Below are 134,065 nucleotides of genomic sequence, written 5' to 3' on the forward strand. Positions count from 1 at the left end.
CTTGGGAAGTCTGAGCACCTCTCCTGACCCCTCCTCTCCAGCCTCTCACCCTGGCCTTCCCAGTCCCCCAGCTCTTTGGGGGTAGCGTAGTCCCCTTGCCACACTGGCCCACCCTGTCATTGCCATTTACCCAGGGGGGCCCTCCACCCCTGCTCTGAGCCCTCCTTGTCTCTACTGCCCCTCCGTCTTTTCTCACAAGTGCCATGAGTTTTCAAACATCCTCGGGTCTCAGCCGGCTGCTGCCGTGAACTTCTTTGGGTTGAGGGGGAGGGGCTCTAGGGAGGAACTGGGGGAAAGGTAGGTGGCTGGAGGGACCCTTTTTGCTGCTAGAAAGCCCCTCCCTTCTCCTGGGGAGCTGGGGCTGGCTTGTCATTATCAGTTAAGGGAGAAGGGGTCAGACCAAAGATGGTGGTTTGTCCTGCATGGGGGACAGGTGTGCAGAGAAGGCAGGGTTGGGTCCATCTCTGGTTTTTTCTGGTAGGAAGGCTTAACCCTTTGACCAGAAGACCATGGGTGAGTCTGGACGGGAAGAAGGAAGGATGAGGACGGTCTTGGCCAGACAGCTCTGTGGCCTCCCTGGGCTTCGCTAGGCCAGGAGCCCCACTGTGGCAGAGGGGCGGCTGGCAGAGACGAGGGCAGGTGGGAGAGCTGGCCTGGTCCAGGCGGGAGCCCAGCTAGAGTGGGAGACTGCCACTGACAGCAGCAAGAGGGTCCCCGGGGGCCTGGAAGCGGCAAGGAACCCCGCTCCCGCTCCCCTGCCCAGCCCTCCTCTCTTCTCTCCAGACCTGACAATCGTGGGGGAGAGAGGGTCCCTTGGTTCCCATTCCAGCGGGCATCACTAAGGTGGATTCCAGGCCTCAGAGCTGCAGGGCAGGGCCCCCTGGTGGGGCTGGAGCCCAGGTGTCCCCCACCCCAACCAGACCTGGTGCCTTGAGGCCCCCACCGCAGCTGGGCGGGTATAGAGAAGGAAGGGTCCTGGTTTCCTCTCCTATTCCCTTCCTTGGGCTCCTGAATTCGTTTGCTTTTAACTGGTTAATTCTTTTTCCCCGGTTTTTTTTTCTTTTTGGTTTCCCTGGCCCTCCTCTCTCTCTGTCTCCACCTCCTTCCCTGTGTCCTCCTCGCCATCTCTGTTCCTCTTCTCTCACCCTCGATTTCTCTCTGTCCATTCGGGCCTTCTCCCCCCTCCCACTCCCCTGTCCCTCCTTGGTCTCCTTTTCGATATGCCAAACCAATTTTGGGTCGAGTGCATTTAACGAGAACAAAACAAAAGGCTCATAACAACAAGAACGTTTCAGAAAAAAACAAAAAGTTAAAAAAAAAATTGTTGAGTCAAAAAAAGTCAAACAATAAAGAAATTAAGATTTCTTGGAATGGTGACTGGCGAGACTTATTGGGGGGAGAAATGGGTGAGGAGGTCATGCGGGCACCCCGAGAAGCTCTGATATGGTGAGGCACCGCACTACAGTGGTGATAAGCCCCGCAGAGGCCTGGCGAGTCACAGACCGTTAATGTTCATGGGACTTGGTGGGTTCCTGCGCCTGGCTGAGCAATTCAGGAGCGATTTCTCTTCGAATCCTCATCAACACTCCAGCGTGGAGATTATTAGAGCTCCCTTTTACAGACAAGGAAACTGAGGCTTGCAGCGCCTGGATGCACATGGCAGCCCCCCTGGGCCAGGGCCCTGTGCCATGCTGGGTCTGAGAAGCCCTTCTCAGCCTGGACACCTGTCCGCCAGCAGTACTAGAGCAGGGCACAGGAGTTTCACACCGTGCCTGTCTGATTGCACCTGCCACTCAACCCCAGCGTGCTGCTGTGGGAACGGTGCATTTCCACACACGACAACGCCGTGGAACTGCATCGTGTACTTCACGTCCTCAGATATCACCGCCAGCACTCAGAGGGGAAGGACTGCCCCCGGGGCCAGCATACTCCCATGCCCCCCCTTCAGCACCTGAGCCCAGGGTGCCACCCTCCCCTGCTTCTCCTCCCACCTCCCCAGCCACTCCTCCCAGGCCACGGGGCAGGTTCTTTCTCGTCTCCTGACCCCTGCAGGCTGGGGGGCCAGGGGCTCAGCCTTGGACCTCTTTCCTCCCTACACTCACTCCCCAGGAGATCTCGCACCGTCTCGTCGCCTTAAACACTATCTGTACGCTGAGGACTCCCAAACAGAGAGCTCCACCCTGAACTTCGACCAGGAGCTCCAGGTTCATACACAGCCGACACCCTCCTCCACATCTCCCCGTTGTGTGTGTGTCTGGGAGGACCTCACCCTTAACCCATCCTCAACCCAGCTCCTCCCACAGGCTTCCCCATTTCAATTAACAGCAAGAACATCCCGAGACTCAGGCTAAAACCCTTGGAGCTTCCCTTGAACTCACCTCGTTTCATACCCCACGTCTAACCTGAAGCAAACGCAACGCTAGCTCTATAACTTCAAAACGTCCAGAATTAACTAGTTCTCACCACCCTGGTTCAAGCCACCAGGACCGCTGCAACAGTCCCCTAACTAGCTCCCTTGTCCCTCTTCAGGCTTTTCTCAACACAGAAACCACATGGGGCCGGCCCGGTGGTGCAAGCGGTTAAGTGCGCGCGCCCCGCTGTGGCGGCCCGGGGTTCGCCAGTTCGCATCCTGGGCGTGCACCGACGCACCCCTTGTCAAGCCATGCTGTGGTGGCGTCCCACATAAAGTGAAGGAAGATGGGCACGGATGTTAGCCCAGGGCCAGTATTCCTCAGCAAAAAAGAGGAGGATTGGCGTCGGATGTTAGCTCAGGGCTGGTCTTCCTCCCAAAAAAAAAAAAAAAAGAAAGAAACCACAGTCATCCCGGTAAGCATATTTTGTCCCTCCTCTGCTCAAAACTCTCCAATGGCCTCCCCTCTCGCCCAGACGAAAGGCCAAGATGAGTACAATGGCCCACAAGGCCCCACAGATCAGATCTCATCCCCACAGCTCCCGTCCTTCCCTCCACTCCAGCCACACGGGGCTCCTCACTGTCTGCAAACATGTAGGCACCTCCTGCCTGCCTTGGGGCCTTTGCACTGGCTGTTCCTCAGGGCTCCTTACTCTCCTGCAGGGCTTCTGAAAATCAGAGCTTCCCAGCAGGCCTTCCCCGCGGCCCCATTTAAAGTGCAAGGGGCCACTCCAGAACTTCCTAACCCCTAACCCTTCTTGCTTTGTCTGTCTCCCAGAGTACTCCCATCTCCCAAACCGTCTTTTTATTGTCTGCCCCCACCCCCGTCCCCAACTAGAAGGCAATGTAGATGGTCTATTTGTTCACTGCTGTTCCCCACAGCAGTGGAGACGAGCCCCGCCACGGCGTCTCGCACACAGCAGGTGATCAACAAATATTTGTTAAAGGATGGAGAGTTGAATTGAGCCTAAGACCTAGAGTGAGCCTGAGACGCGAGTGAGCACACTGGCAGCTGTGGCTCAGTCATTCCCTCAGCTGGTCTCGGCCTCCACGCCTCTCACTGTGTGACGCTAAGGCTCGCATTCAGCATGGCCCTGAAACAGAAGGTCAGTGTTTTAGCTGGTGCCCAACTCAACAAAAGGCAATCTGTTCCTGTGCTGGAAGAGGAACTGGTTCTACTGGACTGACTGAGAGATGCTCTCTGAGCAGGTTCAGGGGCGGTGAGGGTAGTTAAACGTCAACACATGTGATTCTGGCCTCCCGCTCTGATGCTGGAATCTAATCTCGGCATAAGATGAGCCCTACAACACGGCAGTTCTCCCGCCCTCGTGTCCTTGACGCTGCACAGCACACATCCGTCTCCACCACAGGCACGGCATCATCTGCTGGGCCTGACCACCTCGGACTCTCAGGGGCTTGTCAGTGGCACCCGTACACACGTGGGGCAACCATCTGCACGTGCCCAGGAACAGCAGCATTTACGTTGAGATTTATCATCTCAGAGCTCTTTCCTACATTTCACTTCATTGAACGATCACAAGGTATATATTTATTATTGATATTTATCAGATGAGGAAACTGAAGTTGGAATAATTAAATGGCTTTCTCAAATAAGATGGCTAAGTGGTCCCCGCACCCTGGAGATGCCTTCCATATGCTGACAACTTAATCCTTTCCAGGGCCCGGGGAGGCAGGGTTTACAGAGCCCCCCTTCACAGCTGCAGAAGCTGACGCCCTGACAGGTCAGAGGACGTACCTGGGTTCGCTCAGCTAATAGGAGCGAGCTGGTCAGGCCTCCACCGTGGCTGCTTCTAGGGCTGTCTGCACTCGGCTACAGATGCCCAGGCCCCATCACCATCCTCCAGGCCCACTCGGCACACAACAAGGGAGGCCCCTCACATCAGAAGAGACGCCCACTAACCCCACCATGCCCTGAGGGGCCCTGGCAGCCAGTAGGGAGACTGTCCAGAGCACCTGGGTGAGTCCAGCAGAGGGAAGGCCTGAATGCAGAGCAACAGAGGACTCTGCAGATCCCCAAAGGACTCAGAGCACTGAGGCCTCGGCTCTCTCTCCCACCAACTCCTGGGAAGGCCTGGGGGAGCCCCACACATCCCAGGCTCATCCTGCTCCTCTCTTAGCCTTTCACACATCGCAGTCACGGACACCAGCTGTGAGGAGGCCCTGCTAGTCCCTCCTCCACCTATATCCCGTCTCACTTCACTGGGACTCTCCGTAACCAAAACCCCTGCAACCGTCCCTCTCTTCTATCCGTCTTGTCACACTGTCTCCCACAGCCCTCTGCCTCCATCCAAGCAATTTCAGCTTCTCACAACTGAAGCCCTCACTTTAAGCCAACCAGTCCCTTCCCAAGACTCAGTCCTAAGGAATGCACACGAAGACATAGCGGTATGGAGGTCCGAGGGAGTCAGCTTCTCAGAGTGGACACGAGGAAGGATCTCAAGATTCAGCACAGAAAATCCTTACAGAAATGATGCACGTCCACACAAACAGAATGCCACGCAGCCATTAAAAACGATGATGCAGAGAACATTAAATGACGTGGAAGTATGTTCACAGTAAGACTTTGAACAAAAAGCTGGATATAAAAGACAAGGTAAAGTACGACCCCACTTCTGTTTTGTTTTGAATGTCGTGTATATGTATATCAAATAGATGCAAAAACAAAAAAAATGCAAAAAAAAGTATACATATATAAAACTGTGTGTATGTGCGTATATATGTGTGTGTGCGGAATATATAATACGCCAAATATAAAGCTATACACCAGAATATTACCAATTTATCTGTAGCGGGTAATTTTTACTTTCCCTTTTTTTGCAGAGAAAGATTCACCCTGAACTAACATCTGTTGCTAATCTTCCTCTTTTTTTTTTCTCCCCAAAACCACAGTGCATGGTTGTATATCCTAGTTGTAAGTCATTCTAGTTCTTCTATATGAGCTTCCTTCACAGCATGGCCACTGACAGACAGGTGGTGTGGTTCCTCGACCAGGAAAGGAACCCAGGCCGCCAAAGGGGTGAGAGTGCTGAACTTTAACCACTAGGTCATCAGAGCTGGCTCTAATTTTTACCTTCTCACAACTCTGTATTTTTAAAATTTTTTGCATTAAACATATTACTTTTGTAATAGAAAAAATTATATGTGTGTCCTACTTTCTATGGAAGAACAAAAGCCAAGAATAACTAAGACAACTGAAAGAAGAAAGAACAAGGTGTTGGAAATAGCCTTACCAAGACTGCTGAGAGTGTGGTAATATTTAAGACAGTGTGGTGTTGGTTGGCACAGGAAGGGCAGACGGGCCCAGGGAAGAGACTGTGACTAGACGGAAACTTGCTCTCAACAAGGGTTACAAATCCCTAGGGAAAGGATGGATTAATTCAGAGGATTTGAAATTTTTTGGTCTTGGGATCCCTTTACCTTCTTAAAAATTAATGTGCATGGTGGGGGGTGACTGGGCAGAGCACAAAGGATTGGGAGCAGTGAAAACACTCCACATGACACTATAATAACGGACACGTGTCATACATTTGTCCAAACCTGCGGAATGGACACCACCAAGAGTGAACCCTCATGTCAGCTACGGACTCTGGGTGATCATGACATGTCCATGTAGGTTCATCAGTTGTAACAAATGTGCCACTCTGGTGGGGATGTTAATGGTGCAGCAGGCTATGCATGGGGTGGGCAGGGGATTTATGGGAAATCTCTGTACCTTACTCTCAATTTTGCTGTAAACCTAAAACTGGTGGCGTAGTGGTTAAGTTCGTGTGTTCTGCTTCAGTGGCCCGGGGTTCGCTGGTTCGGATCCTGGGTGCAGACCTACTCACCGCTCATCAAGCCATGCTGAGGCAGCGTCCCACATAGCAGAGCTGCAACTCTACAACTATGATGCACAACTATGTGCTGGGGCTTTGGGGAGAAAAAAAAAAAGAAAGGAAACAAAAAGGAAGATTGGCAACAGATGTTAGCACAGGGCCACTCTCCCTCAAAAAAAAAAAATAATTAAGTCTCAAAAAAATTAATGAGGACCCTAAAAAGCTGTTGTTTACAGGGAAAGAAAGAGATTATATCTATTTACACTTACTGAATTGGAAATTAAAACTGACAAATTTTTAAAAATATTTAACTAATTTAAATTAGCTAATAAATCCATTAAATGTTAACATAACCTATTTTATGAAAAATAACTATTTTTTAAAAAAACAAGGTAGTGAAAAGAACCGCATTGTTTTACATTTTTGTAAAGGTCCTGCTGTCTGGCTTAATAGAAGACAGCTGGATTCTCACACAGCCTTCTGCAATCAATCTGTTGCAATGTGCTGTTTTGGTTGAAGTACACGAAGAAAATCCAGCCTCACGCAGACACATAGCTGGAAAAGGGAGGAGGTTATAGCCTTTTCAATTAATTGGGGATATTCTACTTGGTTACTACACCAAAACTCAACAAGTACACCAGAACTCACCAAGTGTTTTTTCAAGTTAGTGGCCAGGTGGAATATGAAACTGTATCAAGGAACTCTCACACTCTGCTACAATGAAACCCATTGGTCAATCTTACAATTTTAATGGATCTTTTACCCATGCAGGATTTTGTAACATCACGCATTGGTCTTTTGGAAACTACTGATCTACCGAGTTACTACATTTTACTAAACAATATTTTTTAAATCTTATTTGTTCATGTTACCATTGATCTCATCACAAAAATCTTTAAATATTGAGAAGTTGTCAGGCTCACGGTGGTGAATAAAACTTTCCCAAATGTCTAAGTTTTGCTTGAAAGCTCGAATTTTATCATTGGCAACAAACCGTCAGTTGTCCTCAAAGTGACCAGCTCACTTCATTCATTTCTGAGAGAATATCTGCCAAATATCCTAATCTGAATCAGCGCAGTCTGTCATCCTTTAAGGTAAAAATGGCATTCCATGAAACATCGCCAGTTCCACCTCAATTCAAACAAGTGTACAAGTGCACGACCTCGACTACTGTGCTTCTGCAGCACGCGGTACATGTGCTCTCTGCAAACTTGCCATTCCCCCGCACAGAATACTACAAAGACGTGCTCACAGGGTGAAGCTCTAACACAATTACTACTTTTCACCGCTTCTTCAAGGACATTCTCAAGTGAAACGATTTGGTTTTAACAGTGAGTGTGTGGCGGTGAGGAATACAACTACTACTTCTGTTCAGTGACACTGCACTGATTCCTAAGGCACTAACAGTTTGACCCACCACTGCTTTTGCAACGACAGTGCACAGGACACACGGTGTGAATGGGAAACGCAAATAACACCTCGGAATTCTTATGAAGACAGTTTATCTCATGGATCTTCTGAAACAGTCTTGGGGATTTCCAGGGGATCACATTTCGAAAACCACTGAACTATTCAACAAATGGAACTGGGACAACTGGTTACCTGTATGGAAAAATTAAATCACAGTTCTACTTCACATCATAAACAAAAATAAATTCCAGGTAGATTTTTTAAAAAGCTAAATATGAGGGGCCGGCCGGGTGGTGTAGTGGTTAAGTTTGAGCACTCTGCTTCCACCGCCTGGGGTTTGCAGGTTCGGATCCTGGGCTCGGACCTACCCACCGCTCATCAAGCCATGCTGTGGCGGTGTCCTATACGCAAAATAGAGGAAGATGGGCATAGATGTTAGCCCAGGGCCAAGCTTCCTCAGCAAAAAGAGGAGGATTGGCAATGGATGTTAGCTCATGGTCTATCTCCCTCACCAAAAAAAAGCTAAATATGAAAAGTAAGGGGCCGGCCCCATGGCGTAGTGAAGTGAGTGCGCTAAGCTGCTGGTGGCCTGGGTTGGGATCCCGGTCACGCACCGACGTACCGCTCGCCAGGCCATGCTGTGGCAGCATCCCACATAAAGTGGAGGAAGATGGGCATGGATGTTAGCGCAGGGCCAGTCTTCCTCAGCCAAAAAAAAGAGGAGGATTGGCAGATGTTAGCTCAGGGCTGATCTTGCTCACAAAAAAAAAAGAAAAGAAAATTTCTGGAAGAAAACACAGTAGGATATCTTATTGACCTCACAGTAAGATTTCTTACTTAAGGCACAAACAACACAAACCATAAGCAGATTGATCATTCTGACGACATTCAAATAATAATAATAATAAATTCTGAGCATCAAAAGACACCATATACATGAAAATGCAAGCCTCAGATGTGAGAACTTCTGTGCCAGATAAGATGAAGACAATCCAGCAGGAAAATGGGCAAAGATATGAACAGACAATTCACAGGAGAAAGGCAAAATGGTCAATGAACAAACGAAAATAGCTCAGCCTCACTAGTAATCAGGATAATACAAACCGAAACCACTAACTCACACCCACCACAAGACAAAAATGTGAAGGTCGGACAAGTTGAAACGTTGACAAGGACACTGAGCAACAGCAACACTGCTGGTGGGAGTGAGAAGTGGGATGATCATTTTAAGGGCAAACTGGCAATATCTAATCAAGGTGAACACTGCCATAACCCAGCCACGCAAGCCCTCGGCGTGTACGCCAGGGAAACTCCTGCCTGTGTGCACAAGGCAACACATACCACGATGAATACTGCGGCACTGTCTGAGAGGAGAAAACTGGAAACAACCTGAACGTCAAGCAAGAGGTGAACAGATACGTAAATGCTGTCCAACAAACCTCCTGTGGTGGCAGAAGTGTTCTCGATCCCTGCTGTCTAATGCAGTGCCACTAGCCACGGGTGCCTATAAAATAGTGCAGTGCGGCTGAGTGTGACCAGGGAATCGAATTGTCCAGTTTAGTAAATTTTGACTAAGAGGAATCTTAACAGTCACATGTGGCTCATCCTACCACATCGGACAGCACAGCAATACAGCAGGGAACAGAAATGCATCTGAGCTACCCCCGTGTGGCAACAGAGATACATCTCAAAAGGAGTATGCTGGATGCAAAGAGCAGGTTTCGGAGGTAGGGCCGGGGCTAGAGGGCAGCAAGCAAGGCATCTAGAGTGGAAATTTTAGGAGCACTCACTCTCAGGGTCATGCAGGCTGGGCACTTGTGTGGCCCTGAGAGCGAGCGCCTCCTTCAATTTTGTGCCTTAGGTGCCTTGCCTGCCTTACCATAGTTCCAGCCCTGGCAGGATATATTTGGTATGATACTGTGTCAGGGGTCCCCAAGATCACCCCCAGCCTCAACGATTCGCCAGAAGGACTCACAGGATTTGGCAGATAGTTGTACACACAGCTGTGATTTCTTACAGTGAAAGGACACAAGCGAAAGCAGCCACGGGAAGCCGGGCACAGGCCTCCAAGAGTGCCCTCCCAGCAGAGTAACAGAGGACGTGCTTGGTTTCTACAGCTGAGCTGAGACAACACTGGTGAAACAGTGTCTCCCAGGGAAGCTCATCAGAGACTCAGTGCCCAGGGTATTTACTGAGGGCTGGTCAAGCACCAAACTTCCAGACTCCAGAAGGAGAGCAGGTGCTCAACACCAACCACATCATCTGTACAGTTTAGGCACCGGGAGCCACTCGTATCATTCAGGAAATGGTGGGAACCTGCCTGAAATCCAGGTTCCTACATGCCAGCCAAGGGCCCACCTTGCAAGGCCTTTCTAAGGATAGCAGTCTCAGGCCTACTATGGTGACTCTTTTTTTGTGCAAATATCATTTATTTAAAATTGTAGGATGTGACATACAATACTATATATTGTTTTAAAGACACATGCACATAAAGATGTACAAACACGCACAGAAAACTAAACACCAAACACAGGATTGTAGTTACACTTGAGGGAAAGGGGAGAGGAATGGATTTGAGGCAGGGGTATAGCAGGCCTTTCAATTGCATTGCTAACGTTTCACTTCTTAAGCTGGGTAAGCAGTAAACACCTATGTTGTTATAGCATTTCTTACAGTTCTTCCAACATGTGCACCTGAAATATTACATAAGAATGAAGACTTCTCTCCTTCTTACGATGCACTACTAACTGCTTTACTAACAGCTCCTTTATGGAGTGCTTTCACATTCCAGGCACTATGCTAAGCCCTTTATATGGATTTATTCTTTTAAAAAATCTCCTGGGCCGGCTCCGTGGCTTAGCGGTTAAGTGTGCGCGCTCTGATGCTGGCGGCCCGGGGTTCGGATCCCGGGAGCGCCCCGAGGCACCACTTCTCCGTCCAACGCGAGGCCGAGTCCCACGTACAGCAACTAGAAGGATGTGAACCTATGACATACAACTATCTACTGGGGCTTTGGGGGGGGAAAACTGAATAAATAAAATCTTTAAAAAATCTCCTGGGGCCAGCCCAGTGTCGTAGTGGTTAAGAGCACGTGCTCTGCTTCCATGTCCCGGGGTTCGCAGGTTCAGATCCCGGGCGCGCACCAACGCACCGCTTGTCAGGCCATGCTGTGGCTGTGTCCCACATAAAATAGAGGAAGATGGGCATGGATGTTAGCCCAGGGCCAGTCTTCCTCAATAAAAATCAATAAATAAAATTTAAAAATCTCCTGAAGACTTCTTATGTGTGAGGCCCTGTGCTAAGCTCTGGAAACACATCGAGAGGTCAATGTGAGCCCGGTGAGCTCTCTGCCCTCAACCAGCTTTCAGTCTCCCGAGGGATGATGAGAGAATAAGCACAATTTAAAACCCACACAAGTGCAGACCCTGATACGTGTGACTAAGATAACAAAGCGGAGTGATGTGATTAAGGAGGGGCTACTTTACCCGGGGTGGCCCGGGAAGGCTTCTTTGAGAGACATTGAAGTTGAACCATAAAGGACGAGAATGAGACAGCCATGCAATAATCTGAAGGAAGCACATTCCAGGCGCAGGGAACAGCAACTGCAAAGCCTTGCAGTGGGAGTGAGATCGGTGTGTTGAAAGATGAGAAGTAATGCCAGCAGCGCAGGAGAGCTGTGACAAGAGCGAGACCAGCAGATGAGGCCCGAGGGGTCAGTTGAGGACACGGTGCAGGGCCTCCGAAGCCACAGTCAAGACCTCAGGTTTCATTCCAAGTCTGATAAGCCTTCGAAGGTTTCACCAGGGTAATGACGCGATCTGGTCTGCGACTGAAGATGATTCAGCCGATGTGGAGAAGGCATTACAGACGGGCCCTTTTCTTCATCAGCAGCTCACACATAGCGCTGGCGGCTGACGAGCTTCTCAAGGGCTATGAAAAGGCAGGGGCCAGGGACAGAAGAAAAAACTTCCACAATGCAAAAAGAAAACTACAAAGTCAGGGCCGGCCGGGTGGCGTGGGTTAAGGTCACTCCCTGCTTCGCAGCCTGGGGTCCACAGCTTCGGCCAGGCGAGGACCTACACACTGCTCATCAGGCCATGCTGGGGCGCCCACACACAAAACAGAGGAGGACGGGCACAGAGGTTAGCTCACCGCCAGCTAACCTCCTCAGCAAAAAAAAGGAAGAAAACTAGAAAGTCAGAATGCATAGGTGTTTAACTGAATGTCTAGAAAACCTAACGTCCTGGCGACTTCAATCACCATTAAATCCAGCATTCATAAACAACCGAATTACACTGAGAAACAATTCGAAAATTCAATTTTCTCCTCACAAAAGTTCCCAAGCATGCCGCACGACGGCCAAGAAATCACAGCCAGTCAGAAACGTGAATTTTCTTGCAGCCAAATCGTTTCGAAGGGGAAAAAAAACTTTCAATTTTTTTGACCACAAAACTTTTGTTTGAACATGAGATGCTGATACAAAACAACACGCGCAGCATCACGGGACCTCAGGCCTCTCCGCAGCCACACGGGTGGCCCGACCACAAATGCTGGTGGCTGGGACCTGCTGTCCAGTCACACGGTGCCGCCTGCCACAGCGGCTCACGAGCACCGGACGTGGCCAGTGCCACCGTGATCTGGAACCTTCCACGTCGCTGCATTTTCATCCACGTTTCAATTAAACGCCAGTGCGCGGCCGAGCTCGCGGGAACAGCGCGGCCGCGCGTCCACATCTTCATCTCTCAGTTCTACGAGAGCCAGAGCCGACACACTGACTTTGATTTCACCTTTTTTTACTTTTTTTTCCACCGTGGTTACTAGCACAACGTGACATCAGGCGTTACTTTTCCGCTGCTGGCTGGGGACGCCGAGGGTCCGGCCCCGGCGTGGGGGCGCGGAGAAGCTTCCAGACGTATCCTGTCAGGGAGTCTCCACGGCCCCGCAAGGGCGGGCCGCGTGCCCGCGGCCGCGGGAGCCGAGGCGGGACTCGAAGCCCCGTCCACGGCGCGGTCCACCTCAGACCTCCGAATGGCCCTCGAGGGGCGAGAGCGGGGCTCGCACCGGCGACTCCCTGGGCGCGGGCCCGAGCGCGCCGCCTCACGGCCGTGCCGTCGCCCCTCAGGCTGAGGCAAACATCCACGACCCAGGCGCCCCTCAGAGAAGCTCCCGGAACGCTCAGCTGCGGACAGCCGCGGAGGCCGCCAACGCTCCTCCTCTCCTCACACCCGCTCAACCGCGCCGGCGGCCGACTTCCGCTCCTCTCCCTCCAATCCCCAGCCGAGTGTTCTGCTCCTCCCGCCCCCTCGGCCAGCTCAGCCAATCACTTCTCAGAGACCCGGGTTTATCCCCGCCCCACCGCCGCCTGCCAATCACGACGGGCGCGAGCACCGCCCTTCCCGCCCTCTTAAGCGAGTGCCGCGCGCCCCCGCTCGACAGTTGATGGCTCTGCTCCCCGCGGGACGACTCACCCGGAAGGGCGGGGCGAAGCGCGGCCCACGCTCGTGCGAGAACCCTCGGGATTGGCCGAGAGGAGCCCCGTGCTCTGACTGCGCCCATCCCCGCCCTTGATACCCGAGTCGGAGACGCTGGGGATTGGTTCCCGGCGGACACCCAGAAGCCGCGAGACGGTCCCGCCTCCCTCGCGCACCCCGGGGAGGGAGCTCCGCGGATTGGCCCGCGGCGTCTCGGCGCGTGCCGACTGGCGCCCCAGGATTGGCTGAGGGGGCGCTCGCGCTGCCGGGGAGCGTTGACGGTGATTGGCCGGAGGGCGGGGCCGGCTGTTTGAAGGAGGCGCGCGGACGGAGACGCACTTCAGTCGGCGGAGAGAGGCGGCGAGAGAGCTCTGTTCAGACGCCGCGCCGCCGACCCGCCGGGACCCGGACGCGGGCTCGGCCCCAGCCAGGCCTCAGCCGCGGCCCGGCGAGGCGATGGCCAAGGTGTCGGTGCTGAACGTGGCGGTGCTGGAGAACCCGAGCCCCTTCCACAGCCCCTTCCGGTTCGAGATCAGCTTCGAGTGCAGTGAGGCCCTGGCGGACGGTGAGGCTGGGCCTGTGTGGGGACCCCCTCCCCCGGCCAACCCCCACCTCCCGCGCACCCCTGCGCCAGCCCCAACCTCCCCGGGGGATTCCCCCCAACCCGCCCCCTCCCCGCCGTTACTCCCGTTTCCCCTCGTGCAGACTTCATCCCCCCACCCCCACCCCGTTCCTGTATGGCCGAACCCCCATTCCGGCCACCCAGTCTTCCCCACCCATCGCCTCTCCGCTGTGATGAGACACTCCCACCTCACTTGTCTCCTATGGAGACCCCAATCTCCAGTCCTCTCTTACTTTCCCTATGGAAACCCCAGCCCCCTGTTTTCTCTCTGCAGACCCCAGCCCCCGCCCTCATTTTCCCTGTGGAGACCTCTCCCCCAAGCTCCCTCCCCTTTTCCCCCGTGAGACCCCTCTCTCGCATGTCAAGACCTCACTCATCCCCATCTCCCCATCTGTCTCCCAATAACCCCTCCCCAACCTGCTGATATCTAAACAACCGCGCCCCCACCCTCCTGCTCGTATCCTGCCCCAAAATCACACACCCTGGAACCTGGCTTCCCGCCCCCTTAGCCTGGCCCCACCCCTCCTCTTGAGCCCCAGCTGGGGAGGCATGGCCCGGCTTCCAGCTCCAGTCTTGGAGGGTAGCCTGTCTCCCCAGCTCCTGCTCCTCCCTCCTCTCTGACTGTGGGTTTCCGTGGACTCACTCAGATCTGAGGGGTGCCACAGCCTGCCAAGCACTGGCTGGTTCCTGCTGTTTGCCCGCCAGGTTCCCCTCACTGCCGCTGCAATTCTTACAATGCTTTTGATGGTCTGACCTAGTCTGGGGCGAGGGCTGAGCCATGATGGTGTCTGGCTTCAAACAGTCAGCTGGAAGGCCACAGCCTTTTGTGCGTCTTTTCAAAGGTGGTTTCACAGATGTACTTATTCATCTGCTTGACATAATGCTTGCTTCTCATCTCACGGATGAGAAGACGGGAGCCACAGAGTGAAAGACCTTTCCAGTAAAGGTCTATCAAAATCTGAAAATCTGAGGTCACCCAGGGAGCAAGTACTCCCTTAGACCACTTTTCCAGTTGGTGGTTAAACGAGGAGAGGCAGCAGCTGAGGAGGGGGCGACCAGCGAGGCCAGGGTGTGCTAACTAGCGCTTCTCAATGGCAGGTGGGTGATTTGCCTGCAAAGCTGCCCACTTGGATTAGCTTGGGGTTGATTCAGTTTGAGATGCATTTTGCGCTTGGGCTGGGCCAAGTGGTCAGTCTCTCCCGGGTTTTTCTCCTGTTTAAAGGAGTTTATTTGTGACCAACTATAGAATAAGCCCAGTTAAATCCTTTCTGGAACAAGGCAGGGTGTAAATAAATAAATAAAGTGTAGAATGACGCTGTGGAATAAGGTTTAATTTTAAAGCCAGGAGATGTAAGGAGCTAATAGGTTAAGGGAATGGCAGTTCCCAGATGGCAGGAGATCGGGTTTCAATCAGCCTCTTGTGCTCCTTGCATTTAAAAATGGTTGCATGGTGGGCCGGCCCCGTGGCTTGGTGGTTAAGTGAGCGCGCTCCACTGCTGGCGACCCGGGTTCGGATCCCGGGCTCGCACCGACGCACTGCTTCTCCGGCCATGCTGAGGCCGCGTCCCACATACAGCAACTAGAAGGATGTGCAGCTATGACACACAACTATCTACTGGGGCTTTGGGGGGAAAGAATAAATAAATAAAATCTTAAAAAAAATGGTTGCATGGTTATTATCTAGTACTTTTGTTCCTGGGAAGCCCCTGCCCTGTTCCTTTACCAATCTGTGTATAGAATCACAGCAGGAAAGGCCAAAGTCGGCCTGCTGGTCGTTATTTTTTGAGAGAGAGAGATGGGATGACTTCTCCAAGGTCACACAGGCAGTCTGTTGCAGTATTGATACGAGGGTGTGTCTCTGAGTTCTGGGTCCAGGGTCTTTGATCTTTGCTATAACCTGGGAAAGAAAATGCATCCCCTATATTAGAAGTGCAGCATGAATATAACTGACCGTGGAATTTGTTTCTGCATCAGGACTCTCTCAAGAGTGATGGGGATGCTATTATTTATTTTACTTTTTTTTTTTTTTTGAGGAAGATTGGTCCTGCGCTAACATCTGTTGTCAATCTTCCTCTTTTTCTTTTTTCTCTCCAAAGCCTCAGTACATAGTTGTGTATCCTAGTTGTAGAGTTGTAGCTCTTCTATGTGGGACGCCGCCTCAGCATGGCTTGATGAGCGGTGAGTAGGTCCGCACTCAGGATCTGAACAGGCGAACCCTGAAGCGGAGTGCTCGAACTTAACCGCTATGCCACCTCCAGGCCGGCCCCAGGGGGTGCTATTAGTAATTACAGCCGAACAATAAAGCTTTTGCTCAAAGAAACTCAAGTTGGAAAGCAAACCCTGGCCTGGAAATCTGGACTCTTCGGTCCTACCTGTAGCGCTGTCCATGCCTCTGACCTGCCCACTTGCGTTCTGCCTCTTCCTGGCCACAGAGCAGAGAGAATCCGTTTCCTGTCCCCCAGATGGAGGGGGCCTGGGCCATGGAAGTCTCAGGTCCTGGAGACATCTCAATCAGTCTCCTTATCAGGATGCTAGCAATTGACAATCTGACAAGGCGCCCAGCCCCCCTCAGTCAGCTGACGCAGTTCCCAAGGGCTCCACGCCCCTTCTCCTCTCTTTCTCCTCAACAACTGGAAATGGATGCATCCAGGGCGTGGGTCCACATGTGATACAGTAGGTGAGCTTTTCCCCTGTCTCCTTGGGGAATTCAACAGTTACTGCTTGACTAAGTCACGGAGCCACATGCTCTGACCCACAGCTGACACGCTGTGCTCGGGCCAAGGTTCATCTCTACGATCATGATCAAAGGCAAAGTGACAAACAGAAAAAAGTCTACTAGGTAAGTTTTAAAAAAAAAAAAAGAAAGGCAGGGAACAGCCTCTCCAGCAAGTTCCATTGCAGGAGGTTTCTGCACGCCTTTAGTCAGGTCGTTTGGGCTGTCTTCTCATACACAGTGGAGCAGGTCTGGTGCAGTGGTTGGATTGTAGACTTAGGTAATGTAGTCGGGGGACCCTTGAGACTGCCCAGAAAGTCAGGTACACAACGTGCCATGTGTACAGTCGTGCCTTCTGTTCAACAGGAATGAGTTTGTGCTGCACTGGTGACTGATGCCCCATTTCTAATTCTCAAGAAGGGTTGTGTTAAAGAATGGAGTCAAAGTACGCTTCTGCTTTTTCTTTTTTTTTTTTTTTTTTGTGAGGAAGATCAGCCCTGAGCTAACATCCGTTGCCAATCCTCCTCTTTTTGCTGAGGAAGACTGGCCCTGGGCTAACGTCAGTGCCCACGTTCCTCTACTTTATACGTGACGCCACCACAGCATGGCCTGACATGCGGTGCGTCGGTGCATGCCTGGGATCCAAACCTGCAAACCCCGGGCTGCCGCAGCAAAGCGTGCACATTTAACCGCTGTGCCACCTGGCCAGACCACTGCTTCTGCTTAAAACACTTCAGCAAGTTGAAGATGATTCCAGTTTGGAGGTCCTTATTTCAATGCTTCTTTTTTTTAATAATTTTTTATTTTTTTTTGTCCCCAAAGCCCCAGTAGATAGCTGTATGTCATAGCTGCACATCCTTCCAGTTGCTGTATGTGGGATGCGGCCTCAGCATGGCTGGAGAAGCGGTGTGTCAGTGCACGCCCGGGATCCGAACCCAGGCCGCCAGCAGTGGAGCGCGCGCACTTAACCGCTAAGCAACGGGGCCAGCCAAGGTCCTTATTTCAATCATCTTCTGTCTTCTGTAGGTGACTTTGTCAGCTCCTCGAACTCTCCAGTCAGTGTTTCTCTGTGGTCCTCCGTTAATGCTCGGGTTTCTTCCTGGCCAGTGTCACGGGGGCCATTGCAGCCCCTTTGCCTGGCCGCCTGCACCCACAGTCTTAGGTTTTGCCAGCAGTGTTGGACGTCGAGTGCCCATGTGTGCACCGGGCCTGCACTGTTTCAGTCTCCTTTTTGTCTCACCCAGCACATTAGTTAAATGCACACGTATGTGACCCCACTGGTGATGGGGAGGAAGGCCAAAAGGAAAAATACCAAAATATAGAGTCGTGTTAGAAAGGGGAGAGCAGAGCTAGCTTGTTTCTTCTTCATCCAGAAATGTGTTATGTCCAGTTGTGTCACTGCTTGTAACAAATCTAAATGGATGAACTCACTCCTCCCTGCAAATGAGAGACCCGTTTGACGGAGCCCCGGTAAGCCTGGTGGTGCCTGCGCCCCGCAGACGTGCAGGATTCCCGAGTAGAAGGCCCGGGTGAAGCCGCAAAGGGACAGGAAGCCAGTGTATCGAGGAAGAACTGGGGCTCAGGTGACAGACCTCCACAGTCAGGGCCCGGCACTGGTGTGCTTTCAGAGTTGGATGCTCTTGCAGGACACTGCACCAAGGAACAGGGCAGCTTCCAAGAGACTTTGCTTCCTGTGAAAATCGCAGCTTGTGAAACTTCCCCCAGCTGCTGGAGCTGTAGGTTGTGTAATTTCAAGGAACCTAAAATAAGTTTCAGGTCTGCCAAGCTTCCCTGTACTAGCATGACCTTTCCCCTGATACACTTGGACCTCCTGCAAGAGGCAGCGGTCACTGGAAATTTCCTGTGGTCGACGGGCAGGGTCTCCATAAGCACTTTTCTTTTCCTCTCACGAGAGCATACTGAGGATGGAGCCCCCTACTGGCAGGGAAGCTGGGGTTCAGAGGATCGCCCTATGATGCTGCTTTCATTGACGAGTCGCCGTTGCCCCAGTGTCCATGAATAGGCATTACTTGGTGCCGGATCTGGAAAACCTGGGGACTGGCTGCCTCCCCCAGTGGCCTTGTCTTTCTCCTCCTGCCGGCTGGCTCTCCTGCTGGAGTGGAATCTGCTGCCGTGGCCCAGTTGTTGAGGGATCTCCTCAGTTCGGTGGCACTGGTCCCTGTGTGTGAAAGAGGATGCTGCTTCCTATCCCAGCACCCAGTGGGCAGGGCCCTGAGATGGCCCGAGGCCCCGCTGTTCCCTCCTCAGCACGCCTTGGTCACGTGGGTCTTAATTCAGCCTCTGCCATATGGTTCACCCTCGGGATCTGAGAGGCCTGAGTTTCCCCAGAGGTGCAGAGTCAAGGTCACCTGGCAAAGCTAGGCCCACAGGAGAAATTTTCCCGCTGGAAGTAAGAGCTTCACATCCGCCCCAGTGTTCAGGACTCCGGTGCCTGGCACTGAGTGCCTGGTGGATGTCAGGTGTTCTTGAGACTAAGAATCTTGCGACGTATGAAGGATCTGTCCAAAACCAACACAAGAAGACCCTTTCCCTGCTTTCTTGCTGTCAAGCTATTTCAATTCCTAACCCGCCGTGTCCTTGCAGACCTGGAGTGGAAGATCATTTATGTCGGCTCAGCTGAGAGTGAGGAGTTTGATCAAATCCTAGACTCAGTGCTGGTCGGCCCTGTCCCAGCAGGAAGACACATGTTCGTCTTTCAGGTAAGAAAGATGAGGCCTTAGGCATTGACACCTAGAAACGTCCTCTTCCACCCAAAAGCACACAGCGTGGTTCAGTGGTCAGAAGTTCAGGTTCAAATCCTGGTTCTGCTCTCAAGAACCGGCTGACGTCTCAGAGGTACTCCAGGCGCCTCCCTGTCCCCCACCTCTGTGTCATAGCTGTTACCATGAGGCACTGATTTACAGCTAGTTCTCATTATTCACGGCAGTTACGTTCTATACAGTCGCTGCAAACACCATATTAGTGAATTCGTGCATGCTGAACCATCGCCCCTAGAGGAAACCCAGGGTTAGGTTCCTGCAAGTCACATTTTTGTCAGCCAGTCAATACATAACCTTATTTTAGGTCTGTTTCCATTAAAGACACCTTATTTAGTAGTAGTATTGATTCATTAACATTGAACTCAGAGCCAACAGCATATAAGTCATGCCTGAACGAAGCTTATCTAACACACGTACTTTCTCCATAGGGCACATCACAGCCTTCTTGTGCTTAGGGACACTAGACAGCACTCAGCAGTATGCTTGGGGGCATTTTAAACAGCAAAATCACCAACAAAAAGCACAAAAATGCAAGAAACACACTGACTAGACCATGAAAAGGACACGGTTCAGTTGCAGCCTGAGCGCTGAGACAAGAGGGCAGGGCGTCTCCTTGTTGGGCCTCAGCTGGGAGCGTGCACATCAAGCCCCTCAGATCCCTACCCCGCCCCCGGCCCGTGCATGTCCTCGAGTGACTGTGAGAGCACCCCGAGTATTGATTTTGGGGTTGCAAATAAATTTTAGTAAGTAATATGGAATATTACTTATAATACGGAATATATTATGGAATAATATGTAATGTTACCACCAATATGGAATCCCTGAATAATGAGGATCTGCCATAGCTGCTAAAAGACGCTCTCATCCAGCATCGCAGGGGCTGTCAGAAATGCAGACTTAGCGTGCACTAAAGTTTGAGAGCCTCCGCTCAAATCCACCCCCTCACTGTATCTCTGCTGCTCCCAGCCCAATCTAAGCAACCTTGTCCTCACAGCTGACTCTTCACCCCCTGTATCCCATCCACCAGCCAGCCCGTCTACTCCACTCCCCCACCAGGGCAGCTCCCCGGGCATGGGGTCCACGGGGTCACACAGGGCCCATGCGTGGGGTCATGTTCTGCTGTCGCTGGCAGAAGTGGACTACTTTTTGAACACAGGGCCCATGTTTTCATTTTGTATGGGTCTCATTTTGCACCAGTTCCATAGCCGGTCCTGTCCGTGACGACACCCTGGAATCTGGCCACCTCTGTCTCCTCTGCTGCCCGGTCCAGGCCACAGTCCCCCCTTGCTCCCATCTCAGCTCCGCAGGCCGCCGCGGTCTGAGTGATGCAGCACTCACCTCTTGCTGAATGTTCTTGCTTTTTCTCTCCCAGCCCTTAACTGGCCCACCAGGCCCTGGGTGGCCTGGTGCCACCTGCCCACCTGTTCAGCCTCATCGTATACCACCCTCCCCACTACACTCACTACACTCCTCACTACACCTTGCTCACTACACTCCTCCCCAGCCCCATTTACTTCTGTGTGGCACCCATCACGTTCAGCATTTCACAGGCATTTACACAATTGATTCTGTCTTCCCCACTCGATGGAAAACTCCCAAAGGCAGAGACCATGCTTTGGGCTCAGTGGACATGTGTTGCTTGAGAAGCATTGTATTGCTGAGGAGGTGTGACTGTGGCGATGGATGCTAAGACCCAGGATGTGTTTCCCCTAGGCCGACGCCCCCAACCCATCCCTCATCCCTGAGACCGACGCCGTGGGGGTGACTGTGGTCCTCATCACCTGCACCTACCACGGCCAGGAGTTCATCCGCGTGGGCTACTACGTCAACAACGAGTACCCCAACCCCGAGCTGCGGGAGAACCCGCCCCCGAAGCCGGACTTTTCTCAGGTGGGACTGGCTCTGCACCGCACCACCTTTGCACTGCGGGGGGTTGAGTCAGTGAAACTTGGAGCCAAGGTCACTTCTTAAGGCTTTCAAGTAGTGCTCAGATCTTGCAGCGCCAGGCTAGAACGGGAGAGAGAAAGGTCTTGGTTTCTCAGAAGCACGCCTTGCAGAATCAAGATTAGATAGGTGGCCCTAGACTGTGGGGTGGGCATCCCCGGGAGTGGCACACACAGCTGTGGTGGTGGTGGGATAAGCCAGCTCTGCTTGTCCTGGGGGGGCGGGGCAGGGGTGCCCTGGCTCCGCAGGAGTGATGAGAGGGCATGCTGACCAGGGTTGACGTTCCTTTTTCCGCCCAGCTCCAGCGGAACATCTTGGCCTCAAACCCCCGGGTGACCCGCTTCCACATCAACTGGGACAACACGGACAGGCTGGAGGACCCCACCCTGGGCTGCGGCCTCCCCCTCAGCTGCACTCCTGTCAAGGGCTTGGGTCTCCCTGGCTGCATCCCCGGCCTCCTCCCCGAGAACTCCATGGACTGCATCTAACTGGGGATCTAGGCCAGTCTCCTGGCACATCTGGAAGGGGCAGCGGGGCCTCCCAGAGAGTCCCCTGGGGGCCATGTGGAGGACTTGGGGGCCGTCAGCTACATCCAGGCCGGTTAAACCTGGCCCCGAGGAAGGAACAGGCCTCACGTCTCCCAGCCCTGGCCCAGAAGGATCATCTCACCTCTCCTGCCCAGGCCTGCAGAAGCAGGTGCTTCAGTTCTTAGTTCTTTCTGACTGTCCCTTCCCTCTTCCACAGGCACTGTCAGTTCCACCTGCGGGTCATTGTGCCCCCATGCGCCCGGGAGTACCATTGACCCAGAGCTCTTCCCACAGGCCTCCCTGGCCTGCTTTGAGGCTTCCTGGGTCAATGCCTGGCAAGGCTCTGGCCCTGTTGGGCCAAAGGCTCTGTCATTCCTCTCCCTTCCCAAACATCCGAGCAGAATACACCCAGCTTTCTGGAGTCACGGGCAAGGAATCGTGGTTTGAAGGTAGACTCGGACACAGTTTCTGTCCCCCTGGAACAATTTTTAGGTCTTGTCAATCCAACAGCCCCTGGAAAACTCTGTTCGCACAAGTGTGATCAGCAAGATGCTGAGGAATGATGGCTGATTTTCTCAGTGACAGCTACCTTCCTGTTACCTCCTAACTGGATCTGGCTTTCCCTGGAGGCTGCCACTGTGGGGAGATGGCATGTTGGAGGGGCCTACTCTGCTGGTCTGTCTCAGTGTCGGCATCAGGGCCCCTTTGGGGGCCTTGCTCTGCCCTCTGCTAAGACCTCACAGGCCACAGAGTGACTGCGGGCAGGGGAAGCACCAGGGCCCCCGAAGTCCCCCACCCCCACCAGGCTCCCTGCCGCGCCCCACCCCCTTGCTGCTATGTGGATGTTGTTGTGGTTGCAGTTTGTACATTAAAGGGTTTTTGTATTAAATATGTTTGGTTGGTCTAAAAATAAAAAGCACTTGATCTAGGCTGATTGTTTCTGCTTCTGTCTTGGGTGGGCTGAGACAGCTTTGTCTACCTCTCCTCCTGACGTGGGGGGCCTCCTGCCCCAGCCAGTGAGTTGACTGCCCCATCCCCATGCTCAGCTTCTTACTCAAGTCTTACTTGGTTGGATAGTTGTATTCCAGACTGAGGTTCCGGGCAGGGTTTTTCTTTGTCAAAACCTAAGCAACCCAGCTGTTCTGTAGATAGAGCATAACCCATGACTTTTCAGACTTTGACCTTGACCCCCAGGAGGGAATTAACATCTGTGCTCCAAGGACAGACAGCAACACTCTTATTACATTTTACTTCACCTTTGTAACCCCACAGCCCAAGGGGGAGTGGTTTGGCTGGTGACCCATTTCCCCATAATTTACAGAGGAGCCCCACTCTTCCCTCCCTGAGACTGGCGAGCCTAGGAAGGTGGGTTCGGACAGCTGCTGGGAAGGGTTCCGGTTGTAAGTCTATAGGCAGAGCAGGGAATCAGCTTGCAGAGCCGAGCCCCGATAGCCCCTCCGAGTCAGGGAGAACTGGCTCATCCCGTCCCCTGCCCCTCTCAGCACCTCCTGTTTGGGCCTTTGTCTACTTCAGTGGTTCTCTACTGAGGGCAGTTTTGCCCCCAGGGCACCTTAAACAATGTCTTGAGATGGTTTGAGTTGTCACAACTGGTGCCTGGTGGACGAGAGGGAGGTTCTACAGGGGTTGAGTGGGTAGAGGGACCGGATGCTGCTCAACACCCTACAATGCACAAGACAGCCCCCCAGCAAAGACTGATCCGGCCGCAAATGTCAGTAGTGCGGCGGTGGAGCCGACGTCCTCAGGCTGTGTGTGTATTAACAGGGTATCCTGAAGGAAGGGGCATCTTGCTACGTCTCTGCTTGTGGGGGAGGCAGTTCCCTCTGCTTTGCGCGGATGGAGAGTATCCTCAGCCTGACTGAGCCCCACATTCTTCATCTGTAAAACAGGAGTGATGATACCAGTACCTGCGGGACAGGAGTGTGGTGCGAATTACCAAACGAGCGCCAGCTCTTACTGCTGGCCTGAGCCCAGGGTGGGCGCCCAGCACAGGGAGGGACACTGAGCGCCCCCTCCCAAGCCCCCTTGCTCCCGGGGCCCAGCATCCTCCTGAAGCTCGGGCTGCGGCTGGGGGAGCCCCAGGAGCCACCCCCAACCCCAGCCTGAACCCCGGGCCTGCCGCTGCCCTCCTGCGCCAGGCCTTATCAATGACGACGGCCGACGGCCCGGCGACCTCTGACCCGCGGCGCCGGCCGCGCCCCTCCCCCGCTGGCAGGTGGACAGTGGCTGCGCCGGGGGGTGGGGGGGCCGCGGCGCCAACCTTGGCTGGCCGGCGGCCGCTGCCGCACTGAGCGGGGGCGGGGGACTGCGGCGCGCACGGGGCGGGCGCCCGCCGGGACCGCCCCCTCCGCCTCGGAGCGCCGCGCGGCCGCCCGCCAGCCAGCCTCGGCCGCCCCGCCCGCGGCCCGGGCAGCAGGCTGCGCGTCCGCCCCGCCTTCTCACCCCGGGATTGACACTGAACGTTCTGCCGGGGGCTTGCCGGACAGGGCGCCTCCGCCAATTGGCGGCCTCGCTGGGCGGGCCCTGGGTCCTGTCGGGCACCTCAGCCAATCAGGCGCGTCGGCCCGCCCAGCTGAGGCCTCGCGAGCGCGCGAGTGGCCGGGCGTCCGCGGCGCGCGTCATGGGACCGAGAGCCTATGGCGGCGCGGGAGGGTCGCGGAGAGCCAATGGGCGGGGGCGCGGCGCCGTCAGTCAGGGCGGCCTGGACCAATGATCGGCGGGCTGCGGGGGCGTCACGAACAGCAGCAGCGGACTTGGGCTGAGGTTCCCGGGCGGGCGGGCGCGGAGGGACGCGGGAAGCAGGGGCTGGGCGGGGGTCGCGGCGCCGCAGCCAGCGCAGCCAACGCGAGCGGCCGCCGCCGCCGCTGCCGCCCAGCGCGCTCCGGGGCCGCCGGCCGCCGCCAGCACCCGCCGCGCCGCAGCTCCGGGACCGGCCCCGGCCGCCGCCGCCGCGATGGGCAACGCCGCCGCCGCCAAGAAGGGCAGCGAGCAGGAGAGCGGTGAGTACCCGGGCCGTGACCCCGATCCTGGCCCCGCGCTGCCAGCCCCCACCCTGTCCATCACCGCCTGGCCCCTCCCCCCACGCGCCCCCCCATCTCTCTCCGCTTACCCCCCAGCGCTCCTTCCTCCTACTTGTCCAAGATTGGGGCCCAGGGCCCCCAGAAGACTCCCGTAGGGGCCCCTTTGCCGAAGGCCGCCCCCCACTGCAAAGACTGTGCCCCCCCACCCAGCTGTCACTGCCAACCATGGCACGTATGACCGCTGGGGCCTCGCATGGGAGCCTGTCACCACCCCACCCTCTCCTTTCCTGGGCCCTCTCCCCAGATTCTAACCCCCACTTCCTCACTTTTCCCACAGATGGGACCCACTGCCAGACCCCGACCCAGACATCTACCAGTCTGGGAGTGCTGTGGGGTCTGCCTCCACCCCACAGGGACCTTGGCCACTTGGTGACCACACCCCTCCCCCCTCCAGCCCCCGCCATCTTTCTCCTGCCCTTCCCCTCTTCACCTTACCACAGCCCCCCTCCAGACCCACTCTGCCGCCTTGAGCATTTCCCAGAGCCACCTCCAGCATTGTTTTTCTCTTCTGTGTCACTTGGCATGGGGGACAGGATCTTTCTGGGTCCCTCTGCCCCTCTCTCATCCTGTCACTCTGCTTCTCTGCTTGTGCTCCCTTCTCCAAGCAGGCGTCTGTCCCTGGCTGGGGTAGCAGACTGTTTGTGAACGTAGAGAACCGCATCAGTTCTTCCCAAGCCAAGTTTGAGCCGATCTTGCTGGGATTCATTGCGTCCTCTTTGCTGGAGTGGGGTGGGGGGCGGCAGCAGAGCCCCTTCCCATCTCCTGCTGTGCAGTGAGCTCTAGGATCCTTGGAGGCCCCTCAGTACATGGTTGTTTCACAACTGAGGCTCCGTCATTCACCCGGCCCCCCGGGCTTCTTCAGCCGCTGCTCGTCCTGGATGAAAAGTGGGAGATGAAGAGTGTGTTTTGCCAGACTTATTCAGCTTGAGCTGGGATGGTGAACCGGAGGACTTGGGGTGGCAGTCGGGGACAGCAGTGGGTGACATCTAATGGGTTGCTTTGCCAGGGGACAGATAGATTCTGATCACTCCCAGAGCTCAGCCAGAGAGAGGCCTGTTTCCGCCTCAGCCCCCAAATTATGTTGGCCTTTTCCAGCCAGCCAGAGAAAGAGATTCTGTGTCTGGAAATGCCTTCAGAAATGGGCTGGAGCCCCTTCCTCAGTTCCTCCAGCTCTTAAATTGTCATCACGCCAGGCCTAAAGCTGGACCTAAGCTAGGATCCCCTTCCTGGTACTCAGAAAGTCAGAGCCAGCAAGGAAGCCACGTCCAAAAACTCTCTTCCCAGTTGCTGGTCTCAGATCCCAGGATCTGAGTGTCCTGAATGCTCCCTCCCAGAAAGACCTGGGCATGAAAGCCAGGGGACTTTATTCCCATACGGAATCAAATGGCAAACCTCAGAGTAGCCAGGCAGCCATGGGGAGGCCTGATATGTCACCGATAGGCGGGGGCCGGGGAGGCCAGTGCCTGTAGCTGAGTGCTTGATGACAGAGGAGCAGGTGGGTAGTGACCAAAAAAGGTCTCAGCATGAGCTTGGAGGGGACTAGGCTGGGGGGAGGGGCTGGGCCCCCAGCAGGTGAGGCCGGCTGGGAGGTGGAAGGTAGAGGCAGGCAGCTGTATATTGCAGTGGCTCAGTTGAAAGTTGGGGAGATGACATAGTTCTGGAAAACTTTCAAGGCGTATCAGACACATGTGGTGGGGGGGGGGTGGAAAGCCGCACAGGGAAAAGGATCCCCAAGAAAAAGATCAGAGGCTCTGGAAGGAACCGCTAATTCTCTCAGAGCGCAGGCTGGACACCCAGGAATGGAGCATCACGATGCAATAGAGCCCATTTATCTAGGATGTGCCAGGCTAAATGGGCTCCATAGATCTGTCTGCTCCAGTGATTTCCATAACGGCCTGTTATCAGAATTTTCCAAACGAGCTGAGTTTGACATAGATGATGTCACAGAGGCAGGATTCACATCCAGATCTGCCCACCAGCCAACTTCCTGGACCCCAGAATTTCCCAGCCCAGACATTCTCAAGCCACCTCCTCCCTGATTTTTACTTTACTCACTTATGTTTTCTTAATTTAAAATGAAAACTTTGACTCACTTTTGTCCAGATGTAAACTTTGATCTGTCCTAAGCAGTAATATAAATGAAATCATGAGCTTGCTGTGCCCGCTATATTTTTTCTGATACACATTAAAATACAACATAACTAGAAAAATTAAACATACCTAAAATCATTTCCTGCCTTGCCAGTGGGACCCATATCACCCTTCGGGAAATGCCCTAAACTGTACTTCCTTCCAGAGTCTTGCAGGGGCTCTCAGAGGAGGAAATAGGATGAGGAAGGAAGCCCCTCTTTGCTTCAAAGCGCTGATTCTCTAAGGATGGAGTTACAAAATTTGCCCTCGTAACTGGGGCCGGGCTGGGGGCACGGGCAGTAGCTAGGCCAGCCTGCAGGGGGCACCTGAATTTCATCTCCCAGACGCCAGCCCTACTGGGGTAAGGAAAATGCCCAAGCCTTACTAGGCACCAGTTAGGCATCCTGCAGCCCCCTGTGCTGCCGTCTCGGAGCCAGGGCAGGACAGCGTCGGCTCCCTCCTGAGAGGGTGGGGATCTAGAACAAGCGCTGGGGTTGAGAAGGGGGAAATCTGTACCCAAAGATGCCAAAGCCATTGGCAGGGGCCCGGGTAAGATGCTAAGAGGGTAGAGAAAAAAAGACCAAGCCCGGGCTCTGAGCAAACTGGAGGAATTGACAGAGGGCAGTGGCCCCGAGAGGCCCCTGGGACAGGCGGCCAAGTGGGGCTCAGGCCGTGGCTGGCACTGGCCAAAGGTGCCACTGGGAGTTGGCCCACGGGAGAAGGGGCAGGGCTGGTGAGAGGGAGCCCCCCGACACCCCCAGGGACAAGCAGATCCAGGCTTTGATGGAGAAGTGCCCCCAGGAGGTCCCTGGACGGGAAGAATTGTCACCCGCTAACATCCTGCAGGAGTTCACGGGGGCCGTGCGCTTTCCGTGCATTGGCGGTTGTATGGGTGCCCAAGAGGGTCCTGCTGAGGCAGCTTTTCCCTTAGCTCAGTCTGGCCTACAGAGGCTTGAGGGTCCTTTCTGCCCCTCCCCTGCACCTCCTGGCCTCCAGTGTGAGTTTCTCTTCCTGCCACCACCCCCACAACTCCCTGGCTCCCCCTGTAGGCAGGGCTCCGGGGATGGGCAGCCAAGATAGTGCGGCAGGTCTCATGAACCTTCCCAGCCACCGTAGTCCTGGTGCTCTGAGAGGAAGACTGAGTGATGGCTTCCAACCCCAGCGATGGTGAGGCTGAGCCCCGTTGCTATAGCAACTTCCCAGGCACTCTCTGCCCCTCGAGTCAGGGAGGGGCTGCAGTAGGGTTTGGGGAGCAGGTGGAGAGGAAGAGACTGTGGACCCCTGGCTGACCCTGGAAACCTCTCCCATACTAGCAACTCGGGGTTGGCGGCCTGGGGAGGAGCAGGGGGGATGGGTGGGCCAGTTCAGACGGCGTGGCGGGGGAATGGTCCACCCAGAGTCCGGCGGTAGGGTGGTCCAGCCCAGTGTTGCGGTTCAGCTCAGAATGGTGGTGGGTTCAGCTCGGTGATGGAGTCCATGACATCCTGGACGATGGTCCAGTACAGAATGGGGGTCCATCGGACTGGGGAGTGGTCCAGCCCAGTGCTGGGGTCCAGCTCAACTGGGGGATGGTCCAGCCCAGAGCAGGGGATCCAAGCTAGACTGGAGAAATCAGCTAGCCCGAAGTAGGGGTCCCAGCCCAGGCTGGGCATCCCTGTCCAGAATTCCCAGGACAACCAGATTTTGGGGGGCAGAGGGCCTGAGATTGTTGTCTGAGGGTCTGGTGCTGGGCCCCTGCCTCCTGCTGTGGCCTTGGCTTTTTTTTTTTTGTGAGGAAGATCAGCCCTGAGCTAACATCCATGCTAATCCTTCTCTTTTTTGCTGAGGAAGACTGGCTCTGAGCTAACATCTATTGCCAATCCTCCTCCTTTTTTTCCCCCCAAAGCCCCAGTAGATAGTTGTATGTCATAGTTGCACATCCTTCTAGTTGCTGTATGTGGGACGCGGCCTCAGCATGGCCGGAGAAGCGGTGCGTCGGTGCGTGCCCGGGATCTGAACCCCGGGCTGCCAGTAGCGGAGCGCGCGCACTTAACCGCTAAGCCACGGGGCGGGCCCAGTGGCCTTGGCTTTTTGAGGGGTTTCTGGGGTTCTCTCTGTGAGCCCAACTCGAATCCTGACCAAGGTGGAGGCTGGCCCCCCCCACCCCCCTGTGGGAGACATGGGCAGGGCGCAGGCTCCACAAGCAGCAGCCGACTGGGTTTCCCTTCCTTGTCACTTCCTGTTGTCAGCAGGGGCCACAGGTGCCAGGCACTCTGTGAGAAGCTGCCACTGACCCTCCACTTCTTTTGGGATCTGGAAAGAAGAAGGAAGATGGTCAAAGCTGCCTCCCCTCCCCCACCCCTGGGTTTAGCCTCGTTTCCGGTTTGGACTTCCATGGCCGAGAGCAGAGCCAAGCACAGGGCAAGGTTGACAGAGGCCAAGGACATCCCTGGATACTGTTCCCCTCTCCTCCCCCGCACGGGAGCAAGACAAAGCCAGATGTGCCCATTTCTCTCTCAGGGTAGCAGGATTGGGGGGCTCCAGGTTCAGAGAGCACTCGGGGGAGGAGATAGGTCGGCTCTTGCCCTCTGTGCCTTTCTCTCCAGCTGCTCTTTCAGCTAATTAACGGAGCTCTGGGGCCTCCTTAGCCCCCAGGCAGCCCCTGGCTGCTGTCTGGGCCTGAGCCTTAACCCCTTCTCCTCTGCCCAGCGGGCACTGCCCTGGGCACGCAAGGCTTCCAGCACCCCCTGAGGAAGGCAGGGCCTGGCATCCCCGGAGCAGTGAAGTCCCTGGAACGGGAAGTTAGCTTTAGCACCCCACCCCCAGGGCAGGCAGGCTAGCCAGGAGGGATACCTTCAGAGAATTCTTCCCACCACCTCCTGCCAAGGAGGGCCTCTGCAAACCTTGGCCAGCCAGGAGCAGGAACCTTTAAAGGCTTCCCTGGCAACCAGCTCCTCCTCCCCGTCCCCTGAGGCCCTCCCAGGAAGCCAGCTCAGAGGCTCTGCGTATGCCTGGTTCCCCTGTAAAGGGAAGATTCGAGGGAGAGCCCAGGGCGGCCTGGGATGGATCGGGGGTCAGGCAGTGACCGGGGTGGGGAGTCGGAGACCACCTTCCAGCTGTGGCTGCAGCTGCTCCTCTGGGCCCACCTGACTATCCGTTTCCTGGGCTACCTGCGCCACGCCCTCTGGCCACCTAAGCCACAGCCAGCACCCTGAACCTCCCTGGCCAGAGGCAGATGGGCCCCAGATCACCCGATCCCACTCCAGCCCCCACTGTACCCTCTGCCGGAAGAGGCAGGAAGCAGAGGTGAGTATGGGGGCTCCTGGCTGGGGTTCCCCCATCATCATCCCCTTTATCTGCCCGCTCCTCCTGGCACTACCCTGCCCACCCCCATGCCCCATCCTCAAATCTGGCAAGCCGATGGCACAGAGAGGACGCAGCCTGGGCCCTTCTGCACTTTGAGAGGCCAGAGAAGGACTGTGCTAGGTCCAGGGCCTGCTGTGGATCCTCTAGAGGCGCAGGCCCACCGCGTCAGGGAGAAGCAGGACGTGGCGATTCTCAGGGACCCCCGAGAGCAAAAGGGGAGGCAGGCCTGGGCATTCTGGGTTCCTCCCAAGCCCGCTCCTCTCTGCCTTGTTGGGTGGCTGAAGGTGGAGTCCGGGGGCACCCTCGCCCCTGCCTTCATCCAGAGCTCAATGTGGATGTTTGGAGGTCCCAGGAAGGTGCTGTGCGTCAGCCAAGATTCTGCCAGCGAAGGCACTGGATGTGGTGCTGCTGCAGGCTCAGAGCGGCCTCAGGCCCTTGGTGGCCCAGCCAGGCACCAGCCTTGACGACCCCCTCTCTGCCCGGTCCCTCTCTGTAGGGCTTTCCTGGCCAACGGTCTCCTCCATCTGCCGCTCTTGTACCCCCACAGGAGGCTCTGCTCCCCGATCGCTCAGGGAGAGCCTTGGGGATGAGAGGGGAGTGGTACCCACGAGGCCGTGTGGGATTCCTGGCGCCGCGTACGGGTGGGACAGGCAGGTGACAGGCAAGACCAAAGTACAGTGTGCAGGACTCCTCAGGGTGGCGCTGTCCCAGGGACATCAGGGGTTGAGGACAGCTCTGTCTGTTGGCCACCCTGGTGCACTGCGACTGGTCGGGAGCGAAGCAGTTAATCTCGTGGGCGGTGGAGTCCGCAAACCACCTCGGGCCTGGTCAGTCTTCTCATCTGTATGCTGGGGGTGACAGCGGCCCCTGCCCATCGGGGAGGAGGGAAGCCTAGAGAGCGTTGGGCACAGGCCAGGCACACAGGGAGGGTCCCTGAACAGCAGTGGGCCTGGCCGGGGGGGTGGGTACGAGGACAGGGCTGTCATGTAAGAATCTGTCAGGCTGCACGTTGAAGGTCTGAGCACTCGGCACATCTCTGTCTTTTATCCCTCAATTTAAAAAAGCACTTAAAAGCAGAATTAAGAGCTGATATTTCTCTGGCGCTCACCTCCTGCCGCCCACTGCCCAGTCCCCTTTGCCAAACCTGACTATTCAGTGCTCACCAGCACCTGCCCGGTCCTTACTGTTATCGTCCCCATTTGACAGATGGGAAGACTGAGGCCCAGAGAGGCAAGATCAGTCGCCTAAGGTCGCACGGCTCGTCAGGGACCAGGCTGGGTCTGAACCTGGTCACATCCCAGAGTGCTGGCCCTGGACTGCGCTGCTGGGCTGCCTCTCGGCCTTGGCAAAAATGCCTGTTTTCGAGCCTCCGTTTCCTAGGGTGTGAAATGGGGAGAATGGGTAAAAGGAAAGTTGGTGAGCTAACCAAATGCGATACTGGAGACAGAGCCGCGGGCCCCGGGCCGCCAGGAAGTGCTCAGTGCTAGCGGGATGGTGATGTTCGCATTTGGGTGCTGAGGGGCCTGTGGGGCAGGCATTGGGTGAGGCTTTCCTTGAACCAGCTCTGGAGCAGGGCCCCTCGATTGGCAGAGGCGGGAACGGGGCCAGCTGGGGGCCAAGGTGACAGCTGAGCCCCCCATGGGCGCCTGCTACCCAAGCCCCAGAGGCCTCCACCCCGGGCGGCCTCCCCCGAGAAGGGGCCGGAAGAGCAGCCAAGTCCGAGGCTATAAATACCTCGGCTGGCGGCGTCCCTGGTCCTGGAATGTTGGTCAGAACTGGGGCGAGGGGGTGTGGCCTGGCCTGGGCACTGCTCTCTGGCCCCCTGAGAGTGACCCCCGAGTCGCCCTGCACCCCATTTTGGACGGAGTTGAGGCTGGATCCCATCTCTCGGTAGTAAAGGCAGCCCAGGCCTCAGCCCAGAGCAGAGCCCCCCAGGCTGCCCTCAGGCTCAGCCAGGGCACCTCGAGGCCCCGGGGAAAGGTTGGTCTCTGGGGTGAGACAACTGTACCCCACTTTCCACAGATGGGTATCACCCCAGGAACAGCCTGGGCCCGCCCTGACCAGATGGGTCTCCATCTAACTCTCCCCTCTTTTCCTTTCAGTGAAAGAGTTCTTAGCCAAAGCCAAAGAAGATTTCCTTAAAAAATGGGAAAATCCTGCTCAGGTAAGCCCCCAGGTACAGAGCCCTGGGAGGGGTGAGCTGACGGCTCCGTGTCCCCCAACCACGTCCCCCTGACATGGCTGGGATCTTAGGGCCCTGTGGAGGCCTCCAGACCTGCCCCTGTTGGCTCCCAAGACGCCCACGGGGGCGTCCAGGCGGAGGCACCCGATCACCCACTGCCAGGCTCCCCCAACCACCACCCCTTCCCACTGGCGGCCCCTGCCCCCAACGCAGCTGCCAGCAGCTCCTGGGCCCCAGGCCAGGCCCGGATCTGGCCCCTGCCACCCGCCTTGAGGAATGCGCCCTTCGCCATCTTGTTTTTCCGCCCCCTGTCCTCAGCCCCCCGCTGCCCCCTTCCCCGGGGCCCCCTCTGCTGGTGGCCGAGGGGATGCCCCAGAGCTCGGCCCAGCAGGCTGCAGGCAGGGGGGTCCTGACTCTCCTCCCCCTCCGCCCACAGAATACAGCCCATTTGGATCAGTTTGAACGAATCAAGACCCTTGGCACTGGCTCCTTCGGGCGGGTGATGCTGGTGAAGCACAAGGAGACTGGGAGCCACTTCGCCATGAAGATCCTCGACAAACAGAAGGTGAGCCCGTCCTGCCGCCCGGGCTGTGCCCGCCGCCCGAGCGCTCTGCCTGCCATCCCCCACCAACTGTTTCCTGAGCCCCCATAATGTGCCAGACACAGGGGCCAGACGGGCACCCTGCTGCCTTCATGAGGCTCCCCCTCCAGGGTGGCCAACACCACGAAGCCAAGCCCTGTGACTTGGGGTCCAACACCTACCTGTGTCGAGGAAGCCGGAAGCCTTCCTGGGGGAGGTGCCATTCACACGGACCTTTCTGTAAACATCTTGGAGAGCCCCCTGTGTGCCTGGCACTGTCCAGCAGAAACGTCACACAGCCACAGACAGTCTGAGCTTTTCTAGAAGCTCCATTAAGACAGTAAAAATAAACAGGCAGAATCCATTTTAACCATGTGTTGTATGTAGTTAAGCCGTTATATCTACAATATTATCATTGCAACGTATGTAACCAACGTAAAAATAACATCAGTGAGATGTTTTCGTTCTTTTTCTCCATACCAAGTCTTCGAAATCCGGTGTGTGTTTTACACTTACAAGACATCTCCATTCAGATATTAAATTTTCACTGGAAAGACAAAAAGTAGAGAGGTTGAAAAAGCACGTAGCCCAGGTTGTTCCGAACAGGCTTAAAAGTTGTCCAGTAACTGCATCAAGGGTCTGTTTCTATTTATTTATTTATTTTTTTGTGGGGAAGATCAGCCCTGAGCTAACATCCGTGCTAATCCTCCACTTTTTGCTGAGGAAGACCGGCTCTGAGCTAACATCTATTGCCAATCCTCCTCCTTTTTTTTTTCCCCAAAGCCCCAGTAGATAGTTGTATGTCATAACTGCACATCCTTCTAGTTGCTGTATGTGGGACGCGGCCTCAGCATGGCCGGAGAAGCGGTGCATCAGTGCGCGCCTAGGACCCGAACCCGGGCCGCCAGTAGCAGAGCACGCACACTTAACTGCTGAGCCACGGGGCTGGCCCTCGAGTGTCTGTTTTTAAATTTTCACTGTAGATACTTAAAATTTTAAATTCAGTTCCCCAGTCGCCCCACCACGTTCCAAGCGCTAAGAAGCCATACGTGGCGAGTGTGGACTCTACCGGACAATGCAGGTATAGATCCGAAGGGTACAGCTGTGAGCAAAGCAGAAAAGCTCTGTGCAGCTAGCAGGTCAGAGCTGACCGAGGGGCCAGGCCACCTGCATGTGACCCTGGGCGAGTCACTTTCCCTCTCTGTGTCTGGGCTTCCAAACTGGCGTGCTCACACGCAGACCCCGAAGGGCTGTCACCTGTCACCACGGGCGAGGCCCCTGCCAGGGGCAGCTGAGGGCTGAGGAGGACCTGGCCCGGGATCCGGGCGGGTGTGGGGTGCTCAAAATGCAGGGAAGGAATTTCTAGCCCCCGCTCTTTGGGTGCTGCTCCCACCTCTCTGGTCGGTCTCAGCTCAGCTGCCCCTTCCTCCAGGAAGCTTTCTCTGACTCCCCCTTCCCTCCAACTTCACCAGGCCCCTTCTGTGGCATCCACAGGCCCCCAGCTTCCCCTACCCCAGCTCTGACCCCTCTAGGCCGTGAGACCTGGTGACTCATGCGTTCTTGTCCTGAACTGCATGCCGTGTGGGGACAGGCAGCCTCTGCCTTCTCTGCGTGTCCTCAGCACCCAGCCCTCGGGGCTCCTCAGGCCGCGGCCCTCGAAGGAAGTGGCCCAGCCCCGGCAGCCCTCCTTTGGGGCGCCAGGGGAGGTGAGGACCCTTTCACACCCCCTACCTGCCCTCCCGCCCGGCAGGTGGTGAAGCTGAAACAGATCGAGCACACCCTGAACGAGAAGCGCATCCTGCAAGCAGTCAACTTCCCGTTCCTCGTCAAACTCGAGTTCTCCTTCAAGGTGGGGTCCCAGCAGCCGGGCCGGGCCACTGCTGGGCGGTGCGGCCCCTGGGTTCCCAGAGCCGGAACTGGGGCCCAGGATAACCGGTGGCTGCCAGAGAAGGCAGGCCCACTGACCGGGTAGAGGGACCCCCCTGGGGAGGGATGCGGGGGGCAGGAGTCAGCCAGGGGCTCTGGGGGACCCAAGTCCCACTGCTGGGCTGGCCAGCGTGTAGCTCGATAACCTTGAACGAGTCACCCACCCTGGATGATATCCCTCAGAATCCCCACTTCCTTTACCGCGAGAGCCTGACACACAGCCAGGGCCGCAAACTGTGTCACACGGCCTGGGTTCAAATCCCAGCTCTCACTTCCTGGCTGTGTGACCCTGGTGAGGGACTTCACTGTCCTGAGCCTCAGTTTTCTCATCTGTAAAATGGGAATCATAACAGTCCTCACCTGCTGGGGTTGCCATGACAGTTCCAAGTACATCATGAGCACCCTGCATGGGCTATTTTGGGTGCCATCCTAAGCCGTCACCACGAGAGCCGGGAATGGCCACTCAGGGCCTGCTACCCAAGCAGTGGCAAGGGCCCCACACTTGGTTCAAGGCTCTGTGGCTGCTGTCTTGAAATTCATAATCATTTTTTAACAAGGGGCCTCAAACTTTTATTTTGGGGGAGGGCCCACAAATTCTATAGCCCATCCTGGTTCCATTTTACAGATGACAAAACTGTGGCCCCAAGAGCCTTGCTTAAGACAGACATGAGCTGCCATAGAGTCCTGTCTCCAGCCTAGGCAGGCTGGCTGCTTATAGCATGCTCTCCCCCCATGAGCAGGAAAACAGCTGCCCCTCCTTCCTCACGGGCATGAGGCAATGAGACAGCAGCGCAGGGAGCACCTGGCGCTCAGAAGGTGCTCCACTCCATGCGGGAGCCAAGAGTGTTGTCCCTTTATTCCTGAACACCTGCCGGGCAAGGATCCCTGGGCTTCAGGCAGGCGCAGGGTTCAGGGAGCAGGGCCCTGACCAGCCACTGCTCCCCACAGGACAACTCAAATTTATACATGATCATGGAGTACGTGCCTGGCGGGGAGATGTTCTCGCACCTGCGGCGGATCGGGAGGTTCAGGTGAGCTGGCACCCGCCACACCAGGCGGGGGGTCCACAGGTGTCGTCGCCTAACCAAGCCAGCTAGGGACGGAAGGGCCTCTCCAGGTCCCTGCTGCTTCCTGTTCCCCCTGAGCTGAGGAATGTGCCATGTGTCAATCACCACAAATCAAAACAAACGTGGGGACTTGGGTGTCACCATTTAGGTTGGCGATTTTATGCAGTTTTTAAATTTACGCTATTTTATTTATTTATATAGATGTCACTTTCCATACAACAAAATGCACAGGTCTTCAGTGTTCCGTTCCATGAACTTTGACATCTGCATATACGTGTTGTAACCACCACCCAAAACACCACACAGAGCATTTCCATCACCCCAAGATTCCCTCGAATGCCTTTCTTGGCAAACCACCGCCCCAACAAGGGCAACTGTCCTTCCTGGTTTCAAACACCACAAATGTGTTTGGTCTGGGTTTGGACTTGATATAAATGGAATCACACTGCTCATCCTCCTTTGTCCCTGTCTCCTCCTGCGTCACCTGATGGTTTGGCGATCTGGCCCCGTTGTTGTGTGTGTTCATCGTTAGTGCCGGTGGCCAGGGGACGACTCCACTGTATGGACCATCACACTCTGCGATCCCGTTCCTCTGCTCCTGGATGTCGGGGCTCTTTCCCGTTTGGGGCTGTAGATGAATAAGTCTCTGCTGCTGCATTCGCGATGGCTGGGCTGGCTGTGTCTCCCTCTAGAGGCCTGCTGGCTCACTGGGGGGCGGGCGGGTCCCACTGGGCACGGCCGCCGCGTCACCCATGCCCTCGGCTTGTCCTCAGCGAGCCGCATGCCCGCTTCTATGCGGCCCAGATCGTGCTGACCTTCGAGTACCTGCACTCGCTCGACCTCATCTACCGGGATCTGAAGCCGGAGAACCTGCTCATCGACCAGCAGGGCTACATTCAGGTGCCCGGGCGGGGAAGGGCCAGCCCCACGGGCGCAGCCTGGACCCCGCCCTCCCGGCCAACTGCCCGTTCTTGTGCCCACAGGTGACGGACTTCGGTTTTGCCAAGCGCGTGAAAGGCCGCACCTGGACCTTGTGTGGGACCCCCGAGTACCTGGCCCCAGAAATCATCCTGAGCAAAGTAGGCACTTCCCCACCCCTCCACCGCGCTGAGGCCCGCTCCCCCGCACCCCATCCTCACCCGCCTCCCTCACCCGCATCCCCCCTCTCGCTGCAGGGTTACAACAAGGCTGTGGACTGGTGGGCCTTGGGGGTTCTCATCTACGAGATGGCCGCGGGCTACCCGCCCTTCTTTGCTGACCAGCCCATCCAGATCTACGAGAAGATTGTCTCTGGGAAGGTGAGGCCCAGATGCGGGGGCACAGCCCCGGGACAGACCTTTCCCCGCCCGTCCTGCTCACCGCGGAGCCCTGCTCATTGTCAGAACAATCTAGAAGTTCATTAAGTCAGGCCAGGCGGTGAAGCCGGGCGTACCGGCCACACTCACAGAGGCCAACACCTTGCACAGCCTCGCTGCCTAATGCTGGACCCCCGTGCCAAAATCTCAAGAGCTTCCAGAACCCCAGGCCTCACCCAGACTCCTGCCCTGCCCAACAGGAGGCTCTTCTCGCCTCCAGTCGTCCCCCCGGTGTGAGTTTTCACAAGTTTTGCGCCGGAAAAGCGAATGTGTCAGGTTTCCAGGTGCCGCCCCAGAGCCCTGGGGAGTCACTGAGGGTGTGCAGGCCATGCCTCCTGTCCCAAGTGCAGCCCTCCTCACCCTGAGGGCTCAGGGCAGGGGTGGCGCATCTCCCCAGCTGAGTGCTCACCGCCCTGATGCCCGCCCTGTCATACCCTGCACCCCGAGGGGCACAGAGGGGACGTGTCAGCTCCGAGGTCACACCGCAGCACCGTCCAAGGTTCTGAGAGAGACTGGAACTCCACCTCTGCTCACCCACTGCACCAGAGGATCCAATCGTCCCTCCCCTGGGTCCAGGAAATGGTGGGAGCAGCTCCCCGCTCAGCCTGGTGGGCCGGCCTGGCTCCACATCCCAGCTTGGCCCCCATGGGCTTTTTTTTTTTTTTTTTTTTGGTGAGGAAGACTGGCCCTGGGCTAACATCCGTGTCCATTTTCCTCTACTTTATATGGACGCCGCCACAGCATGGCTTGATGAGCTGTGTGTTGATGCGCGCCCGGCATCCAAACCTGCGTACCCTGGGCCACCACAGCGGAGCTCGCGCACTTAACCGGTGTGCCACCGGGCTGGCTCCCCACCTTGGCTTTGAAGCCTTGGGCAAGTGCCTGCACCCCTCCGAGCCTCATCTTACCCATCTGAGGACCAGGGAACCAGCCTTCTGCCCTTCAGAGAGGCGGAGAGAAATCACCAACTGTAAAGTGGGGTCACTAAAAAGGGCAAGATGAGGTGACTGCCACCAGGCAGAAGAGAAATTGCCAAGAAAATGGCCCAAGTGGGGAAAAAAAGCCCTAGAAGGTTCCAAGAGAGAAGAGGAGAAGATGAACATAACTCCCTTCTTTGTTGCCTTTTACAGTTCCCACAACCCTCAGCAGCATTATCTTCCTCGTGCAACCCTGGGATTTCTGCCCCATGCCAGAGAGGCAGGCACAGGCCCAGAGACGTTAAGGGCCGTGGCCAAGGTCACACAGCTTGTTAAGAGGCAGAGCACTGTTGGAAGTGGGTTCTTGTGGCTGTAAATCTAGCGACTACTTGCACACAAGGCTGTGGGCTCAGACGTTTGGGGAAAGTCTCTGCAAGTGTGGAACTGAGCCTTAAAGAACAGAAGAGCCTTAGCTATGCAGAGAGAGAGAGAGAAACGGAAGCATGAATATTTCAGAAGTCCCCAGACCCCAGCAGAGCCACCTTAGGAAGCAGTGGCTAGGAGTGAAAGTTCTGGAGTCCAGCAGACCCAAGCTGGACCCACCCTGTCCCGCTCCTCTGCGTGACCTTGGGCAAGCCCTTTAACCCTGCCAAGCTTCAGTTTCTCCTTCTCTAAAATGGAAACCATCACAGCACTTACCTTAGAGCAGAGGTTCTCAAAGTGGCCCCTCTCCAGCAGCATCAGCATGGCCTGGGAACTGGCTAGAAATGCAGGTTCTCAGGCCCCACCTAGACCTCCAGAATCAGAAACTCCAGTGAGACTTTTTTTTTTTTTTTTTTTTTGCTGAGGAAGATTCTCCCTCTTGGCATCTCCTCTTGGCAACATCTGTTGCCAATCCTCCTCTTTTTTTACTTGAGGAAGATTGTCCCTGAGCTAACATTTGTGCCGGTCTTCCTCTATTTTGTATGTGGGACACCACCACAGAATGGGTGACGAGTAGTGCAGCTCCGGGCCTGGGATTCGAACCTGCGAACCGCAGGCCACTGAAGCAGAGCGTGCTGAACTTAACCACTACGCCACCGGGCCGGCCCCTCCAGTGGGATTTAGCGAGATTCCAGTGCACACTCAAGTTTGGGGTCCTCCGCCCAATAGGACTGTTGGATGGGCAAGGCACTGTTCTGGGCTCCCCAAGCTGCAGACCAGTTCCCCACCCTGTGTTCCCCTCTCCAGGTGCGATTCCCGTCCCACTTCAGCTCTGACCTGAAAGATCTGCTGCGGAACCTCCTGCAGGTGGACCTCACCAAGCGCTTCGGGAACCTCAAGAACGGGGTCAATGACATCAAGAACCACAAGTGGTTTGCCACGACTGACTGGATCGCCATCTACCAGAGGAAGGTGGGCCCCCTCCCCTCCCCAGGGGCGCTGAGGGTTCTAGGGGGATGCTCAGGGCCAGGGAGGGCTGCCAATGGAGAGATGGAAAGCGAAGAAGAATTTGAAAATCAGCCACAGGCTCTGGGTCAGTCTAGATGAGGCAGCTTAGAGCCATGGATGTCTAGAAATAGAATTATGGAGTCATTGGGCCGATCTGTGATCTTGAGCAGGGAGACACCCCTCTCTGGAAAGTAATTCCCCCCTTGGTGAGTTGGCTATAAGAAGATTCTTGGGTTTTTAAGGTGAGTCCATACCCTATTGCTAAACTCAGGTCTGGGTCAGAGTAAGTTGTCCCATGAATGTTAGGCCATTCGCATTTATTGTTGTAACAGTGATTATGTTGACTGCTGAGGCCTGAGTGGTTCTTGACCCTCTCTAGGTGGAAGCTCCCTTCATACCAAAGTTTAAAGGCCCTGGGGATACGAGTAACTTTGACGACTATGAGGAGGAAGAGATCCGAGTCTCCATCAATGAGAAGTGTGGCAAGGAGTTTTCTGAGTTTTAGGGGTGTGCCTGTGCCCCCATGGGTTTTCATTCTTTTTTTTTTTTTTTCCGTCGGGGGTGGGAGGGTGGGAGGGTTGGATTGAACAGCCAGAGGGCCCCAGAGTTCCTTGCATCTAATTTCACCCCCACCCCACCCTCCAGGGTAGGGGGAGCAGGAAGCCCAGATATTCGGAGGGACAGAAACACCAGCTGCTCCCCCTCACCCCCTTTGCCCTCCTGCCCCCCACCGCTTCTGCCTTCCTCTACCCCCACGGCCCCTCACCCTAGCCCACCTCTGCCTGTTTTAAACGAGTTTCTCAGTTCCAGTGAGACCAGGTCTTGCTGGTGTATCCAGGGACAGGGTGTGGAAAGAGGGGCCCACACTTAACTCCAGCCCACCCCAAACCATAGGCACCACTCGCTAAGGGTGAATGAATGAAAGTCCAACCTTCCCTTCAGAGCAATCCCGCCTGGGAAGGAGAGATTTTAGTGATGTGTTCAGTGGGCTGCTTGCTAGAATTTTTTTTTTAAAAACAATTTACAATCTTATTTAAGTTCCACCAGTGCCTCCCTCCCTCCTTCCTCTACCCCCATCCCTCTCATGCTCCCCTCCCCCAAATCCATTTTAACAAGGCTGGGAAGCAAACTGACTTTGTAAAGGAAGGAGCTGGGGTTGGAACCTCTGCCCCAAGCTGCTAATCTCCCCTGCCCCCTGCCCCCCAGGGGTCCCCTGCCAAGCCTGGAAGGGTCTCAGCCCCTTTAGGAAGCCCTTACCCATTCCTGCCCCAATAGACCTTTCTTCACCCTTGGGCTTCAGGACCCAGACAAAGCAGCTGCCCCTCTCCCTGCCAAAGAGCAGCCATCCCCCAAAAAGACAGGGGGAGCCGCAGGCCCAGGATCTTTCCTCCCAGCAGCACTCCCCCCAACTCCTTAATTTTAGTCTCAGCTAGATTTTAATGCCCAGCCTCCTCTCAACTCAGGAGGGAAGGCAGCTTCCCCCTCCAAAAAGATGCAAAGCCCCCCCTTCCCTCCTGGCCCAGGTTCAAGGCCAGGTTGCTGGGGAGGGGCTGCCTGTTTTATTCACCCAGCAGCCTCCGCCCCCACCATCCCGGGCGCTCCTCCTCTGCTTAGCTGTCAGCTGTCCATCACCCCTCCCCCCCATTTGTGCTTTTTTTTCTCTTAATAGAAAAGTGGAGAGCCACCCCATTCATCCCCATATTTGTCCCTCTCATAACTCCTCCCTATCCTAGGGGGAGCTCTCAGGCCTGGGGTGGGGCCCCGGGTGGGCGCGGGGGCGATTCAACCTGTGTGCTGCGAAGGACGCGACTTCCTCTTGAACAGTGTGCTGTTGTAAACATATTTGAAAACTATTACCAATAAAGTTTTGTTTAAAAAAAAAGTGTCGCTGGTGTTCGCGACTTCGGTCACCCACCCACACACCCCCAGGGGGTTGGAAAGGGAATTTCGGACCCCAGCGTCCACGCTGCTCAGGACCCGGCCTGGAGTCCTTCTAAAACCGGGTTTAGCTGGAATTCCGCCACTTCCCCCCCACTCCCGCCCCGCAGGAGAAGGGGGCGCCAAGCTGCCCTTTGACCCCGGATTCGGGGCCCCACATCTGCGGCGCGCCCCTCTGCTTCCAGCCCCCAGCCGAGAGGGCGCTCTAGGGAGACCTAGGGCCGGCGCGCGGGGAGGCCGAGGTGGGTAAGGGGTGGGAGAGACAGTGCGCGCCCCCCTCCCCGCATCCTCGGCGCGGAGCGCGGAGCCAAGCGCGCCCGAGAGGCGCGGGGGCGGCGGCGGCCCAAGGGTCCCCGCGGCGCCCGGCGAGCGCGGCGGCCCGGCCCGCGGGCGGCGAGTTCCCGGTAAGTGCGGTCCCGAGAGCGGAGCGCGCCGGGGAGGCGTGGAGAGGGGGGCTGGGCGCCGGGGACGTCTGGGTCCCGCGCCCAATGGCTGGAGGGCGGCCGAGCGCCGCCCGCCCGCCCCGCCCGCCCCCTCTCCCCTCCCCCCTGCGTTCCCCTCCCCCTCCCCCGCCCGCCGCTTTCCCCCGCCCCCGCCCCGGCGCCAACTCCGCGGCGCCTCCTTAAAAAGCGCGCGGGAGTTGTAAGGGGGGGCCGGAGCGAGCCGGAGTGAGCGAGAGCGCAGGGTAAAGGGGGCGGGCGGGGGGCCCGGGCTCCACCTTAAAAGCGGGCGCGTGGGGGTGGGAGGGAGGGAGGAAGGCGGGCGGCGGGGAGGAGGGAGGGAGGGAAGGAAGGGGGGCCGGAGTGTCCCGGGCGCAGGGCGCGCGTGCGGCGGCGGCGGCGGCGGCGGGGAGGGGCCGGCCGCGCCGCGCTCCCCTCCTCCCTCCTCGCATCCCCGGCCCCGCGCGCGCCCAGCAGAAGCGGGTCTGTGTGTGCGTGCGTGCGAGTGAGTGAGTGTGTGCATATTTTTTTCTCTCTTTTCTTTCTCTCACACTGTTTTTTCTCTCTCGCGCTCTCTCTCTTTTTTTTTTTTTTGCAAAGAAACAGCAGCGCCGCCGCCGCTCCGCCGAGGCGCTGCGCCCCCCGGGGGGGGAGGCGGAGGAGGCGGGCAGCGGCAGAGGGAGGGGAGCCGGGGAGGGGGGCGCCGCGCTGGGAGGGAGGCAGCGCGCACGGTGCAGCCGGGCCGGGCGGGAGGCATGGCGGGGCCCCCGGCCCTACCCCCGCCGGAGACGGCGGCGGCCGCCACCACGGCGGCCGCTGCCTCGTCGTCCGCTGCTTCCCCCCACTACCAAGAGTGGATCCTGGACACCATCGACTCGCTGCGCTCGCGCAAGGCGCGGCCGGACCTGGAGCGCATCTGCCGGATGGTGCGGCGGCGGCACGGCCCGGAGCCGGAGCGCACGCGCGCCGAGCTCGAGAAACTGATCCAGCAGCGCGCCGTGCTCCGGGTCAGCTACAAGGGGAGCATCTCGTACCGCAACGCGGCGCGCGTCCAGCCGCCCCGGCGCGGAGCCACCCCGCCGGCCCCGCCGCGCGCCCCCCGCGGGGGCCCGGCCGCCGCTGCGCCGCCGCCCACGCCCGCCCCGCCGCCACCGCCCGCGCCCGTCGCCGCCGCCGCCCCGGCCCGGGCGCCCCGCGCGGCCGCCGCTGCCGCTGCCACAGCGCCCCCTCGCCCGGCCCCGCGCAGCCGGGCCCCCGCGCGCAGCGGGCCGCGCCCCTGGCCGCGCCGCCGCCTGCGCCCGCCGCTCCTCCGGCAGTGGCGCCCCCGGCCGGCCCGCGCCGCGCCCCCGCCCGCCGTCGCCGCCCGGGAGCCGCCGCTGCCGCCGCCGCCACAGCCGCCGGCGCCGCCACAGCAGCAGCAGCCGCCGCCGCCGCAGCCACAGCAGCCGCCGGAGGGGCGCGGCGCGGCCCGGCGGCCCGGCGCGGCCCGTGAGCCTGCGGGAAGTCGTGCGCTACCTCGGGGGCAGCGGCGGCGCCGGCGGCCGCCTGACCCGCGGCCGCGTGCAGGGGCTGCTGGAGGAGGAGGCGGCGGGGCGGGGCCGCCTGGAGCGCACTCGACTCGGAGCGCTCGCGCTGCCCCGCGGGGACAGGCCCGGACGGGCGCCGCCGGCCGCCAGCGCCCGCGCGTCGCGGAGCAAGGTGAGCGCGCCGCGGAGGGGGGGCACCGCGCCGTGGGCAGGTGCGGGTGAAGTTGGTGGCGGGGACGCGAGTCCCGGGAGGAACCGGGCGGCGGGTGGCCCGGGCTTTGCGTGTCTTTTCTGCGGGTTCGGCGCCTGGTGACCTTGGCAAGAGTCTTAATCTTCTCGAGCCTCAGTTTCCTTCGCTGTAAAACGCGACTTAATAACAGTAGCGACCCCTTGGGGTTGTTCAGCGAGTTTCGTGAGATTTGGCTGCTGAGGGCTGTAACACAGAGCCTGGCACGAAGTGAATGCATAAAAGTTAGTGGGTGTTGATATTAAAGGTGGCCCTTAGGCACACCACTCGGTCCTGGATCCCAGGGACTGGGCTCGAGGCCAGAACAGCTACTAACCTTGCGTGCTTGTGCCCTGGCACCAGAGAGGTGGCGAAGAGCGAGTGCTTGAGCAGGAAGAGGAGGAGGAAGATGATGAAGATGAAGAGGATGAGGACCCTGTGTCCGAGGGCTCCGAGGTGCCGGAGGGTGACCGTCCAGCGGGTGCCCAGCACCACCAGCTTAATGGCGAGAGGGGCCCTCAGAGTGCCAAGGAGAGGATCAAGGAGTGGACACCCTGTGGACCCCACCAGGGCCAGGATGAAGGGCGGGGGCCGGCGCCGGGCAGCGGCACCCGCCAGGTGTTCTCCATGGCGGCCATGAGTAAGGAAGGGGGATCAGGTGAGGACTGCTGGGTGCGGGAGGGTGCCTGGGGAGGAGGGCCTGAGCCCCAAGACAGAACCACAGGCATATGCTTTTCCTTCCAGCCTCTGCTGCCACTGGGCCAGACTCCCCATCTCCTGTGCCTTTGCCCCCAGGAAAACCAGCCCTACCTGGGGCTGATGGGACCCCCTTTGGCTGTCCGTAAGTTGGGGTGTTTGAGACACGGGGGGCCACCCAGGTGGGTGTAACAGAACCAGAGGAGCATCACTGCTCAGTGTTCCCTCTGTTCTGATGCAGTTCCGGGCGCAAGGAGAAGCCGGCTGACCCCGTGGAGTGGACGGTGATGGATGTGGTCGAGTACTTCACGGAGGCCGGCTTCCCCGAGCAGGCAACAGCTTTCCAAGAGCAGGTGGGCCCCCGTGCTCGGCTTCGCCCTCCACCCCAGGGCCTCAGTGGGGTCTGCTCTGACCCTGCTCTCTCTGTGCCGCCCAGGAGATCGACGGCAAGTCTCTGCTGCTCATGCAGCGCACAGACGTGCTCACTGGCTTGTCCATCCGCCTGGGCCCCGCCCTGAAGATCTACGAGCACCACATCAAGGTGCTGCAGCAAGGCCACTTTGAGGAGGACGACCCCGACGGCTTTCTAGGCTGAGCGCGGGCCTCACCCTGCCCCACCCATTCCAGCCCCCCTCCCCCCCAGACCCCAAGTCCGGGAACTGGACGGGGATACCCTCAGCCCTCATAACAGATGCCGGTGAGGGGCATTTCTGCCTACCCATCTCTTCCCTGTATCTTCCCGACACACATCTGGCCCCCAGCACATCCCGTCCTCCAGGATAGAGGAGTGTGGGGTGGGACAGGGCTGTGTGTTTTACCCCAGGAGGCCAACCCTCCCCCCAGCCTAGGACATTTAAAAAAAAGAAAATGGGGGCTTCCCATCTTCCTAGATCCTTCTCAGTTCAGCCAGATGTTTCCTATATAAATGTTTTGTTCTGCCTGTTCATTTTGGTGGGTGGCCTGTCCTCCCTCCCCCACCACCCAGGCCCCTCCTCAGTCTGTCCCTGGCCCCCAGCCCCTGGGAGCGGCTGGTGTGGGGTCTCTGGCCTTTCCTTACGCTTCCTCTTTCTTTCTGTTGGTTGTCGCTCCAGCTGGCTGTATTGCTTTTTAATATTGCACCGAAGGTTTTTTAAATAAAGTTTTAAAAAAAAGAAAAGAGAAGAAATGCCCCCGAGTCCATTTTATGAATGGAGGGGGGTGGGGCGTTGAAGAGCCACATCAGTCTCCTGGGAGAGTCGAGCTTAGGACAGAACGGTCTGAGGAGGGCCACAGGTCTGAATGGGGCTGCCTGGCAGCCAACAGTAATGGTAACCGCTCCAGGAGGGCAGGAAGATTTGCTTGGGGCTGTCACTCCCCACGCCCAGAACAGTTCCCCCAGCACACAGTAGGTGCTCAAATATTTGTCGCGTGACTAAGCTCTGTGAGCATTTTCTCAGTTGTTCTCTTCTCAGCCTCTTGAGGCAGAGAGCTCATAAAAACCCACTTTACGGACAAGTCAAGTGCTGCGGCGCAGCAAAGATGCTTGCTTAGAGCCATGGGGCGGGGTTTTACACCTGTCTAAAGTCTTTACCCAGAATCTTTAAGTATAATTAATGTATTTGGCTTCATAGCTACATATATCAGCCTTTGCCCGCCACGAAGAATCCAGTCCACATATGCTGGGTGAGGGGTCTGTCTGCGCCATGGGGGGGTCTCCAGGCCTCAGGTCCTCTCCATAAAAGGAACAGAAGGGAGTGGACCATCAGATGAGATCATGGGATGGGAAAATCTTTCCAAGTAAAGATTTTTATTGTTAGTAGGTTTTTTTTGTTGTTAGTTGTATAACAGCTATTATATCGCAAGTGCCCACTAAGTTCTAACGCAGTTTCTCAACTCCATTAGAGTATTTTAGAAAATATACAGATTCTGAGGCCCGGGAGTCCTCCCTTTATATACCTGCGCCCCCGGGTTTTGACGCGCTATGGAGCCCCCCCTCCCTAGGAAGCCGCCTCGGAGAAAGGCGCTGGCCCCCGGGCCGCACCCCCGGACACGGCCGCGCCAGCGCCGGCCCAGGTGGCCGCGCTGGGACGAGTAGCTCTCGCAGGGTTCCGGGAGCGCGCGCGTGCACGGGGCCCCGCGGGCGCGCAGCGCGGACCGGAGCGGCGCGCCCCTCCCGCGGGTTGAAATTCAAACGATGCGAACTCCCTCCGCGCGGCGCGACGGCCGGCAGAGAGGTCGAGGCAGGGGCGAGCTGCAGGAGGCCGCGCTCCCAGTCCAGGCGAGTCCGAGGTTCCCGGGCGGGGTCGAACCCGCGGCCAACGCGAGCGGCGGAGGCTTAAAGAGCTCCGGTCCCCGCCTCCCAATGGCTACTGAGCAGTGGTTCGTGGGGCCGCTCCCCCCGGGCCCTGGGGAAACCCCGCCCCCAGATGACTTGGAATCTGGGGCACAGCCTTGCGGAGACCTCTCGTGGTCGACGCCCCCTGGCCGACCAGGGGACCCACCCCAGGCGGAGCCCCAGGACGTCCAGGGGCAGGTGCCCGAGGCCTCCACCTCTACGCCTTCCCCCGAGCCTCTGGCCCCGGGCCCGGGGCGCGCACCTCCTCGCCTACCCTGGGACACCATGTTCAGCCCCATCACAGAACAGCTCCGCTACCTGCTCAAGAAGGCAGATGACTTCCAGAACTACTTGCTCTACAGGTGATGCTGGACGGCCTCCGGGGTCCCCACGGATAAGGGGACAGAAGAGAGGGTGACAGGCTAGGCCTCACACGCCGGGGTCGCAAACTCAAAAGCATTAGGAGCAGAGACGGTCAATGAAGCTAGCTGATTAGGAATCCAGTTTTGAAGAATGATGAGGACTGGGTTGAATTTGGGGTGAGGGAGCACCTGCTGTCATGTGGGCGCTGGGGTTGCCAATCCCTGGGACTTTTCTGCCAGTTGTTAAGGGTTGGCTTAGGTTTCGAACCCTGGGCGGGCTAAACAAAACCTGTCTGAGCCAGATTTGGTCCGTGGGCTACCAGTTTGAGACCCCAAAGGATGACGTGATTCCCAGGCCAGGGGAAAAGGGACTGTGAGCCTCATATTTCAATGTCCATTGGGATCCCCCGGAAGGGTGTGGAAACCCTAGATTTCTGGGCTCCACCCTGCAAGGAAGTTTGAGTCTAGGTCCGTCGCGGGACTCAGGTGCCAGATTTTAACGTGTTCCAAATGGTTTTGATGCAGGTGGTCCTAGAAGATGCTCTGACAGAGTCCTGGCACCAAGGGACTTTGTAATGGGGGCGTCTAGGCCAGGGACACGGGTGGGGGGTGAGGGACCCCAGGCCAAGGCCCCCTTCTCCCCTCAGCAGAGACCGAGTGCAGAAGGAACAGCTGGCAAAGGCCATGCCCACCTTCTTACAGATATGTGAGCCCTACTTCCTGTACCTGGAGGCAGCTGCGAGGAGCGTGCCCCCCATCTATGGAGCCCTGCAGGAGCTGGTCCGGAAGGGGGTGTGTGGGGCAGGTTTCCTAGACCCCATGCCCCTCCCTGCATCCCTCAGGCCTGGGTGAGGGTGGGGAGGGGGCTCCTGGCAGGCCAGCTCATCTCATTAGGGCCCCTCTTCCATGCAGCTGTTGGAGATCTCCCAGCAGCTGACCCTCCGCCTGGAACAGGTGGTACTCATGTACGCCTCCTTTGGGTTTGTGGGCCTGGAGGAGACTGACCCCCTAAGGTAAAAGGGTAGGAGACTGGGATGAGAGTGGGGAGTCCAGGACCCAGCCTCATTCTCCACTCTCCCATCTCCCACCAGCATCTCCTGTTTCTTCTGTGGGAGGTTCGCCATCAGCCCTGCCCATGAGGTGTCCATCTTCAGATACTGTGCCCCAGCCGCCTACACTGCCCGCCGCTTCCCGCGATACCTGTATAAGAAGATGCGCTGGAACCTGGAAACCACCCCTGAGCCCAGCGGCTGGGGGCACGATTCCCATGTGGATTAGTGAGTCCCCTTACCAGACTCAAAGTCCTCCCCTCTCTATGCAGAATGCCAATATGGGCCTCTGTGTGGGCCCACCACCCCACCAAAGCGTGGAAAGCCAAGCAGGAAACCAAGGACCTTTGAAAGGCCATCCCCACCTTTAAAAAAATTCATCCTCCCATCAAGATAAAAGTCCTCATCTTACAAGTAGGCTGGCAGGGAGAAAAAGTCCTCAGTATTGAATCACACCCCTACCTGAGAACTTGAAGGCAACTTCCGATGACTTTCCACCTCACCTCCAAAATTAAAGCCCTCAACAGAAGGAGCTAGGAAACTGCTCGCTCTTAATTGCTGCCCCTTCCCCTCCCAGCTACTTCTTGTGCTATCGAGACACATGGGAAGACACAGGCACCAGTCCGGCCAATTCATGCCCCCAGATTCAGAAGCTGTGGTCCATTGGCCGATGGGTGCCACTAGAACCAGCCGAGGATGACCTTTATTCATGGTAGGAGCTAGGGCCATGGCAAGGTGGGCTTGGGCTCTGGAGGGAGGGGCAGAACCCCACCAAAGACCACCTACCTCCCCCAACACTGTTTCCCTTGGTAATAACGATAGCCATTTATTGTCCCCTGCAAAGTGCTTTATGCAGACTCACGTAACAACCCATTGAGGTCTAGACTATTGAGGTCTAGACTACTAGCCCCATTTTACAAAGAAGGAAACAGGTGCTTAGAGAGCTTAAGTTACCTGCCCAATGACACACAGCTAGCTGAGTGATTGGCCAGGTCAGGGCTAGCGTTGCTCGGCCTCCCAGAGCCATTACCCTCTAGGTTTCTCATCAACAAGGAAACCACTTTCCCTCAGGGTTTTTCCCACCCCCAGCTGAAACAAAGCCTCTTTCAGCCACAGCCTCTCACTCGAGGGGAGGGGCTCCCGAGAAGCAGGGGCCGCTCACGTCCCGCCTGTCTGTCCCCGGCCCCCAGGACTTTGTGCCCGCAGCCGCTTGGGGACTACCAGCAGCTGCTGACCATCGGCTTCGAGGAACCGTCGCACACGCTGGCCACCGACCTGCTGGTGCAGATCCTCACGGGCCAGGCGGGCGCGGCCCGGCCCCCGAGCGCAGCCGGGCCCGCGGCGTGGGCCGCGCAGGGGCCTTGAACCCAGAGAGTGGGTGGGAGCGGAGCCTGACAGTTCCAAACTCCAGGAGAGGGGCAGAGGAGGGGCTCGCTCGCTCTCCTGGTGCAGCTCGGCCTGGCCTTCCAAGGGGCCAGGCCGAGCATGCCCGTGCGCACCGAGTCCGGCCCCGCCGGGGAGCCCTGCATGCTGAAACGCCAGTTTTGTGTTAAATAAAGAAAGAGGTCACAGGCTCCGCGTCCCCTCGGAGCGCCGCGCCCCTCCCCTTGGGGTGGGGAGGCCACGCCCACTCGCGCGGCCTTCTGGGAAATGTAGTCTTTGGCCACAAAACCCTAGCCCGCCCGCAGGCGGACGAGAGCTCAGGGCATGCGCAGAGGCTCACATGAGGCGAAAAGGGAAGTAGCGGCGCCTGTCAACAACCGGAACCCAGAAAACCGCAAGTTTCGTGGAGCCGGGAAATTCAACGCCCACGGGGGGAGGGGACCCAGAGCCACGCCCACTCTCATTTTGACCCGGAAGTGATTTCTTTGTACCATAAAAGACTGTATTTCCCGGCGTGCCGTAGGAAAAGGGCCGGCGATCAGTTTCCGAAGGGCCGAGGTCAGATCTTCCTCTTCCAGCTCTTGGGTCGTGGAGTGGGCAGGGGCTCCGGGGCGCGGGCGGGGTGGGAGAGCGCTCCGACTGGGGGTCGCTAAGCTTCACCCCAGCCTTGGACTGGAGAGGAGACCCGGGTCGAGCGAGGTGAACGCACCTGTCCAAAGCTACAGCGAGCAAGCGGCGGAGCCTGGACCCGAACTTCTGATGGCAGCTGGTCCCTTGCGAAGGGGAGGGGTGTCCTTCCTGACCCGGGTGTCACTCAGCTGCGAGTTACCCCCTTTAGGGGGTGCCTTTTGATTCCCCCCAGCATTTTCAGAGTCGGAGGGGAGACCTAGAAGCCTGACTCCGTGCTTTCGAGCAAAGCGCTCGCTTACCTAATAGCCCCCGGCAGATAGTATTAGCATCAGCCCCAGTTTAGAGATGGTAAAAACGGGTGAGAGGTGAGGTGGATCAGGAGTGGACACCAAAACCCTTGGGGGAGGGGGCTTCTGGTGACAGTTTCTGACTGCGTCAGGATTTGTTAGTCCACAGGCGGATCTGAGTGAGTGCAAGGGATGTTGAAGCTCCCTAATACTGATTTGAGGTAGCCCCTGTGAGTCCGCCCCCACACAAGACTTTTAAGACTGGCCTGTCCAGCAGAAATTTAAATTGAGCCACAAATGCGAGTCACACGTAATTTCAAACTTTCTAGTAACCACATTAAAAAAAATGAGGTCAGATTAATTTTAATGATACTTTTATTTAACTCAGTATATCCAAAATATTTCAACATATGATCAGTGTAAGAAACTATTAATGAGATGTGGGGGTACTGGTCTTTGAAATCTGGTGTGCATTTTACACTTCCGGTGCATCTCAATTCCAATGAGCCACACACAGCTTCAGACTGTCTCCCTTAAGACAAATCCACAGGCCACTTAAGACTAAAGATTTCCTGTGGGTGGTGACACTACTGGGAGAGGAAGGAAACAGGCTTCATTTCCGGGGTCCTGTTGCTCAGGAACTGTTTACACTCGTGATTCACCAACTTTAGCATGCCTCAGAATCACGTGGAGGGTTTGACCGTGAAGTCTGGGATGGCCCCAAGAATGTGCGTTTCCAACAAGTTCCCAAGCGCTGCGGATGCTGCTGGTCCAGGCCCCACACTTGGAGGACTGCGAGCCTCCATCTGCATCTCGGTTTTCAAACCTGCTCCCTGTCGGAAGCACCTGTGGCGCTTTAAAAAGTGCGGATGCCAAGGGCCCTGCCGGATTCTGATTTACTTGGCATAAGGGCACCTCAGGTGATTTTAATCTGTAGGACAGTTCGAGAACCCAGGTCTACACTTGCACAGTCCTGTCAACTCTTTACCTGCTTAGTTCTTAGCTCCCCTGCTGGGAATTAAAATCAGGCTCTGGGTGTTTCCACTTCCCCCCTTGGCGGCCTGCCTCTTTCCTGCCTTTCTCTCCAGATGCCCCTAGTCGAGGTCAAGCATATGCTCAGTGTGCTGCTGATGGGGTCGGGGGTGGGTCCTTGGGCTGAGCTGCTCTTGGGGTGCAAACTGTGTGAGCGTTCTTTCATCCTTGTTAGCCTTTTGTCATCCCTATGCAGGGAGCCTGTTGCTAGACCCAGGGCATACAGAGTTGGACAAATCCAGGAGTTTTAAGAGTGATTCTAAAAGCTTCCTGGGTCTCCACCTTTTCTGGGTGTCTGTGCACCTCTAAGAAGCTGGGGTACCCAAACCGCAGAATATAACTGCACAGTCTTTCAACTTAAGGTGTTCACAGACCCTCTTGAACCCCATCCAGGGGGGCCTTGAGCCCCTTGTCTTGGGACTGACAGCCACAAGCCCTATTGCAAACAGGTGTTGCTCACTGCCCCCGCCTGACCCCACTCCCAATTTTAGAAGTTTTCTCAATAGTCACAATAATTTACAGTTTACTGGACTTCTGTTTTAAAGCTGGGTGTCCAGTTGCTTAGGAAAGCAGTTCTGGCACCACTGAGCACACTCATTGGTAGCACTGATATGAACGCTTCCCTGCCCTTGGAGACGAGCCATTTGTCTTGCGGCACACTCCATCTCTCTCGTTAACAATGGCCTGGGGCCTGGGGGCGCGGGAGGTTCGCACTTGCTGGGCAGATTATAAATGGTCTTGTGTACCCTGCTAAGAAGCTTGTACTCTCACCACCCCCTTTTTTGGTAGCTATTGTTTACGTCCCCAGGGCAGGAACAACCTCTTATCACCTCCGTCTAGCCAGCGCCCAGCGCGGAGCACGCCGTTGACACCAATAAATGTTGACGACGTCTGGAAAGGCAGGGCGTGAGCCCGTCTGTCCCAACGCCGCAGTTTGCGCCCGCGCCGCCAGGGGGCACTAGGAGCCGGGCCGGGCCGGGGAGAGCTGCAGCCCCGGAACCGCGCGGTAAGGGCACATTCCGCATTCCGGCCGGCGCCTCCTGCGCCTTTCCGACGCCTGCCTCCTGCCGCCGCGCTCCCGCCCCACCCCAGACGAAGAGGACCCAGAAGAAAACAGCCTGCGCTGCCCAGAAAGAAGGGGCTTTATTGGGGAGCGGGGGCAGCCGAGGCGGTGACCCTGGCCCTCTAACAGTTAAGGTCGGAGGGAGAGGCTAGTGTGCTTTGCAGTTAGGTGGACAAGGGCTGCACAGTTTCACCTCTGGATTGTGTTTCCCAAGGGGACTAACAGTTTATAGACGAGACTGGTCAGTTTCACAAAGTCAGGTTCAAGGATGCGCTGGTCGATTTCATCTTCCCGGGCGCAGACCGCAGGCCCCTCTCCAGGCCTTCCGCCCATCCGGAGGGCACTCCTGGGCGCCCCTGCCCGGGCCTCTGACGGGCATGTTCCTTCTGGCCGGGGGTCCCAGCCGGCTCGAACCTCAAGGCTTCTGCTCCTCCTGGGGAGAGGGGGCTCGACGGAAGGCCGGCCTCAGGGACCCGCGCACAGCGGGTGGGGACACCCAGGGGCAAGGTGGGGTGGTGTGGGTCCCAGGACCACCGCCTCCTCGTCACCCGGGTCCACGCCCGGGACTTCGTGTCCTAGCCCAGAGAGACTTCCCAGGGGCTTCTCCCCCAGCCCAGCGTTCTGGCGCCCGGGGGGGGGGGGGCGACAAGCGCCTGAGGCACGAGGGGAAAGGGGCTCCCACCTGCTCCAAGCCGTTCTCCGACGCCTTTCTGCGGGGAGGCCAGATCACTGCCAGCTTTCCATCACCCCTGCTTGCTGCGGGGGAAGGGGCGCTCAGCCGGGGCTGTCCCTCCTCTCACCAGCTGGAGGCGGCCAGGACGACGGAGGCCGGCCGCGCTCCTTAAACACACACAGGCGTTCACCCCCCTTCTCCCCACGGGGGCCTCCATTCTGAGGGAGGAGTGAGGCGAACCCAGAGTGGGGAGGTAGGAACCCGAAAATTCAGAGAGAGGATCCAGGTGTGCCAGAACCCAGGACGGGTTCCCTGGACCCCGACAAAGACATCTGGAACCCTCCTCCCCTCCGCCACCATGCGCCTGGGTGGGGCGGATCTGGGAGTCCACCACTCGGGGTCGGGGCTGGAGCACAGGGATGGGACGCCCAGAAGGGGTGGGCGGGAACGGAGAATTGAGAGGGGGTGGGAGCCAGGAGGGGGACCCTGAGAATCAAAGGGCCAGAAAGGGGGCCACTGCAGTTGGGTAGTCGGTGAGGGCGGCTGGCGCCCTGGGGGTCCCTGGCGTCGGGGCGCCGTGGCTTACCCGTGAGGCTGGGCGCGGGCTCCTTGAACTCGGCGGTGCCGTAGACGCTGAGCCGCTGGCGCTGCAGCTCCCGCTCGCGCTCGTGCACCTCGCGCACCTCCTGCTCCAGCAGCGACGGCGCGAGGGGCGGCGGGGCGCGGGCCAGCACCGGGCAGTGGCCCTGCGCCGCCGAGCGCGGCCGGCCTCCGGGCTCGGGCAGCGGCTGCAGACCCGCGCCGCCCTCCGCCGCCGGCGAGGAGCCGCACCCGCCGGCGGCCTCGAAGAAGCGCTTGAGCTCGCCCAGCGGCGGCGGCGGCTGCCGGGCGCGGCGCTCCGGGCCCGCGGGGAGCACCAGCGCCGCCTGCCGGTGAGCCTCCCGCTCGATGTCTCGCTGCATCTGCGCGCCCGCCCGCGCGCGCTCCAAGGCGCGCGGGAGCGCGGGGCCGGGGCCCGGCAGGCTGAGCACCGGCCGCACGCGCAGCTCGACGAGTTCGCGGCCCGCACGGCCTGGGCTCAGGCCTCGGCTCCGGCGCAGGCTCTCCTCGCGTTCGCAGCTGCGGCGGATTTCGCGCTCGATGGGCGTCTCCATGAGCGGCTCCTCTGCGGACTGCTGGGGAGTCTCGGGGCGCAATGGAAAATGCTGGTGGGCTCCCGAGTCTGACCCTGAGGAGGAGGTCTCGGGACACTGCTCCAGGACCCCCGCGCTTCGCGCCTCAGACGGCTCAGGGTCGGCGCTGCCTGGCCCAGGACTCTCCAAGCCTCCAGCTGCGGACGGCCCGGGCCGCTCTGCGTCCTGCCCCGCTGATGGCCCGAGGACTTCGCTCTCTTGCTCGGGGGTCTCCGCGCCCTGCTCTGCGGCAGGCCCCAGGACTTCGCTATCGGACCCCAGGGGCTCGGGGCCCCGCGCTTCAGACGACCCCAGGGCTCCGCTCTCCGGCGCGGCGCCTCGGGGTCCAGGGTGGGGAGCAGTTCGGAAGCCTTGGTTCCCAGAGCCGGAGTTTTGATGCCCAGAGCTGGAACACGGTGCTCTGCGCAGCACCTGTGGCCGCAGTCGCCGCCCGCGGGTTCCAAGGCGTCTCCTGCGCCGGCCGCTTCTCTGACCCGCCCCTGGCCTCCAAGAACAGCCCCCGGGGGCAGGGCCGGGCAACGCCCCCTGCACCTGCTGGGAGGATTCCGGCCCCGCCCTCGGGGCGGGGGCGCCCCGGCAGGGCACCGGATTTCGTCCACTGCCGCACCCCAGGTCAGCTCAGGGCACTAGACTTCTCGGAACAGGGCTTCCCTAGACCTGGGAGGCCAGTCTGGGTGCCGCGTCCACTCACTGGGCGCCACCCTGGTACCTTTTCGGCCCCACCTCCTCGGCATTGCCCGGAGGCTTGGCCCCAGCTGCGCGCCGGGCTGGGCCTCTGAACCACTGGCCCTCTGGTGGGGATGTCCCTCGAAGCCATCTTTCTGAGGCCTTGCCAGCCCCGCCCAGCCGGTCCCAGCCGGCGAGTAGCGACGCCCCTGGCCTCTGGGCTGTCGCTACACGTTCCAGCCCTGCGGCGCACAGCTCGGGCTGGAGGGGGAGCCAGGAGCCGCCTCACGGCGCGCCCCGTCTCCCTCCCAGTGCCTGGGCTCAGCGAGGTTCCGAGCCGTGCGCCGCCGCCGGCGCCAAGCCCAGAGGCCGCTTCCCCTCACCCCTCCCGGAAAAGTCCGCGAGGCGTCTGCGGCCAAATGCACTCCCACTTTGAGGGAAGAGAGAGGGACGGACACAGCGGAGCGGCTGCGGTTGAAAGGCGGTCACCTTGAGCCCTGCGGCTGGGAAGGCCGGAGAGGAATTCAGGCTCGCGGGACAGACAGAGCAGCTCCCTGAGCTGGGGCCAGATCACGGCGGTCAAGGGCGGGATCGACGTCCCCGCGCGGGCGACCGCCCCCGGGACATTTTCCAGTCCCAGGCTCTCCAAATCTGCTCTCCTGCCCCGCTCCCACCTTTACGGGGTGTCCGGGTAGAAATGTAGAGTTACCTACAGAAAGTGGGAGCTGCACAGCCTCGGGAGCCCCCAACAACGCAAGCATCTGGTCACTCCTTCCCCCACTCTCTGCCTGCCCTGTGACCCCTTCCGCCCGCTCCTTCTCCTCTCTCCTGCCCTCCCGCCTCTGACCAGCTGACCTCCTTCCTCCCTCTGACCCCATCGGCCTAATTGGAATCCGGTCCACCTGGGTTCCATCCCACTCATAACCTGAGCAAGGCACCAGCCTTCTCCAAGGCTCAGTGCCCATCTCTGACGTGGGGGTAGCAGTGCCTACTTGCTCTGGAGGCGATGAGGATTAAAGCTGTACTTCTAAGAGTGCCCTCTCCACTTGGTCACCTCCTGTCCCTCCTCCAGCCATGCTAACCGGGCTCTTGGTCTCACCATGGAACTGAGCCTTCTCTGGTCAAGGACACCCATGCCTCCATTTGCAGACTTGGTCACTGGCTCCTCTCTGCCTGCCTCTCCATTAGCTCCTCGGTCTCCGGGGACACCACCGGCTGGTTGTTTTCCCCTCACCTCCCAGGCGCCTCTTCTGGGACTCCTGTTTCACCTGCATCCCTGCTTCCTTCACTCTGGCCCCCACTGAGGCTGGGGTATGGGAGAGAGGAGGGTGAGGGTGGGTGTTTATCCCACACCCCTCCCTCAGTTGGACACAGTTGCTGTGTCCCCCACTGCAGGCAGCGGCTCCACACAGCTCACTCTCTCCAGGGCCAGGAGGTGGTAACAGTCCCGGGATGGTGCTAACCCAGGGGGCACACTATGCCTCAACTGGCTCCCACACCTTTGTAAACTGACTCTTTATTGAGTTCTCATCAGTTACTCAGTCTGAGAACACAATCTCTCCTGCCGGCACTCAGACCCTGATGAATTCCTATCTCATGCTTTAAACGCCATCTCTGTGCTGGTGTCTCCCAAGTGTATCTCTCTAGTCTGACTTCTCCCCTGGGTTCTGGACTCATATCCAGCAGGTTCCAGTCTAATAGACATGTCAAACTGGACACTTGTGGAACGGAACTCACAGCTCAGTTTTGCATGTATGTATGTACATACGTATGTATGGCAGCTCAGCCATTCTGTTTTTCACGCCCCAAACCTAGGAGTCAGCCTCGGTTTCTCTCTTTCCCTCAGCACCCCCCCAATCCATCAGGATATTGGATTGCTGTTGGATCTGTTGGCTCTGTCTCCAAAACATATTCTGAGTTGGTCCACTTGTCTCCACCCTCGTCCCAGCCACTTCGTCACCCTCCAATGGCTCCCAACCAGACTTAGAAGAAAACTCTGAATTCCCTACCCTGGCCCTGAAGGCCCTTCCCCCTTCTCAGATGTCATCTTCTGACATTCTCTCCCTCCATTACTCCTCCATTCTAGCCTTCTGCTTCCCTCAAACCCCCCAACGGCATTCCCACCTCGGGGCCTTTGCACTGCCTTTGCTCTGCTTGGGATGATTCAGCACGTGGCAGGCTCCTACTATTCGGGTCTTGGCTCAAATGTGACTTCTCCAGAGAGGTGGCCTCTGATCACCCAGCCGCCATCCCACCCAGCCCTTCTTCACAACCCTGTTATTTTCTATAGCTCACTCTCTACTGCAGTTTTCACCAATCACCTTTATTTCTTTGTTTGTATGTTATCTGTCTCCCCCAGGCTAGAAAGCGAGCTGCATTCCAGCATTTTCTGTCTGTCATGCTCACGTGTAGATCCAACTCCCCCATGCCTAGGACAGTGGCTGACACATGACAGGTGCTTAGGAATTATTACTGAACGATTCTCACTAGGTGCGTACGCCCATGCTGGGACATGAAATCACCCAGACCTGGGAGTTGCAGTAGAGTTTGGGAGACAGACACGATTATAAACAGAACAATTGCCTCAACTTGGAACCCAGGACAAGAGCATCTAAATATTTAACAATTATCAAATCAAATCACAAGCAATTAATAAAATATATTCTCTCCTCCAAAAGGTAGGAACAACTCAAGTCTCCATCAACAGAAGAGCAGAGAAACACAATGTGGTCCATCCATTCAATGGAATACTATTCGGCCATGAAAAGAAAGGAAGCTCTGACACACGCTACCACATGAATGAACCTCAAAGTATCATACTCAGTGAAGGAAGCCAGACACAAAAGGCCACACGTTGTGTGATCCCATTGATGTGAATTGTCCAGAACAGGTAGATCCGTAGAGATAGATGCAGGTTCATGATTGCCAGGGGCTGGGGGAGGAGGAATGGAGAGTGACTGCTTAATCCGTAGGGAATTTCCTTTTGGAGTGATGAGAATGTTCTGGAATTAGACAGTGGTGGTGGTTGCACTACATTGTGAATGTACTAAATACCACTCACTAGTGGTAAATTCTGTTATGTGTATTTTACCACAATTAAAAACTCATAAAAAAAAGATGTTCTCTCTTCCTATCCTGGCAGAATGATCTAGAAGGCCAGGTTCAAGTGAAAACATTTTGAATCCCTAGGAGATTTGTCCTAGAACATGGGGCACAGGAAAACCCCAGCCCTCAGCGTGCCCCCCTTTGCTTCTCACCCCCAACTCCGTCCTGCACAGCAAGGAGCCCCGTACACGCCCCTAGGGCCCTGGCCCACGTGTCCAAGCTCTTCTCTCACCGGTCTGCCCACACCTGCCCTTGGCCACTTCTCAGGCCGGTGGGGGAATACACCCTGGCTGCACAGTCTGCCCTCAGGAGGCCACACAGGGCTTATCAGTGAGCTCAGGACCATTTGGGTAGGGAATTCTGGGGTCCCAGTACCCCAACTAGCATCTTGAAGAGGGAGGGAGGATTTAGGCCAGCATTCTACCATTTCACAAAAGGGGAAACTGAGGCCCAGAAACCTGGGGCAAGTTGCCCACAGTTATCCAGAGCCCAGGTCGCCTGGTGCCCGTGGTGCTCAGCCTCTGGCCTCCAAGATCCTGGAGCTGGATCAGCTCCTCCCCCCGCCCCAGAGCCAGGGTCCGAGCAGGCACGCAGTAACCCCGCACCCAGGGTGTGCAACGATGCCCACATGTGGGTGACCCTTGCGGGCAGCTGGACTGGAGGTGTCTGGGGTGCCAAGTGGAGGGCCCTTCTCTGGAGGGGGCGGCGACTCCACCCTCGCCCACACACCCGAGCACGCGTGTGAGAGCGTGTTTGCGGGAGGCAGCCGAATGCGCCAGGAGGCCAGCAGCTGGTAAATAATTCATCAGGACAGCTGATAGTCCCTCCCCAGACCTGCCCGCCAACCTTCAACCCCCTCGCCCGCCTCCCGCCTCCCAGCCCAAACCAGCTGGACCAGCTCTCCCGGTGTCTGCCCCGCAGCCCCCCCCCCTCCCTCCAGCCAAGTCACAGCCTCCAGGGCACCTTCAGACAAGCAGGTGGTGGGTCCTGAAGCCGGAGACAGGACGTGGGCTTCTGGGCAGAGATGGCCCTGCAGAGCCAGATGTGGTCTCCAGCCACTCCCATGTAAGTGCCCAGGGTCAAGGGGGGCGTGGGGGCAGGGCCTGATAGGAGCTCATGGGAGCCGCTGGCCTTTGCACAGGGGTGAGAGCCCCTGTGGGACCGCGGGAGTGGAGGCAGGCCAGCAGCCGACCCACAGGCTCTTCGATGCCCCCTCCCCAGAAGGCCTGGTGGGAGGTGTGGACCCCCACCCACTCCCTTTCTGTGGATTTTCTGCTGGCAGTCCTCAAGCCTGAAGGCCAGCCTGGGGGTGGGGCTATCGCTGGGGGTGGGGCAGGGAATGTCAGGGTCCCTCACTCCTCCCTCTGCCTCTAGAATCCCCCTCAGTGTCCAGGGTGGGAGGAAAGGCTCTCGACTCAACAGAAAAGGTTCACAGCCCCCAAACTGAGAAATTCGATGGCAAAATTGAAATGATCACCCGCTTAGTGACATGGCCACCAACCATTCCTGGCGGTGACAGGCCACAGCCTTGAAGGCCATTCTGTAGAGTCAGAGATAAACAATGTCAAATGGGGTGTGCAGAGTATTTTAATATTTGAGACAGGTGTGAGGGCCTTTAGAGTAAGACAGTGCAGGGTTCGAGAGGTTTGTGGAGAGTTCTGGAAAAGGGGTGCCCCCCTCAGGGACCCCAATTTGGTTCCTCACTCTTTTGGGTCCCCCGTTGCATTATTCACCAACTACAAACCTGGTTGCCTGGTAACGGGAACTCGATCCCCCCAGCAAGGAAGAGGCAGGGTGATTACATCTTGGGGGTGAGACGGAAGGCAGGTGCTTCAGCCCTCCCCCAGGGGCAAACCTATTAGCAGGGGATCTGGGCTTCCTATGGGAGACCCTGCAAAGCAGGACCTCAGCCCCCTACCCCAACTGAAATTGGGGACCCCCAGGCTGATCTCTGGCCTCCTAGCTGCCAAGACGAGCGTGCCTGGACCCTCCTTCCCCTCAGCGTTCTCAGTGTCTTGGGCCTGAGAGCCTTGAGGTCCAATCCTGACTCATGACCTCAGACAAGTCCTTTCGCCACTTCCCAGATCCTCAGTTTCCCCATCTGTAAAATGGGGATGGCAGCCCTCCTGGCCTCCCAGGACCGTCGTGAGCACTACACGGGTTGTTATAAGTGAAGCATTTAACCGCGCCTGGCACGCGGTGTGCGCTGGCTAATGGTTGGCTGATTTTGTTCTCAGCTGGAATGTCAACTCAGCAAAGATGGACGACAGCGTCTCAAGATCAGGGCGGGAGGGGAGGCGGGGAGGCGGTGAGAGCCCGCGGAAGCCCCACAGAGCACTTAGAACACTATATATAGTAAGTGCTAAATAGGCGCTGGCGGTGACGCCTTCGCGATGGCCCGGAAGATCTGCGAGGCCCCCGCGGAGTCTGGGCAGCGAGGCTCATGCTGTCCACCAGGGTTAGTGCTGGAGTCAGCAAATGTGTGCCCCCCCCGGGCTGACTGTCGGGACAACAGGCAGGCAGATATTTCCTTCTAGTCGTTGGCCTGTGAAGCACCTGCTCGCAAACAGCGCTCCATGATGTCTGTGATGATAGGTTGATGTAATGACGACTGTCCGCTAAGTGCCCTGCGGTCCGGCAGTCAGCCTCCAGCTTCCAGGGGAACCCCAGACAGGGCCGGGGGCAGCCTTATAGGCTGGGAAGCGGGGATCCCGGGACGCTGCAAGGAGGACAATGAGGGGGGCACTCAGGTTAAACCTTAAACTGCAAACCCCTCCTCCTCCTCCTCCCAGCTCAGGGTCCAGCACTAGGCAGCTGGCGACCTGGTGACCTGATGACCCTTGCCCTCAGGGAGGGGGGTTGACAGGTGGAGAAGGCAGCTCTGGACTTACCATGGCAATGGCATGTGTCCTTGGTGGGATGGACACTTCTCTTCCCAGACTCTCTCACTCCCTAGCGCTTAAGAGATCCTGGGTAGGAGCCGAGGTCCAGAGAGGGTGTGGAATTGGAAAGAGACACACAGCATGTTAGGGGCATGGCAGGACTTGAGAGTTTTTGTAGGACGTACTGGGAATGGTTATTATAATTAATCATAAACATTATTAGTCATGGGAATTATTAAAGGTATTATTAATAAGAAACTATGCTCCTGTTTTGGGGACACTATGTCCTAAGTTTTTTCCTGCATGGATACTTCCTTGCAAGGTGAGAGTCAAGCTTTCTCTGCCCATTTTACGGATGAGGAAACTGAGGCTCTGATAGGCGATGTCAGTCCTAGGAAGGACTAGCTCAACCCTCATGGTCTCTGCTCTCTCCCCCTCACAGGTAGAACCCTCCCCCTCACAGGACCCCTCCCCTCCCCCTGCCCCGAATACTCGCAGGGGCGAAGGGGAAATAGAGGAAAATGCTGGGCTTAGAGTGGTTTTCAAGCAGCTCAGGGATCTTGGCTCAGAGAGGGGCGTTCCTGAGGTCCGCCTGCTGAGGGGTGGGCCCTGGGAGACCCCCTCCGCAGCCCGGGCCCTCTCCCCACAGGCCGATGGCCGAGAGCTCCCTCTACCGGCAGCGGCTAGAGGTCATCGCCGTAAGTGACGCCCTCCCAGCGCGCTCCGCCCAGCGCTCTGGGCGCCCTCAGCCGTGCCCCACGCCTCTGTCTTGCCTCCCTCCCATTCCGGGGAGTAAGCCTAGCACTGTGAACGGGGGGGAGCGCACCCTCAGCTCCAGCCGTGCCTGGGCGCCCCCCCTAAATCCTCAGGCCCCTCCGCTCCCCAGTTCCTCTGGTCACCGCCACCTCCGGAATGGTGAGGCTGCGGACCCTGCACTCCCAGAATCGGCATCATCCGATGCCCCTTTCTTGAACTCCGGTCTCACAAACACCGCATGTCTGAACCCCATCTCTCAGACCCCCATCTCTGGATCTTCATCTCTCTGGACCCCACTTCTGCACCCCAGCCTTTCTGAACCCCATCTCTACACCTCAGGCTATCCGGACCCCCTCAACTGCTCCTCCATTCTGGACCCTCCATCTCACTAGCCCCTCCCTTTGATCCCCAAATCTGGACCCCCATCTCTCTGGACCCCATTTTTACACTCCAGTCTCTCTGGAACCCCCATCCTTCTGACCCCCATATCTGTACCCCATCTAAGCCCCATCTCACTAACCCCCATCTCTCTGATCCTTCATCTCTGTACTCCCACCTCTCTGTCCCCACTTCTGCACCCCCATCTCTCGACCCCATCTCTACACCCCACGACTGCACCTCCATTCCAGACTCTCCATCTCCCTAGCCCTCTCCCTTTGATCCCCATATCTGGACCCCTCTCTCTCTGAACCCCTCTCTCTTAACCCCATGTCTCCGACCCCCCCAGCTTTGTCCCCTCTCCACATCCCCATTGCAAGGCCCCACGCCCCCCCCCCGCCGCAGACCCCGGTTCGGCGCGGGCGAGGCCTCCGCAGCATCCCGGGCGCGGCCGCCCCGCCCCCACCGCTGCTGAGTCAGCGCCTCCGCAGCCCCCTCCCCGCCCGCGCCCCGACGTGAGCTCCGCCGCCCCGCCCGGCGCGGACCGGGAGCCCCGGAGCCCGCGAGCCCGGCGGAGGGGGAGGGCGGGGGGCGGCCCCGCCCGGCCCGCGGGCAGCTCGGCGCTCTGTGCGCAGGAGAAGCGGCGGCTGCAGGAGGAGATCCGCTCGGCGCGCCGGGAGCTGGAGGAGGAGAAGCTCCGCGTGGAGCGGCTCAAGGTGGGGGCGGGCGGGGGCCTGCCCGGCCGGGGCAGCGAGGTGGGGGTCTGTGAGAGTCGGTTCGGGGGGCCGCAGGAGCCTCTGTCTCATTTTGGGGGGCAGCTGGGGGCCTTGGTTCCAGCTTTGGGGCGGGCGTCTTTCCCAGCTTGGGAGAGGGTGGTGGTGGTGATGAGACATTTGTTCCCCCTTTGAGAAGAGTATGAGGACAGTGGAGGTATTTGTCCAGCTTTGGGGTAGGGAGGGGCCAAAAGGGACATTGGTTTCACCTCTGGGGGTGTCTGTCCCATTCTGGAACGGTGGGGTGGGGGGTGTCTTTTTCAGCCTGGGAGAGCTATGGGCTGGTCATGGGCGTCTGTCCCGCTGGGCCGCGTGGGGCGGCAATGAGGGCCCGTTTCCCAGCCTGGGGGACACATATCTGTTCCCTCTGGGTGCTTGTGGGGCAGTAAGAAATCTGCCCGGCGGGGGAGTGCGTATGCCCAGCTGGGGCTCCCTTCCCCTGCCCAGAGGAAGTCTCTCCGGGAGCGTTGGCTAATGGATGGGGCGGCTGAGGGGCCAGAGCGGCCGGAGGAGCCCACCTCTCGGGACCCGCAGTCTCCCGAGGGCCAGGCGCAGGCCCGCATTCGCCACCTGGAAGACAGCCTGCTCACGTGAGTGCGGCCCTGCCCACCAGGTCTGCCCCAGCCGGGCCAGGCCAGGACCCCAGGCCACTCCGGGAGGCGGCACATTGAGACTTGGGGGTGCGTGGAGCCTGGGGCCCCGGCTCCCAGCAGCCCCCTCTTCCCCAGGCTCCAGTCCCAGCTGCAGCTGCTGCAAAGCGCGTCTACAGGTGCCCAGCACAAGCCCTCGGGCAGGCCCACCTGGCGCAGACAGGTGAGGAGCCAGAGGGGCTGCTGGTGAGGGGTGGGGGTGTGGCCAGCAGGGCCCCAAGCAGTCCAGGCCTTCTCCCTGAGCAGCTTAGAGGACCACTAGGTCCTCTGTGACGTCTTTGCTCTGTGGTCCCAGGCAAGCCGCTTTCCTTGCTCGAGCCTCAGTTTCCCCATCTTGAAAATGTGTGCACACCTGGAGGAGGTGTGAGGGAGGCTGGACAAGATCATAGCTCAGCACCAGGAGCAGGCACGAAGTCGGACACTGTGGAGGATGCTCATAGAAGTCGGCCTCAGAGGGGGGAGGGTCACCGTGAGACACTTGTGATCTGAGACACTTGCCTGGGTTTGGTGGTTTTGGCATTTGTTTTGGTAACACCTTTATTAAGCTACAATCCACACGCAGGAGAACGCACAGGCTTTTGAAAACCAGGACACTTGACGGTAGAATCTGGTTCTCTGGGTTGTCCTTGAAGTTCAAAGATCCAGCAACATTGAGCCTGGCCCCAGTGAGGTGTGGGTTTGCCACAGTCCCCACCTCTCCCTGATGTCTCACGTTAGCTCCCAGGTGCCTGTCCCAGAGCAAAGAGGGAGAGGAGACCTATTAATTGGCGTGGGAAGCACTTGTTGGGTTTTCGGTGTAAGCTAGAGATGCACGAGGCGTGATTCCTGGCCCAAGGGAGCTCACAGTCCGGATGAGGAGCTGGGGTACAAAGAGTCTGTGAGGGGGAGCCCTGAGTGCAGAGGAAGGTCCTGAGTGACGTTGGGGGTTCAGGGAAGGCTTCCTGGAGGTGGTGATATCTGTGCTGAATCTGAGTGGGAGGCAGGCAGAGGAACAGCCTGTGCAAAGGCCTGGAGGCTGGAAAGAGCAGGAGAGGACCAGAGACCTGTGCGGAGATGCGTGGGGCTGTCCCCAACTCCCCTCCCTGAGCCCATCTTCCTCTCATTCCCTCCCTCCCTCCACTCCAGCCACACTGACCCTCTTTTCTCTCACTTGGACTTGTCAGCTCATTGTAGCCCCAGGGCCTTTGCACTTGCTGTCCCTTCTGCCTGGAATGCCCTTCCACCTCTTGACTCCAGGCCGGCTCTTCTCACTCTTCAGGTGTCTGTTCAATGTCACCTCCTCTGGGAGGCCCTCCTGCATCTCATACCTAAAGGAGGCAGCCCATCACCTCCCAGGCATGCCCTAGCTCCTCATCCTGCCTGTTTTCCCTCCATAGCCCTCTCACTCCCTGACATTATGTATTTATTAGTGTCGATGTTTATCACCTGCCTCCCCCGCTGGAATGTAAGTTCCAACAGCAAAAGGCTTAAAGCCTCCCTTGTCCACGGTAAGCTCGGTAGCTGGCAGAGTAGGTCCCCAGTACAGCGGAACTGGCTGCATGGACACAGTGTTGATTAAGCACCTACTGTATGCGAGGCACTGGGGAGCAGAGGGCGATAAGACAGCTGAGGTAGCCTGAGTGGCAGGAGAGGTTTGGTCCTGAAGGTAATGGGGAGCCATTGAGGGCGTTTGAGCATTGGAGGGGTATCGGCATGCAGGGAGGCTGGAGTGGAGAGGCAAGGTGGCCTGACCTTGTCTCTGCCATCTCTGCAGGGGCACCGTCCTCTCTCCCTGCCCACCGTGGAGGCAAGTCCTGCAGGTGGGTGTTTGTGCCCCTAGGTCTGAGGGTCCCAGGAGGAAGGGCCTGAGTCTGGGTGGCCTGAATCTCACCTGTCGCCCCCTCTCTCCTCCCCTCCCCGGACTCCACAAGGCTACACTGATCTGAACAAGAGAACCTCCCTGCCAGCTGGGCCCCTGGGCACATCCCCAGAGTCCCCCTCTGAGTCCAGAGACGAGGCTGCTGGGGTTCTGCCAGCCCTGAGGCCGGCGCTCGGGGCAGCAGGGGGCTCCTCGGAAGCCAATGGCCCCTGCCCTGGACCCAGCCCCCCACCGGAGCAGGAGCCCAGGCAGGAGGTGGCGGCTTCCCAGGGAGGGGCAGTGGTGAAGGTGGTGTGGGAGGGTCTGGGGGTCACGGAGGACTGTGCCACGGGGGCCACAGGCCCGGAGCTGGAGGCTAAGGTGGAGGCGATGGTGCTGGAGGCCATCACGGACAGGCAGGAAGCCCGCTGCCCCCAGCTGCCGTCCTGGGTGAAGGAGGACCGGGGCGTCGTGGAGGTGGTCTGGGAAGGGGTGGGGGGCACGCGGGGCGGTGACTCGGAGGCCCCGGGGGAGGCGGGCAGGGGCCCGGAGTCTGCGAGGCTCCAGGAGGGCCTAGAGGAAGAAGGCATTCCCAGGGGCAGCCCCGACGGCGACGGGCAGGGGGGCTCAGGAGGAGAGGAGGGCTCCTTCATCTGGGTGGAGAGAGTGACCCTCAGCGAGGAGTGGGAGGAGCTGGTGGTGGAGGGGTCGGGAGGGTCACAGGCTTCGGTGGGGGAGGGAGGAGCTGCGAGTCCCCGGCGGGCGGGGCGGGGGCGAGGGGAGGGGCCCTGGAAGGTGGAGAGGAGCCGGGCTGAGGCCTCCGTGGGCGCAAGTGAGCAAAAGGCAGGCGCAGAGGCGGAAGGGGCGGAGATGCCTCCGGTGGGAGAGAGGAGAGGAAGACGGGGGTCCTCGGAGCCGGAGAGGAGAGGAGGTGAGAAGCTGGGCACAGACGGGGAAGGAGGTGGGGAACCACTGTCGGCAGAAAGAGAGGAAGGTGAGGGGCCTTTGAGGGCAGAGGGGGAAAGTGGTGAGGAGCCACTGGGAGTAGAGCAGGAAGGAGGTGAGGGGAAGCTAGAGGCTGAGGAACCATCAGGAGCAGAAAGACAAGGAGATGAGTCACTGAGGGCAGAGGAGAGAGGTGAGGAAAAGCTAGGGGCAGAGCAGGAAGTTGAGGAGCCCTTGGGAGTAGAGCACAAAGGAGATGAGGAAAGCCTAGAGGCGACCGGAGCCCCGCTGGTGACTGAGAGAAGAGGAAGTGAGGGATCTCTGAAGGCAGAGAGAACGGGAGGTGAGGAGCCTTTGCAGGCAGAGAAGATGCAAGGGGTCAAGGAGGATCTGAGTCCAGAAGAGCAGAGCGAGCCCGGGGGAGGAAAGGAAGGTCAGGTGGACGAGGTGAGTGAGGCAGGCGCTTCCCTGGGGGCCGAGGAGGAAGGACGGTGGCCCCCAGAGAAGCAGGAAGGCTCCCTGGAGGAGGAAGCAGTGAGGCCCCAAACCCCTGTGGAGGGCCCAAGCCCCTCCGGGGACGCCGCCCCGCTCCTGGTAGAGACCCCAGCTCCGGAGCAGCCCGCCGAGTGCCAGCCCCTGCTTCAGGTGGAGGGGCCCAGGGCCAACCCCCGCGCCCACCCCGTGCCCACCTACGCGCCCACCCGGCGGTCCGAGCCACCTGCCCCTCCTGAGGGCGAGGAGGCAGGCGGCCCAAAGCAGAAGACGTGCCAGTGCTGTGCGGTGATGTGAGCCGCCTCCCCGCCCAGCGCCTCTCTCAGCTACCTCGGCCTCGGCAGCCAGCGGAGGGCCCCGGGGGCAGACAGGGCACCACGGACTGGCCGTCACCTCCGCCTGGGCTTCCAGAGCCCTCTCCCCTGCCTTGACCCTGGCCCCTTCTGCGATGGAGCCTTTATACTTGAAATAAAACAGCATTCGGACAGGTTGAAGGGGTAGGTGTGTGCGTGCGTGTCTGTGGTGTGGCACAGAACGACCTCTCCATCTCCGGGGGGAAATCGAGGACTTAGATCTTTTGGCATCAAAGATTGAGAGTCAGTGCGAGGATGGAGCGGCTGCCGTTAACAGACAGCCCTCCAGCTACAGGAGCTGTGAACACAGGTTTATTTCTCCGGGCGGCTGGGATCCATGAAGCCACACGGGGACAGGGGATCCTTTACCCTTCTCGCCCCCACCCTCCCTGGGTGTGGCCGCAGCTGGATGGCGGGCACGTCGATGGTCCCACTCGAGGGAAAGGGAAGAGAAGGCGGCGGCGGCCCCGGCCCCATGTGGGCACACGTCCCTTCTGCTCCCGCTCCTTCCACTGGTGAGACCTCGGTCCGTGGCCGCACCGAGCTGCAAGGGAGGGCGGGAGCGCGCCCGGCTGCAGTCCTGTCACAGCAGCAGGACAGACGTGGGGAGGCAGCTGCCCTTCTGGATTTCATGTATTTCCCTTTGCTCCCTTATCCATCCATATATTCCCTGGAGGGCCAGGCCCTTCTCTGTAGGCGTCCTTCAATCTCAGCCCTTCCTGGCTGGGTGTCCTCAGGCAAGTGACTCAGCCTCTCTGAGCCTCAGTGTCTTCATCTGTCAAATGAGCACCCCTCTCTCGGCCTGGGGTGAGTTCAAGCCAGAACCTGGGGCCCTGGGTGGGGGGCCCATGAGGCCCAGGTCCTCGGGTGTGGGCAGGAAGTGTTTCTCATACCCAGAGTCCAGTGGGGTGGAGGCCTGCGGGGGCTCCATAACCGGGAGCGGCTCCACCTCCTCCACTTCCAGGATGGGCGAGTCCCCCGGGGGCTGGGCCTGGGGCACGTCCTGGGGAGAGAGAAGGCTGAGCCTCTGCCCCTGCCCCCTCCCACCAGTGCTCTGTCCCAGCACCCCACGCCCAGGGCCCCGACGAGCCAGCCTGGGGCTCACCTCCACGTGGGGCTGGCCGGAGCTGCTGTTGGCAGGGTCGGGCACCTTCTCCCAGACCCAGCGGGGCAGCACCTTGTGCCGCAGGTGCAGGCACCTGGCGGGTGGGCAGGGAAGAGTCAGGGTGGGGAGTCCCGGCAGCCGGACACCCCTGCCCAGGATGCAGGGGCAAGGACGTCACAGATCCCTGAGGCGTCCCCCCCCCGCCCCCCACGCCCCCCCCCGCCACCAGGAGCTCAGCCAGGGCCAGCCACCTCCCCACCGGGGCAGAGACCCACAGGCCGGACACCCTCACCTTCCAGAGGTGGCGAGGCGCATGCCACAGCAGGTCAGGAGCAGGCCCCACAGGAGCAGGACGCCTGGCAGGACTTTCCACCTCAGGGTGTTATCTTGGGGGGAGGGGCAGAAGAACAGGTGGACACCAGGGGGGAGGGGTCAGGTAAGGCTCAGAGTGGGGTGAATAAATGGGCGGGGCTGATGAATGGGTAGGGGCTAAGGGGGAGGGAAATCCGGGGGTGGGAGTGGGGCTTGTGAATAGAGCATAACCCATGACAGGTCACGGGCAGGGATGGGCGAAAGGGTCAGAGAGACACGTTGGCTGAGTCGGAATGCCCCCGAGGTGTCACCAGTGACCACCCCCCGAGTCAAAAGGTTGCTCATTCACGAAGGCCAACCAATCATTCCATATCCCCTTCAAACTGAGCAGACCCCTCCTATGCAGTCCCACCCCCGCCCCCCTACCTGGAAGGTGAAGTCGGAGGCTGGGACCTGGTGGGCCCTGTCCTGCAATGGTGGACGCTGTCACCCACAGCTCACAGGGACCCCAGGGAAGGTCGGGCAGGGTGCTGTTCCGGGTGGTGCCACTCACTAAAGGACACACCCAGAGAGGTTGGGAGGCAGTCAAGTCCTACCGCAGGGCCTTTGCATGAGCTTTCTCTCTGTCTGCATTGCTCTCCCCCAGATATCCACACGGCTCCCTCCTGCAGGTCTTTGCTCAAATTTCACCTCCTCAGTGAGGCCTTCCCGGACCCCACCACATTTAAAATTAAAAAATTAAAACCTCCTTCAGCACTCATCTTCCCTGCTTCATTCTCTGCCCAGCACCTACCACCATCTGCCACATTGCTTAGATATTATTTACTTTGTCTATGCCTGCACGTCCCCCATTAGAAAGTCAGCTCCACAAGGGCACCCCCAGCCCTGGACCAGTGCCTGGCACAGAGAGAGCACTCAAAAGCGGTCTATATTGGAATGAAGCAAAGAACCAAGGAGCATGGTACCCCTGCACAGAACCCAGCGAAGGCAGACTCTCCCCAGAGGCGGGGAGACACCTGGACCTCTCAGAATGACTTCTGTTTCTGTTTTTACAGATTGCTCTTTTTTGGTTTTTAAGACAAAAGAGGAAGTAGCTTTTGGTTTGTTACAGGATTATGGGATGAACATGGGTCCAGACGTCCTGCTGTAGAAAGAGGTCCAAGCGACACCAGTCATAAGATCCAGGGGCCAAACATAGCCTATAATATGGTCTTTTTTTTTTTTTTTGAGGAAGTTTAGCCCTGAGCTAACATCTGTTTCCAATCCTCTTTTTGCTGAGGAAGATTGGCCCTGGGCTAACATCCACGCCCATCTTCCTCCACTTTATATGGGACGCAGCCTCAGCCAGGGTTGATAAGTGGTGTGTAGGTCCGTCCCTGGGTTCCCAACCTGCAAACCCTGGGCCACCCAAGCGGAGCACGAGAATTTAACCACTATGCCACCAGGCCAGCCCCTAGTCCTCTTTTAATAATAATAATAATAAATACATGTGTGTATATATTTAATAATATAATATATACACATAATTTTTAGCCTAATGATCTATATATACTTTTGTAAGGTGCAATCATGGTAAAATAACTAGGTTAAAAAATAGGGGGCCAGCCTGGTGATGTAGGGGGTTAAGTTTGCGCATTCAGCTTTGGTGGCCTGGGGTTCGCCAGTTCGGATCCCGGGCATGGACCTACTCACGGCTCATCAAGCGGTGCTGAGGCAGCGTCCCACACAGAAGAGCTACAACTCTACAACTAGGATACACAACTATGTACTGGGGCTTTGGGGAGCAAAAAAAAGAAAAAGAGGAAGATTGGCAACAGATGTTAGCTCAGGGCCAATCTTCCTAAAAAAAGAAAAGGAATGTGTGTTCAGAGTAAAGATTTAACCTATACCCAAAGGTGTGAAAAAGAAATAAAAATCACACGTAGTCCTGCAATCCTGTTGGCACTGTGGGAATTTCTTTTCATATTTGTGCCTCTGCTCTGCTCAATGCTGAGTTTATTTTACAAAAATGGAACCATCCCACGGAGTTTTGTAATCTTTTTGTCTTTTTCACTTAATAAGATGTGACAGGCATCTTTCCATGTCAATAATGTTAGACCGAGTGTTTCTTTTTAATGGCCAAACGGCAGACGTGCATTGCACAGATGCCCACGAGCGTCGCGGTTCCCTAGGGAACTGATGACGTCATCTCTCCCAGGGGCTGAGAGGGCGCCTCAGGGCCCATCTGGGGACGAGGGTGGGACTCGTGGGGCCGGGAGCCGCGCAGGAGGCGGGGGCTCACCATTCGCGCAGACAGAAGGCCCGGTCTCACTCTGCGAGCACAGGGTGTAGTGGGTAAGATGGCCCCGGAGCTGGCGCCTGGGGACCTCTCCCCACGCCACGGCGGGGGTCCCCGGGGGGGCATCCTGGAGTCGCCACAGCGCGGGCCCCGCCGTGGGTGCTGGGGAGAAAGCCAGGGCGTGAAGGTCTGCCGGGGTGCCGGGACCCTCCACCGTCCAGCCCCGCCGCTTACCCAGTTCCTCTCTGAACATCCAGAGCGAGGGCGCAGGGGCCACGCCGCCAGGCGACACCGCCGTCACCGTGACTCGGTAGGGGACCCCCGCTTCGAAGTTCCCTGGGCGGGGGAGGGGCAAAGAGCGGTGAGAGCGGGTCCCCTGCCCCCTCACTTCCTACTGGGTGGGAGTCGTCCTCTGGGTCTCCAGGAGGGCACGCTGAGACGGAGGCGTGAGTGCAAGTCCTTTTTCGCGGTAACCGCGGAAAACGCGAACGCGGCCGCGGGAAGCGAGACGGGCGGGGGCCGCCCGCGAGGCCGCTGGAGCAGGCGGGGCGGGAGCTGTGCGGACCCCCGACCCCACCCGCCCGGGGGGGCTGCCTCCGAGGGCCCCTGCAGCCTGCTGTCCAGCCAGGCCACGCGCTCAGGGACCGCGCAAACCTCGGGCAGCAGACGCGGCCGCCAGGCGCTGGGCGGTCCCTGAGCGCGCGGCCCTGACACCGCCCGCCGCGTGCGGGAGGCTCCTGAAGCCCTGCCCACCGCCCTCCCCAAACCGGCATTTTCCAGAATCGGGGCTCCTCCTCCTTTTGTGCATACTGACGGGCCTGGGGACTCGGTCCTCAACTTCCCACTCGACACCTCCTCATCTCTCCCAAGCCCTTCACCCAGGACGGCTCCCCGGTGTCAAACCCCAGGCGGGCGTCTGACTCCCACGGGGGCCTCCACTGGGACGAGGAGCTCATCTCCAAACGGGTCCCCAAATTCTGCTCTCAGAGTCCCCAGCCGGAACCTGCCTGCTTCTCCCCCCTCCTCCGTCCCCACCTGGTCCAGCCCCCATCACCCACATCCCTTCTCTGAGGCCTCCCAGCCGCAGCCCTCCCCACCCGGCTGTCCCCCCCCCCAAGGCAGCCAGGGGGCACCCGTGAGCACTAGCTTCAGGGCGCATTCCTCCTCTGCTCAGCCCTCCACGGCTCCCACCTCACTCAGAGCACAGCCAAGCCCTCCCTGTGGCCCACAAGGCCCTGCACGATCTGCTTGTCCCCACCTCCTCCCACTCTCCCCCTCACTCATTCTGCTCCAGCCACATGGGCCTCCTCGCTGTCCCTGTAACATCAGGCACATTCCTGCCTCTGGGCCTTTGCACTGTCTGTTCTCTCTTGCTTTTCCCCCAGACATCCTCATGGCTCCCTCTCTCCCCTCCCTCAGGCCTTGGTTCAACTGCCACTTTCCCAGAGACGCCTTTCCTAACCTTTCTTTCTAAAATCGCAATTCTCCCTCCTCCCCCTTACTCTGCTTTATTTTCCCGATTACACTGGGGATGTACTTGGGTTTTTTGCTCACTTCATTGGCTGCCCACCCCACAAGAATGTCAGCTCCACAAGGACGGGGATGTTGCTGACAGGGAGAGTGACAGTGCTGTGATGGCTGTGGGTTTGGCTTCAGGAGCCTGACTATGTGGTTCAAATCCTGGTTCTACCTCCTACTTGCTGTGTGGCCTCGGGCAAGTTGCTTAACCTCCCTGGGCCTTTTTCTTCATCTGTACATCAAGCATGGTAATAACAGAAACCTACTTTATCAGGAATTTTGAATGACTGAATGCCTATGGTAAATGCAACAGATGTGAGCTGCCATTTCTGTGTACCAGTGTCTAGAACAGGGCCTGGCACACTGTGGGTGGTCAGTGAATACTTCCCACATGAATTAATACTTTAAGCATAACACTCTCTCCTGCAAGTCCACCCATCAGTCTGCTGTCCAGCAGCTGGGATGGGAACCCAGGTGTCCCCAGCCTCACCTGGCAGGAGAGCGCTGAAGTTCCCGGGGGGAAGCCGGACCCAGCTGAGGTTCCGCAGGGGGTCCCCGTCTCGAGCCCAGTCCACCACATGCTCCCGCAGCTCCCCGGGCCCCTGTCGCCAAGTCACCAGCAGCCCTGTGCTCCCAGCAATGCTGCTGACCACCACGCCACGGGGGGCAGAGCCTGGACCTGGAGGGCGGGGAGAAGTCTCAGCGGCCCCTCGGGAAGTCCCCTCCTGCCCCTCCAGGGCGCTGCGCGGAGGAGGTCACGGCCTCTTACCCAAGCAGGCCAAAGAGAGGTTGGTGAGCGGCTCCCCGCTCGCGGCGTTGACGCTGACGGACACCGCGGCCCACTCGGCCTGGGGGGGGAGGGAGGAGCTGCAGCAGGGGGTCCCCTCCTGGATCCGCTCCTGACCTTCCACCTGGAACCAGACTCTGTAGCTGGCTTGCACGCAGTGCCCCGGGGCCTGAGGGACGAGACGAGGGAGGTGTTAGGATCCCCCACTTACCAGGCGTGTGCCGTGTGTCTCCACGAGGTCGCCCACAGGCTCCACCTTTCCAGACGAGGAAGCGGACTCGCAAGGGGGCTCAGCAGCAGAGGTGGGACGGGAGTAGTTCCAGGGCCGGGGCTGGGGGAGGCGAGCGAGGCACTCACCGAGGGTGTGAATTTCAGGGAGAGGATGCCAAAAACCCAATAATCAAGATAAAATATACTTTTTTTGTGTGTGTGTGAGGAGGACTAGCCTTGAGCTAACATCCAACGCCAATCCTCCTCTTTTTCACTGAGGAAGACTGGCCCTGGGCTAACATCTGTGCCCATCTTCCTCCACTTTATATGGGATGCCGCCTCAGCATAGCCTGACAAGCGGTGCGACAGTGCACGCCTGGGATCCGAACCTGCGAACCCCAGGCCGCCACAGCGCCGCGTGCGCACTTAACTGCTGCGCCACCAGCCGGCCCCTAAAACATACTTTAATCAAACAAAATTAATACAAAAAAAAATCCACAACAAACAGAATGTCCAGACTTTAAGCAAAGACTGGACCTGACCCCGCACTTGTCCGGCTCTGCCTCACTCGCCTCAGCCTGGTCTGTATCCTACGCCGTTCTCAGGGATTTCAAAATTCCCACTGTTGTCCAGAGTGGTTATGTGTAGCAGAGGATGGTACCCCCAAGGGGCTTTGGGGGAACCCGTGAGAATTTTTGGTTGCCTCAGTGATCGGTGTCTAATGGGCAAGAGCCAGGGACACCACACTCTTCAAAAACAAAAAAACTCTCCCATGTCCCCCTCATTTTTGAATGACATCCCCACTGGAAAGTTTTGCAGATGAAAAACCTGTCTAATAATTGTAACTGATCCTAGAACCAAACTCCTTTTGACGTGTAAATACAAAATCTTTCGGGGGCCTGGTTTTAACATTCACTGAGTTTTAAAATATCCTGAACATATGGGGACTTTCTAAGCAGTTGTGATTATCGACTCCCAGCACAATCTGTGTTCTGATCAGAGGATTTCTCGACGTGCCCTGCATCGCCTCCGCCCTGTGGGGTCCCTGGAAGCTGGCTCTGTGGCCTGGACTGTGGTTGATTTTGGTAAACGTCTTATGTGTATGGAAAGAACGCATGTTCTGATGTTTCCTACGTGAGTCCATTAGGATGTTTTTCACCACATGTTCAGATCTTCTAGATCTTGACTTGTTTTCCATCTGCTTGTTATGAAATCACTGACAGTGGTGTGTTAAAATTTCCCACAATGGTTGGGGATTCACGTATTTCTCTTTGTAGTTCTGTCAATTTTTGTTTTATGTATTTTGAAGCCATGTTATTAGGTACCTACAGATTTAGTACTCTTATATCACATTGGTGAACTGAATCTTTTGCCATTATGTAGTAACCTTATTTCCCTTTTATTTTCTACTGAATGTTACAAGTAGAACATTGTATTTTTGGAATATGGGAACACCTGCACACATTTTAAAACATGTGTATACGTGCGTTATTTTATCTGTGTATTTCATTTCAGTATAGTAAAGGGGCACTACAAAGTATGTGTTATGAAATGGACGCACTGAGGCTGTGAATTGCTGTTTGAAAGCCAGTGAATCTTGGCTGTGCCACTCACCACTTGTGTGGTTTGGGGCAACCTTTCTGCATCTCATATTTCTCACCTGTAAATTCAGTCAATATAAATAAGTGTGTAGGACCTGGCACATAGTAAGAGCTCTACAAGTGTTATATGTGATTAAAATTAATGATATTAGATTGCACAGCCCAAGAAGGTGTGCGCCCTGTTGTTTCACTGCCTGTCTATTTACATGAGCCAGGGCCTGGCCACGCCTGGTGTAGCAGATTCTCAGCAGATTGGGATCAGTGAGGACTGTTGCACCTGGTCTGTCACCTCGTAACAGCCCTTCAGTAGTAGCACCCGAGTCCTTAGCACACTGTGCTCTCTTTTGTGGAGCTGAGCCCAGTCTTGTTTCCAAACCTTTGCACCTGCTGTCCCTCCCACCTGGAACACCTGCACCCATCTTCACGCCCCAGCTCAGACCTCCCAGAAGTAGCTGACATTGTGGAGGCTTGCTCGGCGCCCGGCGTTGTGCGAGGACCCCTCTGAGCATCCCCGCCTTGAAGCCTTGAAGCCACCTCAAGAGGGCAGCACAGTAACCTCTGTCTTGTTTGCATTATTGTCATGTGGCGTTTCCTAACTCGCACAGAGAAATACCACTGTCCCCACAACGCACCTTCCACAGAAGCAGAAGTTCTTGTCCGCCTGGTGTCCCACAGGGGTTTCCCGATATCCACACATCTTTTGGAGTCGGCAAGGATGTCGCAAGAAGGGACAAATGAGAAAGGCGTGATTGGACAGACTTCCAGGAGGGGGGGATGAGGGGATGGGGCAAGCCCGGAGCTCCTCACCAGAGGGCAGAGTCTGGAAGGACAGAATGGGGCTCCACTCGCCCCACAGGTCCTCTTCTGTCTCCATTCGGCAGCGGCCAGACACCTCGTAGCCAGTGGCTAGCGCCAGGTCCTGGATCTCAACAGGGGTCAGGGGTATGGACTTCAGTTCTGCTTCCAGCTGAGGGAGAGACAGGAGAGCCATGAGACCAAGGCTGAGTTGAGTATACTTGACCTTATATGTCAGCCGGGTGACCAACTGTCCGGCCTTGCCAAGGACCGAGGGGGTTCCCAGAACATGGGGCTTCTGGTTTTAAAATTGGGACAATCCCAGGCAAAAAGAGACAAGTTGGTCACCCCATGTGCCAGGTATGGCAGTAAGAGGTAAATTCTGTTCTTATCCCCATTTCACAGATGAGGCCCAGAGAGGGGAAGTGACTTGCCCAAGGTCACAGAGCTGGAGCTGAGATTCATCACCGGGCCGCCAGATTCCAAAGTCTGCATCTCAGCGTTGCCCTGAATTGCGTGAATACACACCATGACAACAGCTCTGCTCTATATCACGGTGTTTTGCATCAAAAGCTGTGGCTGAGACAGTTGATTATCCCCAATACCCATTCTCTCCTTCCTTTGGAAATAGAACCCCTGAGTATCAGTTGGGAACATGGCTGTCAAGAATAAAGACTACATTTCCCAGCCTCCCTTGCAGTCAGGTGAGACCACGTGACTATGTTCTGGCCAATGAGATATGAGAGGAAATGATGTATGAAACTTCTGGGTTGTGCTCCTAAAATGCACAGGCAGGTCCCCCAACTCCTTCTGGGGTTCCAGTGTTCTGCAGTCGCCTTCCACTTTCTTGCTGTGTGAGCTGGGGAAAGTTGCTTAACTTCTCTGAGGTTCAGCTTCCCCAACTGTAAAATAGAGATCTTAAAGGCATCTACTATACAGGGAGGTTGGAGGCACTCATGAAGACAATCCACGCAGATTTCTCAGCTTGGGACCTGATGCCCGGCAGGTGCTCAGAAATGTCAGCTGCTTTTATTAATTATTTTTGAGTGTTTCCTGAAAACCAGGCCCTGATGCTCATCTGTAATATGGGTAGGTATAAAATGCACCTCCCTCAAAGAATTCTTGTAGGGATTCAAAAAACCCATGTTTGTAAAAAACCTAGAACAATGTCTGGCACAGAGTAGATGCCCTCTAAGTGGCTGCTGCTATTACGATTTTAAGGTTAACATAAGCTATCTGAGGACCCTTACTGGTTTAATGGACTTTTGTGTGAGATGGGGACAGACTCCTGGGGCCAGTGAGGAGTGAGCGCTGGGGGTGGGGGTCTCTGGTTTAGGGGATGATTCCTGCCTGGAATGGGGGGGGGAGGAAAGGGCCCCTGACACTCACCAGGGTCCAGGCCATCTCCTGGCATCTTCGGTAGTGGAACTGGCATACCAGAACCTTATGGGGCGGCCACGCAGGTGGGGTCCACTGGACAGTGGCCTCCAGGGGGTCATCGTCTGAAAAGTCCACATCAGGGCAGAGCCGGGGGGCGTCTGGTTTCACTGGGGAGGGGGAGCCCGGGGTGCAGTGAGCCAGGGTCTCCAGGACCACCCACCCCACAAGCAGCACATCCCCCACCCCGCCTCTTACTTTGAGTTTCCAGGTTCACAAAGACTGGGGGCCAGAGAGGCCGGCCCCCCTCAGTCCCCCAGACAAGGAGTTCATCAGACGAGGTGAGCTGTTCCCGTGGAATGGTCACCCAGCTCTGCCCTGCTGACAGTGCCACCGTCCAGTTTCTTTTGGAATGGCTGTAAAGAGATGTGGGGATGGGGGAGGTATACGGGCTGGGCCCAGAGCTGTAATGGGGACAACTGCTCTGCCTGAGTTCAAATCCCAGCTCTGCTGGTTCAGAGCTGTGTGACCTTCAGCAAGTGACTTAACTTCTCTGTGCCTCTGTTTCCTCATCTACAAAATGAAGGCGATAAAAGAACCTGCTGAAAGGGCTGAAGAAGGGAGGGGAATCGATGAGATAATGAATGGAATGCGTTTAAAACAGTGTCGGGTGCACACTACATGTTATGTGAGCGTTGGTTATTGTATTTATCGAGCATCTACTACATATATGCACATTTGCATCAATGCAACTATTCAGTCAGCAAATATATATCATGCCACTCCCTGTATTGGAAGCTGGGAATAGGACTATGATCAAAGCAGGCAAGGACCACTCTGGAGCTGGTGTTCCAGTGGAGGAGGCTGGTGAGAAACACAGAACTATATCACTGATGGTGGTATAAGTGACGTAGGGAACAATCAAGCAGGGGAAGAGGAGGCAGTGTGCAGATGGGGTGTGAGGATGGGGTGAGGATGGGGTGTGAGGATGGGGAGTGAGGATGGGGTGAGGATGGGGTGATGATGGGGAGTGAGGAAGGGGAGAGGATGCGGTGATGATGTGGTGTGAGGATGGTGTGTGAGGATGGTGTGTGGGGATGTGTGGGGATGGGGTGTGAGGATGGGGTGAGGATGGGGTGTGGGGATGGGTGTGAGGATGGGGTCTGAGGATGGGGTGAGAATGAGGTGTGAGGATGGTGTGTGGGGATGGGTGCGAGCATGGGTGTGAGGATGGGTGTGAGGATGGGGTGTGAGGATGGTGTGTGAGGACGGGTGTGAGGATGGGGTGTGAGGATGGTGTGTGGGGATGGGTGTGAGGATGCGGTGTGAGGATGGGGTGTGAGGATGGGATGTGAGGATGGGTGTGAGGATGTGGTGTGAGATGGGGTGTGAGGATGCAGAGTGAGGATGGGGTGTGGGGTTGGGTGTGAGGATGGGGTGAGGATGGGGTGTGAGAATGGTGTGTGGGGATGGGTGTGAGGATGCGGTGTGAGGATGGGGTGTGAGGATGTGGTGTGAGGATGGGATGTGAGGATGGTGTGTGGGGATGGGTGTGAGGATGGGGTGTGAGGATGGGGTGTGAAGTTGTGGTGTGAGGATGTGGTGTGGGGATGTGTGTGAGGATGGGGTGAGGATGAGGTGTGAGGATGGGTGTGAGGATGCAGTGTGAGGATGGGGTGTGGGGTTGGGTGTGAGGATAAGTGTGAGAATGGTGTGTAGGGATGGGTGTGAGGATGCGGTGTGAGGATGGGGTGTGAGGATGTGGTGTGAGGATGGGATGTGAGGATGGTGTGTGGGGATGGGTGTGAGGATGGGGGTGTGAGGATGGGGGATGGGGATGGGGTGTGGGGATGTGTGTGAGGATGGGGTGAGGATGAGGTGTGAGGATGGTGTGTGGGGATGGGTGTGAGGATGGGGTGTGGGGATGGGTGTGAGGATGGGGGTGTGAGGATGGGGTGTGAGGATGTGGTGTGAGGATGGGGTGTGAGGATGGTGTGTGGGGATGTGTGTGAGATGGGGTGTGAGGATGTGGTGTGAGGATGGGGTGTGGGGATGTGTGTGAGGATAGGGTGAGGATGAGGTGTGAGGATGGTGTGTGGGGATGGGTGTGAGATGGCCTGTGAGGATGTGGTGTGAGGATGGGGTGTGAGGATGGGGTGTGAGGATGGGGTGTGGGGTTGGCTGTGAGCATGGGGTGAGGATATGGTGTGAGGATGGGGTGAGGAGTACCATGCTATTTTAGGGAGGTCAGGAAAGGTGTCTCGGGGGAGGAGACATTTGAATAAAGGCCTGAAGGATGTGAGGGAGGAGCCTGCAGTGCCTGGAGAAGAGCACTTTGGGACGAGGGAGTTGCCCGTGCAAAGGCCCTGAGGGCAAACCGTGCCTGGCTTGTTTGAGGAACAGCGAGGAGGAGGCCTGTGTGGCTGGCGTGCAGTGAGTGAGGGGAGAGTGGGAGGAAGCGAGGGCAGGGAGGGGACATGCAGGTTGTGCATGGCCTGGTGGGCCACAGGGAGGACTTTGATTTGACCCTGAGTGAGGCAGGGGCCTGGGGGGCTGTGAGCAGAGGAGGGACATGCCCTGACTCAGATGTCACAGGTGCCCTCTGGATGCTGTGGCGGAGAACAGACTGCGGGGTTGAGGGTGGGGAGCAGAGCCCAGGGAGGAGGGGACTGCTCGGTCCAGGCCAGCGCCGATGGGGGCTGGACCCAGTGGGTGCTGAGGAAACGGGCAGCGCCAGATTCCGGATACCGTGGGAGGGGAGCCAGCAAGGCTTGCTGACGGCACACATGTGGGTGAGAGAGAGGAGTTGAGGAGGTCTCGAAGGACTGGATATCAAAAGTTCAAAACAAGACCTTCATAAAAAACAACAAAAACACAGGTGTCGGTGAAGCTGTGGAGAAATCAGAGCCCTCACACATTGCCGGTGGGAATTTAAAATGTTGCAGCTGCTGTGGGAAACAGTTTGCCAGTTCCTCAAAAGGCTCAACACTGAGTCGCCATATGACCCAGCAACCTCACTCCTAGGCAGACACCCAGAATTGAAAACAGGGACTCAGAAAGTTGTCCATGTTCAAAGCAGCGCTGGCACAATCACCAAAAGGTGGAAGCAACCCAGTGTCATCAACAGATGGACGGATAAATAAGTGTGGTCCCTCCACACAGTGGAATACTATTCAGCCATAAAAAGGAAGGAATCTCTGACAAACGCTACAATGTGGATGCACCTTGAAAACATCACGCCCAGTGAAAGAAACCAGTCACAAAAGGCCACACTGTGTGTGATCCCACTGACATGAAATGTCCAGAACAGGCAAATCCATAGAGTCAGAAGGCAGATTGGCGGCTGCCAGGGGCTGAGTTGGGGCGGAGGGAGTGACTGCTAATGGGCATGGAACTTCCTTTTGGGGTGTGGAAACATTCTGGAACTAGATAGTGGCTGCACAACACTGTGAATGTAAATGCCACTGCATTGTTCACTTTAAAATGGTTCATTTTATGTTATGGGAATTTCACGTCACAAAAAAAGAGGGGACCTTCTCTGACTTCCCCATCCTCTACCAATGAAAACCAGGCCCCCTCTGGAGACGGCTGGTGGTGACAGTTGCACAACAGCGTGAATGTATTTCATGCCACTGAGCTGCACACTTAAAAATGGTGGAGAAAAAAAGACAGTAAATTTTATATGGGTCTTTCACCACCATTAAAAACAAACCCAGCCCCCACCCGGGTTCCCACTTCTCAATGTCCCTTTGACTGTTTCCTCACTTGCCCAATTTGAATTGATTTTGAGTTTCCAGGAGTGATTCATCGTGCAGGAAGCCAGTCTCCCCCTCAGACTGGGGGCCCACGAGGGCCAGGCTTTCTGCCTGCCTCCTTCATGGCTGCACCCCCAGCACCAGATCGAAGGAGCTTTTCATATGCTCAGAGAGGTTAAGCTACTTGCCCAAGGTCACACAGCAGTAAAAACAGCTTCTAATTAATCAAATAAATCATAAAATAAAATAATAAATATATTAAGTTAAAATAAGCATCTTCTTTGTGCCAAGCGCCTAACTCATTGAATCCTCAGAACCGACGCTGGGAGGCAGGTTCCGTTATTATCGCCATTTGCTAGAGGAGGAAACAGGCTCAGAGAGAGAACGGGCCTGGTCCAAGGTCACACAGCAAGGAAATGAGGGAACCTGGAATTGAAGGGCTTGAGAATGGGGGAGGGCTGGGGGGCGGGACTACTGGGTCCTCTCCACCTGAGAATGCTGGAACCCGAGTGGCCACCCCTCAAGCCTCAGTTTCCCCGAGTCATCCCGCTGTACTCACTACTTCTGGCTCTGGAGGTGCAGCGTGGAGGGCGCTCCCAGGTCCCCCAGAGGGTCCCACGAGCAGTTCAAGTCGCCCAAGGGCCCGACGCCGTGGCACTGCAGCGGTCCAGGGCTGCCTGGAGGGGGAGGCGGGAGGGTCGCAGGGGAGGGGGCCGATTCCCCCAGCCGCCTGCACCTGAACCTGAACTTCCCCTGACTGCTGAGCACTGTGGAGGGCGGTGGGGGTCCCTTACGGAAGCGAGCGGCAGGAAGGGGGCGCTGGGCACCCCTGCCCAGGCTTTGGGGCTAACCCCTCCCCTCCCTCTGCAGCCACATCCTGTTACCACCCCGAGAGCCCCCCCACCCCACGCCGGGGCTCCGGCTCCCCGCTCCCCGCCGCCCCTCCCCCAGCTCCGTCCTCCGCCGGTCCCCGCCCCGGCCATTCATTCCGCGGACGCGCGGCTCGCCCGGGGAGGTGGCGCTTCCCCGGAGAGCGCGGCGGCAGCGCGCCGGCACGAGCTCGCTCCAGAACTCACCCTGGGGAGGAGTCTGGTTGAACAGCAGCAGCAACAAGGGCAGCAGCAGCAGCTTCGGCCGGAGCCGCGGCCGGAGGGGGGCGGCCCGGGCCCCCGGCATGGCGCCCCCCGCGCCCCGGTCCGGCCGGCCGCCCGCTCGCCGCGCGCTCCGGGTGCAGCGCCCGAGCGGCGACGGGAAGCCGAGCCACCCCCCGGCCGCCTCCGCACCTTGCGCTCGGTCCCCGCCCCTTCCCCGCGCCGGAAAGTCCCCGCGGCGCTCGCCGCCCGGCTGGGGAGGGGGAGTGGGGCGGCGGCCTGGGGCGGCGGGGGCGCCGAGGGCGGGGCCGAGCTCCCCTGAAGTCTGCGCCCCACCCCGACGACACACACGCTGCAAAGTCATTTGAAACTTTTATTAACTGGGGTTGGAGAAGGTTCTGATCCGACCTCCCACGCAGCCTCCCAGCCCAGGATGGGAGGGGAACACAGGGGTCCCGAGGCCACAGCATTAGAACCCCAGCAGGCGGGGCTGGGGGTGGGGGGCTGGAAGGCAGGGGGAAGAGAGTGGGCAAAGGCTGGCACGGGGCCAGGGCATGATTGGAGCCGGCCAGGGGACAGTGGCCACAGCTGGGGCAGGAGAGAGTCACAGTCTGGGCCAGGGGCTCAGTGTGGCCAGTTTGGGTAGAGCAGGGCCACCGTTGCAGCATGGGACAGTGTGGGCCAGGCAGAGGCATGATATGGGCCAGGGAGAGGCCAGGGGGTCAGGATCAAGGGTCCCCTTTTGGCCAGGTAGGGGCACAGCTCGCTCAGGGTCAGGATAGGCTGGTCCCAGATCAGAGTTGTTTGCCGGGACTGTGTCGGCGCCCACAGCCCGGCCTCCGGGACTCGCTGATGGATGAGCATGTGGAGAGTCAGAGGCAGCTGCCCAGCTCTTGTTGGGCAGACGGCAGGGCGAGGGCGTCCACCTGGTGCCCGGCCGCCGGGCCCTGGTCTAGCAGAGGCTGCTGATTTCCCTCTTGCTGCAGCCCCACTTGCAGCAGTTGCTGGAGAGGCCGGCCAGGACATCACGGCCACCCCGAAGAAACCCCAGGGGTCCCTGCCTGCCAGGTGGCCCCCCGTAGAAGGCCTGGGGGGACTTGGTCAGGGCCAGCCACTCGCTGGAGGCCACTGCTTCACCCAGCTCGCTGTCTGCGTCGGAGTCTGCGTCTGGGAAGGCATCGCCTGCAAAAGATGAAAAGACTTAGTGCTCGGGGCTTAGCTTCCGCCACACAGAGTCCTGGCTCCCGGCCGGTCCACCCGCTTCTCTGTTCTTGTGACTCCGCCTCACGGTGAAGGTTTTGACTCCGCTCAGGCCTGGGTTCCAGCTTTGACGTGCAGATTGTTCAACCTCACTGAGCTTGCCTTTCCTCTCTTGTCATTTATTTTGCCCTCCTCTTTATTTGTTGAGGACCTAATGGTTAAGAACGTGTGTTTGGGAGCCACCTCAGTCCAACCTCTTTGAGTTGGAATCCTGAGCAAGTGAGTTACTTCTCTGAGCCTTGGTTTCCTTGTCTGCAAAGGGTTTTATACAGAGTAGATCAGTTCATTAATACCCATAAAAAATCTTAGAAGTGTCTGGCACTTGATACCACTCAAAATGGCATGGATCATTTACTGAGCACTTAATGTATGCCAGACTGTTTTAAGGGCTTTCACAGATCCACTCTTTCTTCCTCTCAATGACAAGCCCACGAGGTGGGTGCTGTTAACATGGCCCCTATTTTCCAGAAGAGAATGTTGAGGCGCGCTTCTGTAAAGTAACTTACACAAGAACACACAGCTTTCACGTTGTGAAGCTGCTGCTGAGCCCGGCGGGGTGTCTTCCAGCTCCACACTTATATTATCAGCATCACAAACGTCTATTTTTTCGCCCCTCATGAAACTAGGCCCCCTGCCCCCTGCCTGAGCCCACACTCAGCCCCCCGCCCTGCTTAGACTGTGTCCTCACCTGTTTTGACTCAATGTTGCCGCTTAATCCTGTGAGATTCGGGGACTACGCCTCCCATGTGCAGACAAAGAGGCTCAGAGAGGGGAGGCCAAATCCGGCCTTGCTCACGCCACACCCTCCACTCCTGTCCCCCCAGGGCTGGGAAGCACTGGTGAGGGCTTCTGAATGCACCCTGGACGCACGCACGCACGCAGCGGCCTGGCTCTGGGAGGGCTGAGCAGCCAGCAGGTGCACGGGAAACAGCAGCCTGTTCTCTCACTTGAGCCGGTGCCGGTGGCTTGCCGCCCCCGTCCCGGCTCTCCGGCCCGGCTAACTGGCTCCCAGCCTCGGCAGGGCTTCCAGGCCTGAGCCGGGCTCCCCAGCTGGATGTGCTAGGGCAGGGACTCGACTGCCCTGGCCCCTCATCTCATCTCTGTCCCTGGCTCCTCGGACTCATCCGTGTCCTGTGCCCGCATCCCCCAACACACACACTCCCTCCCCAGCCTCACCCATAGCTTCGTGGGCCAGGGCGTCTGACCGTCTCCACCGGGAGCCTCCGCAGGTGAAGATGACGGCTCGGATGAATTCCCTGCCGCAAAGCTTCACTCCGTAGGGTGCCGCCCCGGCCTCGGCCCTCAGCCGCAGCTCGGCAGCCAGCACCCACACGGCCAGCAGCAGCAGCCGGTGCGTGGCCATGCTGGACCAGGACGCCTGGGAGGCAAGGGTGCGCACAGCGAGGCAGCTTCCTGGGGGCCATGTCTCCTCTGCCGCCTGGGCCCCGTTTATATATCCCAGCTCCCCCCGCCTGTCATGGAGGAGCCAAGTGACCTCCTTTATCTCCTCCAGCAGAGGAGAAGCGGGCACGGCCCCCCCACCTCGACCTTTCTCGGTTCCTGGACTAGGCGATAACCTTTCACCAAGGAGGGGATGACGTGGTCCAGCTCACTGTCATCTTCAACAGGGAGGCAGCAGGCCTCCATGCAGCAGGGACCAGGCACCGGACCCCACCAGACCAGGCGGGAGGGCACAGCCAGACCCCCCCATAGGGCTGGGCCCCGGACCTCCTCTATCATAACAATAATAGTGAACCTTACACAGGGTGGGCTGTGAGGCCAGGCTCTGCTCTCAGCATTTTATAACCGTACAATCTATTTAATCCTCCCAATGGCCTGTGATAATAGTTCTCAAACTTGAGCAAGCCTCAGAATCTCCTGGAGGGCTTGTTAAAATCACTGGGCCCCACCTGCAGCGTCTGGGAATCTGCATTTGCGACAAATTTCCAGGCCACCATGATGCTGTGGGTCCAGAAATCAGACTTTTGAGAGCCACTGGGCTATGAGATGAGGACTAAGACGGTCCCCATATGACAGATGAGGATGCTGAGGCACAGAGCTGCGACATAAGGTGCCCAAGTTCGGCTAGTAAGTGGAGTAGGAGGGGGAATTCAGACAGAGCCCTCTGGCTGCAGAATCCATGCTCTTTCTCCAAGGAAAAATTTTTAAGGATTAAAAAAAATGTTGTAGGTAGAGTTTCTGTTTTGCAAGATGAAAAGAGTTCTGGAGAGGGCTGGTGGTGATGTTTGCACAACAATGAATGTACTTAATGCCACTGAAGTGTACACTTGAAAATAGTTAAGATGGTAACATTTGTGTTATATGTATTTGTCCACAGTTAAAAGTTACAAAAATGTTTAATTAATACGATCCGGGCTGGCCCTGTGGTGTAGTGGGTAAGCTCATGCACTCTACTTCGGCGGCCCAAGGTTCGAAGTTTCTGCAAGTTTGGATCCCGGGCACGCACCGACGCACCGCTTGTCAAGCCATGCTGTGGCGGCGTCCCATATAAAGTAGAGGAAGATGGGCACAGATGTTAGCCCAGGGCCAGTCTTCCTCAGCAAAAAGAGGAAGATCGGCATCTAATGTTAGCTCAGGGCTAATCTTCCTCAAAAAAAAAAAAAAAAGTTTAATCATTACCATAGATGTAGAGGAGCTGTGATGTACTGGGAAATGTTGAACAATGGCTCTCCAGAAACAAAGGCCCTGATTTGTAGCAGCTGTGGATTTCTGGCCAATTTCAAGTTACCAATGTGACGTCCCCAAATTCCCGAAAAGTTGACAATCGGTTCTACAAGCCTGTACAAGCTGTTCCAGCACACCCTGGACGGTGAAAAACACACTCGCAATTTAAAGAATCATAAACAGGACGTCTGTGTGGTCACCACTCAGAGCAGACGTCCCCACCGCATATCTTCTCTGGTCACAATCCCTCAGTCCCCCAGAGGTGGCCACCATCCTGACCTGACTCATTATCGCTTCTTGGCTTTTCATTAGTTTTAACACCAACATGTGCATCTCTGAGACAGCTAGCTCAGTCTGTCTCTTTCTTTTCTTCCCGTTTTTTTTCTTTGTGCCTTCTCATAAAATGAACTTTTTATTGAAATACAACACATAACGGAGAAGTGCACAGATCATCAGAGGACATTTGGGAGAATTTCCACAAACTGAACATACTTCTGTATCCACCACTCAGATCCAGAGACAGAACCTTCCCAGCCTCTGCCCAGAGCAGGGGAATTAAGCTCCACCTCGTGGGAGGAGGAGTCTGGAAGAATCTGTGGACATATGTTAAAAGGATACTAATTGATAAATACTTTGGGTGAGACACTTTGAAACTGTGCAAAGATCCTGTTTCCCCTTGAAATTTCACCCACTGAATATAGCATTCATTGGTAGATCGGGTTTGTAGAAGTTATTACTATGGTATTTGTTTATTAGTAATTTTCCATTTTCCTCATTCCTTCTGCATTGACTATTATTTATTATTTGGAATTCTTCTGTAAGGAAGAGTTGTTCCATCTCCATTTATCTATCTATTCAATCATTTATTTACAGCACCATGGACTCGGGCACAGTTATTCGATTCTTTGGGTTATAATCCAATGCTGTTATTTATCTTGTTGCCGCAGTTGTTCTTGCTTTGGCCACGGGGAGCTCTTTTCTTTGAGCCTGTCCTCAGCGTTTGATTTCACGCACTGCTCTTTCGACACGACTCCTGTTTTTTTCTTTTTTGGAGCACTTCCTTACTTTCTGGCCCTGCAAGATGTTCCAGGCTGTCTTATGTTTTCCCTGCCCTAGTCGTAGGACCAGCCATTTCTCAAGGAGCCGAGTTCGCTTTGTTGGAGAACAGCATTGAGAAACCCAGGTCTGGGTGCTGACTGTGCTCATCGCTATGGTGGGGGGGATATTGTTGCTTCTTGGTCCTCTCAGCTTATAGCACCACTTTTTAAAAAAATATTGAGGTAAAATTCATATGAGATAAAATTAACCATTTTAATGTCACATGTACACACATGTTCACGGCTGCTGTATTCACAACAACCAAAAAGTGGAAACAACCCAAGTGTTTATCAACAGACAGGTGGATAAACAAAAGGTGATGTATCCATACAATGGAATATTACTCAGCCATAAAAAGGAATGAAGCCGTGATACATGCTACAATGTGGATAAATCTCGAAAATATCATGACGAGTGAAAGAAGCCAGTCACAAAAGGTCACATAGTGTGTGACTCCATTGAGATGAAGTGTCCAAAATAGGCACATCCATAGAGACAGAAAGCAGAGCAGTGGTTGCCAGGGGTTGAGAGGAGGGAGGAATGGGGAGTAATTGCTCCTGGGCATCCCTTTGGGGTGATAAAAATATTCTGGAACTAGATAGAGGTAGTGGTTGCACAACACTGAATATATTAAATGGCACTGAATTGTTCCCTTTTACACGGTTAATTTTATGTTATGTCAATTTCACCTCAATTTAAAAAAACAACAGGGGCTCTGGTGATGGGCAGAGCTGGGTTCGAATCCCATCTCTGCCTCTTTCCTGCTGTGTGACTTTGGGCATGTCACTTAACCTCTCTGTGCATTAGTTTACTCACCTGTAAAACAGGGAGGATTCAACAAGTACGTTAGTCTCTTAAAACATTCTGTGGCACGCAGTAAGTATTCCTTAAATGTTATTTCTACTTGACACATTTCTTTTGCATTTGAACTTTATTCCTTTGTCCTTTTCTTCATGACAAACTCCTGGCCTCAGGTGCCCCCCGTGGGTGTCTTGGGCCAAAGGCAATGCTCCAGAAGGCAGGAGTCATATCTGATTGTACTGCTCTGAAAGGGCTGATGAATAATCCGCTCTCCCCCTCTGCCTCTTCTCCCGGTGACTCCCCAGGGATGCACCCTTCTGCCCTTTTCTCCATATCCCCAGTGTCTGGCCTGGGGGCTGGCGAGGGACAAACACGCCAGGAAATATTTGCTGCCTGACTCTCTGGCTTTAACTGGCTGGCCCAGAACCAGAGGCTTCTTTTGTGCCGCGCACAGAATCAGAGTTTTGAGCCCAACACAGCTGAGTTTGAATCCTGGCTCCTGTGTGACCTTGAGCAAGACGCTGCAACTCTCTGAGTCCATTGGGAAGATATAAGGGTATCTACTTCACGGGGCTGTCTGGGGAGTTCGGTGAAACTGTGTAAAGTGCGTAGCATCCCGCATTGCACACAGTCAGTGTAGTGGCTTGAATGGTGACCTGCAGAAAGATAGGTCCATGTCTAAGCCCTGGGACCTGAAAAGACGATCTTACTTGGAAAAAGGGTCTTTGCAGACATAATTAGGGACTTTAAAATAAGATTATCCTGGATCATCTGGGTGAGCCCTAAATCCAATGACAAGTGTCGAGGACACAGACACTGGTGATCAGGCCATGTGAAGACAGAGGCAGAGACTGGAGAGATGTAGCCACAGAAGCCAAGTTGTGCCTGGAAGCCCCGGCGGCTGGAGGGGACAAGGAAGGCTCCTCTCCTAGAGCCTTCAGAGGGAGCCTGGCTCTGCTGACACCTTGATTTCGGACTTCTGGCCTCCAGACTGCGAGAGAATAAATTCCCATTGTGGTAAGACACCCAATTTGTGGCGGTTTCTTACAGCAGCCGTGGGAGACCAAATGTGAGAATTGGGAAATAGTATCTGCTACCAACACCATCATCATTATTATTGTCATTATTATTTTGGTCAGCACAAAAATGCACCCAAATCTTACCAACCCTAAATAAAGCCATTCTCTCCAAACTTCTTAACTAATTTATTTTTGAATATTAACACATGAATGTGCTTCAAAAAACAAAAAGTGTAAGAAGGTTTACGCTGCCGTGCCTCCCTCCTGAATCTCGATCACGCTCCCTTCCCCCACGGGCAACCCACTGCCCTTGGTTTCCTGAGTGTCTTTTCAGAATTTCTGTGCACATACACAGACAAATATGAACACAGGTCCTTATTCCCCCACACACACCCACTTTTACAGTAAAGGGAGCTTAAAAATTTTTTTATTGTGGTAAAATATACACAACATAAATATACCATTTTAACCATTTCTAGATGTACAGTTCAGTGGCATTAAGCACGTTCACATTGTTGTATAACCATCACCACTATCCTTCTCCAGAACTCTTCTCGTCTTCCCAGACAGAAACTCTGTCCCCATTAAATGCTAGCTCCCCATTTCCTCTCCCCCAGCCCAGTAAACACCGTGCTACCTTTTGCCTCTATGGCTTTGCCTATTCTAGAGGCCTGGTGCAGTGGGATCACACAGTGTTTGTCCTTTTGTGACTGGCTTCTTGCACTGAGCGTCATGTTTCAAGGTTCGTCCATGTTGTCCCATGTGTCAGAATTTCAATTCAAGGTAGTATGTTTTACACATTATTCTGCATCTTGTGTGTGTGTGTCTGTGTGTGTGTGTGTGTGTGTTTCCACTTAACAACAAATGCTGGAGATCTCCCCTGACCAAAACTCTCCTGAAGCCCCCTTGTTATTGTTCTGTAGCTGCAGAGTATTCTGCTGTGTGGACGCTCCATCATTAATTCCACTCCCAGAGACAGGTATTCTTCATCTGCTTGTTCTTAGCCTAACACCGCAGTGAAGAACCTGTACAAACATCATTTCACACGTATGCAAGTGTATCTGTAGATCAATTCCCCAAAGTGAGATTTCTGGCTCAAAGACTATGTGCATTTGTAATTTGTACAGATATTGCCCAATTTCCCCCTTGGGGGTTAGATTAATGCACACCAGCCGTGGATGCGCATAATCCCTCCAGCCATGGATAACAGTCCAGTTTCTCTACAGCCTCACCCACAGAGTGTGCTATCAACCTTTGGATTTTTGCCAACCTGACGGGTGAAAAATGGTATCTCAGAGTAGAGGAAATTTGCATTTCCCTTCGACAAACGAGGTGGAACATATTTCCATGTGCTTAAGAGCTATTTATAGTTTTCTCTTTCCTCTCTGGTCACCTTCTTGCTCACTATTCTTTTGGGTTGTTGGCCTTTTTCTTTTTGATTTCTAGGAGTTCTTTACATATTAAGGAGACTTACCACCTGGTTATGACATGAGTTGTAAATATTTTTTTTCCAGTTTGTCATTTCTGCAAGCTTTTAAATTAATGGCCACTAACATTTATTGAGGATTTGATACATGCGTGGTTTTGTCCTAGGTGCTTTAAGCACACTATCTCATTTCAACCACATTGACATCATTTTTTGTCTCTAAATACTGCAGCATGCATCTCTGAGAAATAAGGACATTTCCCACGTAATCATAATGCCATTTTCACACCTAACAATCATTCTTTAGTATCTTCTTACACCAAGCACATATTTAAATTTCCTTGAGTCTCTGAAGTGCCTTTTTAGAATCGATTTAGAGCAGCCCTGGCTGATAGACCTTTCTGCGATGGTGGGAATGTTCTATATCTGCACTTTCCAATATGGTAGCCCCTGGTTACATGTGGCTGTTGAGCACTTGAAATGTGTCCAGTACGAATGAGGAACTGAAGTTTTCATTGTATTTTATTTTCGTTTCTTTTAGTTTTTAATAGCCACATGGAAAATTACAAGCCAATATCCCTGATGAACATAGATGCAAAAATCCTCGACAAAATGTTAGCAAACTGAATTCAACAATACATTAAAGGATCATACACCATGGTCAGGTGAGATTTATTCCAGGGATGCAAGGATGGTTCAACAAATCAATCAATGTGACACATCACGTTAACAAAATGAAGGATAAAAATCACATAATCATCTCAATAGATGCAAAAACAGCATTTGACAAAATTCAACATCCTTTCATGATGAAAACTCTCAACAAACTGGGTATAGAGGGAACATACCTCAACACAATAAAGGCCATATATGACAAGCCCACAGCTAACATCATACTCAACCGTGAAATTCTGAAAGCTTTTCCTTTAAGATCAGGAACAAGACAAGGGTGCCCACTCTCGCTACTTTTATTCAACATAGCACTGGAAGTCCTACCCAGAGCAATTAGGCAAGAAAAAGAAATAAAAGGCATCCCTTGCCCTCAAAAAATAGCCACATGGGACTAGCAACTACCATACGGGACAGCGTGGAGGTAGAATCTGCCTTCCTGACCAGGCATATCTCACCTGTACTGGCTGGCTCCACTCTGCACCTCCCACTTGGTCCTCAGCCTTTTGCAATCTGATCTCTGCCCCTAAATGCCAGGGAACCCAGGTCTCTCCCAACCCCACTTCTCCCCAAACTCTGCCCGTGCGAAGCCCTCGCTGGTTTAATTTCCACCCCCTCCATCCCAGATCCCCAATTCCTTGCCTTCCTGAACCACTGCCAGCATCTCTAAGGCATTTGCTATGTGTTCCTGAACAGGTAGATATTCTTGAACAATAGAATGTATCATTTTGCATTTTTATATGTTTACTTTGCATGTTTGCAGGAGTATGTTGTAATTCACACAAGGATACTGTTACTAGATCTCCATCTGTATCCTTTTTAGCCCAGTGATACATTGTTTTTTTAAGAGAGTCAAAGCATTTATTAGCTTATTTCCTTCATCCTCTTCCCAACAAAAAGTTTTCTTTCCACTGTGAGGGGGCGGATAAGTTGGCACATGTGCATGTAGATATCCTTGTGCCCCAATCATTTCTTCTAAACACCCAATTATTCAGGGTATCGTGTCTTAGCTGAGTTTTTGTTGTTTTTATTTTTATTTTTTGTGAGGAAGATCGGCACTGAGCTAACACCCGATGCCAATCCTCCTCTTTTTGCTGAGGAAGACTGGCCCTGAGCTAACATCCGTGCCTATCTTCTTCCACTTTATATGGGACGCCACCACAGCATGGCCTGACAAGTGGTGCCTTGGTGTGCGCCCAGGATCTGAACCCAGACCGCCAGCAGCGGAGCGCGTGCGCTTAACCACTACGCCACAGGCCAGCCCCTGTTGTTTTTATTTTTAAATCTCAACTCATTCCTTTCTTTTCCAGTTCTTCCTTTTGGCGTGAGGATGCAGTACCCCCAGCAATGGGTTTCCAAGATCATCTTAACTCATCAAAACTCTGCTTGCAAAATATTTCCCAAACCTGTGTGAGTGGCTGTCCCGATACTATATTCCATTTTATCCATGGATCTATCTGCACAGTGTTCATATATCAAATATTTTTTTCTTTGACCTTATTGTGTACATAGTTAAAAAAACTTGTTAGAAGAACCAGCCTGCTAACCATTCAATACACCTCACGTATAATAAGCAGAAATGCATCAGCTTTTATGGTGAATTGCCAGCGTAACAGAAGGATATCTTGTTTGCATTTCAATGCACCAAGTGCCAAATTCTTATTTCATTACTCGCTGGCACATTAGTGGGTGGTTTTAAAAGTCTCTCTCTTTTTCCCCTTTTAGCGCAACTCTGTGGAGACCTCTTGCTCTCGCTACTTGGGTCAGGAGCGAGGTTGCCTTATTTTAAAATGTGACAGCGTCTGGGTCTCACTCCATCAGCGCTGCATTTTCAAGCATCTACTTTGTTGCTTTCACTGCCGGCTTAGTCATCTGTATCACCAGCCTTCTTATTTCTTCCCTCTAGTCCCCTAGAGACAGACACCTACACTGCCTCCAACTTCCCGCCTCAATGAACACCCTTATCTGGTGCAAAACTTTCAATGAATATACAAGCTTGGAACAGAACTACCAGGTCATAGTTCTCCCAATTTAACAGGGACCCAATACCAGCTTAAACAAGAGACTGTTTATTTGTCTCTGCTGGTGGACAGCCTGGGGACCCCAGGGGCCCTCTGTCAGCTGTTCCACCATCCTCTAGACCAGTATCTCCAAGGCCATTTGGCTGTGTCTGGAGACATCTTTGGTTGTCAGACCTGGGGAAGCGGGTGCTACTGGCATCGAGTGGGTGGTGGCCAGGGATGCTGCTCAATGTCCTACAATGGACAGGCCAGCCCCCACAACAAAGAACCATTTGGCTCTCGATGTCGATGGTGCCGTCTGCCCTGGAGGAGCCCCCACTCCTTTTTCTCACGAGTGACTTGTGGAAGCTCCAGGACAGCCGTCCTGCAGTACAGCCCACCCTCTGGCTTTGTCTGTTGCTTCCTGATCTTGTCATTTAACTGTTTCTCTACCCCTTCCATTTCCTGCAAACTGGAGATTAGGTTGAGAGACTTGATCAGAGTGAGGTTTAACGTTTTGGCAAGACATGTCCTAGGGGAAGCTGTGAACTTCCTTTCGAATCCCATCAGGAGGCCCACGAGGCTCGCAGGTCCCACTACTGTGTCAGCTTCACAGCTAACGCTGGTGACAGTCTGTCCTTTGTGGCGATGTCCACTCCCCCACACCCTGCGAGCCCTCTGGTGCCCTGAGCATATCTTGTTTCCCGTCATCCTCTCAACTGATGTTTTATAACACCCATGATGATCGCTGCCTGAATTATTTCACTGACTTTTGCAAAATGGAAATTTTTCTAATTCTCACATTTCTTCCACGTTTTAGCTGGCATTCTTCTTAGGCTGTTTGGTGACTGCGAACCACAGCTACTCTGGGAAGGCAAGACCATGCTTAATTCCCTACTTTTCATGACCAATGTTTCCAGGAAGGAGTTGGTTGAGAGCTGCTTCCAATGGTGTAATAAATGTATGTGTGTGTATTTTTAACTTTCAAATTGAGGCATTCCATACATAAAGTGCACAGATCGTGAATGGAAAGCTCAGAGAATTTTTACATCTATATACCCGTGCAACCACCACCAGAGAAAAATATAGAACATTTCTAGCCCCATCAAATGATTTCCAGGCTTGGTTGTGCCCATCTTGGGGTCCAGGGACTTCAAGATGGTGGAGAAACCGGTGGGAGGAGGAAACAGGGTTTCCAGCCACCCCTGCCCCTTGATGTGGCCCTGGGACCCCACCGGTCTCACAGTGGCAGCTGCAGGGGCTCAGCAACGGGCTGTGCCCGCTGGGATCTAGCCCAGGCACTTCCTGCCTGGACATCTCGTTAATTCTGAGGGGGACTGGGGCTCAGCTGGCATTTCAAGGCAGAGGGGCTGCTCCTGCTTCTCGTCTTCCATCGAGGGTCACACCCAGGGGCAGCAAAGAAAACCGGAAATTTCCAGCAAAGGAGACAGGCTGTCTGGGCTCTGCTGCCTCCAGCTGTGTGATCCTGGGGGAATTACGTCCCTCTCTGAGCCTCTGTTTGTTCACCTGTCAAGTGGGGTAATATTCTACTTTGCTGGGTTGTTGGGAGTATTTCTGCAGAATCATCTGGCTATCTTTACCTCTCTGACCTCACCTTCTGGTGCTTTCCTCTTAGCTCGTTCTACTCCAGCCAGATGCTTGTCCCCGCCCCAGGCCTTTGCCTCTGCAGTTCCCCCACCTTGGGTTTGTGGGGTTGCTTCTTCTCGCAGCTCAGGCTCAGTTCGCAGGTCCCCTCCTCAGGCAGCAGGCTACAGTGCCCTCTCACTCCTGCCGCATATCCTCTCATGTGGCTTTTATGGCTTCTACAAGCCCATTTTACACATTAATTTCACTGCTTATTGTGTCTCTCCTAGAAAAATGCAAAGTCTAGGGACTTGTCTGCTTTCTTCACTTTTACAGCCTGGGCCTTCCACAGAGGAAGTGTAACGTTGTTTGAAGTAAGAAACCGAAGCTCAGAGAGGTGGAGCCACTTTTTCATTGTCACACAGCAGAACTGGAATCAGAACCTCGGGCTCTGAGACTTGGCTTTCTTTTTCCTTCCTCCTCTGTGTCTGGTGGGGAGTAGGGCGCAAACTTTAAGGGGATGCTAAAAGCTTGGTCATCAAGATAATTAATATTTTTAAAAATCAAAATTAATGGAAAAACATGTGATGACCAAAAAATATATTTTTAAAAATGTAAAAGACAAGTTCCGACTCTGCACTTGCATGACTCGCCTCACCGTAACCCCAGTCCTGGCGGGTCCTGTCTTTGTTTAAAAACTTTGGTGTTTTATTCATCGTGGATTTATTTTTTCCCATTAATTTTGATATTTAAAAACGTTGCATTAGGATATTATTTATCTTGACGGTCGAGCTTTCGCCTTCCGTCTTTTCTCCTCCTCCGGGGAAACCGAGGCACGGAGGGCGGGGCCGGGGCGGGGGCGGCCGGGCGCTGCCCCTTCTTATCGCCGGCGGGCGGAGCCGCCAATCAAGCCCCCGCCCGCGGGAGACCTCCCCGCCTGCGGGCCCGAGACAGCCGCGGCCGCGGGCGCCGCTGAGCTTCCGCGCCGCGCTCTCGCGGCCTGGGCGGGGCGGCGGGCGGCACTCCGGGCTCCCCGCGCTCGAGCCCGCCCGGCCCGCACGTCCGCCCCCCATCCCCGGGCCGCGGGGCAGGGGACGGGCGCCGGCGACGTCATCGAACCCCAGCCCCGCCTCCGCCGCCGACGTCACAGACGACCGCGCGGCGTCACCGCATTCCTCCCGTGACGTCAGCGCGCAAGGCCGAGAGCGCGCCCGCCGGGGAAAGCAGGGAGAAGGCTGAAGTAAGCGAGCGCTCCTGTCTCGCCCTTTATATTTGGGAAGGCGTTTCAAGTACGCGGCAGCGGACTCGCACTCCCAGCGGGCCTTGCGTGCGGCGCATGCGCACGACCTCCAGCTGGCGAGCGCGGCAATCCTTTGGGGTGGACTGACGTCCCTTTGGTCGAACCAGAAGGCAGGTTGTACAGCCGCAAACCAATCCCGACCTCACAGACCCCACCCCTTTATTCTTAGCCCGCGGCTTCCTTGCGGGAGTGACGGGCTCCGCAGCCTGTGAAGGTTCAGTTTCCTTTGATGGACAGTTATACCGATGAATCAGAGCGCCGAGCAGTCGAGAGGGTGTTGAAAAGCGTGCCTTGAAACCAATAGTTTAGCGGCAGGGCCTGGCGCCGTCCAATCACTTCTCCCGGCGTCGCCAATCACCCGGGACCCCGCCCAGGCCCGTGACGTAAGTAGGGTGGGTAGCAACAGTTGCCCCGGTGAGGGAAACGGAGGCGCCATAGCCACGGTAGTCGTGGCGACCAAGCAACCCGGCAACGCGAGTCAACAACAACAACCGCCCGGCCGACCCCCACCCCCACCCCCCGGCCAGGCCTGGGGACCCCGGCACGTCCCGTCCCCCGCCCAACATCGCCTCCGAGACCTCTGGAAAGCCCTTCCGCGGACAGAAGTGGGGAGAAGCCGAGGTAACCCGGGCGGCCCCGGGTGGCGGGCCGGGCCGGCGCGCGCGGCGGGGCCCGGGCGGCGGGTGTCGCTGTGATCACAGTCCGGGGGGAAGGGGCGGGCGGTCAAAATGGCGGCGGCGACTGTCGGGGCCGTGGGGGAGGGGGCCGGGGCCCGGCTGGGCGACACCACCCGCCCCCGGGCCCTGCGGCCCGGCCCCCGCGAGGGGCGGGCGCTTGCAGGCCGACGGCGAGTGGAGGTCGTCCGGCGCGGGCGGGGGGCTTTTATATGCCGGGAGGCGCCGAGGGGCGGGCCTGGGGAGGCCGGGCCAATGGGAGCGAGGGAGGGGCGAGGCGGGTGGGCGGGGCCGGGCCCAGAGGTGTGGGCGGGGCCGGCGGGTGCCCCGGGAGCCGGGTGGAGCGGCTGCCGCCCGGGCCTCCCGGTCCCCGACGCGGCGGGCAGCCCCCGGGCTTCGGCGCCTGCCGCCTCTGAGGCCTCGGTTTTCCATCCTGTGAAGTGGGGCGAATCACTGTCGTACCCCTGTCTGCGTCTCAGGGTCCTGCTTGCTTTCAGGAATCTCTCGAGGGCTCGTGCGTGAACTTTTTACCCCATGTGCTGTTTCTGAACGTGGTTTAGAGATGCACTCTCAGCTAGTCTTGGTTCCAACATTGCCGTCCACTCCTAAGCTTGCCTTCTCTCTGCGAAGAGGAGACGGCAGCCGGGTTCGTGGAGCCGTGGGCTGGGAGTACGGCTTTAGCCTGGAGGACTTGGTGTGCAGAAAGCGAAGCCCTTGGCGGGAGGAGATCTCGAGGGACTGATTAGAGGAACAGAAACCTGCCCGTTCCTCTGCCGGCTGCTCTCTTCCGTCGGCCCTTGCCCCTGGCGGCGGGCTTGTTCCTGGAGATGGGACGGTTCCCGGCTGTTCTGCCCGCCAAGGCCTCCCTTTCTGCGTCTGGGGAGCGAATGATGCCCGAGGAAGTTTCTCAGATTTGTTAAGCTGCTTCTCCTGGCCAGACACATGTTTTTGTGTCCATCAAGTTGGTGTCAACTGGGTCACATGTCACTGAGGAGGTACCGGCCTCCGGAGCCACGTGGGCAGGAGCGGGATACCGAGGTCAGAGGGAAGGGGAAGTGCTTAGAGGGAAATCGAGCGACTGCTTTGCCGCCGACAACGTCTGCCAGCTCGGGGAAGGATTTTTTTTTAGTAGCTAGCCGACTAAGTCCACTTTTTCCTTCTCCGTCTTGCTTTGAAGCTTGGCATCAGCAGAGCTGGGTGGTGATGTGCAGACTGCATCGTTTGTTTTTAAGTCCATCAATAAACTTCAAGTAGAAGGACCGTTTCAGGCTCTCTCAAGGCTTTCCCCTAAGAATTTGAGATAAGGTTGGGCGGGCGTGTCCTCACTTCTCCAGGACTTTTCCTAGGCCAGGCCTTCTTTGGGAGGTGGCAGGGCCCCTTGAAAGTCAGAGAAGGTGGAGATTCATTTTCAGTAAAAATCTAGAAATACGAACTTGCCAGAAAGATCCTCACCACCTGTTAGGAAGGCAAACTTGGAGCGGAAAGTGACATTACCAATTATGTATTCTTGTGGACTGCCCTCCCCTCCCTCCCTCCCCATAACTTGTACATGTGAAGGCCCAAGCCCAGAGGCCTCATTGACTAGGGTAGGGAGCACTGGCTTGGTTTGCTTGTCCTTGAAACAACCATCTGCTTTCTAGCTGTGTGCTCTTGGGCAAGTTGCTTAACTTCTCTGGGCCTCCGTTTCCTGTCTAAACTAGGGGCAGTGATCACTGGCGATGATTTTTTTTTTTTTTTTTTATGAGGGAGATCAGCCCTGAGCTAACATCCGTGCTAATCCTCCTCTTTTTGCTGAGGAAGACCGCCTCTGAGCTAACATCTATTACCAATCCTCCTCCTTTTTTTCCCCAAAGCCCCAGTAGATAGTTGTATGTCATAGTTGCACATCCTTCTAGTTGCTGTATGTGGGTCGCGGCCTCAGCATGGCCAGAGAAGCGGTGCGTTGGCGTGCGCCCGGGATCCGAACCTGGCCACCAGTAGCGGAGTGCGAGCACTTAACCGCTAAGCCATGGGGCCGGCCCCACTGGCGATGATTTTAATCTCCTGTTCCTGTGCTGTGGATCCCATAAAAGAATACAAGTTGAGCATCACATACATAGTAATTGCTCTAACTCTGTTAGCTACCACTGTCATTACGATGATTGTCACTTCCCGCTCAGCCCTCGGAATTGCACTGCTCACATTTATTTTTATCACTTTGAATTGGGTGAGAGCCTAGTGGCTTTAAAGGTTGACTCACTTGCTGGGCTGTGTGGGCCAATGGCAGGGGTCCCAGGAAGCTGGATACCAGGCCTCCAGTTTCTAGTGGGAAAGTGTCCCTTCTCTTGCCCCTGAGTGGCCTTTCTTTGGCTTTAAGAGAGTAGCCAGAAAGAAAAATTGTCCCTGGGCGGGGGCCCGGACTCAGCCCCACACCTTCCAGGAGGCAGCTGGGTGAGCCCGGGCTGTGGGTGTCTTGCGGAAGGAGGGGACCTGGGGAAAGTGTCCCTGGACCTGAGATCTTTACCCTTCCCTCCTGCCACACGCCCCAGCATCTCAGGGCAGGGATGGGGGTGCACCAGGCAGCCCCCCCAGGGACGTAGCCTGCAGATAGCCACTGCACAGTGTATGGTCTTCCCGGGCTAGGGGCCCTTTCTGGACCAGGTGGCATTGCCCGCCCTATAGAACAGTCTGCTGCTGGCAGGAGGAGGTGACATTCTCATGAGGTCTCCCCAGTCGGTAGATTTGCACTGGCCTTTGACGCTCACTGGCGGTGTGTTCCTGGCACGTGGACACTCATTGGACAGTAAAAGTCGAGCCCCTCCATGTGCCCATCAGTGTTCTAGGAGCTGGGGATGGAGGGACGGGCAATGCAGGCCAGGTCTCCGCCCCCGGGGAGCTTACCTTTCTGGTCGTGGAGGGAAGAGGAACTATGAGTAAGAAAATAAACAGGGAAACACAGAGCCAGGAAGAAAATAAAACAGGAGTATGTGCTCCAGAGTGCTTGCTGGGGGTGGTGCTTGAGACCCAAGAAGGTGACATATGAGCTGAGACCTCAGTGATAGAGAGGAGCCAGCATGGGACCAGCCCGGTGGCGCAGTGGTTAAGTGCGCGTGCTCTGCTGCGGTGGCCCGGGGCTCGGATCCTGGGTGCGCACTAACGCACCGCTAGTCAAGCCATGATGTGGCGGTGTCCCATATAAAGCGGAGGAGGATGGGCACGGATGTTAGCCCAGGGCCAGTCTTTCTCAGCAAAAAGAGGAGGATTGGCATGGATGTTAGCTCAGGGCTGATCTTCCTCACAAAAAAAAAAAAGGAGCCAGCAGTGGAGGGTAGGGGTGGAGGTGAGGAGAGCATGCCAGTAGGGGGACGAGATGGTGCAAAGGTCCTGAGGCAGGAGGGGGCCTGGAGCATTCTAGGAATGAGAGCCAGTGTGGATAGAACATCCAGAGGGAGAAAGATAGGACTGGAGGAGCCAGATCCCGCAGGGCCCTGTAGGTCATGGGAGGTGCTCTGGATTTTATTTATTTTCTGTATGAGGAGGCTTGAAGCCTTCTGAATAAAGGGGTGACAAGATAGGATTTGTGTTTTTAAAGGCTCTTATAGACTGTAGAGGGAAGAGCAAAGCCAGGAGCCAATGATGAGGCTGGTGCAGGGGTCCAGGCACGAGGGGTGGCACCTCAGATGAGCAAGGTGTTGATGGAGATGGAGACAAGTGCTCAGCCTTCGGATCTGTTTTGGAGAATTACTGACGAGTCTGAACAACTAACCGGATACAGAGAATGAGGGAAACCCACATCATTATAGTTAATTTCCGCAGTCCTCACAAGTTCATTATTGAAGCCATGCTACAGATGAGGAGAGTGAGTTTTCTTTCCGTTTCCTTGGGAGGGAGGACCTCATCCATGAGGTAAACCATTTGGTGATAGGATCTGGCGTCTAAAGCAGAGGTTGGCACACCACGGCTGCCACCTGTTTTTGTATGGCCCATGAGCTAAGGATGATTTCTACATTTTTAAATGATTGGGGAAAAAAAATCAAAAGAAGGATATTTTGTGACATGAATATGTCATGACATGTGAAAATTATATGAAATTCAAAACTCAGTGTCTAGAAATAAAGTTTTATTGGCGCATGGCCACGCTCACTTGTTTAGCCATCATCCGTGGCTGCTTTCACACCACAATGGCAGAGCTGAGTAGTGGCAGTAGAGACCATCTGCCCACAAAGCCTAAAACACTGACTCTCTGGCTCTTTACAGAAGTTCATCAGCCCCTGATCTAAAGAATTGATTCAAACATTCTCCAAAAACAGCTGTTGGCTTTGAAGACAGGTGCAGCCATTGGTGCTTTTCTTGGCAGTTTCATTGCCAAGGAACAGATTTGCTGAGTGATTCCCTTGTTTCCTGTGCCCTGCTCTGTAAAGAAAGGGGTCTCAGGCTCAGCAAGATACTGTATAGATGCCATATAGATGTATGTGACTTATTCCTCTCTAGGGAACACCCTCAGAACTCTGCTTAACCTAGTCATCCACAAATGGAAAAAAAAAATGTTCCCTCTTAGATGTTATGGGAACTTGGCATCCTCTGTCACCCTTCCTGGAGACTGACAGTGGCAGTGCTGAGAAGCCTCCAACAGAGAAGTCAGTTTAACTGTTTCATTGATCTCCCATCTCCCCTTTCTGAGCTCAGCCTTTCAGCCCTCATCATTGCCTCCTCCCCCGCTCCTGGATGGAAGGGATGAGGCCTGTGGACTGCACCTTTAGGAGCAGAAAGCACCAGCGAGTGTGGAGCTTTTAAAGCCCTTTCCTGGTGGGAGGGGCCACAAGGGGCCAGCTCTCCTAGGGCCAAGAAAGCCCAGGCCAGGGTTTCCCGGAGAGTGCCCCCAGGACCACCTGCCTTGGAATCATCCAGAGGGTTAGCTCAAACAGCAGACTCTGGGGCCATCCCCAAAGACTCTGGGCAGTGGGGCCCAGGCACCTGCATTTAACTAGCTCCCCAGGTGAGCTGATGAAGAGTCGGATTCCCCCACGGTGCCCCCTTCCAAGAGCTCAAGGAGCCTGTGTGACGCCTTCCCCTCCATCCCTACCTGGTGCAGGTATCTGTTGAATGAATAGTAACAATAGCAGCTTTCACTTCTCAGCGCTTTTTGGGTGCTGGGCTGATCTCATCGATCTTTACAACAGTGCTACGAATCGGGTGCTCTCCTCATGCCCAGGTGACAGGTGGGGAAACTGAGGCCCAGAGGTGGTCAGTAACGTGTTCATGAATTAGGAGACAGGCCAGGGTTCATGTCGAGGTGGGTCTGACACCAGGCAGAGGGGCTGCAGGGACTCGAGCACCTGATCAGGGCCAGAGTTTGGACCCAATTAGGCAGCCCCTCTAGTGCTGGCAGGAAGGAGTTTGGGGAGGGTGGGGGGCTGGGAAGATGTCTTCTCCGTGTGCGTGGCCGGCACCAAGCTCCCCTCTGCCTGAGCCCCCGGCAGGGAAGCCCTGAGACCAGCTGCCCTTCCGCCCTCCCCAGGACCTGCAGCAGGCCCCTTCCGCCTGCCGCTGCCCTCTCTCCATAATGGCCTGGCTGTGGGGGAAGGTGGCTCCACCAGCCCGCGGGGCCCTGTGGCCCTCCCCCGCCCGCCTGCCCGCCCGCAGCCCCACGAACACGCCCAGGTGCAGACAGAGCCTGGTTTCCTTTGTGCTCAGCAGCCCAGAGCTCTGGCCACTGGACAGAGGCAGGGTCTGGAGGCACTGTCCTCGTTCCGGAGCCTTGTTAAAGGGCTCTGGGCAACGATGGGAGGCAGGGCCGCTTCCTACGTGCTTAGCATGCGCCAGGCGCTCGGCGAGCGCTGCCCTCGCCATCAGACTGGACTCCTGAGCAGCCCTGCCTGTGGGCCGCTGTCCTCCCATTTCACAGATGGGTCACACAGCTGGGAGGTGGCCGAGTTCAAGTCCTGCAGTGGCCCGTCCAGGGCTTGTTTCTCACCCGCCTTGTCCCCCGCTGACTTGGACACGTCTTGGGTTTGGCATCAAAGGGCAGAACCCAGACCCCCAAAGAGGGAGGTCCGGAAGGCCTGAAGAACGTGGGAATCACCCTGTGGTCCGGCCTGGGGCCTCCCTCGGGCTGCCCCGTGGGCTCCCCCTCCCCAGTTCTGCTGCTCCCCCCAGGCCTTGGGCAGGTGGTGTAACCTCTGTGGCCGGGGCTCGGGTCTCCCCATCTGAAAATCCGGGAGATGCCGTCTACTGATTGTGGGAAATAAAGGAGCCCCGTGCCGGGCTCCCTGAGTAGGCCGGCGCTAAGAGCACGGATCTCGGGGTCAGAGAGACCGGGTGCTGTGCACCCTTGGGCAGTGCACCCCACCCTGAGCCTCGCTTTGCTGGTCTGTGCACTGGGCATGGTGGCTCCTCCCCGACGGGGCTGCTGTGGGAGGTAATCACAGCGAAGCGCTCCGGGGGCCCCTGGGCAATGAGCGGAAGTTGTTTTTTCCTCCTCCTTGCTCTTGAAAATCCCACTCTTAGTCACACGCGACTGCGGGCAGGGCTCTCCAACTCAGACACCTCCAGGGCCAGGCAGGGGCTGTGAAGGTGTGGCGGCTGGAGCTTCTCCCCTTCACCACTCAGCATTTGTTCCACTGCCCTCACCTGCTCGGGAGCTGGGGACCCGGTGCACTAGTGCGCGGGGAGGTGGGGAGCACGGGGTGGGGGCGGGGGAGGGGGGCAGGAAACTCTGCCCACCCCTGCGGGCGGGGCTTAGTGAGAAGGGGCGGGGCTTAGCAAGAGGGCCGCCCCGCCTGGCCCAGCACCTGGGAGAGGGACCAAGACTCGAGCAGCCAGAACATCTGCCTCTGCCTGGTCAGGTGGGCCCCCTTCTGGGGTCAGCAGCGGCTGCTGGGCCTGCCTGTGGTCAGGGCCTGCTCCCAGCTGGCTGCCCCAGGCCCCAGAAGGGTGCTTTCCCTGTGATGAGCTCATTGCCTCCGGCAAGGGCCCAAAGGCCCCTGTGGCCACAAGCTGCTCAGGGGGCTTTGGGGACTGAAACACCTTCCCCGTGTCTGGCGCCCCGCTGGGAAAGATGCTCAGCCAAGAATCCAGGCCCAGATGGTGGGTGTGTGGGGAACTGGCACAGGCTGCCTGGGAGACAGCATCCCCCACGGCTTTCCTTGCCGGCAGTCAGCCGACTAGTCAAGCGCTCAGAACACCCAGGGTTCAGGCTCAGCCCTGCCACTTTCCTGCTGTGTGGCCTGGGGCGAGCTCCTTAACCTCTCTGAGCCTCAGCTCCTCATCTGGCAGACTGAACCCAAACCCAGATGTGATTGCTGCAAAGTTTAAAATGAAATAATGTAACGAAGGCGCTCAGCACAGCACCCAGCCTGCGGGAGCCTGCAGGAGAACTGTGCCATCTGTCTGCAGGCGAGGGCCAGAGCTCCCCCGCACAGGGTCCCCCGGACACCAGGGCTGGGAAGGAAGAAGGCAGGAGTCTCAGGTGCGGTGGGTGGAAGAGGTGCAGACCAGCCCTGTCCGTACCCCGTTCCCTGCAGTGGTGGGTGGTGTATCTGGCCACCAGCCTCGGCGTTTAATCAAGTTAGAGAAGAGCCCAAACATGTCCCGAGGGGCCGGGAGCTGTCCCTGGTTTCCTCTGCCTGTAGATTAATTCTTGTTTTTCCTTCTTTTTTTTTTCTCTTCTCCCCTCCCCTTCTTCTTCCCAAGGAAGAAAAAAAAAAGCCTTATTTATTATCATTTTCCCCACTGTTGGCATGGCAACACAGGCGTACGTTACTGAGCTGCAGGCAGCCCCGCAACCATCACAGCCGCCACAGGCCCAGCCCCAGCCGCCGCCGCCAGCAGCGGCGCCCCAGCCCCCCCAGCCGCCCGCCGCCACCGCCACCCCCCAGGCCCAGTATGTCAGCGAGCTGCAGAGCCCCCAGCCCCAGGCACAGCCACCAGGCAGCCAGAAGCAGTATGTGACGGAGCTCTCGGCCGCCCCCGCGCCCTCGCAGCCGGCCGGCGCGCCCACCCCATCCCCGGTGTCCCAGCAGTTCATCGTGGTCACCGTCTCCGGTAAGTGGACGTGCGCTTGGAGCCAGGGCGCTCTGTGAGCAACTCCAAGAGGAGTTTTGGGAGCCCAGCATCCTGGCTGTGGGAACGGTGATGCCCTCTCTGTACCTGTCGCCAGGTTCCCGGGCAGGACTCAGGGCGCATCTCTGGGGGAGGAGCAGTCAGGCCATGCAGAGAGGTCTCTGTGCCCCCAGACTCCTTCCCACTGGGGCAGCTCTGAGAGCTGTGTCTGTGTCCCCACACAAGTGTCACTTGAAGAAACGGATGGGCAGGGGAGTGACAGTTTGCAGACGGTGCTGGAGGTGGCGGTGAGTGCTCGGCCGCTGCTCTCCGGGCCTAGCCCCACCACTCTGCCTCAGTTTCCTCATCCATAAAGGGATCGGAAGGGCTTTGCAGGCTCAGGGATGCGTGTGAGGGGCTCACGGAGGCCGGCTGGAGGCCCGGAGGCATCCGCGCCCCTCCCCGGAGGTGCATCCCTTTTGTTCCTGGCAGGACTCAGGGGCCGAGCAGGGCTGTCACTGGGCAAGTTCCTGAGCGTGTGGCCCCTGTTTATCACTGTGGCTGCCCCTTGCGGCCATGGAGAAAATGACCAGGAAGCTCGGGTCCTGGCACCCGTGGTTCCTGCCTAGAGCACCTTCCCCACGCCCCGGTTCCTCCCAGGCCAGGGGCCCGGCTGAGCACAGGGAGCTGGGGTCAGGACAGGCGGTCACTCCCCTGGGGAGAAGGTGGGCCTCAGGCCAGGACTGGGTGTCATTGGCAGTTTCTGATGTGCTCTGTGTAGGGGAGGATGCGGCGAAACCCCTCATTGAGGCCGGCCCCAGGATCATGGGGCATGGTGGGAGGCGGTGGGAGGGCCAGGTCGAGACGGTTTAGGACCATAGGGCGACAGAGCATCGAAATGGCCCCGTAGGACCAGGGCAGATGCAGCTGGGGCCCTGGGGACAGGGTGCCATCACATGAGGAGAGGGACCCCCTCCTCCAGCCAGCCTCCCAGCTCCCGGGGTCCGTCTGTACCCACAGCTCTGCCTTCTCACCACTCGAAGGGTGCAGTAGCCCCCACCGGTCCTGGGCCGCCCCCTCCAGGCCTTGTTCCTGCCATCCCGGCCTCGTCGCTCGGTCCCTCCCTTGCAGATCTTCCCACCAGCTTGCAAAAATGAAACAGCCCCCACTTTAACCAGGCCCCCCTGGCCCTGCACCCCTTCAGCTGCTGCCCATGTCTTCTCTTCCCTTCAAGTTAGAATTCCTCAAAGGTCTTCTCCTCCCTCTGGCTCTGCTTCCTCGCCCGCGCTCTCTCCTCACTGCCCGCACCTTTCCTCCACAGCATCCCAGTCGGGGTCCCCCACGGCCCCCATCCTGTCCATGGCACTCTCGGTCCTCCTGTTCCTTGGTCTCTGGGCAGCGCCTGGCACGCTGCTCCCCCTCCTCCCAGAGAGGTCCTCCTGCCCTGGGCTCCACCACCTCCCTGCCACCCTTAGGGTCCCCCGTGCTGCTTCCTCCTCACCTCCCTGCCCTTGTCAGTGCCACCTCGTCAGGCCTGGGGCCTCCTCTCTGCCCTGGTGACTCTCCCTTCACAGTGGCCTTGTCCATTGTCTCGGCTCTTGATGCCACCTCTGCTGAAAAGGCCCCCAGTGAGGTCTGTACCCTGGGCCCCGGCCCCGTGCCCCGCCACCTCTGACCCGTCCCTGCAGTGGACCAGGCCTCTCAAGCCAGCGTGGCCAGACAGAACTCGGGATTTTTCCCCTCTTCAGGTCTGCCCTTCTTTGAGACTTCCTCTTCCTAGTAAATATCACCCCCAGGCCCCATCCTCCTGAACCCTGTCTCACCCGTCCTCCAGCCAGCGAGGCCTCTGGGCTCCACCTCCCAAATCCAGCCAGAACCCACCTGCTCTCCCGCCTCCACAGCTCTACCCCGGTCCAGCCTCCACGCTTGCCCTGCACAGTCCACCCCCCCCAGCAGCCAGAGGGCGACATGTGTCCCAGCTCAACCCAGATGGTTCCCATGCAGGTGGCCCGGGGGCACTCTCTGAGAAACCTCGGCCCCTCCCACAGGAAAGGGCTGTAAAAGCTCCACCCTCCCCGTGGAGGCCCCTGCTGACAAGTGCCCACCCCCGACTCTGGCCTGCAAGGCCTGCTGGCCGCCCAGCCTCCCCGGGCCCCACGCCCCCCTCAGACACCTGCCCCAGCCCCACTGGCCCTCCTGCAGCTCGCACACCTGCTAGGCTCAGTCTGAACCCCGGGCCTTTCCCTCGCCGGGCCCTGCGCCTGGAGCACTCTACTCCCAGACCTCATCCCTCGTGTTCTCCGGGTCCCCACTCTGACGCCTCCTCCCTGACGCCCACACCTCCTCACCCCACTGCTCACCCCAGCCTCCTTACTCTGCTTCATGTTTCTTCTCGACACTCGTCACCCCCGAATGCTGCTGCTGCTGTCCATCCCCATTATCCGTGAGGGCAGGGCCCCGTCCCCTGAGTCTTTGGAAAGACCGGTGAACGCCCACTTGAGTGCTGGCCTGACCCAGCGCAGCCCTCACGTCCCGTCAGCCCCTGGGAGGCCGAGGGCAGGCCGGAGGCCTCACCTGTCACCACTGGAGGGCTGTGCTCAGCCTCCAGGGCATCTGATGGCCCTGGGTCTCCTGGGTGCTGGCTTTTGCTGCTTTGGGGGTCCAGGGTCCCCAGAGCAAGGGTCTGGAATGGTCACACAGAACATCCCAGGTCGCAGCCTGCCTCCTCTGTTCCCCTTGGCTTCTCCAGCTCCTCCCAGTGCTCCCCCAGGGAGGCCCTGGTGCTCAGAGGTCAAGGCCTCTGTCCCTCCTCTCTTGGCCCCTCCGGTGCTGTGGGCTCTCCGCGTGGACGGGTTGGGTGGACGGGTTGTTGCCGTGACCCTGGGCCTCCCTTCTTCGGCCGGGTGGAGGCTTCACTGTCTTCCGCGGTGGTCCTGGGGGCTTCATTTCCCTACTGCTCGGGTTCTGGCGGGGCGGGCCTGTCCCCGACGGGTTACTAGGCCACGCTTCCTCGATTTGTTCTGAGGAAGAGGAGGTTGGTGTGCGCCTGGCTGCCTCTGCTGCTCCATCGACCCTCCCCCCCCCGCCTTGCAGTGATTTCCTGGGGTTCCTCCCTGATCCCTCCCAGGTTAGTGTCCCTTTCATCTAAGGCTGACCTTTGGGCCACGTGAGCCAGTGGGGGAGTGGGTAATTGACACCAGTGAGGCTGCAGCAAGGCGCCTGGGGCTCTGCCAGAGCCAGGAGCAATCTGAGCTGACCGGGACCCAGGGAGTCACAGGAGGAGGAGGGAGGGGCCCTGGACCCAGACCTGGAGCACAGGCGGGCAGCCAGCCGGGAGCGCACCAGAAGGCGCTCATCTAGGCCGCTCCCCGCGGGCTCTGGCCTAAGGTGACTTTGGAGGTGATGGGAAGGAAGCTCAAGTTTCCCTGCTGCAGAACAATCCTCTGGATCTATAATTCCCCGTCCTCAGAGGCCACCAGAGTCGCCCGAAACTCGAGGTGGCAGGAGGGCACTGGCCCTGGCAGCCATCTGGGTTGACAAGGGCCGCGTCCAGCCTCTCTTCCCTGCTTCTCTCACTTGGAGTCCTTAGGAGCCTAAGGATGCTCGCGTCCGGGAGAGGGACGTGGAGGGGGCTTGTAGCATCTCCAGCAAGACAGGGAAACCGAGGTTGGGGTGGACAAGGGACCCAAGGACCCTGGGGGCAGCAGGGGCCCAGAGCCCCCCCGCCCCCCAGAGAGCCCCTGACTGAAACCATCCCCGGGAGCAAATGATCAGGAGGGAGAGGGCCAGCTGGCCATCCGTTGTCCTTGGGGACAGGGCCCCGGCTCGGAGCCGGGCCTCAGGCTTCCCCCACATGCTCATGGCATCTGAGGCAAGAGTGGGTCTCGATGGGGAAGTGCGGGGCCTGGGGAGGAAGAGCCGCTCATCAGATGGAGGGACAGGAAATCAGCTGCCACTTCCTGACTAGAGACTCGAGACAGCGGGGCCCTCCCAGGTCGCATGCCCGTGCCCAGGGTGGAATGGCAGACGCAGGCACTCACAGACTCAGGGTCCCCCCACACACGGCTAGGGCAGGTGGCAGGGGCCCGCCGTGGCCACAGGCAGACGGGGGCACACACACAGGAAGCCCCTCATCTGAAGAGTAGGCTCTGGCACCTCACCTCCTCACGGTGTGGCCCTCCGGCCTGGCAAGCATGGAGTCCCAGCCGTAGGGCCACCCCAGAGGCCGGAGATGGGCAAGGCTGCTTCCAGGGGCTTCCCCATCCCAGGCAGATGCCTGATCCCAGAGGGCCCCAGGCCTCCAGCTGCTGACGGTCCATTCCAGGATCAGCCTGGGCGTTCTCCTCGGGGCCCCCAGGCCTACGAGTCTCACTGCCCACCCTGAGGCAGCAGAGCTGCCGCAGGCCTCCGCTGTAAGGCACCGTTCCTGGGCTAGGCCTGGCTCCCTGCGCCCCAGTATACGCAGGTGTGGGGCCCCACACGTAACTCAGGGCTTTCTCAGGTTTCTCTGGGGCCCACTCAGCGAGAGCCTCCTCCCTCATGGCTCAGGGAAGCCTAAGTGGATGCGAGGGAAGATTCCTGCAAAGCATAGGGATCGGTGCCTCCTGGACTTGACTGCAGAGGCAGCTGGCCGAGCAGGCCTGGGGTTGTCCCAGTGCCTGCCCCACATGTGGCCAACGAGAGTCTCCCCCAACACTGCCCCCCCCCAACACATACACATTCGTGTGCTCTGCCCCACCCTGGGCTCTTGAGGCCCTCGCTTCTACCTGGGACGGCCTTTCTGCCCTGGCCTATCCCCACACAGCTGAGGCCAGCTCCCCCCTCCCAGGCTGAGCCCCACCCTGGGATGCTCTGGACCTTGTGGTGTCCCCATAGGGCCCCCGCTCACTGTCCTCCTGGACCCCCATGCCTGAGTCTGCATGCCACTGCCCTTGGGGCCTCAGCCCAGCATGACCCTTGACTCAGGGTTCCATGCACAGTGTGAGGTTCATGTGGGCACAGTCGTGGGCCATGTCCTGGCCAGTTCCCAGCTGGGTGACCTTGGGCAAGCCACTTCCCCTCTCCCAGTCTTGGTTGCCTTGTCTGAGAAGGGGGTGAGGAAAGTCATTTCCCTCTCCAGCTTCCCAGGAAGGCCCTAGTGCAGCACCTGGGGCACCAGAAGCACTGACGTGACCCCTGTTACTCTTGCCCACTGCCCTCCAGTCTGGCCCGGGCCCTGGGAGGTGGGACTGGGCCCTCGGCTCCTCTGGCAGCACGCCCCACCAGGCCTCTGGATCTGCGGGGAGCGAGCCAGGCCACACGGTGTGGGCAGGATGGGTGGTATCCCGGCTGGGGTGAGGGTTTCCCAGCCAGCACCTCGCGGGGACACTCGCCCTCCGTGCCCCTCCTCCCCGCCAGCTCCCCTGTGAATCACTCAGCGAGATGTGCATGCAACTTGACCTGCACCCGCCCGATAGCATCTCCGGGTACCAGCCTCCTTCCTGACCCTGCAGTGTGGCCCCAGCCCCGGGGAAGGCCCCGGGCCGCGCCCACTGGGAGGGGGTGTGTATTCCAAGAGGGCAGCCGGGAGCTCTGCCTCCACTGGGGGGATTAGCTGCCCAAGGTTGCGAGTATAAAGCCGCCTGCGCACCCTGCTGTTCCCACTGCAGTGGGCAAGGAGCAGAGTGCAGACGGCTCCCTGGACGGATGGGGGGCAGGGGCGGGCAGGGGCAGGGGGGCACCATGCTCTATGATTGCTTCTTCTTGGCTGCCTGTCAGCGTGAGTACCCACCCGCCCAGCCACAAGCCCCCTGCCGCCCCCAGTCCACGAGGACAGGGAGGCTGCACGGTGGAGAGGGAGGGGCGCCGGGCCACAGGCCAGCAGGGCCTCCTGGGGCCATTCCCCTGACCAGCGTCCCTTCCTACGGAGCCAGGGGTTGCACGGGGCAGGTGGCCCCAGTGCTTGGTCCTTCCAGGGCTGCTGGAACCCTGGCTGGGGGTCAGTCACTGCCTGTCCACAAGGTCCGTGTGTTGGGAGAAGGGGCTGGTCCCTCTGGGCCTCCGCTGCCTCATGGCTTCTCAGTCACCCCTTCTGGTCTGACTGTGGGGTCAGGAAGGTGGGGATGGGGTGGGGCTGCTTCTGGATGGTAAGGATTATAGGTCCCGCCCCCCCACCCACCCAGTGGGCAGTGTTGGGGCTGGCCGGGAGGCGGGCAGGACTCTTGGAGAGGCCTGGCCTCATTGGGTTGACCTTGGGCTGTGTGACCCCATCCCAATGGGCTGGGGCTCAGAGTGGGGGCGGGGGCAGCAGGCAGAGCTGACCCAGTGACCCCTCCTCACAGAAGGCACCATGCGGGCCAGTGAGACTGTGTCAGAGGCCAGCCCGGGCTCCACGGCCAGCCAGACTGGAGTCCCCACTCAGGTGGTTCAGCAGGTGCAGGGCACCCAGCAGGTAGGACACACCCTCCCCCTGGGCAGATGGAGCAGGCATGCGAGGGGGGCGGTGGGGGCTGTGGCCATGGGTACCTCACCTCCCCTCCCACAGCCAGAACCATCTGCTCACCTGTTCTTATCAAGATGCTCACTGCTGCCGCCCCTCCACCCGCCCAGGCCTCCCTGGGGAAGCTGGCGTGGCTCAGGTCCTTACTTCTTCCCCCGCAGCGACTGCTGGTCCAGACGAGCGTGCAGGGCAAGCCGGGCCACGGGTCACCCCTCCAGCTCGCCAACATCCCGGTGCCCCCACAGGTAAGGCTCCGGCACCCAGCCCTGCCCCAACAGCCTCCCCCGGGGTGCATGCTCGGATCTGCCCTCACCGGCATCAGGGACAGAGACCCCATCCAGGGCCCCCCTTCTGACTCTGAGCAGCCGCCTCCACCCAGTGATGGCCCCTTGGGGAAGGAGGAGCCACGTGAGTCATCTAACAGGGAGAACTGATGACTGGCAGTGAGGAGGGCGGCTGGCGGGTCCAGCCCCAGTGTCCCAAAGCCGGTTAGGAGCCAGGAGCCCGTAGCCAGATGTACGTGGTCTGTCCGCCAAGGCTGCAGGTGGGGAGCCGGGGCTCAGCACAGGCCAGAACAAAGTCCCGTCAGGTCTTGGGGCGAGTGTGTTCTTCGTGGCCCGTGGCGACAGGCTCCCTGCACACAAACCCTGGCTGCTTTTGGGCTTCAGGGCCTCGGGCGAGCGCTTTCGACATCCTGAGCCTCACTGTCCCCCTCTGTGAAGGGGGTGTCGGGGTGATTCCGTGAGCCCCCAGGCGCGCAGCACTAGGCCATCACCGGCCCGGCACGGGGGCTCGTTACACCGCCCGGCCATCGCCAGTGACCCGCCGTCCTTCTCCCCCGCTCCAGGCTCTCCCCACGCAGCGCCTGGTGGTGCAGGGCACGGCCCCGGGCGGCAAGGGCGGCCAGGTCTCCCTGACGCTGCACGGCACCCAGCAGGTGCACTCGCCCCCTGAGGTAGGTGGTGGCCTCGTTGGCCGCCCTCCCCACGCCTCTCCCCAAGTATTTGTGGGGCTCCTGCCCCCCGAGCCCACCACTCCTCCAGAATCCTCCTTGACCCCGGGGGTGGCTCGGCTGCCCAATCCCTGGCCCTGCTGGCTCTGAGCTGAGTCTGGCTCCAGGAGGAGGCAGCTTCCTGCCACGTCCCCCCAGGTCAGGGTGGGCCTCACAGCCCCAGCTTGGGGCGCTGCATCCCAGGAAGCAAAGCAGCCCCTCTTCCTTCTGCGGGGCAGGTAGAGGCTCCTGCCCCAACCACAGGGTGGGTTCTGGGGACCCCCGAACACCAGCGAGGGTGTTGGAGGCAGGCAAGCTGTGGGTGGCCGGGAGCGAGGGTCGGCATCAGGAGCTCGAGATCAGACCCCCGGCTCAGCCTTTGGTCCTGGGGACCCTGGGCAGGCCCCGGAGCCTTCTGGGTCCAGAGTTTTCCGTGTGTGGAACAGCTAATGATACTGGCCAGCTGTCAGCTCACTGTGGCGTGGCCCTGCCCAGAGCTGACAGCGGCTCTGCAGCCAGCCCGCCTGGGGTCAGCGCCTGGCGCCACCGCTCACCGCTGTGGCCCTGCACACATCCCTTCCCACCTGTGCCTCAGCAGCTCACCTGAAAACTGGGGATCCCCTCACCTGCCCTTTCTACCTCAGGGTTGCGGCCCGTCTGATTATGGAGGCAGCAGGTGGCCCTGGCTGAGGCTGGAGTCCCGGCCATCCTTCCTGGGGAGGATAGGTCCCCCACCAGCACCTCTGGGCTGAACCCCGAGCCTTGCAGGGGTGTGACCGGGGCTGTGGCAGGGACTAGGCACGTGGGTGCACAGACACAGCCGCTTACCAGCTTCGGATGCCCCCACTGGCTGCTGCCCCCCCCGAGACAGCTCTCGGGACAGCCCCGTTGAGAGGGCTGGTCAGGGCCTGGGTGCTCCAGACAACGCTGCGTCTCCTTCTCTTGTAGCGGTCACCGGGGCAGGCCAACAGCTCCTCCAGCAAGACGGCTGGGGCCCCCGCAGGCACGGTGCCACAGCAGCTGCAGGTCCACGGCGTCCAGCAGAGCGTCCCCGTCACCCAAGAGGTGCCAGGCCGAGGCGGGCAGGGCCTGGGGCGGGGGTCCTGGCCAGGCGGCCTCTGCAGCCTCCTGCAGCTGTTGGAGGGAGCTGCGGTGGGGAAGGCCTGTGAGAGCCAGCAGACGGGGCCTGGCCCCTGCTTCTCTCCAGACTCCGCATCCTCGTCTAAATGACGGCTTCTGCCTTGCAGGCCGGGGGCAGGGGGCTGGGGCTGCTGTAAGAATGAAATGCCCGCCTGTCACTGAGCAGGCGCTAGAAGTAGCTTCCAGAAACAACCTTGGCCTCTTTGGGCCCATCTGCCTGGAGGAAGTGCCAAGGCCAAGCCCTGGCTCACCCCCGGGGGCTCAGGGAGAGGCCCCAGCCTCCAAATCCCTGCCCAGCCTTCTGGGGGAGGCCTCCCTCGGAGCTGCCAGCCGTGGCGGCCGGAGCAGGTTAAGAGGCGAGGGTGTCTGCCCTCTGGTTGTTAGCACTCAAGCTGGGGGTTCCCAACCCCTTGGGAAACCAGATGAAAGCCACAGACCCTTCCCCAGAGGAAAGCAGAACCCCACCCCGAAGGATTCGCAGCTATTCTCCTGTCTGGCACCACAGCCCCTCTGAACCTCCAGACCTGGGTTCGAGTCCTGTCCCCAACACTCAGCAAACCCCCCCTCCCCGCCTCTGCCCCACACGCTGTGCCCTGAGGGTAATGCCAGCATCCCCGCCATGGCATGGAAGAGAGGACGGCTGGCAGCGTGGATGTGGGGGTGTCGGACCCCATGTAGGGAGTGTGTGGAGAGCAGAGACTCCCTCAGTCCGGCCAAGTTCAGCTCCCAACTCTGCCACTTCCCCTCAGCCTCGCCATGCTGAGCCTGGTTCCACACCTGTAACCTGGCGCCTGGAGTCAGGGTGGCAATGAACCTGGAAGGCACTGGGTGCGGGTCCAGCAGCAGAAAGCTGCAGACGGCAGCCTCTTTTCTACTGGGCTGCTGGGAGGCTCACATGAGTTCATGTGTGTGGGGGGTGCTGAGTGACAGGCGGGCCGCCAGCATCCCGGGGTCACCATAGCCTGACCTGCCTTTCCCTCGCAGAGGTCCGTGGTCCAGGCCACTCCGCAGGCGCCCAAGGCCGGCCCTGTGCAGCAGCTGGCCGTGCAGGGGCTCCAGCCGGTCCACGTGACTCAGGAGGTGTGTGCCTCCCCCACCGATCTCTGGGCAAACTGGGGCTGGCTGGGCCGGGGAGGGGTGCAGGCCCCTCAGGCCGCAGGGAGGGATGGAGCCACCCCGGGGGTCCTCAAGGGCTCCGCCCCGGCTCCACTTCTGGCGAGGGCTGCAGACCTGGTCCTGGAGCCGTCCGCACCCCGCACCGGGCAGCTCAGGGCCCAGGTTGGCTGAGAGAGAGGTCCAGAGGCCCCGCTCCCTGAGACACGCACGGGGCGGGGATCTTGCGGTCGGGTCGCTGCGTGAGCTCAGCAGCCCGGCGGGCGGCGCGCCCCCGGTGACCCCCCAGTGTCTCTGTTTGTCCTCCAGAGCTCAGGCAGTCAGTTTCCCGCTAGGAAGGCAGAGCAGCGAGAGCCCCGGCCCACGCCGCCGCCAGAGCCGCCGCCCCGGCCGCCCACGCCCGGGCCCGGGCCGAGCGCGCTGGCCCTGGAGCCGCTCCCGCCCGCGTGCCGCGGCCAGGCCCCGCAGCTAGGCAGCCCCGAGCCGCCGCCGCCCCATTACGAGCCGGGCGCCGAGCAGTGGGTGGAGCTGGTGGGCGTGCTGCCCCCGCACCTGCTCCTGCCGCAGCAGAAAGTGGTCCTCGAGCCACTGCCCGGGCTCCCGGCCCGAGCCAGCCCCGACCAGAGGGTCAGGATCCAGAGAGTCCCCCAGGTGCTAGTGTTCAGCACGGCCGCCACGGCCCTCAAAGTAGGTGGCGGACGCACGGACGGGGGGCGACGGGCGGGCGGGGGCGGGATCCGCCGGCCCCGGCCCGCGCCCGGCCCTGGGCTGCCCGTCAGGCCCCGCAGGCCCTGTAGACCCCACCTCCGCCGTGCCAGTCTGGGGACCCGCCTCTGACCCCCCAAATTGGGTTCCAGGTCCCAGGCTTCGCCCCCTACAGACTGGGATGGGGGATGGGGGATCGGATGGGGAACTCGGGCCCCGCCCCTAAGGCCCTGTCTGTAATTCCAGGTTCTGTCCCACCAACCGGGGCCCCACCCCTGGCGCCTGGCTCCGCCCCTAACATCCCGTGCACCTTTCCAGGCCTCGCCCCCGTAGCCCCGGTCGTCCTTGATGGAGGCTCCACCCCTGAGGCCCTGTCTGTTTCCCAGCTCTGGCTTTAGTGACAGCCTCGTCCCAGAGTTTGGCTCTGCCCCTGGGGTCCAACTGTTGCGCCCACAGTAGGACCCTGTCTGGGGTCTCCTGGGCCCGCCTCCCCTCGGTCTCCACCCTTGCTGTCCCCAGCCCAAGCAGAGGGTCCCGGTTTCTCCTCCTGACAGCTCTGCCTGATTCCCAGCCCTGGCCGAGGCCGCAGCCCCTGGGTCTCTGACCGCCTGCCCCGTCCAGGGTGTGTGCAGAAGTGCAGCCTTGCAGCCGGGGAGCCGGGTGTCCGGGCGAGCTGGGGCGGCCGCCAGCCCTTAGAGGCGGAGGCGGAGGAGCCGGCCCACCCCTGACCCTCTGCGTGTTCTTTGTCCTGCGCCAGGTGCAGCAGCTCCCCCAGGTGCCCGTCCCCCACGTGTACTCCAGCCAAGTGCAGTATGTGGAGGGCGGCGACGCCAGCTACGCGGCCAGCGCCATGTGAGTGGGCAGTGTCCCAGGGACCGACGGGGGTGGGGAGGGGCAAGGGGCGCCCGTCTGCTCAGGACCGCCCAGCGGACCACCCGCCTTCAAGGCCTCCAGTGACAGATGGGTGGTGGGCGCTCCGCTGGGGCCGCCAGCAGCCAGCAGGCAGGGCGAGCAGAGGGGACCCTGGCAGGTTGGGGCAGGAGTCCCAAGCATAGCTTAGGGCTTCAGAGTTAAATGGCCTGGGGTTTTTGCAAAAAGAAAATAATTTTTACAAGATAAAAGTTTCTAAGTAATAGAGCATGTTAAATCATGAAAAAGAAATCTCCACTCCGGCCCCCAACTTGCCCCGGAGGGGCTGCTGTGACTCGTTTCTTTGTTTCCTCCCAGAGGTCCTCTGAGATGAGAAACTACCCCCTTCTTTGTTCAGGAACGGAGGTGGCCTGTTCTGTCCCTAATTTCCATCCCCCATCAGATCTCAGAGCTCTTTCCCCCAATGTCCGTTGTCCCTGTGGGTCCCGCTCACCCTCTTTAGCCGCCGCACGATACTCCCTGGGCAAAGTTAGCTCGAACACGTAGCCAGTCCCCACCCGATGGCTTGTGGGTGACTTCCCCTCACACACCGAAGCCTTAGCCCGCTTCATCGGGCAGATGCCGGGCCGGATCCTCCGCACCACCTGCCGCCTCCCGTTCTCCAGAGTAGTAATTCCAGGACTATGGTGGTCGCTGTTTTAGATTTTAGAAGTTTCGTTTGGTTTTCTCTGCATTTGTCTGATTTTTTCCTCATGTCCCACCGCCTGTCCTGTTGGTGTGATGCTGGGAGCGATGATCTCGTGGAGGACTTGGTCCCTGCGTCATCGTGCTGTGGCCCGCCCTGAGGGGCGTGACCCGGCACCTAGGTCATGGGCCACGGCATCCAGCCCCTTACAGTGCCGTCCGTTTCTTCCCAGTGCTGCCAGTCTGTTAGCTGTGTGGTTGACCAGTGCTGGCAGGGACCACCCGGGGCATTCGAGAGGAGGCCAGCCCCTGAGGCTCCCAGGGATGTTAGAAGCAGAGCCACGAGCCCAGGCCTTGGGGCCCCGGGCTGACTCCTGCCTCCCTGGGAGCGTCCGTCTTCACTTCTGATTGAGTTCTTCCCCCCCATGATTACAGTGTGTGTGATCCACACGTGGTCCACGGTTGCCATCACATTCTTCTGCCGGGTGACGTTCTTGGGGACACAGTATCTTCTGTCTCTCCACAAGGTGGATTGTTACCGCGTTCCCAGCCTTTTGCAGCTTAGATCCCTGCCCTGACCAAAGCCACAGCCCCTGGGCCTCTGGCCCTGGCCCTGTGCAGGCCGCGTCCAGAGACCCCACACGTTCATTTACTCAGTCATTCAGCAAATAGCTACCGAAGCAGTGCTTTTGGGGAGCATGTGTTACATGCGGGACGCTGGGCTGTGGTCCTTGCAGGGAGAAGGGAGGGGCACGTGCCAGCACCAACTCAGGTCACGTGCTCTCAGTGTCACTTGTGTGGTAGACGTGGACTGGGGCGCAGTGATCAGGAGCTGCACCTGGTGTCTGACCCGCAGGCAGCCCCCTGGGGTGACCATGCGTCCCGCCACCCTTCCCTCCCCACCCGGGCCCCTCCTTGCTGCCCCCAGACATGGGAAAGCCTTCCTGCCCTGCATCCTTCAGGAGGCTGCCCCAACAGCACCTCTGAGCCAGGCCTCCCAGACCTACCTGCCTCCCTTTCTGGATTTTAAAAGTTTAACATTATGTTTTTAATCACTAATACATTGAAGGGGCTCAGAAATCAAAACTGTCCAACCCCGTCTCCTGAGGCCTCCACCGCCATGGATGACAGATGTAGATACGACGCAGCACCGCCTCCCCATTCTTCCCGGGGCGCCATCCGCACCCTTCCCCGCCTCTTTTGTTCACCCGAGAGAATGTTCTCGAGTTTGTCTTTGGCGGGACCGCAAGACCTTTCTCCTTTCTTGCCCCTGTGCAGGATTCCATCACCCTTGATGTAACAGCCCCCTAAGGAGGGTCCCCAGTCGTTTTTGCTCTCTTGCTACGATTTGCAGCCTTGAGCCTGCGTCACGTGACGCAGGCCTGGGGCACCTGGAGGAGACTTCTCTGGGGCGGGAGAGGCCGCTGTGTCAAAGGGAAACGCAGCTGCACGCTGACCTCCATCCCAACCGGCCCCTGGCTTCAGGAGTGGAGCCCATTTCCACCAGCATGGCCCCCCCCTTTGCCTCCTGGGCACCCCCACCTTCTGCAGTGCCCCCGACTGACCTTTGCACTTGGCTTCTCGTCTCTCTCCCCTCTAGAACCTCTCCAGGGCGGGGCCTTTTCTGTCTCATCCATGTTGGGTCCTCAGTGCCTAGAACAGGGCCTAGCACATAGTAGGCGCTCAATAATTGTTTTTTGTTTGAGCGACTGAGGTGTGTGGCCTATCGCAAGTCACCCAGCCCTTCCGTCTTGGTGTCCTCACGGCCGGGGTGGGGACTCTCGTGTCAGAGGGCCGCTTTGAGGACTCCAGGAGAGCCTGCCCAGCGGGTGGCGGGGGGAGCCTGGTCTGGCGCAGGGGCCGCTGCTGCCGTCCCCTCCTGGGAGCCCCTGCTGGAGCCCGGCCATGCCCCCGGCCCTGCTCCCGCCCCTGACTGCTGCCTCTGCTTCCTCGCAGCCGCCCCGGCACCTACCCCTACCCCGAGACGCCGCTCTACACGCAGACGGCGGGCGCCAGCTACTACGAAGCCACCGGCGCGGCCGCCCAGGTCAGCACACCCGCCACCTCGCAGGCGGTGGCCAGCAGCGGCTCCGTGCCCATGTACGTGTCTGGTGGCCAGGTCGTCGCCAGCTCCACCAGCACTGGGGCTGCGGCCAGCAACAGCGGCGGGGGCGGCGGCAGTGGTGGCGGGGGCGGCGGCGGGGGCGGCGGCAGCAGCGGCGGCGGAGCGGGCACCTACGTGATCCAGGGCGGCTACATGCTGGGCAGCGCCAGCCAGTCCTACTCCCACACCACCCGTGCCTCACCAGCCACCGTGAGTGCCGACCTGGGCCCCAGAGGAGGCGGGGGGGGGGGGGTGCTCTGGGTGGAGGGGGGTGGGGGGTGGGCACGGTCACCGTCAGCAGGAGCCTGGGGAGCCTGGTGCCCGAGAGCTCATAGGAAGATGGCCGGGGGTGCAGTCCTTGCTGTGCGGCCTCAGACCAGTTACTCAGCCTCTCTGGGCCACAGCTAAGAGGCATGAACCTTCTAGAGTGGTGCCCACTGAGTGTCACCCACTGTGATTGTAGTGATGATGGTGGAGAGACAGCGAAGGCAGGAGAGGCAGGCCCCACCGTGGGAGGAGCTGCCTGGAGGGGGGTGTGTGGGGTCACTCGGGCGGCCCTGGACCCCAGCCCCGCTGGCCCCTCACCTTCTGTGACCACGGGTAGGTCAGGGCCTGGTGGCCCCACATGGCCCCTGTCCTCTCAGAGCTTGGGGTCTGGAGCGATGGCTTCCCCACATTCCTCACTGGTGCCCTCTCGCGTGGCGGCCCACCCTGGACCCCGTAACCGAGAGTGGCATTCACGGGAGGCGGGACCCCGCTGGCACCGATGCAGCGGGGCCTCTAGTCGGGTGTTCTTTCACACTGGTTGTGACCCACCGGACTGGCTTCATGGCCCCCGGTGGGTCCTCCCGGCAGTGTGCGGGCGTGTTTCCCCAGAACAGTGCCATTCTCCCAGGATGGAAGTGTTCTCCGTGCGGCCCCATACAGGGGCCTCGGCCACTGTGGCTGCTGAGCGCTCGGAATGTGGCTGGGGGCACCACAGAGCAGAGCTGAATTGCTTTTTTTTTTTTTTAACTGTTTTGATATAATTGTAGATTCACAGGAAGCTGCAAAAATAGTACAGAGAGATCCCTGTGGGCCCTTCACCCAGGTCACCCCGCTGGTTACATTTCACATAACTGGGGTACAGTGTCCAACCAGGAAGCTGGCCCGGGCACCATATGGGCATCCTCCTCTGCGTCTCACGTCTGCAGATTTGGGAAAGCCCCCCACAGTCGAGATGCAGAACCGCTCCATCACCCCAAGACCTCCCTCCAGCTAACCCTCTGTAGTCATGCCCGCCCTCCTCCTTCCCAGCATCCTAACCCCGTGACCTCGAGTGTCTTCCCCATGCCTGTAATGCTGTCATTTCTAGAATGTTCTAGAATGGACTCATACTCCACGTGACCTTTGACATTGGCTTTTTCCACTCAGCACAAAATAATTTGTCTTTTTTTTTTTTTTTTTTTGTGAGGAGGATCGGCCCTGAGCTAACATCCGTGCTAATCCTCCTCTTTTTGCTGAGGAAGACTGGCTCTGAGCTAACATCTATTGCCAATCCTCCTCCTTTTTTTTTCCCCCAAAGCCCCAGTAGATAGTTATATGTCATAGCTGCACATCCTTCTAGTTGCTGTATGTGGGACGCGGCCTCAGCATGGCCGGAGAAGCGGTGCGTCGGTGCGCGCCCGGGATCCGAACCCGGGCCGCCAGCAGCAGAGCGCGCGCGCTTAACCGCTGAGCCACGGGGCCGGCCCTAAGTGTGTCTTTAAAGAGCTGTATGTGGCCGGTGGCGACTGTATTGGACAGTGCAGTTCTAGAGAGTTCCGTGGGATTTGGTTCCCACGGGCAATTGTGAGACAAGGCGTGGTTGTCAGGATCGTAATCAGAAACAGGGCCAGAGAGCACTTAGCCACGAGCCCTGGGGAAGCGGAGGCGACTCAGCACCCTTGCCGGCCCTCGGCCCCAGGTCCAGTGGCTCCTGGACAACTACGAGACAGCGGAGGGCGTGAGCCTGCCGCGGAGCACCCTCTACTGCCACTACCTGCTGCACTGCCAGGAACAGAAGCTGGAGCCCGTGAACGCCGCCTCCTTTGGCAAGCTCATCCGCTCCGTCTTCATGGGCCTGCGCACCCGCCGGCTTGGCACCAGGTGGGCCACCACCCCCGACAGCCCCCCACTCCAGGTTATCGCACCCTCACTCACTCTGCTCCAGCCCCACCGGCCTCTTCACGGCGCCTCTAACACTGCTCATTCCCACCCCAGGGCCTTTGCACTGGCTCTGCCTTCTGCTTCCTGCACCTTTCCCCATCTCCTTGCTCCGACGTGCCCTGGCCCCTTAACTGAAACCGCAGCCTTCCCCACCTCCCGGATGCTCCCCACACCGCCCCTCCCCTGCTTGCTTCTCCGGCACTTAGCACCATCCAACACGCCTTTTCTCTTCTCTCGTTTCTGTGTGTCTTCTGATGCTGAAATGCATTCACCTTGAGAGTTGGGGGCTGCACAGTCGGTGCTCAGTCAGGGCCTGTGAGGCGGTGAATTCACGTGGGAGGGAACAGGAGCCATTCCACGAACCCACCCTTCCCTTCCTCCCCTTTGGGTGAATGCTGGCCTCCCTGTGCCCCGATTTCCTCACCTGTCCATCCAGGGTGTTAGGAGCACCTGGACTTCCACGGGCCGAGTACTCAGAGCGGTGCCTGGGCCGGGGTTAGGACAGTGATCTGCACGTATTTGGTGGGCTCCTGCCCCGTGCCAGGATCGGGGACCTGGCTGGAGCAGTGGACCCTGCGGGCGCTGTGGTCACAGAGCTTGGGTGGGGCTGGGGCCTCTCCAGGCACCCGCAGCCCCTGTGCTGCCCCGGCGCAGCGCCCCGGCTGGTTCAGCTCCCCGGCAGAGCGGAGGTGGGCGTGGGGGGGCGCAGGTGCCCCAGCCAGCGCTCCCCTCTGCTCCCCGCAGGGGCAACTCCAAATACCACTACTACGGCTTGCGCATCAAGGGCAGCTCGCCGCTGCTGCGGCTCATGGAGGACCAGCAGCACATGGCCATGCGCGGCCAGCCCTTCTCGCAGAAGCAGAGGTAGGCTGCCGCCGCCGCACCAGTGGGTGGGGGACGTGCCGCCGGCCCCCCGCAACGCCCCGCCCACCCTTCTCCTCCAGGCTCAAGCCCATCCAGAAGATGGAGGGCATGACCAATGGTGTGGCCGTGGGGCCGCAGCAGGCCAGCGGGCTGTCGGACATCAGCGCCCAGGTCCAGCAGTACCAGCAGTTCCTGGGTGAGGGCTCCCTGGCCCATGGAGGGGCGCGGGGGGGTCGCGGGCCCCAGAGGGTGTGCGGGTGGCTCACCTGCCCTCCCCGAGCCTTGTCACCCCCACTGCACACGGGAGCCCCAGCTTGGTAGGAGAGTGGTGACAGCTCAATGGGATGGCAGGGAGAGGCTCGAGGGGGCCGGCGCGGAGGTGAAGGGCCTCATAGTGTCCTCTCCTCCCCAGATGCCTCGAGGAGTCTCCCTGACTTCTCAGAGCTCGACCTCCAGGGCAAAGTGCTGCCCGAGGGCGTCGGGCCTGGGGACGTCAAGGCCTTCCAGGTCCTGTACCGGGAGCACTGTGAGGTAGGGCGGCTGGGCGGGCGGGCAGGCGGGCGGGCAGGGCGAGGGCGGCCCCGAGGCCCCAGCCCTGACGCCCGGCCGCCCGGCAGGCCATCGTGGATGTCATGGTGAACCTGCAGTTCACGCTGGTGGAGACGCTGTGGAAGACCTTCTGGAGGTTCCACCTCAGCCAGCCCAGCGAGGCACCGCCGCTGGCCGTGTGCGTCCCGGGGTGGTTGGGGGGGCACCGTGGGAGTCAGCTCTCGGGGCGCACGTGCCCCTCGGATCCGCGCTCCGGAGTGCATGTGTGGCTCTGGCGCCCCGTGGGTGGGGTGGCGAGCCTGGGAGCTGGGTGTCCCCGCAGTGCGCAGGGCCTGGGGTGTGGGCTCCTCATCTGACAGGGGCACTGGGGCCTGCAGGGCAGGGACTACCTGCCTGAGCCCAGGGCGGGGTGGGGGTGCTGTGCCCTTCCCCCCACGAGTGTCCATGTGAAACGGGTGGTCGGTGCCCCCAGGCACGACGAGGCCGAGAAGCGTCTGCCCAAGGCCAGCCTGGTGCTGCTCTCCAAGTTCGAGCCCGTGCTCCAGTGGACCAAGCACTGTGACAACGTGCTGTACCAGGGCCTGGTGGAGATCCTCATCCCCGACGTGCTGCGGCCCATCCCCAGTGAGTGCCCGACTGCCCACCCCCCGCCCCCGCCCTGGCCCTGCGCGCTCAGCCCCACTGCCGCCCACAGGTGCCTTGACCCAAGCCATCCGGAACTTTGCCAAAAGCCTGGAGAGCTGGCTCACGCACGCCATGGTGAACATCCCCGAGGAGATGCTGCGGGTGAAGGTGAGGCGGGGCTGTCCCCTCTGCCCCAGAGAGGCAGGCAGGCTTGTCCCCACGCCTGTCCCCGGGCTGCGTGCCCTCAGGGGCAGCTCTGGGTGTTGTCTTTACAGACTGGCTCCCTCAGGTCCCCACTTCTGAAACACAACCCCTTTGTAGTATTTTCACGTGCAACACAGTATCTTAACAAGATAAAAACCAGACTTGAAGGAATGCTCCTCAGCCGGCCTCAGGAGAAAGTGCTTTAGGTGTTCAGAAATAGGTAAAACCTTAAAAAGAAAAACAAAGCAGCATCGCTAAGGAAGAGAAAAACGGCCTTTTCATTAATGCTGCACGTTCACTAACTACCTCAATGTGAGGAATTAGATGGGATGTGCTTGCTCTTGGGCCAAAAAACGAAAAAGAAAAGAAAAAAAAGAGGTGTTTTTTAGTCCTTAAAATTTTAACAAGGCAGCTAAACAGAACTGAGGGATCAGCCCTGGGTGTGCTGGGCACTGGGCTGGGCAGGGGCCTGTGAAGCTGGATCCAGGGGCAAGCCCTTCAGAACCGGCAAGACTCATGTATTCATTTAGTCAGCATGCATGTATTGAGCGCCTACTGCATGCCCAGCATGGTTCAGTGTCCAAGCTGGACAAAACCCCTGCCCTCCAGCAGGGGACAAAGGCACAATCAAACAAATGAAACAAATGTTTACTGGAGCAGTGCTGGCCCCATCTGGGTAGGGCCCTCTGAGATTTCTATTGTGTCCTCTCACGAAAAATCATAATGCAGGGGAGACACAAAACATGGATTTTTTGGACCCCACTTGATCTCCCAACAAAAGCAACGAAGTACACCCCTGCCTTTGTAGAGAGAGAGGCGCAGAGAGAGTGCAGTGGGGGGCAGGGCACGGTGGGGGCGTTCCGCGGAAGCCACAGGCGCCCCTGCCCGCAGGTGGCTGCGGCCGGCGCCTTCGCACAGACGCTGAGGCGCTACACGTCGCTCAACCACCTGGCGCAGGCGGCGCGCGCCGTGCTGCAGAACACCGCGCAGATCAACCAGATGCTGAGCGACCTCAACCGCGTGGACTTCGCCAACGTGCAGGTGAGCGCGGGCCAGGGGGGTGGGGGAGGGGGCAGGCAAGCGCGGGCCAGGCCTTGGGGGGGGGCGGGGGAGCGCGGGCTCCCGGCACCCCGCGCTGAGCCGGGCCTGGTCCGTGTGCCCAGGAGCAGGCCTCGTGGGTGTGCCGCTGCGAGGACCGCGTGGTGCAGCGGCTGGAGCAGGACTTCAAGGTGACGCTGCAGCAGCAGAACTCGCTGGAGCAGTGGGCGGCCTGGCTGGACGGCGTCGTGAGCCAGGTGCTCAAGCCCTACCAGGGCAGCGCCGGCTTCCCCAAGGCCGCCAAGCTCTTCCTCCTCAAGTGGTCCTTCTACAGGTGCGCGCCGGCTGGGCGGGGTACGGGCGGGGCCAGGAAAAGCCCTGCCTCTGACGGGGGTGGGGTCAGGGGAAGCTCCGCCTCCTTGGCGAGGGTGGGGTTCCTTACGCTCTCGCTGATGGGCGCCCTGGGGAAGCCAGTGCGGGCGCGGGCCGGCTAGCAGGGCCTGCCCGAGCCTGGGGTCCTTGCGGGTGGGACGGGGGCGAGGGGCAGGGCGGGACGGGCCTGACAGCCGCCTCCCCCCGCCGCAGCTCCATGGTGATCCGGGACCTGACCCTGCGCAGCGCCGCGAGCTTCGGCTCCTTCCACCTCATCCGCCTACTCTACGACGAGTACATGTACTACCTGGTCGAGCACCGCGTGGCGCGGGCCAAGGGCGAGACCCCCATCGCCGTCATGGGCGAGGTGCGCGGCGGGGCGCTGGGGGCGCGGGCGGGCGCCCCTTGGCGGGACCCTCACTCCTTCCCTTCCCTACTTGCAGTTCGCCAACCTGGCCACCTCGTTGAACACCCTGGACCCAGACAAAGGTAGGCGCGGCGTGACCCTACTCAGGGCCCGAGTGCGGGGGGCGGCGGGCAGGGGGCCTGGGGTGGAGGCGGCGCCGGACCTCTGGGGACCCGGCGCCCCACGCTGAGCCGGGCCTGGTCCGTGTGCCCCAGACGAGGAGGAGGAAGAGGAGGAGGAGAGCGAGGACGAGCTGCCGCAAGACATCTCGCTGGCGGCTGGCGGCGAGTCGCCTGCGCTGGGCCCCGAGGCCCTGGAGCCGCCGGCCAAGCTGGCGCGCACGGACGCGCGCGGGCTCTTCGTGCAGGCGCTGCCCTCCAGCTAAGCCCGCGGCCTCCCCCGCCCCGCCCGCCCGCCCCGCCCCGCCGCCCCTCCACGCCAGGGTCCCTCGCAGCTTCTGTGGCTTCGCTGTCACCGTTCCAGCCTCGGCTAGGGCGGGGAGGGGGCCTCCGAGGTGGGGCGGGCACACTCCCAGGGCCGGGCGGAGCCGCAGCTGCAAACTCTGACACAAAAGACGTGCCTTAAGGAACCCGCCGCCGTGCCCAGGTGCCCCTTGGGGCAGCCAGCTCGGCCCCTTGGCCCCAAGGCCGCAGCATCTCCCTCCCCCAGCCCCGCCCTCCCGCCACCCCAGGGGGCAGGCAGGCAGGCCCCCTCCCCCGCGGAACTGTTAACTTATTCAGCTCGCTGGCTTTGCACAGCCTGCCCTGGGCCCAGCCCTGAGCCCCGGGTGGGCGCCGGCGGGCATCATCTGGTGACACCCCACTGTCGACAGCAGCCCCAGGACCCCTCCCCTAGCAACCCCACCGCTCCTCCCTCCTCGGTATAAGTGCAATTAAAGCCGTGGGCGTCGCATCTTCTCCAGAGCTGGGCCCTCCCTTGCCCCGCAGCCCTAGAGGGGGCACTGCCTGGCCTGGCTGGGGGGAGGGCAGCAGGGGACACCGCCTCCAGCTTCCAAAGAGCAGCAGGTGGGCGGGCGTCGGAGCCCGAGGGGCCTGCTGCGGGCAGCGGGAAGCGCCTGCGCCTGCCCGGCCAGGCTGGGTGCCCCGCTCGCTCAGATTCAAGAGCCCCGCGTCCCGGGCCCTCCCCGCTGCCGGTGTGTAATGGAACCCCCGCGCCCCTCCTCTTCCCGGAGACCCCGCTTGTCCTCCGTGCCGTGCGCCCCCGCCCCCCATGACTATTGTGCGATTTGTGAGCGCCGCCTGAGCGGAGTTGGTAACTTGTTGGGTTTCTTTCCAACCATCATGGCCTTATCTGTTCCCGTTTTCTCAGTGTTTTCAACCTGTGAGATAGATGTTTATGGCAAAAAAAGAAAAAAACAAGAAAAATCTGACCTATTGTATAAAAATCACTATTTTGTGTGCTCCGCGTGCTACAGCTTTTGGGGTGGCCTGCCCACTCCTCCTTCCCCGCGCTCGGGGCTCCCCTCCCGGCGGTGAAAGTGTCCACACGTGTGGTAGTCTAGTGTGCCGAGCTGTTTTCTACTTTTTTGTAGTCTTTCTTAAAACACAATAAATTCTGCTGTGATCTTTGGCTACTGCTGACTCGCTGGGCCTTGGTGGGGGCTGGGGGCTCCAGCTGGGCCCTGAGTGGCAGTAATGGGACCTGGGCGAGGCTCAGAAATAGAACATTTATTACGTGAAGAGGAACAGTGGGGGAGCAGGGAGGGCTGCGATGTTTGCCGCCTCGGGTGGGGGAGGCTGGGGACAGGCAGGGAACCGGGGTCCATTCGGCCTCCCTGGGGGCAATGTCCATGCCTGCAGCCCAGGAGAGGGGCAAATGAGGGAAAGTGGGGCCGTGCCAGCGCAGGGTGAAGGCGGGCGCTCAAGGCTGGTGGGGCAGGGGCTCCCTCCCTCTGCCCCTTCCCAACTTAAATAGGCATAAATAAGAAGCGTCCAGACTCTCAGGCCACCAGGGGCTGCCCCGCCCAGTCCCTTCCCGCAGCCTAACACTAGTGCCGGTCGGGGGTGGGCCGGCCAGCCGGGCACAGGCTGCCAGGAAGGCGGCCAGCCCCAGGCCACGGAGGTAGTTGGAGTCAGTGTCCAGGGCGGCGGGCCCTCACAGCACGATCCACGTGTATCGCTCGCTGTCCGCCAGAACCTTCAGTGAGCACCCTGCGGGGAGCGTGGGACAGAGCCAGGCAGTCTCAGGCCCAGGCTGTGGGAGGGGCCTGCCTCTCTCCCTCACTTGATTTGGGCCCAGAAGGTTCTGGAAGGCAGAGGCCCTGCTGAGTTCACCTCTGCCTCCCAACTGCAGCCACCCCATGTCTGCTGAATGAGTGAACGACCAGCTGGGGGCCCCCAGGGGCCACACCTGCCAGCCCTCTCGGTGGGGCCTGGCCTGGGCTGCCCTCCCCGCAGCTCGGTTCCACACATCCACCAGCACGGCCAGCCTGCTCCGGGCCGGGCCTAGCAGGGGCAGGCGCGCGGTCTTGACCGTCCCGGGTCAGGGCCCACCTTTGTGCAGGGCCTCGTTGGTCATCCTGTTGACGTAGCGGCCACTGCTCTCGGGCACCAGCCACTTCATGACCATGTCCACGCAGCTCTTGCGGTAGGAGCTCCACACGCTGCCGCTGCGGGGCAGGGGGTGAGCGGCTCTCGTCGCCCTGGCCGCCCCAGCCCCGCCCCACCCCAGCCCCGCCCCGCCCCAGCCCCGCCCCGCCCCAGCCCCGCCCCAGCCCCGCCCCGCCCCAGCCCCGCCCCGCCCCAGCCCCGCCCCGCCCCCGCCCCGCCCCCGCCCCGCCCGCCCCAGCCCGCCCCACCCCAGCCCCGCCCCAGCCCCGCCCCCCCCCCGCCCCCGCCCCACCCCAGCCCCTGCCCCAGCCCCGCCCTGCCCCAGCCCTGCCCCGCCCCGCCCCAGCCCCGCCCCAGCCCCGCCCCAGCCCCGCCCCACCCCAGCCCCGCCCCAGCCCCGCCTCACCTGGTCTGTCCTTTGACCTCCGTGAGGTCGCCCACACTGACTGTCACGAAGATGCCGGTGTTGAGGTCCCATGCCACCTTGAGGCTGGTGTGATAGGTCTTTGGTCTGCAGGAGGAAGGAGATGGGACCGTGGGGTCCCTGAGCTGGGGCCCGGGCCACCCGCACGGGCTCTGTCTTTGGAGCAGTAACGGAGGGACCGATGCAGGTGGTGGGGACAGGGGGAGTCTTCGCATAACCCCCCGCCACTGAAGGTCCCGGCGCGGCCCCCGCTCACCGGAGCTGGCCCTCCTCGCTGGGGGCCGGGAAGGCCAGGAGCAGCAGCCCAATGTTGATGAGCACCTGGTTCGTTTCCGGGCAGACCTGGGGGCAGGGTGGACGGCGACAGCTCCTGAGGGTGACCCCCAGACAGGGGGGGCCTGGGCCGCCCCGTCCACCCAGGGCCCACCTCCAGGATGACGATGTCGTAGTCGCTGAAGGAGCAGAACTGGTGGCCCCAGGTGGCGTCGTGGCGGATGACCTCGTTGATGACGTACTCGAAGTCCAGCGTGAGCTGCTCTACCGTCAGGTACTGACCCTGCGGGCAGGGGCGAGGCAGGGGAGGATGCGCCGCTGCTGCCTCGCCCCGCAGGCGCCCAGGCCGCCCCTCGTCTGCGCCGCGCCCGCACCCACCTGCATGGCGGCCCGCTCCCGCATGGGCCGCAGGTTGCGGCCGCGGAGGTCGGTCACCACGAAGGGCAGGGAGATCTTGTCGTCCTCGAATTCTGAGGGGGCAGGACGTGGGGGTAGGGCCGGCGGGAAGCCCAAGAGGCCCCTCCGGCCAGCCCGCACCCCGGGACCCCGCCTGCCGGGTGGGCTCCCCGCTCACCGTCCTCTGGCTCCGTCCCCTCGCCGGACCCCAGCACGTAGTAGAGCTTGGTGTAGTTGACGTAGCCGGGCTCGGGAGCGGGCACCTCTGCTGCGGGGGGGCTGTCCCGGGGCGCCGCCTCCCCGCTGGGGGCCAGGGGCTCAGAGGGCAGGCGGAGGCGGCTGCCCGAGGGCCCTGGGCAGGGGGGCGGCCGGGCTTCCTCCGGGGTCCCCCCCTTGGCCTCTTTGGCCCTGCGGAAGATGTCGGCCACAAACTCCTTGGCTTTGGCGATGGCGGGCGAGGGCTCGGGGGCCCCAGAGGGCTGGGCGGGGGCTGCCTCGGGGCCGAGGCTGGGGAGGGCAGGGGGCGCCTCTGGGCTCCGGGGCCCGGGGGGACTGGGAGGGGCCGGGGGGTAGGTGGTGTGGTCATACAGGATTTGGCAGAAGCTGCTATCACCTGCAAGGCAAGAAGTGATGGCGGGGAGAGGGTCAATACACGCGTTCAAGTCCGGGACGCTCTCCCGGCCTCCCTCACTGCCCAGGGGTTCTCAGAAATGCACCTCGAGGAGACCCTTCTAGAAGACTTACCTGTGCTGAGATCAGTCTGAAACACGCAGAAGGGAAGAGGCCTTTTGCGCGCGCAGACACACACTCAAACGCACATTCACTCAACCTTATTCTTGAGTATCTACAGTATGCCATACACTGAGGACACAGAGCCCCTGCCCCTGGGGAGCTGACAGCCCGCGCTGACGACAGATGAGAGCTCCTCAGTGGAGTCTGGGCGTTCACTACACAGCCCCCCCGTCCTCCCAACAAGAGCCAGGCCCTCACGGGTACAGCGGGCAAGTCCTGGGCCCATCTACGTCTGCCCGCCGAGGAACCAGAACCCTCTGGGAATGTGGGGTCAGTGTGGAGAAGCCCCAGGCTCTGCCCACACTGCCACCCGTGGCCCCCACAGGCAACCTGGGAGAGGGGGACTGTGTCCTCCCAGTTCAGACCCAGGACCAAGGCTCAGAGAGAAACGTGTTCAAGGTCACACTGTGAGATAAGGCGAGGCCACCAGTGCATTCCTGTCTGCCAGTGGTGGCACTTCCAGGGGGGAGGGGGTGAGAGGGCAAATCTGACTCAAAATCCTCGCTCTGTGTAAACACCTTCCTACGGAGAGATGGGTGTTACACATGCTGACAATGCCCCTCCCTGGGCAGGGGGCACAGGCCAAATCCTGTCCCCTCTGGTCTTTCCTAACAGGACCCACAGCCGAGAGGGCAGGGGGTGTTGGCCCTGCCCAGGCCTGGCACTCGGGGGGCACCCGGCTCAGCGAGGGGCAGGGCCTCACCCGCGCTGGCGCAGGCGGCCAGAGCAGGGGCAGGAGGGGCGGGGCCCTTGCCGATTTGTGGGCTAAGTTATATACGTTCAATCCTCTCTCCCAGCCTGGTGCCTTCCTCCCCCGGGGGCAACCACTTTAATGTAGTTAGTATCTTTTTATTTGATTGGGTTCTTGCAAAATTGAAACATTTTTCATTTACATGTAAGTGGTATCAGTAGCCTAAGTGGTATCAGTATCCAGTCCGAGCTCCTTGTTTCTCCTGAGTTCCTGCATCTTTAAGGCATGCCGCGTGGACATGCACACTGGGGCTCTCCCTGGGCCTGCTGATTCGAGGGACGTACCCATCCTGTCCTACCTCCCCGCGCCCCAGGGATGGACACCAGCCTGGGAGACAGCCGGGTGCAGGGCTGCTGCCCCGTCATACTCCGTTGCCAGGCAGCCCGACCTCGCCACCAGCCAGTGGCATCATCCCACTCCCTAACGCTGACCGCTTCGTCGGGGGACGCCACCTTGTAAGTTTCATTGGCATTTCTCTGATTACCAAAGATGTGAGACAGCCATGTCTGCTAATTGCTCTCTGAACTGTTTCATTAGCGTTTCTTTCTGAGCAGAGAGGACCACTGCGCTGTCCGGCACGCTGGCACTGGCCACGTGTGGCTATTTAAGCTTAACATGACTAAAATTAAAGAAAATAAAAACTCAGTTTCTTGCTTGTATGGGCCACCTTCAAGTGGCTACTGGCAGTGGCTGTAGCAGACACCGCAGGTATGGAACATGCCAGCCCTGCGGAAGGTTCTAGTGGGGCGTGGCCAGGTTTGGATCCCACATTCCCACTTCCCGGCTGTGTGACCTGGGACGAGGAACTTCGCCTCTCTGTGCCTCAGTTGCCTCATCTGTGATGTGGGGCAGTGACAGTGCCGAGTCAGCGGATCTGGGCCCCGAGGCTCACAGGGCGTGCTGGGCCTGTCGCCAGACCCAGGGCCTACCTGCCGAGTGGACGGAGACCGCGCAGGCCACCAGGGAGTAGCTGGTGTTGAGCAGCACCACCTGGTCCTTCTTGAGCTGGAAGGCGGGCTGGAAGGTGGGGAAGGGGTAGACCACCTGGTACTTGGTGTGCAGCATGAAGCCGTGTCGCAGGCACTGCGCGCTCGGGTCGCCTGAAGCAACACACGCCACGCGGCTCACTCGCAGCCCGGGGCAGAGAGGCAGGCAGCCCGCACCCGAGCCCAGCCTCTCACCTGGATGGGCCCGGCTGGCCTCCCGGCAGGCCGCACAGCGCCCCGGCGGCGGCACGGCCACGGTGCTGATGTAGATGTCTCGGTGGTTCTCATCGCTCATCATCATCATGTTCATGAGCATCCCGTTGGCAGAGCGGGTGCTGGGGGCGGCACACCCTCAGCTGCCCGGCCCCGCCCCGCCCCTGCCCCCGCCACCTCCCTCGGCCCCAAGGCTCACTTGAAGCCGAAGACAATGACTTTGGAGGCGTCACTGGGCCACTCGCACACGGTCAGGTACAGGTCACTGTAGATCTCCTCGTCCTGGAAGAGCCGCACCTGCCGCACCTGAGCGGCACGGTCGGGTCAGAGCCGGCTGGGGGCCACCCGAGGCTGCGCGACGCGGGGGCATCGGGGCCGGGGGCCACCCGAGGCTGCGCGACGCGGGGGCATCGGGGCCGGGGGCCACCCGAGGCTGCGCGATGTGGGGGAATCGGGGCCGGGGCAGAGCTGCCAGGAACATCCCCTCGGGTGCTGTCACAGGCCAGGGAGCCCCAGGCAGCCCCCAGTCCGCACCCCTCTGCCTTCCTGAGATGGCTGAGGAGGCTCACAAGTGTTTCTCATCATAAGTGGGGAAAAGGGAGGCCACACCCAGGACAGGACGCAGCCAGCGGGACTCGGCCAGACACCTGGCTTCCAAGCCCCGTCCACCCGAAACCCGTTCACCTCTCAGAGCTCACGTGTCACCTGGGGTAACAGCACCCACCTCCTGGGGTGGGGGTTCGAGGAGTCAAGGTCAGGGCTAACAGCGTGGCAGCCTGCTTGGTCCTGACAGAGCTCCCGGGTCCCACCTGCCCTGAGCCCGCGACGTTCCACGGGCGGCACATGCTGAGGGGAACTGCCACCATTTACCCGTGTTTAACCACAAGAACGGCAGTTCGTTTGGCTCGACCTAACACGGGGAGCTGTGACCGGGACCCTCGAGTGCACCGCCTCCATTTCACGGACAGGGAACTGAGGCTTGGGGGCCGGGAGAGCGCCCTCGGGGGCGGGGGCAGCGGCGCCGGGCAGCCCTACCAGCTTGAGCTTGCTGTGCACGTTGAACTCCCACCAGTACAGGTGGTAGATGTAGAAGGAGAAGTCGTCGTCCCCGCTGCTGCTGGTGTAGGAGAGCACATAGCGGCCGCACTTGGAGAAGCCCAGGAAGATGTGTCTGTGGGGGCAGGCAGGAGAACAGAGCGACCTGGTCAGGGCCAGCCCGCCGCCCCACCCCAGCCCGCGGCCCCCCGCCCGGCCCAGCCTCACCCTGCGTAGAGGAAGTCCTCGTCCACGATGTTCTTGAGGGAGACGCAGACCCTGGGCGGCAGCTTCCGGAAGAGGCGAGGGGAGAGCTGCCCACTGATCTGGGGAAGAGGTGGCGAGGGCTCCTGAGGCACCATCCAGCAGAGGTCGCCTGCAGCCCCCCAGCCCCCTCTCCCAAGGCAGAGCAGCACCCGAGGGGCCCACCCTGCCAGCCGTAATGGTCAAGGGCGGTCTGAGCTCTGGAAGGTGCGAACCGGTCAAGCCTCCCTCTCCACTAGGGACCCGAGCCACCCTCCCAGCTCCATACCTCTTCAGCCTTGGGGTCCCTCTTGCCCAAGGCCCCAGGCTCTGAGGACCAGCACTGCCAACCCCCCTCCTAGGAAAGTTTTCCTGTCACCCCTGGCCACACTGGGCCACCTGGCAGCCTTCCTGAAGGCTGCCCCATGGCACACTCAACCCCTAAGGAGGCTGGGATGGGGGCTTGACCAACTGCAATCACCTGCCCCCAGCCCACTAGCCTACACAGGGGGTGCTCAGGCCCCCGGGGACAGCCCTGGCCTCAGCTGGGGGCCACTCCAGGCAGACAGAAGGGTGAGCCTGAACAGTGACCTTCCAATTCCCACCCAATTCCCCCTTCTCAACTAATTGCCACCTTCCAACCGACTCCCTCATCCCCAAAACTTCACCAAGGAAGGATTTGGGGGACAGGCAGGCACAAGCTGGGCCCTGGGGCATCAGAGCACCTTGGGTCCTGCTACCCAGTCTGATGGGGGAGACACAGCCCAGCCCGCAAGAAGATCCCAGTGTGATGGAACAGCCCTGTCTGCGAGGCCCAGGCTGACAGGGACACACAATCCCTGTCCAGGGAGCTTCCAAGCTAAGGGCGGAGCCACAGCACTCCGCAGGGAGCAACTGTCCCTGGTCAGGGAGCTCCAGTCAAGAGGAGGAGACCCAGCCCTGCCCTCACGGAGTTCCCAGCCGCAGGGAGAAGGCGCACTCCCTATCCACGGACACACAGCCCTGCCCCGCTGCTGCTGAGCTGACAGCAGATTCACGCTGCCCTTCCAGAGCCCAGACTGGGGGGAAAGAGATCTTGGCACACTGGGAGTTTACAGTCTGATGGGGGAGACAGAGCCCCACTCAGTAACTCCCATGAAAGAGAAGACAAGGCCTTCTCCAGCGAGCTTCCCCTCATTCGGGGGGCGGGGGAGGGGAGGGCAGACGCAGGTACAGAAACCCCCAGCTCCCGTGTGGTCAGAGCCGGGACAGAGAGGACCACCAGACGGAGGAAGCCCAAAGCCGGTAGCAGGGGCT

General features: G+C 58.6%; 11 protein-coding genes across 22 annotated transcripts in view; 7 read left to right on the forward strand and 4 right to left on the reverse strand.

The window, feature by feature from the left end:
- Positions 1-13,462: 13,462 nt before the first annotated feature.
- On the forward strand, positions 13,463-22,642 carry ASF1B (anti-silencing function 1B histone chaperone). Of its 2 annotated transcripts, none has more exons than XM_004442570.3 (4): positions 13,463-13,692; positions 19,067-19,182; positions 20,956-21,132; positions 21,486-22,642. In XM_004442570.3, the coding sequence occupies exons 1-4, from the start codon at positions 13,584-13,586 to the stop codon at positions 21,672-21,674; spliced, it is 591 nt and encodes a 196-aa protein (XP_004442627.1). In that variant the 5' UTR covers positions 13,463-13,583; the 3' UTR covers positions 21,675-22,642. The 2 variants fall into 2 exon arrangements, with proteins under 2 accessions (XP_004442627.1, XP_087281474.1); XM_087425348.1 differs by lacking the exon at positions 13,463-13,692 and adding an exon at positions 16,962-17,484.
- A 1,922-nt stretch (positions 22,643-24,564) lies between these two features.
- On the forward strand, positions 24,565-41,620 carry PRKACA (protein kinase cAMP-activated catalytic subunit alpha). Its single transcript, XM_004442569.3, has 10 exons — positions 24,565-24,730; positions 32,389-32,450; positions 32,905-33,033; positions 34,799-34,897; positions 35,923-36,005; positions 36,815-36,941; positions 37,025-37,120; positions 37,217-37,339; positions 39,544-39,708; positions 40,124-41,620. The coding sequence occupies exons 1-10, from the start codon at positions 24,685-24,687 to the stop codon at positions 40,247-40,249; spliced, it is 1,056 nt and encodes a 351-aa protein (XP_004442626.1). The 5' UTR covers positions 24,565-24,684; the 3' UTR covers positions 40,250-41,620.
- Positions 28,340-32,371, forward strand: SMIM46 (small integral membrane protein 46). Its single transcript, XM_087425349.1, has one exon. The coding sequence runs from the start codon at positions 29,983-29,985 to the stop codon at positions 30,133-30,135; it is 153 nt and encodes a 50-aa protein (XP_087281475.1). The 5' UTR covers positions 28,340-29,982; the 3' UTR covers positions 30,136-32,371.
- A 1,232-nt stretch (positions 41,621-42,852) lies between the features above and the next one.
- SAMD1 (sterile alpha motif domain containing 1) lies at positions 42,853-45,735 on the forward strand. The gene is given in 8 exon segments (XM_087425346.1): positions 42,853-43,349; positions 43,352-43,463; positions 43,465-43,575; positions 43,577-43,820; positions 44,238-44,532; positions 44,619-44,715; positions 44,812-44,923; positions 45,007-45,735. Coding segments are annotated over 8 exon segments (1,602 nt in total). The 5' UTR covers positions 42,853-42,877; the 3' UTR covers positions 45,166-45,735.
- Positions 45,736-46,854: 1,119 nt separating this feature from the next.
- Positions 46,855-49,668, forward strand: C39H19orf67 (chromosome 39 C19orf67 homolog). Its single transcript, XM_014796900.2, has 6 exons — positions 46,855-47,246; positions 47,894-48,038; positions 48,159-48,259; positions 48,338-48,523; positions 48,873-49,007; positions 49,486-49,668. The coding sequence occupies exons 1-6, from the start codon at positions 46,912-46,914 to the stop codon at positions 49,658-49,660; spliced, it is 1,077 nt and encodes a 358-aa protein (XP_014652386.2). The 5' UTR covers positions 46,855-46,911; the 3' UTR covers positions 49,661-49,668.
- A 3,025-nt stretch (positions 49,669-52,693) lies between these two features.
- Positions 52,694-55,002, reverse strand: MISP3 (MISP family member 3). Its single transcript, XM_087425347.1, has 3 exons — positions 53,950-55,002; positions 53,373-53,446; positions 52,694-53,123 (listed from the first exon to the last, which is right to left on the reverse strand). The coding sequence occupies exons 1-3, from the start codon at positions 54,515-54,517 to the stop codon at positions 53,106-53,108; spliced, it is 660 nt and encodes a 219-aa protein (XP_087281473.1). The 5' UTR covers positions 54,518-55,002; the 3' UTR covers positions 52,694-53,105.
- A 4,307-nt stretch (positions 55,003-59,309) lies between these two features.
- PALM3 (paralemmin 3) lies at positions 59,310-67,623 on the forward strand. 2 transcript variants are annotated; one of them, XM_087425340.1, is made up of 7 exons: positions 59,310-59,392; positions 61,859-61,907; positions 62,979-63,059; positions 63,564-63,706; positions 63,845-63,929; positions 65,520-65,565; positions 65,677-67,623. In XM_087425340.1, exons 1-7 carry the CDS (start codon positions 59,352-59,354, stop codon positions 67,335-67,337), a joined length of 2,106 nt encoding a protein of 701 aa, XP_087281466.1. In that variant the 5' UTR covers positions 59,310-59,351; the 3' UTR covers positions 67,338-67,623. The 2 variants fall into 2 exon arrangements, with proteins under 2 accessions (XP_087281466.1, XP_087281467.1); XM_087425341.1 differs by lacking the exons at positions 59,310-59,392; positions 61,859-61,907 and adding an exon at positions 61,957-62,124.
- A 60-nt stretch (positions 67,624-67,683) lies between these two features.
- On the reverse strand, positions 67,684-82,360 carry IL27RA (interleukin 27 receptor subunit alpha). Of its 4 annotated transcripts, XM_014796853.2 has the most exons (14): positions 82,208-82,360; positions 81,691-81,808; positions 77,635-77,792; positions 77,389-77,546; positions 76,012-76,171; positions 75,837-75,901; positions 73,376-73,562; positions 73,097-73,285; positions 71,323-71,424; positions 71,092-71,250; positions 69,237-69,362; positions 68,791-68,884; positions 68,499-68,592; positions 67,684-68,396 (listed from the first exon to the last, which is right to left on the reverse strand). In XM_014796853.2, the coding sequence occupies exons 1-14, from the start codon at positions 82,305-82,307 to the stop codon at positions 68,172-68,174; spliced, it is 1,935 nt and encodes a 644-aa protein (XP_014652339.2). In that variant the 5' UTR covers positions 82,308-82,360; the 3' UTR covers positions 67,684-68,171. The 4 variants fall into 4 exon arrangements, with proteins under 4 accessions (XP_014652339.2, XP_087281469.1, XP_087281468.1 ...); XM_087425343.1 differs by lacking the exon at positions 71,092-71,250; XM_087425342.1 differs by lacking the exon at positions 69,237-69,362.
- Positions 82,361-82,587: 227 nt separating this feature from the next.
- On the reverse strand, positions 82,588-84,845 carry RLN3 (relaxin 3). Of its 2 annotated transcripts, none has more exons than XM_004442567.3 (2): positions 84,659-84,845; positions 82,588-83,404 (listed from the first exon to the last, which is right to left on the reverse strand). In XM_004442567.3, the coding sequence occupies exons 1-2, from the start codon at positions 84,843-84,845 to the stop codon at positions 83,175-83,177; spliced, it is 417 nt and encodes a 138-aa protein (XP_004442624.1). In that variant the 3' UTR covers positions 82,588-83,174. The 2 variants fall into 2 exon arrangements, 1 of the variants encoding a protein (XP_004442624.1); XR_015550177.1 differs by lacking the exon at positions 84,659-84,845 and adding an exon at positions 84,171-84,289 and having other exon boundaries at positions 83,347-83,404.
- An 11,343-nt stretch (positions 84,846-96,188) lies between these two features.
- On the forward strand, positions 96,189-126,680 carry RFX1 (regulatory factor X1). 6 transcript variants are annotated; one of them, XM_087425328.1, is made up of 22 exons: positions 96,189-96,685; positions 104,414-104,760; positions 111,078-111,187; positions 111,397-111,480; positions 112,083-112,190; positions 113,175-113,291; positions 114,351-114,446; positions 114,789-115,166; positions 115,942-116,036; positions 118,695-119,052; positions 120,788-120,969; positions 121,774-121,893; positions 121,974-122,089; positions 122,306-122,424; positions 122,511-122,620; positions 122,915-123,066; positions 123,137-123,234; positions 124,162-124,311; positions 124,434-124,642; positions 124,894-125,047; positions 125,124-125,169; positions 125,302-126,680. In XM_087425328.1, the coding sequence occupies exons 2-22, from the start codon at positions 104,457-104,459 to the stop codon at positions 125,469-125,471; spliced, it is 3,276 nt and encodes a 1,091-aa protein (XP_087281454.1). In that variant the 5' UTR covers positions 96,189-96,685; positions 104,414-104,456; the 3' UTR covers positions 125,472-126,680. The 6 variants fall into 6 exon arrangements, with proteins under 6 accessions (XP_087281454.1, XP_087281453.1, XP_087281456.1 ...); XM_087425327.1 differs by having other exon boundaries at positions 96,190-96,685; positions 104,410-104,760; XM_087425329.1 differs by lacking the exon at positions 96,189-96,685 and adding an exon at positions 97,120-97,733 and having other exon boundaries at positions 104,410-104,760.
- A 79-nt stretch (positions 126,681-126,759) lies between these two features.
- DCAF15 (DDB1 and CUL4 associated factor 15) overlaps positions 126,760-134,065 on the reverse strand; it is a 7,931-nt gene continuing 625 nt past the window's right edge. Inside the window, exons 2-13 of the mRNA XM_004442566.3 lie at positions 132,755-132,852; positions 132,527-132,662; positions 131,691-131,797; positions 131,474-131,613; positions 131,222-131,392; positions 128,928-129,362; positions 128,732-128,823; positions 128,508-128,636; positions 128,337-128,422; positions 128,063-128,167; positions 127,600-127,715; positions 126,760-127,257 (exon numbers count right to left, since the gene is read on the reverse strand). Coding sequence (XP_004442623.1) covers positions 127,202-127,257; positions 127,600-127,715; positions 128,063-128,167; positions 128,337-128,422; positions 128,508-128,636; positions 128,732-128,823; positions 128,928-129,362; positions 131,222-131,392; positions 131,474-131,613; positions 131,691-131,797; positions 132,527-132,662; positions 132,755-132,852 — 1,671 coding nt within the window. The 3' untranslated portion in view covers positions 126,760-127,201. The remainder of the gene's footprint in view (positions 127,258-127,599; positions 127,716-128,062; positions 128,168-128,336; positions 128,423-128,507; positions 128,637-128,731; positions 128,824-128,927; positions 129,363-131,221; positions 131,393-131,473; positions 131,614-131,690; positions 131,798-132,526; positions 132,663-132,754; positions 132,853-134,065) is intronic.

This window comes from Ceratotherium simum, chromosome 39 (genome assembly GCF_057802395.1).
Source record: "Ceratotherium simum simum isolate JZ-2026a chromosome 39, ASM5780239v1, whole genome shotgun sequence".
Taxonomy (NCBI): Eukaryota; Metazoa; Chordata; class Mammalia; order Perissodactyla; family Rhinocerotidae; genus Ceratotherium; species Ceratotherium simum.

Coding starts and splice junctions, on each gene's coding strand:
- RLN3 (XM_004442567.3), bottom strand. CDS start 84,845: ATGGCCACGCACCGGCTGCTGCTGCTGGCCGTGTGGGTGCTGGCTGCC. Junction 83,405..84,658: donor CCTGGCCCACGAAGCTATGG/GTGAGGCTGGGG, acceptor CATCTTTTGCAG/GCGATGCCTTCCCAGACGCA.
- ASF1B (XM_087425348.1), top strand. CDS start 17,334: ATGTGGGATGCGGCCTCAGCATGGCTGGAGAAGCGGTGTGTCAGTGCA. Junction 17,485..19,066: donor TCAATCATCTTCTGTCTTCT/GTAGGTGACTTT, acceptor GTGTCCTTGCAG/ACCTGGAGTGGAAGATCATT. Junction 21,133..21,485: donor CGAAGCCGGACTTTTCTCAG/GTGGGACTGGCT, acceptor TTTTCCGCCCAG/CTCCAGCGGAACATCTTGGC.
- IL27RA (XM_014796853.2), bottom strand. CDS start 82,307: ATGCCGGGGGCCCGGGCCGCCCCCCTCCGGCCGCGGCTCCGGCCGAAG. Junction 77,793..81,690: donor CACCTCCAGAGCCAGAAGTA/GTGAGTACAGCG, acceptor ATCTCTTTACAG/CCATTCCAAAAGAAACTGGA. Junction 71,425..73,096: donor CTTCAGCGCTCTCCTGCCAG/GTGAGGCTGGGG, acceptor TCCCCCGCCCAG/GGAACTTCGAAGCGGGGGTC.
- PALM3 (XM_087425340.1), top strand. CDS start 59,352: ATGGCCCTGCAGAGCCAGATGTGGTCTCCAGCCACTCCCAT. Junction 63,707..63,844: donor CTGGAAGACAGCCTGCTCAC/GTGAGTGCGGCC, acceptor CCTCTTCCCCAG/GCTCCAGTCCCAGCTGCAGC. Junction 63,930..65,519: donor GGCCCACCTGGCGCAGACAG/GTGAGGAGCCAG, acceptor CCATCTCTGCAG/GGGCACCGTCCTCTCTCCCT.
- RFX1 (XM_087425328.1), top strand. CDS start 104,457: ATGGCAACACAGGCGTACGTTACTGAGCTGCAGGCAGCCCCGCAACCA. Junction 115,167..115,941: donor CGGCCGCCACGGCCCTCAAA/GTAGGTGGCGGA, acceptor GTCCTGCGCCAG/GTGCAGCAGCTCCCCCAGGT. Junction 120,970..121,773: donor ACCCGCCGGCTTGGCACCAG/GTGGGCCACCAC, acceptor TGCTCCCCGCAG/GGGCAACTCCAAATACCACT.
- C39H19orf67 (XM_014796900.2), top strand. CDS start 46,912: ATGGCTACTGAGCAGTGGTTCGTGGGGCCGCTCCCCCCGGGCCCTGGG. Junction 48,039..48,158: donor AGGAGCTGGTCCGGAAGGGG/GTGTGTGGGGCA, acceptor TCTTCCATGCAG/CTGTTGGAGATCTCCCAGCA. Junction 48,260..48,337: donor GAGGAGACTGACCCCCTAAG/GTAAAAGGGTAG, acceptor ATCTCCCACCAG/CATCTCCTGTTTCTTCTGTG.
- PRKACA (XM_004442569.3), top strand. CDS start 24,685: ATGGGCAACGCCGCCGCCGCCAAGAAGGGCAGCGAGCAGGAGAGCG. Junction 34,898..35,922: donor AACTCGAGTTCTCCTTCAAG/GTGGGGTCCCAG, acceptor TGCTCCCCACAG/GACAACTCAAATTTATACAT. Junction 36,006..36,814: donor CGGCGGATCGGGAGGTTCAG/GTGAGCTGGCAC, acceptor GCTTGTCCTCAG/CGAGCCGCATGCCCGCTTCT.
- SMIM46 (XM_087425349.1), top strand. CDS start 29,983: ATGGATCGGGGGTCAGGCAGTGACCGGGGTGGGGAGTCGGAGACCACC.
- MISP3 (XM_087425347.1), bottom strand. CDS start 54,517: ATGGAGACGCCCATCGAGCGCGAAATCCGCCGCAGCTGCGAACGCGAG. Junction 53,447..53,949: donor GCCCGCGCCCAGCCTCACGG/GTAAGCCACGGC, acceptor CTTCCCCCGCAG/CAAGCAGGGGTGATGGAAAG.